Raw genomic sequence first — 144,179 nt, forward strand, 5'->3', positions numbered from 1 at the left:
TTATATTTTTATTTCAATATTTTGGTTATTTTATTATTATTTTTTCTAAATACAGTTGTTTACAATATCATTAATCCCTGCGCAATTTCATCATAATTTACACTGTTAATTAGTTTTGTTACTTAATTTTTAGCTTGTGTGGTATGTTTTTTATAAACTAAATAGTTAATACAAAAAGTTGCTATTTTCCTTTATCAGAATCTAAACGGTTTTCTTAAGATAACAGAAAAAAAAAGCATTCTTATAACTTGTCCTTTTATTTTTCAGAATATTCCAAAAAACCTAGAAGACATCAGTGTACTATTTGTTTGTATTCGACCTACTTTAAGGCTGACTTAACTAAGCACATCAGAGTTCACACTGGTGAAAAACCTTATAAGTGTGTCATTTGTAACAAGGGATTTGCCTGTCCATCCAATTTAAAAAATCATTCTTTCACTCATTATAAGAAACAGATTTTTGAATTTTCTAAATAGCAAAATGATACATGTGTATATCATTTTAAATGTTTGGTTTATTGTTGCTGTTAAAAGAAACAACTGAATACAGCTTATTGTATTTCTTACCTATTTAAGATCTTTTTGTACCTTGTGTGAAAGAGAAGGGTTTAGTAAATGTTTTCTATGGAAGATATTATTGATTTGAATTCTGTTTCATGTTTAGCTTTTGTTGTTTATGGTTAGATAACTCATTCAAGCATGAAGAACTGTTTTATTATGATTATAAGTTGGTTCTCTTTAATCTTCGTGTGTGTGTATTTTGGCAATCAGTGATTATGAGTTTTGTGCATAATTTATTGTTATGTTCAATAGTACAGTGTTGAACAAAAAGGATTTTTCCAACTTTGACTAGTCATTATGTATGCTCTAAAGAATGTACATAAATCTTGAAGCTTGTATACGTCATAGCTGCAAATAAAGTGTTTTAGTTATTTGCACATAATCTATAAAATAAAATAAAAACTGAAAGTATATTTAATAAGCTACTAAAGTATTTTCTAATCTATGAAATGCTATATAAGTTCTGATGTGCTTTCAGTCAAGACCAAACTGTAGCTAAAAAAAACACAAAATACGTGTATATTTGTATCCCAATAACAAAAAACCACAGCAGTTTTCACACTTAAATAAAAAAAAATGAATTTTGGGCTGAACTGGCTTTGAAGTAGAACTGACTTTCAAAGCTGGAAATGATTAGCTGGATTGTTTTAGCAATTTCTTTTAGAAAGTGTCCTGCACATTATTACTGCACTTGCAGACTTTTTGTCTAGGTTTTATTTTTAAAAAGCAAACAAATAAATGGGGAAATATTGTTACACTCCGTTTTAAAGCATCTCCAAACTTGTTTCGAATAAAAATTACAAAGCTGAATTCAGAGAACACAGCAAATAAGAAAATCATGTTTTTTCTGTTACATGAATACAAGCTTAAGTAATTATCATTTATTCCATTTTTGCAGTATCATAGTATAACATTCAACTTAAATTTAAGCAACGTAATGTTTTTATGTATAATTTTTAAGGACCTTATATTTGCAAGTTTGCTACACGCATGTTAAATTGAGCTGACTTTTTACAATAATAATCTCTGCCTGACTGTGTTGAAGGCGCAGATGCGTCTAAACTTTTGAAGATTCGCTCTGTAAATTCTGCAGCTGGAAAAAAGTCTATAAGATTTTTTAGGACTTGAGTCTGTCACTTTAAAATCAAAATTCTTCTTTTTAGTAAAACTTTGCATTTTTTAATTTTGTTTATTAATTTAGACTTAAAATTGCTCTTAAAACTTTTGACATTAAAAAAATCTAATCTTGGCATTTTATCTCCAAAGATGTCAGTTTCATTGTTTTGCTGTAATGAATTCATTATTGCAATGAAATTTTATTAACCAATTCAATGTTTCATTTTCCTTGCATTGGCAGTAAATCAAGCTTTCCTCATAACTGTATTCGCTATCGCAATGTTCGAATATACCATCTGGGGGAGAAGACCGGTTCCATGGTTTGACCCTTCCCTCTCCTCCTCTTTTCAGTTGCACAGGAATGTACTACAATATTTTTCCCTTTCTAAATATATTTCATATTTGATTGTAACTAAATATTTTTTCAATTTTTCACGATGCTTTCTTTTGAACCTATGTTCAATATAGTTTTCAATTCCATATAGTTTCCTAAATTAAAAGTTTTTAATCTATTTGAGAATAAAGACAGAAACTAACGTACTACCTTCTCCTATGACTCTCCATCCACTAATGGTGAAAGCAAAGTATTGGCATAGGCAGAGAGTTCTGCTCTATGCCACCTGTAGCCCCATTTTGATTGCTTAATGAATAAAATGCAAAACAAATTTGCTTAGACCCAGAACAGGTTATTGTATTGTAAGAAATCAAAAGTGTATGGCAAATTGATGTCTTGATTCAATATGCTAAACCATTTTGTATAAACAAAAATTAAATATTGCAAAGTATTCTATGTTTTTACTACAGTAAACTTAATACCAAGTGCAGAAAAAATTTGTTCACAATGTTTAAAATCATGAATTAAAATTACAATAATTTATAATGTCCATTTTCTTTTTATTAACAATTTCTTTATTTTTGTAGGATTCTTCCTGAAAGACATCCTTCAAAAGTCTCAGTGTTCGTATTGCAGCTTCTCAAGCCATGCCTCAACAGATTTAACCAGACACTTAAAAACTCATAAGGGTGAAAAAATATTTCAATGTTCAAACTGTCCCAGATCTTTTAAACGGAAGTATCTTTTAGAACAGCATAAGACAATTCATTTTCCTTTGTGATGTGTGCACGATGTTATTTTTATTTCAGAAAAACATTAATGGCCACAAATTGTTACCCTGCTTTTTAAAACATTTTTGCAAGTACAGTTTTAATCATAATGCTGTTCTGAAATATTGTTTTCTTACTCAAAGTAAATGCTTCTTTTCTCAGGCCATCCATAAATCTAAAAATTTGAACCAGACTGTCAATTTCTTTAAATTTTTTTTCATTTTTAAATAACTAATAAGAAAAAAGTTATTTTATGATCCAACATTTTTAATTTTTCTTAGTACATTAGTTAAAGTTCATGCTTTTAATTTAATCCATAAATCTAAACATTTTAACCAAACTGCCAATTTCTTTAAATATTTGTTAAAAAAATTATTTTATGATCTAAAATTTTTACTTTTTCTTAGTATGTTAGTTAAAGTTTATGTTTTTAATTTAACTTTTCTTTATAAATAGTTTTAAGAATATAGCATTATTTTACTTTATTTGATATATTAATAGTTATTGAACTTAGTTCCAGGTACATTCTGGTCATACATGCCAATTCTTTTACTTTCGTTACTTAAAATAAATCTATAAAACTCGTAATTTTACTTGCATTTTGTTACTTTTTAAAATTTAGTATTTTTACTTTTTTTTGGGTGCTATCTAATGGATGTATTCAATATACTTTGTACTTAAAAAGTTGCCCTAGTTGCACCTTAGTTCATAGATTAATCTGAAATAAATACTTCAATTTTTGTTTAGAATTGTGCATTTGCTTTTAAAAATGTTTGCAGACTTCAGAAACTTACTTACTTTGTTTTGCTATAATGTATCAATCATAATAATAAAAAACTTTTTTAGTTATTATACGCATTGAAACAAAACATTTATTCACACGTTAATTATTGTAGTTATCTAATTAAAAATAATAACTAATAATTAGTACTATTTGTTACGATACATTTATAAGCTTTTTTTATTAATTTAATTTTACAGGATTTTTAATAAAGGCAAAAGACATCGCTGTTCGTTTTGCAGTTATTCAAGTGATTGTACAACAGATATTACCAGGCACTTAAGAACTCACACTGGAGAAAAACCATTTCAGTGTATGATTTGCAATAGATGTTTTAATCAGAATTCTATTCTGAAAAGTCATATGTTAACTCATTTTAAGAATCATGCTTTGTGATGTTTCAGTTTTTGATAGTTGTGATACCTGATCTCTTCAGTTCAACTTCTTCATATTATGAAAATTTAATAAAATTTGAAAGTATTCTCTATTTTTGTTTGAAATTTTTACTATATTTTTAAATGGCATAAATTTGTAAGCATTAATACTGGCCATCTACCATACAAAGAAGATTGAAGGACAAGTCATGAAACCAAAAGAAGAAGCAATAAGCAGAGCAAAAGCTTTGTGTCTGTAAGGTTTCTTCTGCTTAATAACATTCTCTCTTTGATAGACATCACAAGTTACTGCTGCTATAAATGTTTTTACACCTTTGTTTGAAATTTTTCAATGTATTTCTTTATGTAACCTGAGGTGTTAAGCCTAAATGGTATTTAGCGATTATCATTTCAGTCATGTGTGTAACAATTGAAAAGGAACATATATTTTAATTGAAATGAAAAGTTCTGGTATGCAACTTTCCTTAAAATTATTCATAAATTACTTTTGTTCGACATATATTTATTTCACCAGATGATGTCATGATTAATTCAACCAACAGCCTCTTAATAAGAGTTGGTGCCACACCTTTTTATATTAGAGTTGAATTTAAAAGTAAAATTATTTTTTTCTCCTTCCTAAACACTTTTTGTGTACTCAATATGCTTTGTGTAAAATAAGACTAAAACTTTAGTCCTTCACTAATGTAATTTAATTTTTATGGTTTAAAGGATACAGGGTTTGCGATGCCTAAATATGTCTGCTCACCTTTCGTTTTTCAAGCTAAAAATCAGTTTTCCTCCTTGTTATTCAATGATAAAGTTATGTATAAAGAAGATATTTCCATAAATACTCAGTTAGTTAATGCAATATTACAATGTCAAAATAACAGAATGTGGGGAACTACATTTAAAGACATTAAATTATTAGGAAAAAAATATGACAATAAAAAATTCCATATTTATGATGACATCGGATCACAGTGGCAATTTTCTATCAATTTCTTTAAACGTTTTTGTTGATGATAAATGTTAATACTGTTAAAATTTAGAATTTTTTTAAAAAATAATATTATTCATATTTTAACTTGGTAAGGTGTGATGACTTATAACTGATTTATTTCTGCCTGTCTGATCTTACCAATAATACATACATCTATTTTTATTTGAAAATTTGTAATTAATGTCAAAAGGTTGTTTTATCCTATATGTCACATGCTTTGTACTTATAAGATTATCACAGAAAAATCCTCAAAGTTGAAATAATTTTTACTTGAAAGTCATGCTAAAAAATCTATTCAGAGTTGATAGTTTTTCTAACCTTGACTGTTTTTCTGTTGTAAATTTTTTAAAACAGTCTATTGTAAATCTTATGCTACATTATTAGGACGCCCCCTATCAATATTTTGAACAACTTCTGTAATTTTTTCATTTTTTTTTCAATTACTTTGATAAAAGTGTTTGCTTAACTTTGTATTTATTGCTTTAATAAAATAATTAAAAACCTAAACTAATTATGGACCTACTTTTTCACCATTATAACACTGTAAATTATTGGCGTAAGTAGATCTTAAAAAAAAAAAATTCCCTCCTCCAGTCCTAATTCTACGTTAAAAAACATGGGCTGAACAAAGGTTTTAGGAGAAGGAAGGAGAAGAACTGCTATTATATATATCCAACACAATTTCTGAGGGATTTATTAGATTTTTAGGAGAAAGAGACCTTTGAATAATATTTAGTTTATATGTTGAATTTCTGTCATATAATATATTAGTTGTGATTATAATATTGTACATTTCATTTTAAAATTTAACTAGCACTGTTTATAATCTTCAGAAGAAGCAATTCTGTTGTTTTCACTGCATTTAGTTAATAAAACTTTTTCAATGTTTTTAGGTGATATTTGAATGAAAGCTAATAAAAATTTCAAATAGAAAAAAAAAATTAAATAAATATTTATTAAATTAAAAATAATCCAATAATTTATTTAACACTCTTTTGTTACAGTATTTTGTTTTTGCAGGATCTTTCAAGAAAGGCAAAAGGCACCAGTGCCCATTTTGTTACTACTCAACCGTTTATTCGACACATTTAACCAGGCACTTGAGAACTCACACTGGCGAAAAACCCTTTCAGTGTGACATGTGCTACAAAAACTTTTCCTCAAAGCAAAATATGGAAATGCACAAGATCATTCATTTGAAAAAAAAACTGTTATAATAAATTGTATGTGTCATTCGATAACAATATGCAATCAAACACTTTTTTAATTTTCTTTGTTTAACAATAACTGCTGTTAACAAAAAAATTTAGACATAGAAATTTATAATTCTTAAATATGAAAGCAAGCTTTGCATTTGGAATATTGCATAAAATAATGTTGGGTGTTAAAAAATGCTGTGTTTTGCTGAAAAAGCTTAATAAGATTGTTATTAAACTTATTTGGTTTGTGGATTTATTTATAAAGTACTTATATAATTATACAAAATGAAATTTTCTTTTATTAGTGTAAATGTTATTTTCTGTACAAAACTGCCATTAAGAAATTGATTGTAAAAATTTCTGTTTATCCATATTATGTTTAATACTTATGTGAATCTTGTAATTTGTCACAAGTGCTTAAACTTTTTTTCTAAATAAAACGCGATGAACATATTTATATATGTGTATATATATATACTAAACTCAGTGGCGTTACAGCCTATAGAGAGCCAAGGCCTACTGCACCCATCTCAAGCTTCTTGACCTGGTGCTGATGTTCCGGTTGGGTGGTCAGCCGAACGCTGAACCCCCAGTTTTTAGTTCCCAAGCATGCTTGGTACTCATTTTATTGACCGGGATGAAAGGCTGAGTCAACCTTGCACGGCCCGAGGATCAAACCAAGGACATGTGGCTCGAGAGTGTGAAGAAGCGCTACCGCTCAACTATTTGGCATCCTATATATATATATATATATATATATATATATATTTATATATATATATACATATTAATTAAATTACATAATCTTTTTTCAGCTCTTACTCTTGATTATAAAAATCACAATTTTGCATTTTTTATTACACATAAAGTTTCTTATTAAGAAGTTTATTAGTACCTAATAAGAAACATTTTGGCTTAAAATGCTAGAAAATCTTATCCATTTATAATAATGATCTTTTAATATCCGGAAATCTTTTAGTATCCTAAAACTGTTTATCTTTTGTATCACTATGTATTTGCCAATGTTAATATTTTATTTAATAAATGTTAATGTATAACTATATTTTATGCATGTATCTGTGATATTCGTTTTTTAAAATATTTTTTATCTGCCTTGAAATATTTTTTATTCTTTTTTTATGTTGTTCTTAGTTGGTGTTTATATATGATAAGAATGTAGATGTGGTCCCAATTGTCTCAGAAGATTGAATTCAGTCATTTGATCTTTTTATAGACTAGGAAACGTTTGGGTTTGATAGTTAAGAGACCACCAACAGATCCAATTTACAAACATACCTAGTAGCTTATTTGAATTCTCGACAAGCTGAGGTCTTGTTGCAATAAAATATGTATGTAAATTTTTTATGAATGATTTGAAGAAAGAGAAAACATATCTTTTATTTGAGCTTTGAAATAGCTCAATTTCTTCAAAAAAGAATTACATATGAATACTATGTGTTTACATTATATTTCATTTTATTTTTTATAAACTTTTGCATGTTGAAATGGTTTTCATAATAAATATTTAATTCGTGTAATTTAGAGTGACAAATAAAATAATTGACATACTCTTATTTTTGTAGCAAATTTGAAGAAAGGCAGAAGATACCAGTGCCAATTTTGCCACTATTCATCGAATGACAAAACAGGTTTAACCAGGCACTTAAGAAAACACACTGGTGAAAAACCCTTTCAGTGTGACATTTGTTTAAAAAGTTTTTCCATGAAACACAGTATGCAATTGCATAAGTTAACTCATTTAAGACATAGGTTCCCATAACATAAATATGTACAGTATATAATTTCAAAATAAGTCTGATACAATTGGAAAACAATACTCATAATCATATATTTAAGAAAATATTGTTTGTTTACTTCCAACTTAGAAACATTTTTACAAATTTTAAACGTATTGAAATATGTAAGTCTATAGCTGCCAACTCTACTGATTTTTTCAATGGACTGGATTTTGCCCGTTTCTACTGGTTCAATAAAAATTCTGTTTTTAGAAAATTTTCTAAAATTGCATAAGTTTCCTAAAAAAATCCCTATTCAAGTAGAATTTTTTCAGGATTATTGTTTGCTTAAATATTGAAATAAGTATTACTAATACGAAGCGAAGAGGTTATAAAAATCAGTTTAAAACTTTTTCTTCTGAAATATTCAGTTTATTTTTATTCTGAACTCTCTTTTCAAATTAATTAAGAAATCTTAACTATCTCTGATCAATTAAGTTCTTATCACTATTCGAAATTATGAGTAAACATGATACGTAACATTTCAAGTATTTCTTATGTCAATCATAACTGGAAAATACTGCAGATTTTAATGAGATCCTGGTTACAGATCGTTGAATGAAAAATTTCAAAGTGATTACATTAATGCTGAAATTTAATTTAATTTGTCGGTTGCCAGGGATTTGCACATGCCAACAATTGTACTTAACTAGATTGCTAAAACATTTCTATAAATACTAGCTTGTATTCAATATTTTATTTTGATGATTTTTTTTTAATAAAATTCAATTTCATTTGTTCAATTAAAAAAAAAATTCTTACTAAATTTTTTTTGTTCCATGTTATCAAATTGTTTATATTATACTTAAAAATTTTCCTTTTATTACATAGCTTTTGTTTTACTAATTAAATTTTAATGTATTTTTTTCTTGTAAATATTTTTTGTTAATTTATGATTATTTTTATTAATTTATATTTTATGAAGTTTTTCTATTTGTTATTAAGAAATATTTGTACTTTGCAGCTTTACACAGTCTATAAAATTTCTTTTAATTTCAATTTTACAAATATATAGAGAAAGAGAACTACAACCATGTTTTTTTTAATGTAAGATAGAAATATTTGTGTTTACATATGGAATAAAAAAAAGGCATTTCTATGTTACATATTTAGATGTTCTAAAATGTATTTTTTAAGCTGTATATATAATTCTTTAATGTATAAAAAGATGTGTTTATTGTAAACATATTAAATTATTCTTTTTAAAGATGTAAAAATAATAAATGAAACTTTTATTCTACTTTCTATTTTGATTTATTCTTATTAGTCCTATTGATTATGCATTCTTTGTTTTTAAATATTCTTGCTTATTGAAGTAAAGATATTTAGAAATGGCTACTTATACTTTTATATAATATTTATAAAAATTATTAATTTGTATCCTTTAAAATAAATTGGGCTTGTGGTATTTGATATCATAAATGCATATTTATTTTTAACTTCAATGAAGATAACTAAAATTTATCACCAAAATAATCAAAATTATAATCAAAATCGGAAATATCTTTAAATAAAATATGAATTAGTATTTTTTATTATATATTAAATTAAATTGCGTTATAAACAAGTTTTCTTTTGTTATAAAAAACTTTATGCACTTTTTCTATTTTATCAAATGTTTCCTGTAGAAATATTATATATGATATATCATTAATATTTACTAAACTGATCTATACATTTGAACAATTTGCAAATGATCTCAGACATTAAGTTATTATGAAGACTGACTAAAATTTACACTATTTATTTAAAGCTGTTGTCAGTGTATTATTTATGTTTTTCGATTATTGCAAGTTTTCATCTTAAACATTTATAAATTTTTTAGTTATCTTGAATTGTTCTGATGAACTGATTTAAACTTATTGAATAGAAAATATAGAATTTAAATATTGTTGAAATAAAATAAATTTATATTTTAATAATATTTCAATTATTTATTTTTTTAAACAAAGGTTTTAAATATTAATGTTTTATTTTTATATTATACATTAACTGATTATTATATGCTGTTTTTCAAATTACTGTAAATGGTTTGCAAATTAAAATCTTTTTTTTAAATTTTATTTAAAAAATAATGTATGAATTTCTAATCTTTATTTTATAAAGTCAGAAAAACAATTCTAGCAGAAAACCACAAAAAATTTTAAGATATGTGTGTTAGCAGACAGCACTTCATTAGGGGACAGCACTTAATTTATTTCTAAATTTTTCTTAATAATTTGGCAATTTATATTTTATTTTGATGTGGCTATTCTAACTGTAACTTTTTCTTTATTTATTTTTCTTATTTGTGAGCATTTCTTATGTCTTAGTTTGTGTACTTTTAAGTCATTATTAAGACTTACTTCGTGATTGTTTGTTATTTATTTATCTTTACATTTACATTTCAATTTTTCTAATTGCTTTTTCTTATTTGATTTTCCATTATAGGGCCTTGGAGCACTGTCAGTTTCTAGTTTCACTAGTGACAGCAGAAAAGCTCCTGTGTGTTAGCAGGCAGTGTATCCCCTAATGAATAACTGTCCTGCTAACACACATATTTTAAATTTTGTTGTTTTCTGCTAGAATTGTTTTTCTGACTTTATAAACTAAGATAAGATTTAGCTGCTTTAAGCACTTTTCTATTTTGATTTATGATTTTAAATGTTACTTACTTATTTTGTCTTATGATTTTAAATGTTACTTACTTATTTTGTCTTTTTTTGAATTTGTAAATTAGTTTCATTCTTTGGTTAAATTTCTAATCTTTATTCAAGTAACATAATTGGGATTTTTTTTCATTAGTTATTTAATAATAATTAATTATCACTAATTTAATAATGTCCAAACATATTTACTTATTCTTCTAAAAGTAGCTGTTCTTTCATATTCTATGACAATTTTTCTTCAACTATTTATTCCTCGTATCTAACTATACCTAAAAATCTAATGATGGTGTCGCAGTTTTCCATAGTTGTTGGTGCATTTTTATTGTCCGGAAAATCACTTGGTAGGATCCAGTTTTCCCACATTAATTTTCATATCGGTTTGGCTGTCATCAGCATAAAATTGATATAAGCCATAAAGGTATTGTTTTCCTATAAATATTTTTGTATCCCTAATTTAAAGGTATTTACCTTTACTGTTATTATTACATTTTTAATATTGTTTGTTTTCAAAATACAGTGTCTTTTATTTTAATATAGAATTAGTGTGTATGTCAGTGTTTCTTATTTCCTTGAAAACTTCCTGGTGGTATTGATTACAACTAAATGTTTGTGCTTAGTTGTGAAGTTGTTTTAAAAATGTTATCCAAAATTATTTGAAAATCAAAGGGGAGAAAATGGGGAAAATTAAATGAAACTTGTCACAAAAGTGGTGTTTGGGTCGTATTTTGAAGATAACTAAGTTTTGACAAATCAATTACTTGAAAACTAGGTTCTGCATGAAAGTTATCACACAACGAAGATGAGTAATGCTATGGAAATACAGTTCCTCTCTGTGCACTTCAATTGTTTTCTCGGAATCTGATTTCATTGACAAAAACCTTTCCCTTCCCCCTTGATCTTCATGGATAAGACAGATGATATGGTATCATGATAGTAACTATAATGAGATTAGGTTACACGGTACAGTTCCAAACTGTTTTATTTTAAAATGCATTCTTATCTTCCACAGTGTAGATTCATATTTAATTCATTAGAATATTAGTGATAAGTACAATGTTTAGCACTAATTTGTTATTTTGTTCTTTTAGGATTCTCCAAAAAGCACCAGTGTATATTTTGCAACTACTCAAGCCATTATAAAAGGAATTTAACTGATCACATGAGAACTCATACTGGTGAAAAACCCTTTCAATGTAGCTTTTGCTACAAATGCTTTTCTTTAAAGAAAAACATGGAAAGGCATAAGATCTCTCATTTAAAATTGAATATCTAATAATTAGCATGAACTGCTATGAATGATTATTTTATTATGTGTTTTGCATTATTATGTTTGTCTTTTCCTAATTCTTGTCTGTCTTGTAATAATGTCTTTTCCTAATTGTTTTTTTTTCCTAATAATATTTCTTTTTCATGCATTTCTCATTTGATTAAGTGAAAGTTGAACTATGAACAATTTAATATGAAAGTGGTTTTTGTTTAGTGTTAATAAGCTGTGTTATACTTTTGGGAATTTGAAGAAAATGAAAAGCAGATTCTGAAACAAATACAATTGTAAAAGGAAATTCTTTGTCCAAAAAGTAAAAATCTGAAAAGCTATTGTGGAAAAAGTATGTTGTTAATTGATTCTGAAAAAGACATTCTAAAGCTGCCCAAATACATCTATCAGCAAATTTTATAAAATTTGAATTGTTTTTAAAAAAAATTGTGAATTGTTGTTTTAGTCTGTTATTTTTGTAATTTAATTAACAGCATTTAGTTTTTATCAACTACTGTAATTTAATCTCTTTAAAGCTGGTAATGAAGAAAATCTATATTTTTCTAATACTTTAAAAGAAACTTTTAATGCTTTGTACTCTGCTGAATAATGTTCAATAAATAAAATTATTATTAATAAAATTTTATTTTTCTATATTCCCCTTGTGATAAAGAATTTATATGTCTTCATTAATACACTCAAGGTTTTTTTGTAATGACAGTTGATAATATATATTTTTAGGATCCCTGTGAAAAATGAAATCTAAAAAGTTAACTAAAGAGGAGTCACAAATGAATACATAAATTAGGAGAAAACAATTATTTTACCGAAATCTAATGAATCACTACCAAAGGAGGGGGAACTAAAAACGTTAAAACTTGTCTTACTGACATAGGAAACAGAGTCAAAGCAATCATCCTGTGTTTCTGTTGTCAATCAAGCTTGTTTCAGTGCATCTTATTTTGTTTTCTTTTATCAGTGATTTATTAGATTTCAATTCCATATTTTCGTTTCTATCTTCCTTGCTACCCTTAATGTCTATACTTTATTGACTTCATGTCAATCAAGGGTTCTGATAATATATATTAAGGGTTGTGATTACAGAACACCTTATATATATATATATTTTTTTTTATGCTCCTGCACTAACATTATTTCTGAAATTTTCAGCATCTTTTTATTCAATTTCAATGAAACTGGTTATACTTAAACGAAAAATACTTTTGTAATTAGAAAAAAATAAATTTACTATTTAACTAGATTTAAATTACTTATTATATTTAATTTTTTAAACAGCTACTCCAATGCTGCATTCTTTGAGCTCATAAAAATTTGCGAAATACTCATCGATTTTAAGAATTTTATTTAGAGGGAAAATATTTCACAAACTTCAAGTTTTTTAATAATTGTTTTGATGTTAAAATTATTTGACTTTTATAAAATTGAAGTTTTTTTTTCAGCAAGATAGTATATGTTACACAATTAAAGCTTTTGTTTGGGTTTATGTTATTAAAACAATGATTTTTATTGGTAAAAGTGTTTCAATGAACACTCTTAATAAATGGGAATATTGTGGATTGAGTTAAAAATTCCATACAAACTTTGCTGGAGGGATTAACCTTTGGAGTAGTAAGAAAAAATATGACTGACACTTTTTAGTTACTTTACAGAATGATAAAATTAATGTCTTGCTGTAATTTTTGTTTTTAAGAATGATAAAAAATTTTGACTGACACCTTTTAGTTATTTTGTGAAAAGATAAAAAGTAATGACTAGCACCTTTTAGTCATTTTGTAATATGATAAAAATTATGGCCTGAATTAATTGCTATTTTAAAGAGTGATAAAAAATTATTAAGAAAATTTAAAAAATGATAAAATTATTACTTTCTCTATTTTTTGTTTTTAAGAATGGTAAAAATAATGATTTGCTCTATTTTTTTGTTTTTAAGGATGATAAAAATAAAGACTTGCTCATTTTTTTTAAAAGAATGATAAAAAATGACTGGCACCTTTTTGCTATTTTGCAGAATGATAAAAATAACGACTGGCACTATCTAGTTCTTTAGTTCTTTTACTTTGCAGGATCTTTCAAGAGAGGCAAAAAGCACCAATGTTTATTTTGCAGCTTTTCAAGCAATTATACAACTGATATAACGAGGCATATGAGAACTCATACTGGTGAAAAACTATTTCAGTTTGACATCTGTTACAAACACTTTTCCTTGAAGAAAAACATGGAACGACATAAGATTGTCCATTTCTCTGGGAATTTCATCTAATGTGTATAAATTCTTTGTGTTGATTCTTTAATTTTTACCCTGTGTTCCTTGAAATAAATTAGATCCAATATAAACTACATTGCTTAAAATATTATTGGAATATTAAATATTATTTAATGCACTTGTAGTATGTCACAAAAGAATCTTTTCCTTTTTCCCCTTTTTTTTTCAATTCCACTCAAGCAAAAAAAATTTTAACTCGGTCACAACTTACATAAAATGTAGCAATTAGTGCTTTTATGGTGTTGCTTCAGAACACCTTTAAACATAATTGCTGAATTAAATTTTGTGATATTGAATAAGAGTGAGAAGACGGAATTTAGTCTTTGTTTGCAATGATATTTGCATATGTTTTAAATATTATGTACACCAATTTAGAAATTTTTTTTAATTTTCTCTGAAATTCATACTTAAATTGAATTTATGAATATCTATGCATTGTTCTGATTTAATCCTTTCGTTTAAAATTCTGATCACCAAGGCAGTGTTATGGTTTTTGTAAAAACATATTTTTGGTCTGAATTTCTTTGTTTTTTTAACTTTTACATCTCTAGTAATTGTTAGAAAGAAAAATATTTTAAAATGAAAAATGTTTTACAGAGAGTTTTGATATTATTTTTCCTTTTTTATTGTTAATATTAATTTTGATAATTTAAAATAAAGACTTGAATTAAACATTGTTTATTTAGTTTCAGTAATTACTGTTCAAAACTGTATTTTAAGTCTGAAAAATTTTTCTTTTTCTTATTCAAAGAATTAAAAAAAATTATTCTTCATTAAAATTATATCTCAAAAATAGACCTTTCACATGATATTAATAATGAATATTCAAATCAATAAAAAAAAAATTATAGATTTTTTTTTCATAATTTTTCTGTTTTGTCAATCTTTTTTATTTTTAAATTAATTATTTATGTAACCTTTGTAATGTAATATAGCATTTATAATATGATCACTAATAACAAAGTTGTAAATATACCATTGCAATATTAGTTATAAAAATTATAATTTTTAGTAGTTTTATTAATAATGAGATTAAATTTTGTAATTTTAAAGGCCCAATAGCTTTTAGGTTTTGGTTTAGAGTGACAACACTTAGCTTTTGCAGTTTTATACTATTAGGGGAGGTACCTTGGTCTGCGTGTAATTTTGACCAGTTTAAATATTTGTGCTTCTTAGTCTACAATTTTGTCATTTATACTTATAACAACAGCTACTATCTGCTATGTTGAAAACTATTTTGGGGTCTCCAAACGTATAAATCAGGCATGATCTCAATGTTAGATTATGTATTAGGCAAGCTAATCATTTTTAAGTTAAAGTGTTTAGCTTTAAATGTGCTTAACGACAGTGATAGTTTCATTCAGTCAATAAAATTTCACCATTTTCCATACTTATTCCTGAAATCTACTCCACATTTCACAATTAAAGCTTAAGATATTAAAATGTACTTGCTTAAAGGTACTCGTACTTTGTGAATACTTCACATCTGAGTAAGATATACAGATTATTGCTTTATCAACAAGTTCCTCTTTTCCATCAATGCAAAACTGTTTACCTATGATGCAATCTATAAAATTAAATCTGCTTCAAATTATCTTAAATCTTGTAATTAAGTTTGTTGCCATTCTAATAATTTAAAACTTTTATTACTTTTTTTTCACATTTCGAAAATCTATCAGTTGAAAGAAAAAATTGAATATCTCTGTCCCGCTTTGGATTTAACCGAACTCAGATACTGCAGTTTGTTTTGTAAAAATATTTTTATCTTGAATTATTTAGTGCAGTAAAGAACTTTGTTATGAAAAAAATTACTTTAAATTTTTTTAAAGTAACTGTCGAATGATTATAGGTTTAGAAGTTTTTGTTTATTAATATAAATCGATTGAAAGAATTAGCCTTATCAAAATTCAGAAAAGAATTATGGAACTATTAAGCTTATGTTAAAGTTCATAAACGGCACACTAATTTGTTTTGATTTTGCAGGTTCTTTTAAAAAAGGAAGAAGACATCAATGTCCTTTCTGTCATTACTCAACTATTTATAAGTCACACTTAACGAAACATGTGAGGACTCATACTGGTGAAAAACCCTTTCAATGTAATGTCTGCTATAAATGGTTTTCCGTTAAGCAAAATATGGAAATACATAAGATTACTCATTTCAAAGAGAATTTACTGTAACTTGCATTCATTAACAATATTGGTTTTTCCTAAAACTATTAGTTCCTTTTCTTTGCAAGAAATAATTTATTGATTATAAATTTATTGAATTGTTTAAAACGCCACTGAGGGTTTGTTTGTATCTATTATTATGAATTCATGATAATTGTTAAATGTTGTGAATTGCTTAAGCTGTTAAAAAGAAACCTGATATTTTAAAATATTGCATTTGAGGATAATTTTCTGGAAATAAAATTATTTCTTAAAGATCAGTTGTCCCAAAAATGACAGAGCATTTGAAAAACCAATTGCAGAAAAACAAAATTAAATAGAAATTCTGGGTTTGTCATGTTCTGTTTAGATAAAATGAGAATTCATTTTATTTCAACTTTAACTATGAAGTTCATCAACAAATGATGCTGCTAAATGAGAAAAATATAAAGCAAACAAAATATTTTTAATTTTAAAATTGTCATGTTCTGCTTAGAGAAAAAGAAAGTTCTATTTAAAGAAAAAGAAAATTTATTCATTCGAACTTTGTTCATCCACAAATGGTGATGCCAACTAGAAAAATATAAAGCAAACAAAATATTTTTAAATTTAAAATTAGCCACCATTTGCAAAAACAATGTAAAACATAAGAGCTATGCTAGCAAATTTTTCCATTGGAAGTTATGGACATTCAGCAGAAAACTGTTTTAACAGTTATTATCAACCACGTCATCTATTTAAAAAAAATTGTGAATAATTTTTAAAAAATTGGTGTGATTAAATTTTCTTGTGAAACAAGCAGCAAATCATGAATTCTAGTCTCCTGTTTGTCTTTAACTGATTTTTCATATTGCTAGTCATGTTTTAGGCACTCTGTGTATTTTATGTGTATTTATTACATATATGTGTATACTTCAATTATAATAATTATTATACTTTTATTATTTAATAATATTCGTTGGTGAGTCTGTTATTAAGTGTTCGAATATTATTTAAATTTTTAAATGCATTTTCGAAATATTTTAATCCACTGTGTGGAACTTCTTTATTAAAAGATTTTGTACCTTTACTAGTAAGTAGTAGTAGATTGTAAATAATTATATGCATTAATAAACAAAACTGCATTTTTCAACGAGCTGTAAACAAAAAAAAAACCTTAAAAAGTAAGAACATTTTCTACTCAGAACCGAGAATTGAGTCAACAGTTAGATTAAAAAATTGTATCTGTAACACAATTTATTTTATCTAACTTACACTAGATACCACCTCTTCAGGATTTTTCTAGGTTCTCCCAGTCTTCTAATTTCAATAAAAACTCTTTTGTTCTTATTTATGTGAAGGTTTTAAAAAATTAAAAACATTATTTTTTCTGTATGTTATCGAAAAAAGTATAACAGATGTCTAAAATAAATTTTTATGTTTATTGTTACTAATACAATATACCATTTACAATATATATTATTGTTATAAATTTAATGTCTGTTGTTACTAATTTAATATATTTACAATAGATTATTGTTATAAATTTTATGTCTAATGTTGCTGTTCTCAAATAATTTAGTCAAATAACTCAATAATCAAATAATTCAATAAATTTAGTAAAATGCAATAAACAAAGAAATTGTATTTTTTTTTTTCCATTTTATTTCTCTTTTATTATAAAAATTTTCTAATTGTGTAACGCTTTAAAAACATTTCAATAGTTTGTGCAAAACTTCTGTGTATAAAATCTATTGATTTTTTTCCTTTGGTACAATTACAATTATGAAATATGTAACATTTAAAAAAATCAATTTTGCTTTTGTATCAACTCTAACAATAAAATGCTGACACCTTGTACCTTTAGTTTTTTATTATTATTATTTTTCACGAACTGAATGTGGATAGTTATAATATGATATAAGTATAACTGACAAATGTTTCTTAAATACCCTCCTATAGAATTTTGGTATCATAACTATATTAAATTTATGTTTAACAGGTTTACTTCTTTTATCAGAAGTAAGTGGTCCATAGTCCCATCTACAAAATATTTCCTAGTTTAAAAAGAAATATTTGGGTTTTAAGATTCTCTTTTTAATGTATTTGCTATTCTAATATTTTGACCGAAGGGAAGGTGATCTAATAATAAAAATGCCCTTATTGACTTAATACGTTTATCAAAATTCGATAAACGTATCAAATTTTGCAGTATTGACAGTAGACTCAGTTTATTACGATAAATGTAATTTTTTCATGGAAAATAGTTCTATATATGTTTATAATTGTGCTATCAGAAAACATCGGTAAAAAAGAATGTTCCTCTTTTGCAAACTAGTTTCTTTTTTAACATGGTAGTGTATCTAAATGATTTAAAAACAATAAAAATAATTTTAATTGTATGGTTTACTGAAATGCGATTGGTGCAAATCTCTATTAAAATTTTTGTTTTATTATTGCAGATTTAAAGAGGAAGGATGGAAACTATCAGTGTCGATTTTGTCTTTATTCAAGGTTTAGAAAATCAGATGTAGTAAGACACATGAGGACTCACACTGGCGAAAAACCGTTTCAATGCAACATTTGTCAGAAAAGCTTTTCTTTAAAGCAAAATATGGAAATGCATAAGCTTACGCATTTTAAACACAATCTCTTATGATTTACATAAATTGTATGTGCTATGTTTTTGCATTATCCATAAAGAATGTTTCCTTTCTTATTTAAACATCCTTTGTTACCTTTGGGATACTGTTGTTGTTACCCACCTGTAATGATAAATATTAAAGAAACTTCAGAATACCTTTTCTTCAGAGCCTGTTGAATACTCAGAAATCTGTGACTGTTAATTTGATAAGATATTAACATTTTTTTTAAAAAAACTATAAAAAGTATTTATTAATAAAAAATATAACTGAAGAAAAGCTGTAGCGATTTTCTTTTCTTTAAACTCTTTTTAAATATTACTTTTAAAGTAAGTTCCAAAATGCTCAGGACATGCTAGTAAATTGTATTTTTTTTAAATATTTTCTACTGGATGTTACATCTTTCGCCCTTAGATCTTGGTGATTCCAAAGCCCATACAGAAGAGAACTAGGGAAATATACTTGCGCATAAAGCAAAGAAATTGTTGCATGCCAACTGCTATCCTTGGAAGATATTACTTTGGAAAAAACTATTTTATCTGCACTTAAACTGATAAAGTATTTCTAACAGAGTACCAGTTCACTATTTTATTATGAATGTGCCATAACTTTAGGTTTTTGCAATTTGATCATCTTTGGAAGACGGTATATTTTTTAGTTTATTTTCTGAAAGAGGGTGCAATTTTCTAAACTGGACAATCTGTATTCAAAGCAAAACAACACTATAGCTTTATTTAAATTATGAAAAATTTAAGCTGATTTCATATTTGTATCTATTTCATAAATTTCTTCAGTTGTTAAATATTGAAATTTAAAAGTTTTGTACTTCACTTAAAAATGTATTATCCTCAGGGGTTTACCTTCTTTAGGTAAACACGGGTCTCACAATCCCGAGGCACCCTAGTGATCTTTCCTTCTCTCTCTTTTTTAGAGAATGAGAATATTCTCTTTTTACTCCTGTGTTCGACACAGTAACATATAATTATTGGGAAAGGTTTTAAATGGATACTAAAAAGCATAACTGAGAAGATAAAAAAAATATATGTGTTGTAGGAGTTGCGGCCAGTTGAGCTATTTTAAATATTAATTACAGAATAACTAGTAGCTGCACTGAACTAAAATATCTATCAACATGAAATAGCGTAAAGTTTAGTTTTAAAAAAAAAGCACTCAAGCTGCTCATTTAAGATATTTTACAGTCAATGAAAAGTTGCAAAATTGATCAAAAAATTTAATTTTATTACGAAACGAGTTGGAGTCCGCTGTATTCCCTTCATTTTTCTGTATTTTTTTTTTAAATTAAAAGATTAATGCACATTTTATAATTATGAACACATAGCTTCCTATGAGTTCACATGGCCATGTACTAAAATTTTTGTTTCACATTGTGCATACTTAAAAAAAAATGTATTATGTGATGTTAGAATATAACTATAAGTTTTTATTAAAATTTATATTTTAATGTTGCAGAATTATTGATTAAAGCTGGAAAATATCATTGCCAATATTGCTTCTACTCGAGCTGTCGTAGAGCCGATGTAAAAAGGCATTTGAGAATTCACACTGGAGAAAAACCTTTTCAGTGTTTACTTTGTAATAGAAGTTTTAATCAGAAGTCTGTTCTAAAAACCCATATGGCAACTCACTTGAAAAAAAATTATTTATGACGTTCCTCATATCAAATAATGAAAGCAATATAAGGTATAAATCCAATTTTTTAAATATTTTATTGCATTTTTTATTGTGGACAATGTAGCTAAAACAATCAGTGCAAGAACTGGATGCGAATTTAAATTTAGTCCTTTCCTATGTGATATTAAGAAGAACCGTATTAACCTGTTGACATTGCAAATTTTAATTTGTTCTCACCAATGTCTAAATATACCTTGTTATTGCTACAAGCATTTCAAATGTGTAAGTTTTTTCAGAGTTGCTTCATGTTCTGAAAAATGAACTAAAATCAAAAAATTTATATTACAGCTATTTTATTTATTTATTTGTTTTTGTATAAAATGTGATTTAATGTGAATGTTAATAATTTTTTTTAATTCATTACTTAACTTTTTTTGAAAATATAATGGTTTAAGGAATATGTATTTATATTTCATTCGTTGTTTGGCATATACTTAATTTTCTGAAATTAATTCATTATTTGAAATATGTTGTAATAATTTGTATTATATACTCCTTTTTATGTGGCAGATAATTTTTTTTTTGAAAAATAATTTTGTATGCACCTTCTATTAATTATTTTTGATTACAAAAACTTTTATGCTCTTTTTGTATAAAATCTGGATACTGCTTTTATATTTTTAGTTTCTAAATCTTTAAATTTTCATTCTAAGCTCAGTGTTTAAAAGTTATTTTGTGGCTTTATATTTATTTAACCCTTTGAATTAGTAATTTAGGTCAAAATAAGTGGGGAAAATTATGTTTAGCATTTTAATAATTCATGGTAATAAAATACATCATTGAACACAGGTATCTTTTTCTGTTTTAAAGGTAAAATCTTCTAAACACAGATCATTTCTAAACAGTAATTTTTTTTTAAATTTGCACTTATTTAGCTCATTGAGAAACAGTTATTCAGCATCGAAGTATTTTTAATTTGCAAAATCAATTTTCAATGAATTTCCAATACGATTGATTAAAAGACGTCTAATTATTATTTTTTTAATTATAATTTATATTTTAGTACAATAATTTATATTTAGTAATTTATATTTTTGTACAAATATAATTCCGATAATCTAACAGATTTTTTTTTGTAATTATATTAACATGTATTTCGTAATTAAAAAATACCAAAATATATTTTTGCTTGTAATTAGAACACCAGAAAAAAGATATATAAAAGGCATCTCATCTGCATCACAAGGTTAAAGCATTAATTTGGTTCCCTGAAAAGTTGTATCAGGTTATTAGTTTGAGATTAATTAGACTAAAAAATAGTAAAGACTTGCAGTGTCTAAAAAGTATAAAAATAATTGGTTTTCATCTAACATAAAATTTACTTTATTGCAATGAAACAAAATGGTGGAAAAGCATTTTATTTACTTACAAAGCCAAAATCTTCCCCTAAGTTAACCATATTTTATGGTCTCAAGACTTTTAATTGTATTAACTCTGAAGTGTACGCCTTAAAATACTTTTAAAAACTATTAGCTATGTTCTTCCATGCTGTGTATGTTTAATTATAAGTTTTTGTGTTGGAATACCACTTCAAAATGTTTCAGAACATTTTCTTAAATTAAGTTAAACTTCTCATACTTCTATTTTTCAAGAAAACAGCAAAGTTCATCCACCTGGACTGATTTTATAAAAACTCACACATCCTTAAGTGCCTTGTAAACTTGAAAACAGGGACATGTTCCAACAGTGGGTAAATACAAAAATTAGCTTCCCTGTGATTTGGTGGTTTTCTGCTCTCAAATAAACCAATTAAACAAAATGCCTAAATTGGATGCGTTAGGGGTAGCTAATTTTTTGAACAATGAGCTTATACGTGGTTCTTAGCGGTTCTTATTTGCGATTTTCGTTTTTTAAAAGCCCTTAAAGATGCTTTTTTTTTCATTGGGTGTATTTAAAAAATTGCTTAATTTTCCCTTTTCGAAAATGAGATTTTTTTGTTTACCTTGTCAATTTTCGCCACATATCATGCAAAAGTGTGGTTCTCACGTTGTTCTATTCAACACTTTCACACTTCATTCAAACACAATTTCATTTCACCGTACCGTCGATCAAATTTATCATAAAAAGGCAAGAGTCTGCTGCATTCCCTTCATTTTTCTGTATTTTTATGAGAAATTTAAAAGATTAATGCACATTTTATAATTATGTACACATAGCTTATACTTTCATGAGTTATTAATCTTTTACTATTTTCTATTTATGCATTTTTAAGGCTGGTAATAAAAAAAATTACTTTAACTTTAAATTGTGCATTGATTTCAGATAATTTGATTTGTTATTATGGAGCAATTGTTATACATAATTCAAAGTAATAAGTAATAGCCATTAATGGAAGTTCATCACTGTAAGCCTTTTATGATAAAGTGTAGTTTCAAGCTCTGTGTTCAAAATTGTTCTTGTGTTGTTGTTTTTCTTTTTAATTGATTATAATATTACTCATGCATTTAATGCTTTTTATAATGTTACAGTGCTTGAAAAAAAGTATTTTTCAATTCATTCAGAATTTTTACATTGACATTATAAATATTTAGTAGTAAAGATGCACCATTTCTGACAATTTTGATCAAAATCTTTCTAAATTGGTTAACTGTTAGATATTTTTTGCTCAACTCCCTACAGTAACGCCTTCCTATGAGTTAACATGGCAATGTACTAAAATTTTTGTTAAACATTGTGCACATTAAAAAAATTTTTATTTCTTTTGTGTGATGCAAGTATATAACTATAAATTTCTATTTTAATATTTCAGAATTATCAATTAAAGCTGGAAAATATCATTGCCAATTTTGCTCCTACTCGAGCTATCGTAGAGAAGATGTAAAAAGACATTTGAGAATTCACACTGGAGAAAAACCTTTTCAGTGTTTACTTTGTAATAAAAGTTTTAATCAGAAGTCTACTCTAAAAAGACATTTGAGAGTTCACACTGGCGAGGAACCTTTTCAGTAATAGAAGTTTTAATCAGAAGTTAATTCTATAAATCCATATGGCAACTCATTTTAAGAAAAAATTACGTTTGTGACGTTCCTCATATCATATAATGAAAGAGCTCAGCAATAATAAGGAATATAATAATTTTTTTTCCATTTTTATGCATTTTTTGTTGTGGACAAGGTAGCTAAAACAATCAGTTCAAGAACTGGATGCAGATTTAAGTTTAGTCCTTTCCCATGTGATGTTACGACGAACCGTATTAACCTGTTGACATTGCAAATTTCAATTGCTGCTTTCCAATATCTATTTATTCCTTGTTATTGCTACGAGCATTTCAATTGTGTGACTTTTTTAAGAACTACTTCATCATGTTGTGAAAAATAAGCCAAAATTAAAAATTTTATTCTATATTACAGCTATTTTATTTTTTGTATAAAATATGATTTAATATGAGTGTTAATCTTTTTTTTTCATTGAATTTATTACTTAATTTTTATTTTAAATATAATGCTTTAAAGAATATGTATTTATCTTTCATTATTTTTGTGGCGTATACCTAATTTTCTAAAATTAATTCATTTATTTTAAATGTGCTGTAATAATTTGTATTATATATTCTGTTTTATGTGACTGATACCTTTTTTAGGAATAAATGTTGTATACACCTTCTATTAATTATTGTTTATTTCAAAATTTGTTATGTTCTTTTTGTATAAAACCTGAAAACTTTTATATTTTTAATTTCTAAATCTTTAAATTTTCATTCTGAATTCATTTTTTAAAAATTATTTTGTGACTTTATATTAATTTAACCTTTTGACACAGTAATTTAGGTCAAAATAATTGAAAAATATTATGTTTAGTGTTTTAATAATTGATGATAATAAAATACAACATTGAACACTGGTGTCATTAAAGGTAAAATCTTCCAAACACAGCTCATTTCCAAACAATAGTTTTTTAAATTTGCACTTATTTAGATCAAAGAGAAACAGTTATTCAGCATTGAAATATCTTTAATTTGCAAAATCAATTTTCGATTAATTTTCAATGTGAGTGATAAATAAATGTCAAATAAATTTTTTTTGAAGTATAATTTATATTTTAGTACAATAATTTATATTTTAGTACAATAATTTATATTTTAGTACAATAATTTATATTTAGTAATTTATATTTTTGTACAAATATAATTCCGATAATCTAACGGATTTTTTAAAATTATATTGACCCGTATTTCATAATTAAAAAATACCAAAATATATTTTTGCTTATAATTAGAGCACCAGGAAAAAGGTATATAAAAGGCATCTCATCTGCATCACAGGGTTAAAGCATTGATTTGATTACCTGAAAAGTTTTGCTGGGTTATTAATTTAAGATTAATTGGACTAAAAAATAGTAAAAACTGTTCATGCTGTCTAAAAAGTATAAAATTAATTGTTTTTTGTCTAACGTTAAATTTAAATTTATTGCAATATTTTTAAATAGTATTTGAGGCTGTTTTTTGATGAAAACTCTTTTTTAATGATATAAAAATGTTGTGTTAGTTTCTTTGAAAATATTGTTTTTGATATCATGCATATTATCATACATATCCTCATATTATAGACTTCTGTTTTCTCTTCTGAAGATTTTGTATTTCAAACATATTTTTTTGGTTACAATGTTTCATGTATTATAAATTTTCTTTTTATTAATTTACATCTTTTACTATCAAAGTATTAGATAAAAAGAAAATATATGATAAAAATATAGAATATGCCCATAACCTCAATAAAGTTTTCTAAAAAAAGTAAATGATTATAATTTCCTACATACTTTCTAAATGTATATATATATAAATTACCAAAATTAAAACCTTTTCTTGTATACTCTTTGAGGCAAAGAAGTCAAGGTGAGGGTTTATTTCATGATTTTGTAGCTCTTTATTATTTTAAGTAAGAAATAAATGTATAAAAGAAATTTTTAGAATATGTAATATTTAAAAAAAATATTTTATGTTTCACTTTAATGGCTGAAAAGGGCATTTTTGTTCCCAGCAATATATAGAATAATATAGCTTTTAAAATATGTATTTTTTCAAAATAATGTATAGTTTGATGTAGTTAGAAGAATATTTATGCATACTGATATTTTTTATATTATCTGAACCATTAAATTAATCAAATATTGTACTCTATTTACTTTTTAGTCGCAAAAGAGCATGTTTAATTATAATATAGATAAAAAATTTCACTTATCCAAGTTTCAAATTTTAATTTTTTTTACCTTTAGACTATAAAGAAGTTTATTTCCAAAGCTGTCAAATGAGTAAAAAATATGTGTAGTGGTTTGTTGGACAGAAAATTTGACGTGCACTGTATTTATTTAGATTTATAATGTGTGTAGCTTAAAGTTTTTCTTTTACAATGCAGTGGCAGGCAGAAAAAACAAATAGTGTGTAGGTTTTGTGCGTTTTATTTAAAAATGAAATTATTACCATCAAATAAAACTGTAGGATTAGCATTAATGAGTTTTTTTAGAATTATTAGCAATTAAGTACTCTGAAAACTAAAATATACAATTTCAGCAAAACGTAGAACACAGAAATTGAAATGAAAATATTCTAGTTATTGTAAATTCTACAAGACTGAAATCAAATTACATGTTCTTAGATGCATATACACACATGATAAATATTTTAATATTTTGTGGATCCTCCAGGAGCACAGCTTAGCAACAGGCTTTTATTGGAATTATCAAATTCTGGATGTATTGTATCTGTAGGAATTATCAAATTCTTACCGATTTATCTGTATGGCAGGGTTTGAAAAATGCAATTTCTAGCATGTTAAAAATCATTTTTAAAAAAACTGGCTTTAAACATTCCTCCAAAATGTTTATATAAACGGATGTGTTCACAGTTTGTGTAATACAGCTCAATCGTTCAATACCTTTGCTGGATATGCTTCCCCAGACCATTTGACTCACTGAGTACATAACAGCAGGTGATAGGCTATCTGGAAGATGAGCTTCACCTGTCTTGTCTCCTAACCTAACACACTGCTTACCGTCTGATCCATGTAGATTAAATTTGAACTCTTCCAAAGAAATTACTGATTTCCAAAAAAGTTTTTTTAAAAATTCGCCTTTCCATTGTTAATTGTTAAATTCTAGACATTTTAACATCATTGCTAACATTTAAGGGAGCTGGTAGAACAGTTAAAACAATAAAACATGTTTCAATTTTAACACTGAAAATTTTTAAAATGTGCACTGAGCTTTATTTTTCAACTTCATTACACTGTATTTTCTAACATAATTTTCAGAAGATAGTAACATAAGTCAATTAACACTTCTGAAGTCTCTAATGGTCAGAACGTTACAAGTTAAGTCAAGAATTAGGATAAATTTGTACCATTACACAAGAAAATAATCTTTTACAGCTAGCATTTTCACATCTTTCGCACCACTCATATGTTTCTTTGCTAATTATGAATATTATTTATTAATATTTTTAGTCTGATTGAGCTTTTTTAATTAGTCAAAATTTAACTTTTCTTTGCTTGATTGATTCTCGAAGAATTATTTTGGAATGTCAAAATGTTATGTTAAAGCAATTATTAAATTCATTCCATAATGTATGTATAATAATATGCTTAAAATTATTGTGATTTATTGATATTTCTGTTTCTGTGTTTCAGCAGTATTCAAGCAATTTGAAAAATACTCCTGCACATTTTGCCCCTTCTCTGCCTCCAATAAAACAGATTTAACCAGGCACATCAGAATACACACTGGTGAAAAACCATTTCAGTGTTCTTCTTGCACCAGATCTTTCAAACGAAAGTCACATTTGGAACGTCACATGACTGTTCATTATAAGTATCCTCCTCTGTGATGTGTATAAAATGTGAATTTTATTCATAAACTTGCAACAAATGGTTTTGTTTTTCAATTCTTTTATCCTTTGCTGAAATTTAAGCAATTCCTCTGTATGTAAAATACACTGCAAATGAATTGCTTTGTTGCAATTCTTGTTTGCTATTTCAGAATGGAACAAAAATCAGACAATACACCAATGTGCTTTTTGCCCCTACTCTATAGCGAAGAAGCGACTTAACCACACATATCAGAACACATACTGGGGAAAAACGCTTTCACTGTGACATTTGCAACAAACGCTTCATTCAAAAATCTCATTTAGACCGCCATATTATTACTCATTTATAGAATAATTTCTTTTGACTGAAGCTGATTTTAAGATATGTATGTTATAAATGCTTGTGTATAACAGACTAACATTTTTATTTGCAGCTACAACTTAAATTTTGCTGCTTTTAATTTGTTTAATGTAAGTGCTTTCTTTTTAATACTGATTTTATGAATGATGTGCCATATGTAGCTATTACTTTAATCTAATTACTTTTAATCTGTTTACTATGTGTGTTGTGTTATTTATAAGTTTTAGTTTTTTATTTTTAACAAAGAACTATCTGCAAAGCTTGTTAGGTCTCAACTTCAAGTGTTTTGGAAATATTTTTACCATTGTCTTAATATTTATCATAAGTAAACTAATATCTCATGAAAAAAAATTATCAATTTTATTTAAATCCTTTTATGTTTAACTATCAATTTATATTGCTCTTTTAACTTTCATTAAACTTCTTTTTTTTTTATTGTGCCATGAGAATTTCATGAATTAATGAAGCAAGATATTTTTCCTTATAAAATTGTACTTAATTTTTCCTTGTGTACTTAAATTTAACCTGTATAGCTTATGAAAGATTAATTCTTTCTTTAAATATGGTTCACAAAAAGTTTTAATTTAGCAATTTATTTTTCTATAAAACTCTTTCACATAATTTTTCATGAGTTTATTTATTTATTTTTTATATATATATATATATATATATATATATATATATATATATATATATATATATATATATATATATATATATATATATATATATATCCGTATTACAATTCTGAACTTGTTTTTCTAAATTTTAATTTTTGTTGCAGAGGGAGCTGGGGAAAAAAATAAAATGCAATTTTGCACTGTTGCTCACACATGTAAAAAAAAATTAACAAAAAACTTGAATAAAACACAGAACATGAGTAATGCCTAAACCTAAGTGTGGTTTATCTACAACAGAGGGCCATTACAATTACCTCTGCATACATCCTTCTTTCTGTTTGCTCATGGGAGTTACTTCAGGGAACAAACAATTTCTAACTGTAGTCGCCTACTTACCATTAGCATTATTGAAGCATGAACTTACTTTGGAACTATTTTATCCTCCAAAAATAATACTACCTTAAAGCTGTATTATTAGGCTATTGTAATATCGTGTGAGAAAGAAAGGATATGCTCAGTGATAAGCGATATTTTCTTTTACTATGGATAAACCATATTAAAGTTTTGTCATTACACGCACAAAGATTGCCGAAAATAAATGTTAGTAAAAGGCTTATTTACTTCACTGATTATGTAAATTACTATAGAGTTTAATATTTAAAACTTTGTTAATTAGATGTACTTTGTTAATAAATTACTTAGACATTCTATTTTTATTATGGACATATTGCTTATTTGTTTTGATTATTTTCTAAAAAAATTGAATTGTATGGTTGCATTAAAATTAAATTATATATATAGGCTATTTTTACATTTTCATTCACGATGATTATCTTGATCAATATTATTGTGACAATAAGAATTATTGATCATGCAAATAATGAGTGACTAGTAGAATGATTAAAAATATTTTTTGTTTGTACTGTGAATGTTACAATGTAAATCCAAATGAGTTTTTCTGTTATTTTTATTTTAAGTTTTTATCATTCATTTTAATTATATTATTTGATTAAAAAAACTTCATTTGATTAAAAAAAACTTCATTTGCTTCAAAAATATGCAAGTGGAATTAAAAGCCAACATGTTTTAAGCACTCAGAAGTTTCAATCGCTTTTTTGAGCTATTAAAACATGTTTGCTTTTGTTTTCACCTGCATATTTTTGAAGCATATAAAGATTTTTAATTAAGTAATATCTTACCGCTTCAGTTTCTTGTGATTATTTATTTAATATTTTAATTATACTTTTCAAGTGATGTTTGCAAGGAAGTTGTTAATATAAGATTTGAAGTTGTCAAAACGTTTGGAACAATGGATGAAACAGACTCGAATCTTACTTTCACAAAAGCAAAGAATTAATTATGATTAAAAAATACTACTTTCAAATTGATTTGAATGTAATATGATTGAATTGAATACAAATATGGTCAAAACTGTTTTGTGACTCGGCCACATAAGCCAAGGATTATGATCTGAAACCAAATATTCCATACTATGTAAAAATTTTTATACACCACAGTTGTTACTAAAATCTATGATTTTTTTTTTATTATAATAGTAAGGGAATCATTTTAAAGAATAGCAAATTAATTTACTTTTTATGATTAACAGAAGAAAATTCCAACATCAATTTTTGTTTTGCTTATTGTCATGAAGGGATGCTTTTTTTAGATGGTAAATAATAAATACTTTTCAGTTCATTATTTCATTTAAAAAGGAACCATACAATTGCTTATACTTCATATTGAAATTTGCGTAAGTTTAACGTAGTTTAAATTTGTACATTTTTTTTAATGATCTTTTGTAATGTGTTAAAAAGTTTAATGCCTAATACTAAATGTGCAAAAGTTTCTTTGTTTGAACTCTAGTATTGGAAAATAATTCTTGTTTTCCCAAATTAAACCTGATATAGCAGTAACTTTATGCTTTCGTTTTTCAGCATTTTCTAAGAGAAGTGGAATATATCAATGTACTTTTTGCTCCTACAAAAATATCAACAATGCACAGCTGGCAATGCACACCAGAGTCCACACTGGGGAAAAACCCTTCAGATGTAACAAATGTGACAAACGCTTTTCACAGAAGTCTAACTTGAAAAGCCATATGCTCACTCATTATAGAAAGCAGTTTTAACTTTTATGTTTTTTCGTTTTATTGTATAATGTTTTATATATTTATAGGTGTTTTTAGTGCCTTTTTTGATATATTTTTACTTTATCAAGTGTTTGTTGTTGTTTTTTTTTACTATATACCTATAGTTTGTCTAAAATAAGAACTCCTCCAGACATTCGTCTGGACCCGTGGCGGTGACTATGGGGTGAAGGGTCTATTGTCTCTTCGGTCTATTGTGTCAGTTCTACAGTGAAGCTACCCTCCTTTAAATGCACCATTCTTGTTTCCATAGCACCAGGCGGTCTCAGACTTTGTGGCGGGAGGAGTTCTTAGATTAGATACACTATACATTGCAGTACTCCAGTGAATTAACTTTAATAAAAAAATTTATACAGATATTTAATTTATATCTAAATGCATTGCTGAGTTACAATGTATTTAAAATAATATTAACGGATAATGATTGATAATTAATGATGAATTGGCAATGGTGTTGAAGGGGTGATAAACATTGCCTATCAACATATTTTGACTCACACTATATGGATGGTTTTGCTTTATTTCTTTTCTTCTTACAATTCATGTGTTTATTAGTGGTCATTTTACAGTGCTAATGTTATCTTTACAAAATAAAAATTAGCAAAGACTGTATAAAGTTATCATTGTATGCAGGAATAGAATGTCTAGTACCAGTGCTCACAAAACTACACACATCAAACAATAAAGAATGTGAATGCCAGAATGGCAATTTCAATACAAATAAGAACACTACATTCCTTATTTCAAAAATAATATGTAAATTATTTCAGAGAATATTCACTAGGAATTTATTCATAGTAAATTAATAATTTATCAGAGCTCGTACTTTCATTTGTCTGATAATAACATCAGCTTTCCATAAATATTGCTTAACAAAAAAAAAAAAAAACTATAATTTCGCAGTGACTTACTAAGTATAAGTACACGGAATTTGGTTCTAGGATTTGTTTATGCTTTTTTTTTTATAGAAAACACCATCTGCAAAACTAGACTAGATGCTATATTCATATGCAAAATCTGGTCCTAGACTCAAAGTAAATTCCTTTTTGCACCATTGCCAATTTAAACAAAAATATTTATTTTTTAATATAAATGCTTAAAAAAATTATTTTCTAATGTTACTGTTCATAAGAGTTATTAAATAGATTTTTGTTGCTAGAAAATCATTTAGTTTGGTAAACTAGTATAAAAAAAATTAACTCATAATAGTGTGCAATTGTTTGTAAATGTGTGTACCTGAACATAAAGTATTGTATATTTTATTAATAGTGTATGATAAAGTTTGCTAAAAAATCTGACAATTTAAGCACATTATTGTCTAGGTTTGTGTAACTATGATAAGAAATTTGTGTATTGAAATACAAATTTGTGTATTGAATTATTTATAGCTTGTATATATCAAATGTTAATCAAAAGAGGATTTTTGAAATGAATATATCCTGAAGCATTCAGGATGTAATTAAAAAATTTTTATGTTTTAAAATAAAGATTTGCTTTTGATTTTTTTAATGATATTCATGTTTTATATAACACTCAGATTCAAATTAAAGAATTGCTAAAATTACTTATGTAACTTTCTACATTGTTTATACATTTTTATACTGCTACATTAGTAATCAAGTACGACAAAAGGTGTATATGTGCTAAAAATTTCTAACAATATACCACAATATTATTATGAAGTCTGGAAAAGTTTAAATTTTTTAAAGAGTTCAGAAATTCAAATTTATGTTTTTTAAGATTTTCTCTTTTTAAAATACAACATATAAAAATCAAGAGTTAGTTTATATTATATTGTTATGAGCGTTAAAATGTTTCAGCTTCTCTCTAAAAGTCTCTTTTCAATCATGCTCGATGACAAACACTAAAAGAAATTCAGATTTCAAAATTATTTTTTATAAGTAGGAATTTTCATATACTAAAACATCACTTTTTATGCTTGCTTATACCAAGTCATAAAAAAAAAATTATGCTATATTATATTTTTTAATGTTCTTGCATACCATTTATTGATAGTTAAAGTACAAATTTACTACATCTTATTCTTTATTTTTTAGTGTTCTCCAAGAAAAGTGGAGTGTACCAATGCACATTTTGCCATTATTCGAATTTTGATAAAGCTCAGTTGACCAAACACATCAGAGTTCACACCGGTGAAAAACCCTTCCAGTGTCCCAATTGTAACAAGTGCTTTACACAGAAGTCTAATTTGAAAAGTCATATGCTGACCCATTATAAAAAGTACATGTTGTAATGCGTAAATAGCACAGTGTCGGATAGCCAGGCCATCACTCAGTCAACAAAAATGCTTTTTGTTTACATTAATTCCACCAGTCATGTACTTTTCAGTTCATTACCAAAGATTTTTTAAAATATTTGTTTTAGTTTTAAAAGAATTCTCATGTAAGATGTATTATAGTTTGTCTAAAATGAGAACTCCCTCACACATTCGTCTGGACCTGTTGCCGGGTAACGAGGTATGACTATTTCAAGTTGGGGTGCAGGATCACTGTTTTGGAGTAGTTTCGGCGAGGGAAAGGGAACCTCTTTCTTCGGTCTTTTGTGTTAGTTCAAGAGTGAAGTTACCCTTCCTAAAATTCGCCATTCTTGTTTCCATAGCACCAGACGGCCCCAGACTTCGTGGCGGGAGGAGTTCTTATCTTAGACAAACTATAGATTAACTCTTGTTTAATGTTTTTGATTTAGGATCACTGAAATAAGTTCCTTATTAGTGTTGTGAAAATTAAATTTTAGTTGAATTAACCTAGGGCATGAATTTTCTTTTCAAAAGGCACCAGCCAATTTTTGTTCCTCGCAATTTTGAAAACGAAAAAGTTCTGAACAATTTTTTTTTAATATCAGATCTAGTGTAGAGATATTTTTTGTAACTGAAAAGACAGTAAAAATTTGAATATCAAAAATATTTTTGTTTAAAGATTTCAGTGGCTCCCTAAATAGTGTTATTTTGCAATTCCCTAATTGCCCTAAATAGTGCAATTTTGAAAACGAAAAAGTTTTGAACAATTTTTTTTTAATATTATCAGATCTAGTGTAGAGATATTTTTTGTAACTGAAAAGACAGTAAAAATTTGAATATCAAAAATATTTTTGTTTAAAGATTTCAGTGGCTCCCTAAGTAGTTTTTAGGTTAGAACTTAAAATTCATTGTTTATTTAGAAGACATGCACAGTTACTTGATTTCAAATTACTTCCTGGTGAGAAAAAAGATCTAAAGTCCAGATTTTTGGTCTCTTAATGGCATATAAATTTTTTTTGCAGACAAATTCATTTATTAATTAGGTAGTCAAATGCCAAGTTATTATGATACTTTAATAAACTTAATTATTTTCTTACAATTTCTTAATCTGTTTAATTCAATATATTGAAGGTATATGATCAATATTTTTATTTAAAAAAAAAACACTATTGAATGTAAATCAAGTGTTTCATTTTACAGTCTAACATCACTAAAGAAAAATTATCCAATTTAATTCCAAAAAATATTGCCACACAACTGTGTAAAACAGATGTGCATCCCTGTAATAATTTTAAAGTTGAAACTAATACATTTATATCTATATCCTTATTTTTCTAATAAAACTTAAAATTTTACTTCCAAACCCATTATAGCTTACTGTGGTTATTTATAAAGGAACTATTTTTAATCCTGCATTTGCTAATTTTGCAAGAATATTTTTATGTTTGATGTATTTTTTCCCTTTTTACTAATGCATTTTGTTCTTCATGAAACGTTTGACTTGGAAATACATTGATTACTCTAAAACTTGAAAATGTTCTTTTCATCAATTTTGCTTTCTATAATAATTCTCATGGGCTTATATTTAAATAAAATTTTATTTAATTCTAATTAAAATGTTTTTATTCATTACCTATTAGAGTTTAAATAAATGAATTCTCTTTTTTTTGTTTAAAAATGAAACTTGTTTTCATAACATTTACTGGTATAAAATTCAGTGTTAGAATATAAATATGTAACAAATTTTATAAAAATGGTTAGGATGCAGTTTTTTTTTTACCTTTGTATCCTCATAGCAAAAGATGCATATTTTATTTATATTTTTTTGTGAATTAGTGAGCAATTTATGTTATAATATATCATATTGTGATGAATAAAATATATAGTTTTCATTTAAGTAAGTACATCTCATTAATTTACTTTTATTTTGGAAAAACTTTCTTCCTTATGCAATGATTACATTACGATTCTCCATGTTATAATACTAATAGTTTGACAGTCGATTAAGGTGACCTATCGTCCAAACATCTTTTTTGATTTTGCATATTTGCATTGTACATGAAGCCCTCGTATGAAGCACATGCTTGTCATATGAAGATCGTCACACTAGAGTGCCTAAACATAATGCCTTTCTTTTTTCATCTTTTTAACCAACTTAATAATTTGCCAATTTTTGATAAAATTTTTGTTTTTTCTTTTCGGAATATGAATTTTTGATACCCAATGTGCATAAATTTTTTACTTAATATTTAACTAAGGTTCTTAGAATATATATATAAAAGGCAGTTAATTCCAAACATCTTGTGTAAGTTTTTTACTCTATTTTGGGCTTTTTAATAATTTGATGCATTTTTGTAGAAAAGGAGTAAAACAAAACTTTATCACTCCTTTCCTTCAAAATGAAGGTCTAAAGTATCTATTAAGGTTTAAAGTATATAAGGTATCTATTATTCCAGTTAATTCAGCATGTCTAGTGTCAACAATAGTTCAGCAAGTTTTTTTGGGCTTTCCCAAAACAGAGTAGTACTTGTTTTATGTTTACCTAAATATTTTGATATTTGATTCCTCGCCTAAACTTGCAGTTTGTCCATCCAATTAACCATAAAAATTAAAAAAACCCTTTTTTATCTTTACAGTTTAGAAACTGTTTACAACTAATATCGTTAAGAAGCCGTATAGTTTTATATTTATGGTTTTTTAACCACTTATTATTAGCATAGTTTTAAAAAACCGTGGGGGAAAAAGTAACTTATCTATGCATTGGAGATAGGCTATTCGTTGGGCATTGTTGTATTTTATCTAATGAACTGTGGATGTGGTTTAATTAGTTATCAAACTGTTTCACCCATTGTAAGAGATGGGAAATATGAGACTTTTTTGTATTAAGCAGCTTCATCCATGCCTAGATGAGAGTATTGTATTCTAAAAGTTCATAATTATAAAACATGTCCTGCCTGATCAAACTGCATCTTTCTCATCAATCATTAAAATAGCTGAAGAATTTTATAAGTATTTCCGTTTATTTTTCACTTCTTAGTGATTTTACACATGTATGCATTTAGTTGTGCAATTTATGCATTTTATTTCTTTTATGTTGTTATTAGCATGATTTTGCTCTTAGCTTTATATGTACATTTTCTTCTGTGATTTTTTAATTGAATTTGACGCAACGTGTCCTGCAGGGATTTTGACCTTTGTCTGAATCGCTCTAATAACAAGAGAATATTTATTTTATTACTGTTTAATTTACTTTGTTATGTTTATGCATGTAAAAAACTTTATCTCTATTTCTTTTTTTCTATTTTAGAATGGTTCATCATTTATTTTATTACTGTTTAATTTACTTTTATGTTTATGCATGTAAAAGCTTTATCTCGATTTCTTTTTTCTATTTTAGAATGGCTCATCATTTATTTTATTACTGTTTAATTTACTTTGTAATATTTATGCATGTAAAAAGCTTTATTTCGATTTCTTTTTGCTATTTTAGAATGCCTCATCATTTATTTTATTGCTGTTTAATTTACTTTATTATGTTTATGCATGCAAAAAGCTTTATTTCGATTTCTTTTTGCTATTTTAGAATGGCTCATCGCTTGTGGAATATTACACCAATGCACTGTTTGCAGCTACAAAACATATAGCAAGTCGTGTTTAAACAAGCACATCAGAAAGCACACAGGAGAAAAACCTTTTGAGTGTAACACTTGTAAAACACGTTTCACTACTAAGCAGAGTTTGCAGCGTCATATTAAAAGGAATGTATGCTGGTCGGGTGATCCTAATAAATAATAAACTCATTTAAAGAATTATAATGCTCATTTAGTTTTACTGAATGTCACAACATTTGTAAAAAATAATTTTGAAAAATTTTTTTGTCTTTGCTGCTGTTTATTTTCAATTAAAATAATGGAAAAATATTGTTTCTTTTTCTTCAGATTTGATTTTATTTTATTGCATTTATTATTGTTTTGAAACTTTTTACAAAGATATTTTCAAGTGATAGCAGAGTTTACCTTTTACTATTCAATTACTGGATTGTTAAGTAATTAAACTTTTAATCCAAGCAACAAGTAATAAATGGGAACCTATGTATGCATGTTGGGTGTTTTTATTCACTGCCTTTAATATGTGTTCTTTTACAATCCTTGTCAAAAAAGGATCTATAGTATGCAAGAAAAATAATGAACCACCCTTACTAAGTTTTGATTTAATATTTCTATCTTAATGTTCTAAGACTCAATCTTAATGGTTCAAGGTGGAGGTAGAGGATATTTTAAGTTATGATATCAGACACAAAAACGCTCTGAATAAACATGCGTTTTTTGACGGCTTCGAGTTTCTGATTCTTGAAATATAGGCTGTAGACACAATCTCAGAAATTTGTCCGAAGTTTGAACCCCTTGATGTTAATGTTAATGCTTCCCTTGGGGTTAATTTTACTTTTTGTGTATTTCATCATATCTCAAGAACTAAGCGAACGGAAAACTTTTTGCATACAATCATAAGATTCGTTTATCCAAAAACAGTTTTATGCATATAATAATTTTTAATACCTAATCATTTATTATTTTTTAGTTTTTTATTTAAAAATAGTCAAAAGCAATTTTGAATTGTAAGATTTGTTAATTTTTATAAAATTTTAAAGAATGTAATTTTATAAGGCAAAATGCAAAATTGGTTGAGTAGTTCTTGAGAAATTGAATTTTACTTATATGATTTCTTTGAAATTGTATTTCTCTGGATCTATTTGGCCAATTCTATTCAAATTTTGTATTTTGCTTTATGAAATTTCTTTTTTTAAATAATGTTGAAATTGGAATAACTATGATTCAAATTGTTTCATCTATTAAATAAAAAAAATATCTGATTATTAAAAATTATTTTTTGCATAGAATTCTTTTCTTAGATTCTTTTTTTGCATAGAAGTCTTTAGATAAACAAATTTTATAATTGTGAGCAATGATAACATGCTTTTATTTCATAGGTATTAAAACTATTGAATTATTTTGAAGCTTATTATTTATAAATAACAAAATTCCTTTTTTTTGCATTAAGTCATTTATCATTTGTGTTCAAAATCATTCATTTGTTGTTCATTATGTTCTATTTTCAAATGTTGTGACTGAAAAAAGAAACAAAGGAAGTCTTTAAGTAGTTTGCAAATCAAATCATCTCTTCATGAATAACTAAACATTTTGAGTGCCTAAATTTTATTAGCAGTTTTTCTGCATAGAAGTTGATCCCCTAGTTTTCATTTCAAAATAGGAATTGCATTTAGTGTACAAATTTACCCTTGAATTTACATTTGTTGAAAACAATTATTATGATACTGCTTGTCATAATCATTTTAAATTTCTGAAGTCATTAGTACCAATTCAAAAGATTCATTCCAAAAATACTTAATTTTTTTTGTATATTAAAGTTTCGATTGTAAAATTGTATTATTTTTCCTGTGTTTGTATTTTTCTAGATAAATGTCTATATAAATTTTAAGCTAACGATCATTCCTTTTGTTTCACAAAAAAAAAGTTGACATGAGAGTATTCATATTATTGGTATAGTAGTCAACCCTGATTCTTTAGTTGAAATTTGTGTCTCTTTAAGTCGACTTATACAGTGGAAAATGCAGTAGCCTTCTGGTATTCACATGTTTAGATGCTCATATTTTGACCAGCAGAATCCTATGCATTTCTAAATTAATTTTTCCTTGTGTATTTTTTTTTTTGAGCGGCGGAAGGTTAAACTAAATTGTAAAAGTAATCTTATCATGTATTTTTATTTTTCAGTTTTCTCCAGGAAAAATGGAATATATCAATGTACTCTTTGCCAATACTCAAATATTAATAAAGCAAAGTTGACAATGCACGCCAGAGTTCACACTGGTGAGAAACCCTTCCAGTGTACATATTGTAACAAGCGCTTTTCCATAAAGGGTAATTTGAAAAGTCACATGCTTGTTCATTATAGGACCCCTATTTTGTAATATGTAGAAATAGTAAGTATTGTAATCTGATTTTACTCTGATACTTTTTATTTGTATATGCCTCAGAAATGTGACAAACGTTAAGAAGAGGTAAGGCATATCACGAGAGTTGGAAATAGCATAGCAATTCATGACCTTTAATGCCATTAGATAGTGCTCTGCATCTCCATGTTGTAATGCACCTAGCATGCGCTGTACTATACTCTGCATGGGTGCTTCTGTTGTTGTTTCTAATGACACTTGTCGATACCATCAAGACTGCTTGGTGAAACGAGGCAAATTTAAGGGCGAGAGTGTGTTTCTTGTTTTACAGTGGCGCCATCTATGACCAAGAATGCAACTTCAGCCACAACCTATTTATAGGACGGTCCCATTCATGCATCCATTCATTCATTCATCCACAGATCGTAATTTTGACCTGTACCAGAGTACGATCCCCCAGAGATGATTTGTTATGAGAACATGGAGGATTTAGTGACCGGGCAAATTTAAGTGTGCACAAGTCACCATTTACTACGCAGGGAGTCTTCTGCCGACGGGGATTGAACTCACGATCTGTTGGACACGGGCTCAATGCCGTACCAATCAGGCTATCCCGTCCCATGAGTGCTTCTAATTGACCCTATGATTAGAAGCACGCATTGTGCCTCAATTTCTGATTCATTGTGCTTCAAATTCTTGCTGCGGTTTGCTATAATGTATCGTGAGCCTCTGGAATTGGCAATAGGTCTTGTGGTTTTAATATCTGATACAATTAAAGAATCTCCTAATATGTAATCATGTCTGGCAAGCAAGCCTCACTGCTGCCATAATGTCTGATGATGTAAATGTTGAACATTTGTTGTGGCATTATGAACTGTGTTCATGCAGTACAACATTTGTACACATGATATTCAATAAAGGTTTTTAATTAACCACTCTCTTATGTCATTTTAGATTTGCTACGACTTTTTTCTGGCATTTTTGATGATGTATCCTACCTCTCCAAAGAGTGTGTTGTGACATTTTTGAAACAAATGTATCAGTGTTCATTAATATTGTTTTTAAAACTTGCTAAGTATAAGATTCTTAACATGTATTATAAATCAGTTGTACTTTCAAAGCTTCTATGTACAGTAGGGAACCGATTATCCAGAACGGTCGGGACTATCGCTATTCCGGATAACTGATTTTTCCGGTTTTCTGAATAGCTACGAAAAGCAGTTTTTTTTTATTGTTAAACCCAACTAAAAAAATATAAAAAATTGGAAATAATCTTAAAAATAAAAATACACTAATAAAAATAAAAACACACTAATGATTATTTCAAAAATGATAGTAAGGTAAACATCTTTAAAAAAAGAAAGAAAAATCGTAAATTCTTACGAGGAAGAAAATTTTTTTTTTAAAAAAATGGCAAGAAAATTTATTGAATTTTGTTCCGGTTTTCTGATTTCCGGATAACGGGTTCTGTACTGTATTTAAAAAAGTTTAATATTACAAATATGTGTTTATTGTTACAAATTTATGTTCATTTTTATGAATTTTACAAAATGCTTGATTCATTCATACCATGTAAAATTATCTTCTGAAAGTACATAAAGTTTAAATAAGGAATAAAGTGGTTAAAAGTATTTATTATTGTATTTAATTTTTATCTGAACTATGTTTAAAAATACATAGTTTTAATTTTCAGAGAAAATGCATAAATTAATTTGTAGTTTATAGTTAATTCAAGTAATGGTTTGTTTCAAAGAGCCAGTTCTATCGATGCTAGGGAGTTTTATAAGACAGTGAAACCTCGGCAGCGACCACTCTCTGTTCCACACTAAAATGGCTGTTCTTTGGGGTTACCTCTATTGACTTCAAAAGTAATCGAAGGTACATGATTTTTCGCTAACGATCTTAGTTTTAGTTAATGCAATTTTCTTATTGTGTAAATACCACTTGTGTTGGGTTTATGATAACCGTATCGATGAATAAAATTTAGCGCCAATAAAGGTGATCCCTACTGATAAAATTATGATTAAAAACAAATTTAACATTTTTAAATAGTAATAGTAAAATTTTAAATGAATGAGCAATTATGTTTTTTGTTTAAGTTTGCATTTAATTTTATATCATAAAATTAGTTAGCTTTAAAAAATGAGAAGAGGTTTGCTTGTTTAAGATGCTTCCTTTTTTTCTAATTTAAATTTCAACTCTAGAAGTAAATCATTGATAGCATCCTCTTTAGTGTACTTTGACTGCAACATGAGATTGTATCGTCAAATAGAGCTCTCTAAATAAGAGCTACTCACAAATATTTTTTTTACTCATATATTTTAATCGATTTCTTTGTTTTGTTAATATATTTTTGTGTTTCCTAATTTGACCTTTTCTGCATTTGGCGCAGAGGTTTGCTCGGTCGCTGGAAGAGGTTTTGAAGATCTCTGCTAAAGATTTTCTCGAACACAAAGTCTGCGGAAAAAATTTAGAGCTTCCCAAAAGTGGTCATTAATAGAGGTGGTCTTTCCGGAGATTTCACTGTAATAATGAAAAATCTTTTATATGAACAAGGAAATAATAGACATAAGTTGGATTATCAATTAAACGTTATACTTGATAAACTTTACTTTGGATTTTCAATTTTTACAACATTATGAATTGTGTTCATGTAGTACAGCATTTGAACGCATGGTGTTCAATAAATGGTTATGTTCCTTTCATGTTCAAATTTCTTTAACAATGAGTTGAGGTCGCATAGAAGGTAATTCCCTAGAGCACATTTCTAAAAATTTCTGTAAATCACTCGGGTTTCAAAATTAAAGCTGTTTTGCAGTGAAGAAAAATATCATTTTCATATTTGATGAAAATGCATCTGAGCAAACATAATTATTTTCTTTTAATTTTGATTATGTCAAATTTTAAAACTCCATTTTAAAACTGTAATAAAAAAAAAGTTTTCATTATAAGCTTAATTGCTGTTTTTATTTACTTTTCCAGAATGGCACAAGGAATATGGAATATATCAGTGTACATTTTGCAACTACTCTACAGTATTGAAGACACATTTAACAAGACATATCAGAACACACACGGGTGAAAAACCCTACCAATGTGACACCTGTAAAAAACGTTTTAATCAAAAGTGTCATTTAGATCGTCATAAAATTACACATATGCAGAAAAAGTACTTTTGACCTTTATAAAAATGAATTGTTTTTTTGGTGAATCTGTTTTTTAAAAGTTGTTTTGTCAAATATTGCACTGTGGTGTATGCATATACACTGGTTATCATAAATTAAGGAAAATTCACAAAAATCGCGATAACTCAAGAAATTACACATGGAATTTTATGAAACTTACCCACAATATACAACACATAGTAAGGTATTAAACAACATAAAAAGAAATTATCAGACATTAATAGTAGTATAGAAATTAGCACATGTATAAAATAAACAAATTGGAAGTATCGGTTTGCAATAGAAAAAGTACCTTTAATATGGAATATGATTGCCTCTAGAAGCAATACAGCACAAACAGCGATGTGTGATGCTTTCAATTATGCGGTCTATCAGTTCAATAGGAAGTGAGAGCCATTGCTCTTGTAAAGCAGTTGCAAGCGTGGCAAGGGTCTGAGGGGGCGGATTGATGGCAGATACACGCCTCCCTAGAGCATCCCAAACGTGCTCGATAGGATTCAAGTCCGGGGATCGAGCTGGCCACTCCATGCGAGTAATTGTTTCCTGTTGAAGATAATCATCAACAATGCGAGCTCTGTGTGGTCTTGCATTATCGTCCTGTAACAGGAAGCAATCACCAATTGCCCCGGCATATGGGCGCACATAAGCATCAAGGATGTTGTCTCGATAAACCTGAGCATTCACGGTTCCCCTTGGAAAGACATGGAGGTATGTGCGCCCTCCTAAGGATATGCCTCCCCAAACACAGACACTGCCTCTTCCGTATGCATCTCTTTCACGGATGTTTGATGGATGATAACGGGTCCCAGGTTCTCTCCATATCAAATAACGTCTACTGTCACTTTCTAGACTAAACCTGGACTCATCCGTAAAGAGAACAGGCCTCCATTGATCTGACGTCCAGTGGACATGTTGTCGGGCCCACTGCAAACGGTCTCTCCTATGGCGTGATGTGAGCGGCACGCAAATGGCTGGTCGTCTCGCATACAGACCACCTTCGTGGAGCCTTCTGCGCACAGTTGACGTTGACACCAACCTTCCGGTGGCTGCAGCAAGAGAGGATCTAAGATGTGTCGGAGTAGCGGTTCTATTCCTGCGTGCACTTAATGTCAAATATCGGTCATCGGCACTGGTCGTAACAGTTGGCCGTCCTTGACTGAACCTCCTAGATGCCGAATCTGTGGTTTGAAATTGCCTCCAAAGTCTATGAACCACAGATGGACTCACATTTAGCCATCTGGCCACTTCTGATTGACTCTGCCCTGCCTCTAGTCTCCCGATGGCTCTCCATCGTAGTTCTTCAGGCAAATGATGCCTAGAGGTCATTATTACGAATTGGCTATCTCAGATTTTCAATGTCGCAATCACAGTAAAATTTGTGTGCTTTCTCTCAAACTTGGACTTTTATGCTCCAGGCAGATGACGTAAGCCGAGTGCAGCGCCACTAATTTGCATATTGCAATTTTACTCAGCTACTCTTAGTGGACAACATATGCAAATTTTGCACGGTTTGGCTTACTTTTGAAAGAGTTATCGCTATTTTTGTGATTTTTCCTTAATTTATGATAACCAGTGTATATACACAGAAAAATAATAAAAAAATTTGGATGAAATTATTTTTTATTATTTATATAAAAATTATTTTTTTCTTTATTTATATTCTAATTATAAAATAGGTTATTTAATCTGAGTAAGAATTTTTAAAGTGATATCTTGTTCTCTTATAAAAGATAAGGTAATATAAAATACTTTATAACGTTATTATTTTGTATATTAAAATGTAGACGTGACAAAATTTTGTTTAGATTGGAGCTGTGAAATACAATGAACGTTTAGATTCAGAAACCTATTAACATTGACTTTTATGATACATGACTTTTACCTACCTAATACATGACTTTAATTAAATAAGTCAGAAAGAATAGACTGGTTGAAAAAAATAAAATTATTAAAAAATTTTCTTCGTGACATTTTATTCCCTATAAAACACAGAAGATAGTTTTCTTAAGCCTAAATTGATTTGTATTTCTATAGCTAAAACTGTGCTTATTTTTATTCTATCAGCTATGTTGAAAAAATTTTTTATTATCTTGTTTATGCTCCCTGTCTTTTAATTATGAAAAAATTCTTGTTTTTCAAGAAACTCGAAAAATTTATTGAAAAATCTATTTAAGTAATGAATATTTTATTTTATGTTCATTATTACTTACATTATATTGTTTAACATTTATTCGGTTCAGTCCAGTTTTAGCTATATATTAGCTTCTATAGAAATGTTTACACAGTACTTACTATTAACGATATTTTACAGTAAAATGTATTCACTGTACAGAGTAGGACAGTCGTTTACTGATAGTTTTTGATGTTAGGAACACACTGGTAATGAGGATAAAGGATAATAAATAGTATAAGTCAATTTAATTTCTGTTATAATGATGAACATCAGCTTATGAGTGTGGATATGTGTAGGGGCCTGACTCAAATTATCTCTCGTTTTTTATTATATTTGCATATGGAAAAAAAAATTTTATATATATATTTTTTTTTAATCTTAAAATTGTGATTGAGGGTTTTGATAAATTTTCAGAAGTCTGAAAAATTTTTGTTAATTAAAAGTTTAATTCTGCAGGTAAAAAGATAACAAGAAGTATATAATTTTATAAACAATTATTTGGACAAATAGTTTTAATCATTTGAATTATTACTTAAATAATTATTGAAAAGTTGTAATTTTTATAAAACATTCAAATTTAATATTAATTTTTTCTAACATTTTGTGAAAATTTTAAAAAAAGTATTAATTTGAGCTTTAAAATAAGAAGCTTGAGTTGAACATTTCAGCTACTAACTCAACTAAAATATTCCTTTTTTTAATAATCCATAAAATGTAGTTAAAGCATATTTGGGTTCCTAAAGATTATTCAGAAGACAGATTGGATCTAAAATTGTATCTCTTATGGAGATGTTTTCTATAAATATTTCTATGGAAATTTATTTAAATACTTTTTTTTATAATAATATATTGAAATATTTTTTTTACAATATTATTTAAATACAATTTTTTGCAATATTATGTAGGGAAGAGTGGGGTAAACCAGGTTGGAGGGAAAGCTAGGTACCTTGATTTTAATTAAATTAATTCTGTTTTCTACCTAAACTCTGAATTATACTTTACTAATCATGAATAAAGACCTAAGACCTACTGTATGGACTTGTTGTTGATTAATTCCCGACATCCAGGTAGATAAGTTTGTTTTTATATATCCCACGTAAGCTGCAGTACAGTGGAGGATGAAGCTAGCTACATCCAACCCTGAACAAATTTTTTACGGGTCTCGGAACGAAATTTATTGAGGGCCTCATCCTCAAAGCACAAAAAGCCTTATTTTCATATTTCCTGGAATGTTTGAAGAAACTTTATACAAAATTGTAGGTTTTATATAAATATAAAGAAATTCTCTGCCATTTTCTTTTGATAAATTACTAGACACTATAGATTTTGTAAAATATTTTAGTCAGACCCTCAACTGTCCCGAGCCCCAGAACAATCGTCTCTATTTCCCTCCCTTCCCTTGAGTATGACCTTGACTGTATCGCATGTAAATTTCATGCATAATTTTATTAAATTGTCATATAAGAGAGAAATGTCTGCTACTTTTTCTCTGAAATTCTAATATGCCTACATTTTCCACAGAGAAAACATGCGTACCTTGTTTTACCCCACTTGTGGGCCTAAACTGGGTGTTTAACTTTTTCTTGAAAAATATCATTTATAAAAAAGTAGCATATCTATGGCTATTTGAGAATGAGATATTGTAAACAACTAAACAATCAATATCTTTGTTAAAGCAGACAGTTTCTAGCTCAAACTGTTTAACTGGCCTATGAACCTTACCCTATCTTCACCAAAATAATATTTTTCCAATATTTAATTAAATAAAAAATTTTGCAATCTTACGTAAGTATTATTTTTTGCAATACAGTAGGGAACCGATTATCCGGAATGATCGGGACCATCGCTATTCCGGATAACTGATTTTTCCGGTTTTCTGAATCGCTGCAAAAAGCCGTTTTTTTATTGTTAAACCCAACTAAAAATAGAAAAATATTTAGAAATAATCTTAAAAAGAAGAAAAAACGATGAAGTAATACACTAATGATTATTTCTAAAATGATGGTAAGGTAAATATCTTTCAAAAAAGAAAGAAAAATCCTAAAATCTTATAAAGAATTTTTTTTAAATAGCGGGAAAATTTATCGAATTTCGTTCCGGTTTTTTGGTTTTCCGGTTTTCTGATTTCCGGATAACGGGTTCTGTACTGTATTATATAAATAATATTTTTTTTATTGTATGAGTATCACTGATAAAGAATTACATTTCAAATATTGCTGATTATTGTAACAAATTCTTTCTTATTTTATTCCTTCTTCCTTGTCTTGTTTTATTATTTTGAATGTTAATTTGATAAAATATACCATTTTTTCTAAGAATTTTTTATGACATGTATTTATCACAAATTATTTAAAATGCATGTTTATTAGATATATCCAGAATTTTGGTTTATAATTTGTATTGTAAAAAATGTTTTAGAATAAAGATTTACTTTTATTTCTGATTTCATTTTTTATAAAATTGTATTTTGAACTCAAAGAATGCTGAAAAATATAAATAATATCATTTATATGTTTGAAATTATGTTAATTTTGATGATGAAATTCAAACCTATTGAAGCTTTATTAAATTTGTAGTAACTATTTTTTAAAACAGAAGTTGTTTTTTCAAGATTTATTCATTTATTTTGTTACATAAATTAATGTCGTTTTTTTGGGGGGGGGGGCATAAATGTTTTTTTCTTCTTTGTTGCATAATAAAAGCATTTTTTCTTTTTGTTGCGTAAATTAATTTCCTGCCTCTTTTTTTACAAAGTCTTTGTTTGAATTCTTAGCTTTGAACAACAAATGTGATATACTTGAAATTATCTGTAAAAGTATTATTTTATGATAGATATTATGCGTTTCTTTTACAGCTTTCTTCAAGCAAAATGGACTATATCAATGTATTTATTGTCATTACTCAAGTAAGGATAAAACCAAATCGACCGTACATGCCAGAGTTCACACTGGCGAAAAACCCTTCCAGTGTGCCCATTGTAACAAGCGCTTTTCACGTAAGGATAAGTTGAAAATGCATATGCTCACCCATTATAACAACACTATTATGTAATATGTAATAATTAGTAAGTATTAGTTAATAAATTATCCCATTTTTCTGTGAATCTTTTCTTTTTTGAAACTTTTAATCAAATGACTTCATAAATAAATGTTTCATTTAAATAAAAGTTTATATAGTAGTTTCTCTTTCTATCGTTTAACTGTAACTTCTATGTTGAGACATTTTATAACAATCATGAAAATTTTTCACCTGTACAAGGAAATTATGGGCATTATATGGAATTTTTTTAACAAACGTTTTTAAGTGTAGAACTATGTTGAGATTACTAGAAACATACTTTCACGAGTACATTTCTAAGTTATTTTTTAGAATTATGCTAGTTTTGAACAAGATTTTGATCTTGGGAGTAAAGAGAAATACCATTTTTAATATTTGATTAAAATGCAACTTAGCAAACAATGTATTTTATTTTCTATTTTCAATTATTAACTACCTGATATTCTAAGCATGATAGAGTGAAACCTTTCAGGAGTGGCCATTGTCCATTCTGCAGTAAAATGGTCGTTCTTAGAGGTTACCTCCATTGATTTCAAAATTGTTATCAAATGTAATTGTAATTTTAGTCAGTGTCATATTCTCAGTACAGAAATGCCACTTCTGTTGGCTTCTTGAAAAGGCAGATCTATGAATAAAATTTAACGTCCATAAAAATTATCTTTTCTGATATAATTTTGTGTTAAACAAATTTATCAATTATAAATAATGAAGCTATTTTCAATAGATAAATAATTCTGTTTTTTGTGCAAGTTTGCATTTAATTTTATATCATAAAAATTGAAGCTTTGTTTGTTTGAGATGATTGTTCTTTCTAAAATAACTTTTTTTTTCTAATTTAACTCTCAACTCTTAAAGTAAATCATTGATAGCATCGTCTTTAGTGCACTTTGACTGTAACATGGCTTTGTTTCGTCAAATTGAGCTCTCTAAATAAGAGCCACTCACAAATATTTTGAATATATTTTAATCTACTTATTTGTTTTGTTAAATTTTTTGTTTTTATATTTTTCTGTGTTTCCTTATTTGTCATTTTCCACATGTCATGCAGATGTGTGCCCGTTCACTGGGAGAGATTTTAATGGTCTCTCCTAACGGTTTTCTTTAACGCAATATGGAAAATATTTCCATCGAAAGTTATCGTAAATAGAGGTGGTCTTTCTTGGAAGTTTCACTGTACTTTATGTGTAATAATTTTTTAAACATGTATGCTTAGTTGTTTTTACTATTTCAGAATGTTGCAAGGGATGTGAAATACATCAATGTTTAGTTTTCAACTGCTATGCAATATTGAAGATATGTTTAATGAGGCACATCCCAACACACATTGGGGAAGAAAACTTTACCAGCGTGATACTTCTAAAAAATTTTTAATCAAAAATGTCATATATTCTAGTTCTTTGTATTCTAGGTTTTTTTAATAGTTTAATGTGTTTTTCAATGTTAGTTTTTGTATTCTAAATATTTCTTATCTTGTTTCATGCAAGCAAAAATTCAAATTTCTGAAATTGTATTCTAATTTTTCATAAGATGGTTTGTTAATTAATATTTATTTATTAATTAATTTGCTGATTAATATGTCCTTTGTCAATGAAAAAGTTAACTTAAGTTGAGAGATACTAGGGACATAAGTGTGCATTAAAATTGTAATATTTTTAAGTTTCGTTGTTAGAATAAAAGTAAACCTTTAAATATTGATTTTAATTTTATTCCCACTATTTTTATTTTAATAATAACATAGTGCTGTTTAACTTGTATTCATATCTGTGGTTGTTTTATTCCTTGAGAAATTATGTTGGTTTATTTAAGCCTAAATTGACATTTATATCTCTTTCTATTTAAACTGTGCTTTATTTTCAAGCAATCTGTTGTCTTAAAATATAGATAAATAAAATATAAGTGTTTTATTTATGTTGTTGTTCCACGTGTTTAATAAATATTGAAAAAATTCCCATTTAATTCAAAAAAGTCAAGTGTATTATTTACATTTTATTGTCTGGCAGTTCTGTCCAGTTTCTGTAACATGTTGACTTCAACATTAAACACCTTTAATATGCTATGATTTACTACATGAAAGTTTTCTTAGTATGTTGTAGGATATTTTTTCAATGATAATTTTTGACGTTAAGAACATATTATTCAGCTCACAAGTAAAAGCAAAAATATTGTATTTAAATTCATTTTGAAATGTACAACAAATTGTCTTTTGTTTAGAAATATTGATGTTCAAACACAATGCACATAAGATGAAGATTAGCTCTAGCTAAATCTGTTTTTCAAGAAAAAAAAACATAATAAGTATTTAAATGGCAGAGCAATACATAAAATTTCAGCATTTGAAAGTGCTTTTAATATATTTCTTTGAAATATTCTTTGTGTTTATTTTATAAAGTCTTATTTTGTATAGAGCAACATATAAAATATTCTTTAAAAAAGTTTTTCTCTTGCTTTTTCTGTATTATTTTGAAAGATGCTTTGATAATATATACCACTCTTTTAACGGAATTATTAAAGCCTTGATTACGAGTGATATTTAATTACGTGTTTTTTAGATGTATATGAAATTTTGTTAATGTGTTATAATTATAAAAAATATATTATGCAAATGATATTTTTTTATTATATGAGTATCACTGATAAAGAGTTACATTTGAAATATTACTGATTATTGTTACAAATTCTTTCTTCCATGTCTTATTTTATTAATTTGAATGTTTATTTGATAAAATATACCATTTTTTCATCGAAAGTTTTATAATTTGTATTGTAAAAAAATTTTTAAAATAAATATTCACTTTTATTTTTGATTTCATTTTTTATAAAATTGTATTTTAAACTCAAAGAATGCTAAAAAATATAAATATTATTATTTATATGTTTGAAATGACGTTAATTTTTATGATGAAATTCAAACCTACTCAAGCTTTATTATATTTATAATAACTATTTTTTAAAACAGAAATTTTTTTTCGAGATTTGTTCAATTATTTTGTTGCCTAAATTAATTTCGTTTTTTTTTTTTGTTACATAAATATTTTTATTTTGTTGCATAACAGAAATATGTTTTTATTTTGTTGCATAAATTAATTTCCTGCCTTTTTTTTTTACAAAGTCTTTGTTTAAGTTCTTAGCTTTGAACAACAAATTATATGCTTGAAATTATCTGTGAAAGTATTTTTTTATGATAGTTATTATGCTTTTCTTTTACAGCTTTCTTCAAGCAAAATGGACTATATCAATGTATTTATTGCCAATACTCAAATAAGAATAAAGCGAAATTGAGAATGCATGCCAGAGTTCACACGGGTGAAAAACCCTTCCAGTGTACCAAATGTAACAAGCGCTTTTCACGTAAGGATAGGTTGAAAATGCATATGCTCACCCATTAATACAACACTATTTTGTAATATGCATAATTAGTAAGTATTCTTTAATAAATTATCTCATTTTTCTGTAAATATTTAAACAGAATGAAAACTTTTCTTTTTTGAAACCTTTAATCAAATGACTTCATAAATAAATATTTTATGTAAATAAAAAAAAATTATTTAAATAAAAGTTTATGTAGTATACTCTCTGTATCTAAAAGTTGTAGGGATGCTAAAAAAAGTTTTTGAGTTTTGATAACAAGTTCAGATCTAAACATGTTCTTAAAGGGAGAAAAATATATTCTTAAGTATTAATCTAAAAAAAGTCATGAGATGTAAGAATAATTACTGATAAATATGGATGTAATGATAGTTGACTATAAGTCTTAAGCACAACAATGATAATTTTATTTTTAAAAGTAAGACAAAAATAATTATGCAATTACTAGAAAAGAATTGGTTTACAATAAACTTTGTGATTTTTCCGAAAAAATTTATTTTCTATTTCAAGAAATTTGGCATAACAAGGTTTTGAGAAGAAAATCTTTGACATAGTTATTTGAATTAACATTAGGTGGATATATAATGCCAAGGGAAAAAATATTTTTTGACATAACAAAATTTTCGAGATATCGAAGTTTGAGATATCTAGAGTATACTGTATAAATAAGAGTTTGTATGAATAAAAATGTAAAATCATTTATTGTAATTTTGTGTAATTAAATAGGGCTTTAGAAATTTGCTTTACATGTGACCCATAAATCAAAATAGTCATGCCTCAGAGCAACTCTTATTTTAAGAAAGACAAATATTTATTAATGTCAACATAAATGTTCTCAAATACCTTGAATTTATAGATTTCATACAATGCGTAGTTCATTTATTTCATCTTAAAGGATGTTAAGAAACAGATTAAGAGATCAAAATAAATTTAGAGGTCCTTAAACTTAACTTATTTTCTTTAAATGCTGAATACCTGTTCTTTGTACAGGATGAAAAATTATGCACCAAACTAAAAGGCGTGTACCAACACAATTAAAATAACAAAATTTTTTGTTAAAATTTATCATTTTTTTGCCCTTTCCAGTAGTTTTAATTAAACTAAGCAAGACACATTATTATTAGTCCTTCCCATCAAAATACAGATCTCCTGTATTCAGTAACAATTCTGCTGTTCAAGTGCATAAATTGCCACAATCGAGCAATTTTTTTCCCGTTATTTATCCCTTTTAAGAAGCTGTAAAATACTTTTTTCCATAGTATGTTAAGTAACTTAACAGTATTGGTTTAGTTTTCATAGGTATCAAACATACTAATATAATACTATATTAATGTATTTGGTACCTATAACTGATTACCATATTAACCGATTGTGCCTACTGACAAAATTATTTAAGCATATTTGGCATCAATAATAGTATGGTGAATTTGTATGCTTCTCTTAAACGAATCATTTCTCCATTGCACTGTTTTTTTCCATACATAATTATTCTTTTTTGTTTCAATTAGTACTTATTACCAAATTAAATTAAGCATAATTGGTGCCAGTACATAACAGTATAGCATTTTTTAAGTTTCTCTTAGCAAAACTAACGCCATTTCTACATGCACTGGCATTTCGCTTTTTCAGAATGAATCAATTCTGGAATTACATGAGAGACACGCAAACAGACTCTTCATTTTAAGATCATCAAGTCTTACATAATTTTCTTTTCACGGGGATTACAAAGTTTATTTGAGTTGTAAGCTTTCTGATGTGGTATTAATTGTAACTTCTATGTTAAAATGTTTAATGATAATCATGAAAATGTTTCACCTGTATATGGAAATTATAGGTGTTATAAGGTATTTTTTTTAAACGAGATTTGATGCTAACAAACTTTTTTAAGTCTAGCACTATGTTGAGGTTAGTAGAAACATACTTTCAAGAATACATTTCTCAGTTATTTTTTAGAATTTTGTTAGTTTTGAACAAGATTTTGATCTTGGAATGAAAAGAAATACCTTTTTTAATATTTGATTAAAATGCAACTTAGCAAACACTGTATTTTATTTTCTATTTTCAATTATTAACTACCTAATATTCTAAGTATGATACGGTGAAACCTTTCAGGAGTGACCACTGTCCGTTCTGCAGTAAAATGGTCATTGATGGAGGTTGGTAGTTCTTAGAGGTTACCTCCATTGATTTCAAAATTGTTATCAATTGTAATTGTAATTTTAGTCAGTGTCATATTCTCAGTACTGAAATGCCACTTCTGTTGGCTTCTTGAAAAGGCAGATCTATGAATAAAATTTAACGTCCATAAAAATTATCTTTTCTGATATAATTTTGTGTTAAGCAAATTTATCAATTATAAATAATGAAGCTATTTTAAATAGATAAACAATTCTGTTTCTTGTGCAAGTTTGCATTTAATTTTATATCATAAAAATTAAAGTTTTGTTTGTTTGAGATGATTGTTCTTTCTAAAATAACTTTTTTTTCTAATTTAACTCTCAACTCTAAAAGTAAATCATTGATAGCATCGTCTCTAGTGCACTTTGACTGCAACATGAGATTGTTTCTTCAAATAGAGCTCTCTAAATAAGAGCCACTCACAAATATTTTGAATATATTTTAATCTACTTATTTGACAATTTTCTACATTTGGTGCAGATGTGTGCCTGGTCGCTGGGAGAGGTTTTGATGGTCTCTTCTAAAGGTTTTCTTCAACACAAACTCTATGGAAAAATTTTCGTGTCTCCCGAAAGTGATCATGAACAGAGGTGGTCTTTACTGGAACGTTTCACTGTACTTTATGTGTAATAATTTTTTAAACATGTATGCTTAGTTGTTTTTACTATTTCAGGATGTTGAAAGGGATGTGAAGTACATCAATGTTTAGTTTTCAACTGCTCTGCAATATTGAAGAAATGTTTGATAAGGCACATCCCAACACACATTGGGGAAAAAGCCTTATCAGCGTGATGCTTGTAAAAATTGTTTTAATCAAATGTCATATAGACTGTTGAACATTTACAGAATTTTTACTTTTCACTTTGCTTTATTATTGTTTAAAATGCTCTCTTTTTTTGATTGAATGTGTTGGTTGAAAATTTCGTATTTCTGTGAGTATTCTTTGACTAATGTAAGTTCTTTGTACTATTCTGTAATTTTTTTTTTGTAGTTTAATGTGTTTGTCAATGTTAGTTTTTGTACTCTAAATATTTCTTATCTTGTTTCATGCAAGTACAGGTTCAAATTCCTGAAATTGTATGCTAATTTTTCATAAGATAGGTTATTAATTTGTTGATTAATATGTTAAAAAAAAAGTTAGCTTGTGTTGAGAGATACTAGGGACATAACTGTGCAGTAAAATTATAATATTTTTAAGTTTTGTTGTTAGAATAAAAGTAGACCTTTAAATATTGATTTTAATTTTATTCCCACTATTTTTATTATAACTTAGTGCTGTTTAACTAGTATTCATATCTGTGATTATTTTATTCCTTGGGAAAATAAGTTGGTTTTCTTAAACCTAAACTGATATTTATATCTCTTTCTATTCAAACTGTGCTTTATTTTCAATCAATCTGCTGTTTTAAAATATAGATAAATAAAATACAAATGTTTTTTATGTTTTTGCTCCATGTGTTTAATAAATATAAAAAACTTCTTGTTTAATTCAAAAAAGTGCAGTGTATTAGTTACAGTTTATTGTCTGGCATTTATACAGTTCTGTTCAGTTTTGGTAACATATTGACTTCAACATTAAACACCTTTAATATGCTGTGATTAACTAAATGAAAGTTTTCTTAGTATGTTGCCGGATATTTTTTCAGTGATAATTTTTGACATTAAGAGCATATTATAAAGCTCACCAGTTAAAGCAAAAATATTGTATTTAAATTCATTTTGAATTGTAAGACAAATTGTCCTTTGTTTTTAAATATTTATATCCAAAAACAATACACACGAGGTAAAGATTAAATCTGTTTTTCAAAAAAGAATTTCAATATATTTCTTTGAAATATTTTTAGTGATTATTTTATAAAGTCTTATTGGTATAGAGCAACGTTTAAAAAGTTTTTCTTTTGCTTTTTATGTACTATTTTGAAAGTTGCTTTGATAATATATACCACTCTTTTAAAAGAATTATTAAAGACTTGTACATAAGTAATATTTAAATAAATGTTTTATTACATATATATAGAATTTTGTCATCGTATTATATAGTTGGGATTTGTAAAAAATATTTCTGAAATAAAGAACTTTGAATTTATTTTTTAATTATGTGTAAAATCTTATATTTTACTTAAAGAATGCTGGAAAGCACAGATAGCTTCTTTATATCTTTGAAATTTCATTATTATTGCCAACTGATAAAAACTCAAATTTTTGAACTTATTAAAGAGCAAGTTTCAATTTATTTGATAAAGATTTATTTATTAGAAAGGCCAACATTTCTTAAAATTTGAATTAGTTTATTTGGAAAATTTTTAAAATTCAGTTACCAGTTTAAATCTTCTTAAATGTATAATAACTATTTTAATAAAATCATGTTTAAATTTTAGGATTAATTTTTTCTCAATGCATAAATTAATTCTAAGGTCTTTTTTTATCTTGCTTTTTTTTTAAAAAAAAAAAAAGAAACTTATGTTGTATTTTGTTTAAAAAAAATTGTGTGTTTTTATAATTTGTTGGATATTATATTTCGCATGTTTGTTTCAATTATTTTATTTGTATATGTTTTGCTTTTCTTTTATAGCATTCTCCAAGAAAAATGGAATTTATCAGTGTACATTTTGCCAGTATTCTAATAATTTCAAATCAAAGTTGACTTCACACATCAGAGTTCACACGGGTGAAAAACCCTTCCAGTGTATATATTGTCAAAAGCGCTTTTCACATAAGGGTAATTTGAAAAGCCATATGCTCATCCATTCTGACAGAACTGGTTTGCAATGTGCATAAATAGTAAGTAATGTTCAATAACTTATCTCACTTTTTCTGTTTTTGTTTATATTTTCGGTTATTAAATAAGATTTTAGAAATTGTCTTAGCTTTTTAAGACCGATAACATACATAGATTAAAACGTACTTGCCTTTATGCATAAAAAAAACTTACAAAGTAACATGAATATTTCAAACAAAATATTGCATTTATAAATTTTATACAATGCATGGTTCATTTATATCAAATTTGAAGTTGTATTGCAATAGAGGAAAACTTCAAAATTAGTGCAAAGGCTTAAAAATTAATTTCGTTTACTTTCTTTTTTTTATCGCTAATTATCTAGTATACATAATTTTATTTCCTATGGGAATACAAAGTCTATTAGTTTATATATATATCTTTTGATGGATAGAATATTTTTTAAGACTCTATGCTAAGCAATTTTTTTTTTAATTGTAACATTATGTTGAGGTCACTTTATACTTTCTAGAGTTCATTACTGAATGTCTTTTCAGAATTATGCCAATGTTAGAAACTGAATGTAATGGTAGCAGATTTAAAACTAGATTTTGAGTGAAAGAAATTACCACTTTTAATATTGTATAAAAATACATCTTTTGAAACAAAATGTTTTAGTTTTCAATTGTTTAATGTTCTAAATATACTACTATACAGGGCTCGAAAAACCGCCCGTCCTCGGCGGTCAAAAATTCCCCGCGGACGACAAATTTCTCGAATTCAGCGTCCGCGCGGACGGCCATTTTCCCATTAATGTTCGTGATACATTTTCAATTTTTGTTATCTTACAAGAGTCTAGCGCCTCACTTCTAAAATGACCCTCTAATCTCGAAATACAGCAACATACTGCGCATAGTGGAATTGATGTTTTCTCTGTCTGGGAGTACTGCAGCGGTTGAAAGGGGCTTTTCAGCAATGAATTTACAAAAAAACACGTTACTTGCAGGTCTTAAACAAGAAGCGTTAAACGCATTTATGAACATCTACCTAAATGGAAAACCTCTTTCAGATTTCTGTGTAGAAACCTCTGTAAATCATTGGCTTGATTGTGGAACTGGCAAACGTCATACTTGATTCATTTAAAAAATGCAGTACCATCGGATAAATTGACATGATAATTGACAGATAACTTAACCTTTATTATTTAAATTAATTCATCAAAGAAATAAATTATTTCATAATAGAAATAAATTATTTCATAATAGAAATACTAGGTTTTACTATTAGTAACCTAGTATTTCTTTTATTACTGTATAATGTTATCCTAGTATTTGTAATCCTAGTAACTACTAACTCATTGTGCAATTTATATAAATGTTTGTAATAAATAAGAGAAAATTGTATTTGTATTTATTTAGAAGCGACGGGTTAGTTTCAAAGGAGGACGGGTACATTGTTGGACAAGCCGTCCTCGGGGACGGGTGAAATTTCTGAGTTTTTTCGAGCCCTGCTACTATATAAGCAACAATATTTAAGCACATGAGTAAAATACTTAATTGTAGTTTCTATTTCAGAATGGTGCAGGAAATTTGGATATTCGTCATTGTTTATTTGGAAACTACACTATTGAAGACACATTTAACAAGGCACATCTGAACACATATTGGTGAAAAACTCTACTAGTGAGACTTATAAAGAATGTTTTAACCAAAAAAGTGATTTAAACTCTCATACACATTCACGGAAGTGTTTCTTTTGACCTGTTTTAAATTTGTTTAGAAAGTTTTTTTTTTATGAATGTCTCTTTTGAAAGTTTTGTATCTATTTGAACTGGTGTTTTTTAGTAATATATATACAGTTGATGACAGTGGCGTAGTTTTGGGGGACAAAACCCTCCTCAAAATTATACATTACTTAATAAATTAGCTGTTGTACGGTAAGTAGGATGTAGTTTTAAAATTTTTATTACTGATTTTTTTTAATTTAAACATTTGGAAAAAAATACATCTATGACAGAAGGAGATAAATCCCTTCCAAACGTATGTTAAAACCACACCACTGTTTGACGTTTAATACGGCAGCCTTCAGGATTCAAGGGAAAACGGATGCTGTTGTGTCTAGTTATTATATTGTGAGTGTGCAAAAAACCTGGAATATTAACTCAAAGCAAAAGCAATATTTCTCCTTATTTAGGACAATTCTTTAATTTATAAATTTTAATAAGAGTTTAGTAACTAACTGAGAAATTGGTGATAATGCTACTTTTTTTTCTATATCAATATAAATGTTTAAAATTATTCTTAATTGATGCAAAAAGCATTAAAAATAATATTTTGTTACGGGCCTCAATTTTTTATAAATAACATACAGCAAGATAAGTGTGAAGACCACATGTTTTAACTTGAAAATAAACCACACAAAGGAAATAACATTTCATAAAAAGAGTGAATACTATTTTCAAACAAGAAAAGTTGTGATTAATAAATTTACACAGATTATAAATTACCATTAATTGCGACCCTTGTGAACTTAGGATAAAAATGTAGAAGGTCGTGTAAAGAATGATAAAAACTTTGTGTCAATTTAGGTACAGTGTAAAGATGGAAGTCAACTTTATAAGCAGGCTCCTATACACAGTTGTGGTTCAAATTATTAATCAGTTCGCGTTTTTTTTAGCTTCAATGTTAAAGGTAAAAATATTATGACTTATTTTTTTCTGAAATGTATAACTACTTATCTTTTATTTTATGTATTGTTGTCCAAGAAAGATACTCAAAAGATAAAGATTAAATCTGTTTGTTTTTCAAAAAATTCTTTGGATGACAGACTAGATACAAATTTCTGCATTTCAAAGTGTTTTAAATAAATGTTCTGTGTGATTTATTTATTTTTATTAAGTATTATTAGTTTATAGCAACATTTCAAATATTGTTTTTTTTAAAATATTTCCCTGTTTTTTTTTTTTTTTTTTTTATGCAATATTTTGAAAATTATTTATTATATAAATTAATTTATATATATTTGAAATGCTTTGCCTTCATATAACATTCTTCGAAAAAAAAATTTATGACTTGTATACATCACAAGTTATATTTAAATATGTGTTTTATTAAACGGAAACATAATTTTATTATATTTGCATATAATTGGGATTTATAGAACAATGTTTCGAAATAAAGAATTACTTTGAGTTTCTCATTTAATTTTATGCAAAATTTTATATTACATAAAAAGAATGCTGGAAAATACAGATGTCTTCCTTATACATTTGACGTTTTAGTATATTAACTGACTGATATAAATTCAAAGTTTTGTACTTTTTGGTAAAGCAAGTTTCAACTTTTTTTTTTTTAAATTTTTATGAAAAAGTGCAAGATTTCATAAAATTTAAATTGATCTGTGTGGAAATTTTTAAAACTTTTGTTTGCAGTTAAAACTTAACTTAATGTATGATTACTTTTTTCATAAATCACATATTATTATATTCCAGGATTTATTTTTATGTCTAACACATTTCACTTGTTCGAAATTATCTATAAAAGACTTATTTTACTATTATATATATAGTAGCTTTTCTTTTGCAGCATTCTCTAAGAGAAATGGTGTTTATCGATGCACATTTTGCCAATATTCAAATATTGACAAATCAAAGTTGACCACACACATCAGGGTTCACACTGGTGAAAAACCATTCCAGTGTACATATTGTCAAAAGTGCTTTTCACGCAAGGATAATATGAAAATTCATATGCTCATTCATTCTGGCAAAAAAAATTTCTAATGTGTATAAATAGTAAGTATTGGTTGATCTCATTTTTCTGTAAAACTTTTTATGCATATTTTGTATTATTAAATAGGCTTTTAGAAATTTTCTTATCATAAGACCCATAAAATACATGAATCCCGTAAATTACTAAGCGGTACTGTGTTTTTGAAAGACTACAAATATTTATGTTAGTACATATAATTTGTAATAAGTACTAATATATATGTTAGTAATAAAATGAATTTTTTTAACAAAACCTCACATTAATAAATTTCATGCGATGCATATCTCATTTATATCATCTTAAATTATATATTTTGCTATAGGTTTAGACACCAAAATAAATGTAAGGGACCTTAAAGCTTAACTTTTTTACTCTAATTGATTTTGTTAATAATCATCTAGGTATACATAATTTTATTTTCACAGAATATACAAAATTTAATAGTGTCGTAGGTAGTCTTTGTGATGAATTTAGTATAAATATGTAAATAAAAAAATAAATATTTTTAACAAAAACTGGCATTAATAAATTTCATGCAATGCATATTTCATTTATATCATCTTTAATTATATATTTTGCAATAGACTAAGACACCAAATTAAATGTTAAGGACCTTAAAGTTTTACTTTTTTTACTGTAATTGCTTTTGTTAATGATCATCTAGGTATACATAATTTTCACAGAATGTACGAAATTTAATAGTGTTGTAGATAGTCTTTGTGATGTATTTTGTTTAAAATCTGTAAGCTTCATGTTAAAAAGTTTTTTGATAATTATAAAAAATTTTCAACTGTATATGGAAATTATAGGCATTATACATGGAATTATTTTTTTAACTAAACTTGATACTAGGAATCGTTTTTAAGTTTAACATTATGTTGAGACCACTTTTGCTGGTTTTTAAAACCGGAATTTTCTCTTGGATTTAAGAAAAATGCCATTTTTAATATTTAATAAAAAGCATCTTAGCAAACTGCATGTTTCATTTTAATTATTTATTATGTACCTAATATTCTAAGGGTAATACTTCATATGTAGCACTTTTTTAAGCATATGTGTAAATGCTTTATTAAATTTTCTATTTACTATTTCAGAATAACACAGAAAAAATGAAATAAATCAATTTTTTGCAACTACTCAACAATATTGAAGGCACCTTTACAAGGCACATCAGAACACATAGTTATGAAAAACCAATGAGACACTTGTAAAAAAATGTTTTAGTTAAAAGTACCATTTAGACTGGCATACCATTACAGAATTACAAAATTGTTTCTTTTTAACCTGCTTTATTATTGTTTAAACTGAACTTTTCTTTCCCTCGTTCAATGTGTATTTAAAAAATTTCATATCTCTTTGACATATATATTGATATTTATATCTCTTTGAGATATATATATATATCAGTGTTTTCATTGCAGAAAAAAAAAATGGGTGAGAATTTCTCCCCCTTTCTCAAAAACAGGGTGAGATTTCAAAAAATTAAGTGAGATTTCTAAAAATTAAAAAAAAAAAAAAAACAAAAAAAAAACTCACAACGAGATTTGAAAAAAAAATCACTTCTTTAATTATAATAAATTTTTAACATCTTCTAATTTTTAAAGCATTGAATATTTTTGTTGCATCATCATATGGAAAATGTTCTACATCTACTTTTTCATCAGCTATTCTCATTAGGTTGCTCAAATGCTTATTTGTTTCGTTTTGATCGTTTCTACTCACATTTGTTTCATTTGTCCGTTTCGGAGTAGAAGATATTTCCTTAACAAGGTGCAAAAAATGTGAACGTCTTACATGAAGAAACCTTTTCTACGGTAAACACGTGGTTGCAGAGAAATGCGTTCTGAAAGAGGTTCCATGGTTCGGAGGGATGGTGTTCTGTTGCTCTTAAAGGTTCTGAACAATACTGGTAAATAGGGAGGCTAGATAACGGGGCAGATGTTGAATATAATGAAAGATACAGGAAGAAAAGTGAAACAGATTTTATTCTGAATGGTGCAATGAGAAATTTTTTTCAAAATGCGAGAAATTCGGGAATTTTGAAGTTGGTTTATAGAATGCGAGAATTTCTCGTGGTAATAATTTTTTAATGCGAGAAAAGAAAAAAAATATGCGAGATCCTCGCACTGTAGTGAAAACACTGATATATATAATATGTCAGAGGTAAGAAAACATCTCCATTTGTTTCTTAAATTGAGTAGATACCATGTCTTTGTTATAAATTTTTCACAAATATGTCGGACACGTATATTGACCTCAACCCATATCCTATTACTTTTCTATTCCTTCAATATTTTATTTAATGCCAGCTCCTGTTGATAGTGAGGAAAAGTAAAAAATATCAGAGGATATATCCACAACTGATCAATAGTTTCAGAGCATAAAACTCTTAAATAATATTGGCAAATATAAACCAAAAAGTAAAATTATAAATTTGCAAACAATAGTAACTATTAAGAGGGATACTGTTGAAATTGTATCTACAACAAAAAAACAAGTAAAAATTACAAAATGTATCTCAATAGTGTTAATCTTTGAAAATATGCTCATTTTCTACCACAATTTTATGCTTCTTGCGTTTTTCAACGCTAGTCTGACTGAAATCGTAAAATCTGTTCTCCACTGTGTATATATATATATATATATATATATATATATATATATATATATATATATATATATATATATAACATAATATATTCTAAATGTATTTGGTATTGTTGTATTCATAAAGTTGCATATGTATATTTTATGAATTAGTTTATTGATTTGTAGATTAATATGTGGATTGTTAAGAAAAGTTGAGTCAGAGATAATTGTAATATTAATGTGCAGTAACTAATAATTTTTTAGATTCAAACTTTTTTTTAAATATGTAAAAGAATTATAATCTGAGTTGCTGGAAAATGTCATTCCACTAATTTTGTTCTAATTATTACTTGGTGCTATTTAACTTGTAGGTATGTAATATTTTATTTTATTTTTTTCGGTCTGCTATGTTGAAAAATTAGATAAATGAAATATAATTGCATACTTATGTTGTTTCTGCTCTTACATGTTTAATAAATCTATAAGAAATAATTTTTTTTTTCAAAACAGTGCAATGTTGAATATAACTAACATTTTATTATCAGGCATTTATTTTCTACCCAGTTTTGGTAACCTCAGCTACTTTTGATACCTGTCTTTTACTACACAAAAGTATTCTTAGTATAGGTATTAGTATTTTTCAATGATAATTTTTTACATAACGAATTGGCAATTGGGGGAAATTATAAAAAACGCAAGTCACTTTAATTACAATGTAAAGATGGAAGTCAGTTTATAAGTTTGGTCCTGTACAAAGGCCAGCTTTAAATTATCTATCTATTTGTGGTTTTTGAGTTTGGATGTTAAATATAAAAATATGATTTATTTCTTTTTTGAAATGTGAAACTACTTATTCTTTGTTTTTGTGTATTGATGACCAAAAAAGATACATATTAGATTAAATCTGATTGTTTTTCAAGAAATTCTTTGATGACAGACTATTTATACAAATTTCTGCATCTGAAAGTACTTTCAATAAATGTTTCTTTGAAATATCTTTTGTGATTTATTTATTTTATGAAGTCTTATTGATATAGAGCAACATTTCAAACATTGTTTAAAATTTTTTCCCATGCTTTTCTTTCAACATTTTGACAAAATTCTTTGATAATATATACCATTCTTTTGCAGACACTTTTATTCATAACAGGTTATATTTAAATAGTTTTATTATATGTATATATATAGAGAGAGAGAATTATAATTGGAATTTTTAGGAAAATGCTTTGAAATAAACATTTTAATTTCTCATTTCATTTTATATAAAGTTTTATATTAAAATCAAAGAATATTGTAAAATATGAACAATTTCTTTATAAATTTGAAATTATGTTATTTTTATTAACTGATAAAAGATTCAAATTTTTGTACTTGCCGGTAGGGAAGTTTCCATTAACTTATTTGATTAAAATGATGAAATTTTCTGAAAGTTTATTTATTCATTTTTACCAAAAGCTTCTATTAAATTATTGGCTTTTTTGTGTTGCTCAATATATTTTATTGATTGGAAATAATCTGCAAAAAATTATTTTTCATACTATGCTTTTCTCTTATAGCTTTCTTCAAGAAAAATGGACTATATCATTGTAATCATTGCCAATACTCTAATATTAATAAAGCGAAATTGAGAATGCATGCCAGAGTTCACACTGGTGAAAAACCCTTCCAGTGTACCAATTGTAACAAGCGCTTTTCACGTAAGGATAATTTGAAAATGCATATGCTCATCCACTATAACAACACTATTTTGTAATATGCGTAAGTACCTAGTAAGTATTAGTTAATAATTTATCCCATTTTCCCATAAAACTGCCTTATTTAAGAGCCATTCTGTATAAAAAAAGATTTATAATATGTTTTTAAACTATTGCATTTTCAACAAAATTTGCACTTACAATGCCTAGTTCAGGATGTCATGTTAAAAGATGTTTCAAATGGACTCCAAAATAAATTGGGAAAAACTTAAATTTCTATTTTTTGTTTTAATTGTCTTTAAAATTAATTATCTATTAATATATTATTTGATTTTCTCTGATCATACAAAGCTTAATAGTCTGGTATTCTTTGTGATGTATTTATTTTAAAACATGTTCATTCCACATGAAAAGGTTTTTATTAAAATCATGAAAATGTTTCACCTGAACACGGAATAAAAGGCATTACATAGATTTTTTTTAAAAATAATATTTGATGTTTTGCAAATTTTTTCAAGTGTTGCTCTACATTGATGTCACTAGATACATAAGTGCATTTCTGAGTTCTTTTTTTTTTCTTTCTTTTTTTGAATCATGCTCTTCAAAACTAAATTTGTTCTCGGGAAAAAAATTATCATTTTTAATATTTAAAGAAAATATATCTGAACAAACGTGTTTTATTTATTAATTTTTAATATTCTAAGTATAGTTTACTTATGCATAATTTTTTTCTATGTTAACCTATAAGTAAAAAACTTAATTGCCGTTTCTGTTTATTGTTTCAGAATGGCTAAAGGAATATGAAATACATCATTTTTTAATATACACAGCTCCTCTACATAATGAAAATATGTTTAACAAGATACATCAAAACACTTATTGGTGAAAAACATTACCAATGTGACACTTGTAAAAGATGTTTTATTGCTTATTTACAGAAAGGTTACTTTTCACCTGTGTATGAATATTATTTAATTATTTTTTTTATAAATGTGTATTTTTTGTGATAGCTTTATCACTTTATATATATGAATGGAATTATGCATTAAAAAATGCAAACCAACTTTACTTTATTTATAAAAGTATTATTTTGTGGATAAAAATTCCTAATGTTTTATTCTGATCTTCATAAAATAGTTAATTAATTTATTGACTCATAGGATAAAAATTCCTAGTGTTTTATTCGGATTTTCATAAAATAGTTAATTAATTTATTGACTTGTGGGATAAAAATTCCTAGTGTTTTATTCTGATTTTCATAAAATGGTTAATTAATTTAGTGACTCATGGGATAAAAATTCCTAATGTTTTATTCTGATTTTCATAAAATAATTAATTAATTTATTGACTCATGGGATCTATTCCTAGTGTTTTATTCTGATTTTCATAAAACAGTTAATTAATTTATTGACTAATTTGAGAACAGTTTATTGTATCAAATTCAGTTGAGAAATACAGTGGACATTTATATCCAGTAACCTAATTAAATTTTTATATTCCAATCTTTTTTTTCCTATAAAGAATTTTTTTTTCTAAGAAAAAAAATAATAGTCTAAGGTTATTAGAAAAAAGCCAAACCTTAAGATACTGTTTTAATTTAGTTCCAAGTATTTTTTCTTCTGATTTATAATGTAGCATGGTTTAATTTATAATTATATATATAATATTTATTCCTTACAAAAATAATTAGGTTTTCTTAAATCTGAATTGATATTTATATCTATTTCATTCAAAACTGTTTTTGTTTTTTTTTATTCTATCTTCCACATTGAAAATGTTAAATAAATTATTCCATATAATAAATGTGAAATATATATTACAGTCGACTCGTGTTATAACGACCCTGTGATAGAACGACCAACATGATGTAACGACCCTGTGAAGGAGTACCAATTCACATCCATAAAAGATAACGTTATTTTACTCTTGCTATAACGACCGTAAAAAAGGTCAACTCTTAATATAACGACCCTCTCTGAATTTGAACACCGCTCTTTTCTAACTTCCTATTGGAAAGTGGGGTCGAATGGATGACCTTGAACAAGCACACCTCTGTTCCAGCACACCACAAATTCTTAATTGTTAACAGTTGTAATTCAATTGTTAAAATGTCATTATGTTTTATTAATGTATGTGTCCCATCCTTTTTTGGCTTATAACATGTATACCACAAATAGTCTAAGCATGCATTATGATGTTTAAAACCATTATGTGACCGATTTTCAAAGGAAATTTGCTCATTTTGATATAGCGACCATTTGATATAACAACCAGATTGGGACAGTCCCGATGGGGTCGTTATAACGCGAGTCAACTGTATTATCATATTGAAAATGTTCATTAATACATAAATATAGATAATTATTGTTTAACACAACATAGTACAATGTTGATTATTACTTACAAACATTATATTATCTAATATTTATTCAGTTTTGTTAATATTGGATAGTTTTTTTTATTCCAACATTAACCATTTTTACATAGCCATATGTTATAGTAAAATTGCATTCATATTTTTTGATAATAATTTTTGATATTAGAAGTATACTGCTGTTGGAGTTTAAGACAATAAACACAGTATGACAATTTATTTACAGTGTAAAAATTATATTAACTTATATTCATGATTCTGTTCATAGACTGTATATATAGATTACATGGTATAAAATATCAATGTGTTTCTGATTATTAAGCTTGCATATTAAAACGAAAATTTTATACTCTATTGCTGTATTTTTAACATAAAACAAACTGTTCATTGCTTTTATATATTTTCAATTGCTTTTGTATCCTTTTTAAAATCAAAAAAAAAAATTTATCTGTTTGCTTTTCTAAAATAATTTTGGTTAACAAACTAGCTGTACAACTTTTGTACATTTGAAAAGGCATTTCGTTTAATATTTTCTGAAATTTTATTCTTTGTGATGTTATTTAATATTACAACTAATCTTTAAATATTGTGTAACAGTGTTAATTCTTTTTCCTTTATCTTTTATTATTTTAAAAAGTGCTATGATAAAATGTAACATTATTTTATCATATAATTTTTTCTGACTTGTATATATTACAAATTACATTTAGATATATTTTTTATTGTATCTATCCAAAATTTTGTTACAATTGTTTGAAATTAAAATTTGCTGAAAAATGTTTTGAAATAAAAGTATTGCTTTGTATTTCTCTTTTCTTTTTATGTGAAATTTTATATTACAGCTAATGATTGCTGGAAAATATAAATAGCTTCCGTATATACTTGAATGTTTGTTATTTTTACCAAATTATAAATTCTAATTTTGGTATTCATTGCTGAAACAAGTTTTAACTTTATTTGATAAACAATTTATTTATAGGAAGAGCTGAAATTTTATGAAATTTAAATTAGTTTTTTTTTAAAATGAGTAAAATCAGTCACTGAAAATGAGTCACTAGCTCATATTTAATGAAATGTATAATAACTATTTTTCTTTCATCATAATTTTTATTTTAGGATTTATTTATTTATGAATAAATCAGTATTAAGGTCTTTAAGTCTTGCTTTATTTTCAAACACTTACACCAGATTATTTTTTTAGACATTTATATTTTTGTATCATATATATTCCACTTTTATCTAAATTATCTTAAATTTTATCTATTAAATGACTGTTTACTAGTATATGGTCTACTTTTCTTTTACAGCATTCTCAAAGAAAAATGGAATTTATCAGTGTACATTTTGTCACTATTCAAATATTGACAAATCAAAATTGACTTCGCACATCAGAGTTCACACTGGTGAAAAACCATTTGAATGTATATATTGTCAAAAGCGCTTTTCGCATAAGGGTAATTTGAAAAGTCATATGCTTGTTCATTTTAAGATGTTGTAAACATGCATCAATAGTAAGTATTAGAGTGCTTTATTTTATATGCATTATTGGTGTTATTTAGGTGTCCAAAATTTGCTTGTATTAGAGCCATAATCAGGATCTGACACGTAATAAATAATCTGTTTGTTTTCTGTCAGAGTACCGTTTTATGTAAAAACCTTTGATTTTTTAGTTTGAATTGTCTTCATCTATTACATATTACAATTATGTGAAACTGGTGAGCAGAGTATGCTAATGACTGTGTGAAATATAGTGTATTTTATGCACTGTATTCTATTTTGTTATAAGCCAAATGCTATTTAAAACCATTCCATCTAATTGACATTGAGTGTATTAATGAGTTTTTATCACCAAAATATAATTTGTTATATAGTTTAGTGTCTATAATGACTGATTTTTTTTCCTATAAAATTAAAAATTCTATAGCTAGTGGTTAAAGTAAATATAAAATTTCTGAAAAAAAAATTTTTATAAATATTCCTTTTTTTTTTAAAAAAAAAAAAAAAGGAAATATACTACATTTATTTATGCATAATGTTGCGAATAAAATTATAAATTAATTTTCCAAAAGAAGAAGTAAAATGGGCTAATGAGCCATTGTATATTCAATATTTTTTATTATATGATTTACTTATTCTCATTTAAATATCTCTTTTTAAATTGTATCCTTACTAACATTTAATTGGAATAATTGTGTTTATATTTGCTTGCAGCAATGTTTTTTGTTTGAGTGTTTTACTTATTTGCATCTGCATAAACACTTATTAAGAATAAAAGATTAATTTTTATTCTTATAGATTATGAAATTTAGGAAATATTTTTTTTAAAAGTAAATCTTGTTCTAAAAAGTAAATTGTTTTAAGTATATTTTCTTTCATTATTATAGTTTTATATTTTTCTATTGTTCAAGTAAAAATACTGTTCAATCCAGTATTACTGTTACAAAAACTGTTTTTTTTTTTTTTTTTTTTTTTTAGTTATTTTAAAAGAAAGAATGATGAAATGTATTTGATTTGAACAAAAAACATTCAATTTGCCTTCTTCAAATTGAAAAAAAAAAATTTGAATTCTGGTTTTCTTTTATGTTTATATCAGTATTGTTAAATGTGTTTATCCTAATTTTAGGTTTGAAACTTGAATAAAAATATATACAGTTTTATCATAGTAAAAAGTGTATGCTTTAGGCTGATGCAATGTAATTCTGCACAAAATTTTCACATTTAAAGAGGAGCTGGAACACATCATAATAATTGATAATTGCTAAGTAACCCATGAACCATCCACCATAACCTTGGTGGGAAATGTCATCATACACTGTTAGAGATGTTTGCCTATTATGGCCTGGCTATTCATGTGCCTTTGAACCTGTACTTTTATTTGCCTTAATTTTATGTTTTCCAAATATCTTTGAAAATTGCATTCAAATGGGCCAGAAATAGCTGTTTTATTGCAATTTATTGATTTGGCAACTAAATCTGCCAGCTCTGAAAATTAGCTACCAAACCAATAAACTACCAAAAACAGGTGCAAAATACGATAAACTACAATAAAACAGCCAAATCTAGGCCTATTTGATTGTAATTTCTGACAATAATTATCGCCCTATAGAAAGAAATAGTGAAACATTTATTTTAAATTACATTGGAAATCAGCATTCAAACTGCTCTTTCATTACTTTTTACAAAATTATTAATTTTGGTTTTCTACTTTTTTATTCACTAAAATTTTTTCTTTTATATCGATAATATTTTGTTTCGTGATTGTAATGTAATATTTGTTCTAATATTTTAATCAAAATTCCTTAAGAAAAAGATTACGCTTTTGTGTTATTGAAATGAGTTAGGGAAATATATTTATTTTGAATAGCATTGAAAATCAACATTCAACTGGATTTCGTCGAATTTTAGGAATCAGTTTTAATTATGTTTTTCCACTTTTATATTTGTAAATATTTGATCTTTTATGTCTCTAATATTTGGTTTGATTTTTGTAATTTTATGTTTGTCATATATATATATTAATAAATATACATACTTTATTACCACTTAAAAGTATGCTTTTGTTTGTAGTTTAAACATTTATTATGGATTACATGTGAAATTAGCATTCCACTTTCCTTTTTCATATTTTACAAGATAATCGTAATTTTGGGTCTTCATTTTTATATTATTATAAAAAAGCACTTACTGCAATATCCATGTATTATTTATAATATAGTAGTTTATACTTTTCCTAATCTTGTTAAAAGCAGTATTATTTTTTAAGAAATTACAGCTGATTAAAAAAAAAATCTTTCAATGATTATCTATTTAAATAATAACTGAATTGTTTCAAGAATATATAATATTTTAAAATTACTTTTTTTTACAATGTCTACCTATCGTTTCAGACTGGTACACCTCCAAATCTGGCGTAAGAGTATATCAGTGTTCTTTTTGCAACTACTCTACATTATTGAAGACACATTTAACGAGGCACATCAGAACGCACACTGGCGAGAAACCCTATCAGTGTGCCGCCTGTAAAAAGCGCTTTAATCAAAAATGGCATTTAGAACGTCATATGGCTACTCATTTAAGGGACACTTCATATACTGCTGACTCTTACTGTTCGTGATTGTTATTCAAAGACATTTTAGTGATGTTGTTTTTTATGACACTTATTTCTGTCTTTGTTACTGTTTATCATTATAGAATGAACAATTTTTTTTAAACTCGTAAGTGTTTAAAAGTGTTTTTTTTTAATACTTAATTCCTTTCATTATATGCACAGTGATGTAGCGAAGTTGGGGAGATCCACCTCAGAAGGAAAAACTAACAATAGAAAGAACTGCTAAATTTTTCTCCCATAAAAAAGTAACTTTGTATTTTTTTTTATATTTTTGTGTGTTTTTTCTTTCTTTGGTGCTCATCTTACATTAAGAGTTTTATGTACTTGAGAATAAAAGTATGCAGTTATAACTTGCCGCTCAGGTAAAATTATCAATTCCAGTTTCTATTTATTGCTCTTCAATAGCTGAAGAGATATGGAACTGTACACCAATGCAGGTTATATGAAAATCGTACCCTGTATAATTTTTTTAAAAACTTGCATTGCTTGCTTGTATTAATTTTGATTACTATCTCTTAACATTTTTGTAGTAAACACATTTATTAAATATTAGTAAATTTTTTGTGCTTTTATTTTATTTTTAAATTTTTGTATATGTTTTTTTCAGTTTTTGCATTTATTTAATTTACAGATTAAATATATATTAAATAAATGGTTTTTGTAATTGATATTCTAAAATTAATTATGCATGTATGTTTTCTCTACTTATCACAATTCTGGATGAAGCATCTACTTTCTACTTATGCAAAGAAACTCAATAAAAGTTGTAAATTTCATTAAATAAAAATAATTAATTTAAAGTTGTGTATTCATTTACGAAAAACTTTCCTTGAACTTAAAAACTGAAATTCATTTTTTATTAAGAAAGGAGCATCAACTCAAAAATGTACAAATAAGTTTCAGTAAAAATATACTTCACTGATAACAAGATAATTTATTAGTAATTAAATTATTTTAAAAGTTTTTTCATTATTAAACAAGTTTTCAAATCTCTGAATTGAGATTTGATATCATTAATTCATTGGGTGGATGTATTCATTACTTTTAAAACATAATTTGAAATTTTAGCTTCTTGTTTGGATTACTGGTATTTTTGTTTTTTCTCCAATGAGCTATTTTAAAGTCTGATTCTTGTTTTTTAATGTGTGTATAATTCAAATATTCTAATATACCGTAAAAATATACTGATACAGTGAACCGAAAACATTCATGTGCTTCATTTAAAGTTATATGTTTATTGTGGAAATTTTTTAGCAGTCTATGAAATAAATTAACATTGTAATGAGCAAAATGTGTTAAAATAGTATTTAAAATATTTCATAATTTTTTTTTCATTTAAATATTTCGTTTTTTTCTAAAAATATTTGGTTTTTAGATTCTAGGTTCTCAGTTTGTATGTACTTTATTTATGTATGTCCTTTATTCAATGATGATATAAATAAAGCATAATTGCTTTTCAGTTTATAAATAAATTATTATTTGTTGTGAATAAACACATTCAATGTTAATTAGAAATGTTTAATGTTAATATTCCGAATAAATGCATTCAATTTAAGATGATTTGCGAATAATAATGCTTAGAGCAGACTGGCAGAGATGAAAATGATGATGAACACTGTTGGCCAAGTTATATCTGGCTTACAGTGTGAAGATGAAAGTCGGCTGGTGAGTGTGTTCATGTACACAAACCAGTTTGTAACTTTCAATCTATCACTGATATATTCTTTGCCACACAATTATGAAAATATTCAGTTTTTAATTGCAGAAGAAATCTTTCTGATTTTTATTTTTTAATAATGATCTAGCAAAATGCAAGTTGGGTCAATGTTTAAAATTAATAATACATTGTTCAAGTACGTTATTTTTCTTATTTTAGTTCAATGCCTTAATTTATATTATACTTCAGCTGGAAGTTACCATACAGCATAATATTTCTTACAATGCATGTTTCCTATGTGAACAGTATGAAACAGAAATTATAGAAATACATAAGTGGAGGAAATTATAAGCATAGTTAACACAACTCATAATTAAAATCCACTTGAGTTCTTTAATTGTATTTATTAATAAGGCATTAATATGTGAGTATTAGTTTGTAAATATCAATAATATAAGAGAAAAGATGACTATATAAAAACTGTGATTTATGCTCTTATTTCTTTTTCAGTCTTTTTTTTCCAATGTTTATTCTTTAGAGCAGCAATTACAAAAAAGCCTGCTTCGCACAAGAATAGTATGAAGTTGCAAAGGGATTGAGTACCCTCTGAAATACGATACTTATATTGTACATGTAGGCATCTTACAAATAGTAGAATTTGCAGAGTCAATCTTAGAAATTTCAAATTTGCCTAAGACTTTAATACAATCAGGCAGTGAATATTATTGTAAAAATTAAGCTTAATCAAATCTATATTTAGCACAATTTGAAAACATTAAATATAATAAAGTTATACAGAAAAACTTAGTGTTGTTTTATTTAAATTTTATGAAATCCTACTTTAGCTTTGCCAAAAAGTAGAAAAAACATAAGCTTATAGTAAGCCATATAAAGAAATCAGATAGAAGGGAAGAACTTTCTGTTAATAATATTGAAATAAAAGTGTTTCATATTAAAGAAAGAAATGACAGAATTGTAACTTATAGTATTCTGATTTATGCTTTCAAAGTTTCCATAAATGAAATTTATTTTCTTTCTAAATAAAACAATAACCTGGAAAATGAACATTAAGAAAAGTCTTTATTTTTGTAAAAAAAAAAAAAAAAAAAAAAGCGGGGCGAGAACTATAGTAAGATGTAAAAAGAACTGTTAGAGATTTTCATAAATGAAGATAGAAGAATCTTTTCGTTTTATCTTCAGTTTTTATTTGTTCTTGTTTGTTTGTTTTTCTTGTTGCAATTTTTTCACTATTTGCTGTTTTTGATAATCTGCAGCACCTGCTGCTGTGCTGCAGGATTTCTGCTACTGGGCATATATGTAGGAAACTTTTTTTTCTTTTAAAAAGCAACCGTTCATTATTAAGTTATGGGTATGGTGCTGGGGCTCTTAGTTCGAGAACTTCTGGCTTGAGTGTAATGTTTATTATTGACCTTAAGTAATGTATTTATTTTCAGACAAATCATATAAATGCCAATCTAAAACTTTCACTCCTTGAAAAGAATTTTTAATTAATATTTTTTATAGAGCATAGAATAGCGAATGATTGTCTATTGACAATGTACAAAATTTGAAATATTGATGAATATTGCGAGGATATTTATACAATGTTGAATTCAATTGCATTGTTAGTTAAACATATTTATCTGTAAGAGAATTGTCTATTGTTAAAAGCACTTTTTATAATTGATTTATCGAAATTTAAATATTTTTTTTGTTAGTGCAAAGCAATTTTGTATGAAAAAAAGCACAAATATTAAGCAATATATTTATTTTGTAGCAAATTGCTTATGTTATTGGCCATTTATTTTCATTTATCACTCTAAAAATCAATTATTATCGATAAAAATTTATGTCAAGTATGTAAAAGTTAATGTCATTAATAAAGCAGTCATATTGCTTTATTAATGTCATACTTTAAATTAGAGCAGTGGTGGTTCAGGGATAAGATTGCTCCCCTCGCAAAGAGGTTGCCCAGGTTCGAATAGGAGTGGTGGCTGGTTGATAAGAATTTCATTTCTGGCTATCACTGAACCACAGTTCTGACGTAAAATATCCTCAGTCATAGTCAGATCATGGGTTAGAATCGCCTTGTCATTGAGCTAACCCTGGGAGGTTTCATGGTTTTCCTCTATGTGTCATGCAAATGTGAGTTAATTTCCACGAAGTATCCACCAAGGCAAGTTGTTGCAACATCTAACTAAAATATCAATTGAAGCCCGAAAACAGAACACTTTCCCTCTTGCTATAAACAAATTCCGCAATCTAATTTTTAAAAGCATTATTGAGGCATGCAATTCAGAAATATTCCTTCCCCTCAAGTTTATATAATCAAAAGCCATGTGCTTGTGTATCATACGGTCATGCATATATATTTTTTATGAGAAAGTTAACTATACGTGTATCTCAAATCTAATGTATATATATACAATGAAATCATCAACCAAAAATTCAAGTTCTTCAAACATTTCAGAACACTACAACAAATATGTGACTGTCTGGGTTGAAAGAGAAAATGTTCTGGCATGTTGGCTAAGAGATGATAGCATAACAACACTTTCAAGATAAAGCTGGTTTTGGTGTTCTTAATCTTTAGCAATAAGTTGACAGATTTTGACTGCATTGTTTTTCCTTTGCATCCTTTCCTCTGCACCTTTCAGGTGCATACTATTTTGTTTCATTTTTGACGAGGTTTCTAAAAATATAAATTAAGAGTGGTGTTATTGCATATAATCAATTCCTTAGGACAATAAATGTATTCCGGGCTAAAACAAGTATAATTGTTTTGTAAGAATGTAATCTTCCTTTAGATTTGTTTGTTTTTTTATTGCATTTGAAATTTAAAGAAATATTTGTATTTTTACAATTACCTACTTCAATATCAAAGATGGAAAGAATTTTTTAGTGTAAATAAAGCTAAACTTCCTTTGGGCTGGCATATACAGCATAACATAAAGAGAAAAAAATTTTTAACATACAGCAGTTTTGATGCTTTAAATAATTATCTTCAGTAATATGCAAAGCAATATTAAAATCATACTAAGTTATAAGATTGAAACATTGGTATGCTTCAATTTTTTCACTTGTGATTATTATACTTCTTTCTGTATTTATAAAATATATTATTCCTCAAAAACTTAATTTTTTTCATCTACAATAAGTTTACAAAATGCCAATAATAACTGTAATTTTGTTTTTCAGTATTCTTCAAGAAAAACGGAGTATATCAATGTTCTATCTGCCACTACTCAAATAAAAATAAAGCAAAGTTGACCTCACATGTCAGAGTTCACACTGGTGAAAAACCCTTCAGGTGTACAAATTGCAACAGGAGCTTTTCACATAAGTGTAGTTTGAAAGGACATATGCTCACACATTATAAAACACATATATTGTAATGTATTTGCGTCATCATAATGTTAAGTATTATGGGGTTACATGGCTTTTAAAGGATAAAACATATTTTCTTCAATTTTTTCGATATAATCGAAAAAAATTTATGCAGGGTTCCCACGGTCCTTGAGAGTCCTTGAAAGTCCTTGAATTATTTTTTGTTAAATTTAGGTCCTTGAAAGTGCTTGAAAAACGTCTTAGGTCCTTGAAAAACTTGATAGGTCCTTGAATTTGTCCAATACTGCCGGCGGCCCTTTTTATAAAGCACCCGCGGATCTTTCTCGTTCTTTTTGTTTTGTTCCCGAGCTCTCTCACGTGGTTTTTAACGCCACCGTTTCCAACCGGGCCTAGCGTCTTGGTGTCTGCCAAGCGCGGAGCACAGCAGACAATCAATGCGTTCGGGGCGAGACTCCACTTCATCTTCTGTCGCATATGCTTAGATCTTCTTTTTCTTATCGAAAATGGAATACTCTCGAATTTCGTAACAATATGTACCTTGTAGTTTTCAATAAATTTGCTGTTTTACCATCCGCACTTGTCCTTACGTTTGCGTCATTTCAAAACTTTATTGTAAAGCGTATTCACAAAGGCACGGCTTCGTATTTGTGTTATGTAGTTTAGACTAGTTATGCCTGGGAAGTGCTATTTTAATCCCCAATGGATGTATAATCAAGCTTATAAAGAATGGATTTTATCGATGCCCGAAAAGAAGTTCAGAGCCAAGTGCCGATTATGCATGAAGGAGATCGATATCGCAAAAATGGAAGAATCTGCTCTGAAATCACACATGAAAGAAAGGTAAATCAAAAAAGCAATCTCATGCCCTGAGTTCTCTTTTTCCAAAGACATCTAATTCATCTGGTGTAAATACTCCTTCAACATCGTGTGCCCCATGTGAAACAGAAACTTTAGTGGCCGAGGTAACATTGTCTTCTTATCTGGTCAAAAGGAATGTGCTTGATGCTGAAATTCTCTGGAGTCTGAAGTACATCACTAGTAATTATTCATGTAACTTCTGTGAAGGGATTAGTAAATTGTTCTCCAAAATGTTTGCTAATAGCTGTATAGCGAGACAATTTTTTTGTAGTGCCACAAAGTGAGCCTATTTGGGCTCCTTTGGATTGGCACTATACTTCAAAGGGATTCTTATAAATGAGCTGAAGAATGTTGATTGCTACACTGTACTCTTTGATGAGACGTTAAATCAGTCTCTACAATCTAAGCAGATGGACATTATGGTAAGGAATTGATAATAAAGTTTGCACTAAGTATCTTACCTCCCAATTTATGGGTCATGGAACTGCCGAAAATATTTTGTCCTCTTTTTACAAATGCATGGATGATGGTTAAAAGCTCTCTAAAATACTTCAATTATCCATGGATGGACCCTATGTCAATTGGAAATTCTATTAGAAGCTTCAGTGTGAATTAAAAGAGAAATATTCCCACCAGGTCATATTCATTGGCAGTTGTGGATTACACATAACGAATAATGCTTTTAAACATGGTGAAAATGGTATATGTACCTTCTAATTTTTATTTTCAGAAAGAATTGTTGCTGCATAACATTTAGAGAAGATTGTGTAAATTATGGATGAATAATTTCAGAAACGATGTTTAATAGAGGAGAGGAGGGGGTTATGGAATAGTCATGGAGTATGAAATACCTAAGATTTAGCTCTGTCTTTCATGCAGCCTTCACATGGAAATACACAGGATTAAAGGATTTCACCATTAACACCTCATTACCATTTGTTATAGATTGTGCTGAAAATGATTTTGTGAATTAATATGTAAAACCAGTTGGGTTGTTTTTAAAAAAATATAAATTTTAGTCCATAATACATATACTCTCTTCTCTCTATATAGGCAAAGCATTTAAGTATTATATTTGAAATTAATTATTGCCACAACAAGCATTGTTGCTTCTAGTAAAATAGAAGAGAATAATTTTTAAAATTGGTCTTAGATTAAGGTCCTTGAAAATTTTGTTGAGGTCCTTGAAAAGTCCTGGAAAGTCCTTGAATTTCAATCTCATCATAGAGTGGGAACCCTGTTATGGTTAAAGTAATAAATGCAGCTATTAGTAATAACCAGTGATTATTAATGATCACAGTTTTTATTATATGTGATAAATTATGCACAACTGGTTATTATCAAGAATTGTCAATAAAGTTTGGTCATTAGGATTAATTAGGCATTATTTATTGAAACTTCAAATCTAACATAATTCTTATATGATGTGCTGTGATAATAAATCTGTTGCTATAGAAATAAGTGGAATTTAAAAAATAATAAAGGACTATGTGAAATATAGGTCATTATATTTTTATTTAAAATAATAGCCCTAAAATTTCAATTAGTTTTTTTTTTTATTGATGAATAATTATAATTGAAATTTCAAGTTCATAAATTAACATCAGCAAAATGTATCGCAGCAAAGCTCCACATGATATAAACTTTAACATTTATAATATTAAGATTAACACAAAACTATAACGTTTCTTAACATTTTTTTGTAATGAGGAATTTTGTATATTTAATCAAATTTGAAAGAAATTTATGCATAAATTATTACTTTGATCAAACTCCAGTGGTAACACTAACTAGTAATATCTGGTGAATGTGAAAAACTCTGATTGATTATTCACTTTATTTGATTTATCTGGTAATTATTAAATAAATGTCAATTATTAATATGTATTAACTGATTCATTACATTGACCATAATATATTCAAACTTATAGTTTATATTATGAAAGTTTCATCTAAACATTTTGAAAATTAAAGGAAAAAGGTATTCCTCTTGTTGAACTGGCCTATTAAAAGCAAATACACTGAACTCATTGAAAATTTAATCATTTATTCTTGATAGAAATGTACCAATGTTTTTTAAAAATCTAAATTTGAATTTGTTTAAATTGAAAAATCTAAATTTGAGTTATATGCAAAAAGGTGATTTTTAGTAAATTTTGTTTAGATAATATACAAATTTTGTGTTTCCAAAAATCAACTTTATTAATTATATAATGTGTTCTACATAGAGTAGGTTTAAAAAAATTTATTATGGTTAATGCAATTTTTTTGATAAACTCTATCAACTTCAAAAATAGAGTTTTGTAAATAAAAAAAAACTCTGTTTTTCTATTTTTGTTTCTGGCCAGACCAACACAAAAGAAAGGGTTTCTAATACTCTGTCCCTAACAGATATATTCTCACTGACTTAAAACTTTTTGAAAATACTCTTGACATGATGTAGTATTGGATAAAACATTTAAATAATATATTTTTTAAAATCCATGTAACCCTTTAAGGTAAACTTATAAAATAATTGCACCTCTGTTTTTTAATAATAAAGTAATGAACGTGAATAAAAATATTGCAACTGTTTCAGTGCTCTAAATAAGGATAATCATCAGTGTAAACACTCTAAAAGACAATCCTTTAAACATCCTGATTTTGTACATATAATTACATGTACTCTAAATGGGAGTGCAAAGATCTATGGTGAAATAAAATAAAAAATGGAAATTTTGCAAATCATGATTGGACCTTTGATTTCATTTAAAATATTTGACCTGTTATTTAATTTTTTTTACGAAAAAAGGAAGTTATCTATTTTGACTTTTTGTAATTTTATATTTAACATAATGTTTGATTAAAAACATTTATTGTAATAAAATATGTTGTATAATAAATATACAGGGTTTAGTTGTAGAAAAATAGTTGCCAAATTAATCTGTATGTTACGATTTCGTTAATCATTGTAATGCTTTGTGCAACTTGAAATATATTATGAAAATACTTTATTCTACTCACCCAACATAATAAGTGAACACTGCATTGATTGTTATTCCACGGTATGTTTAGTAGACTCGAGTGGTGAATCTTATTATTCTTTGTAGAAAAATAGTTCATAAAATTTATATCATGTAAAAAAAATTATAATTTTGGTAAAATTACATCTAAATAAACAGCATAATTCTTTTTAGTTATTACTTTATAATTTGTCTGCTATTAATTATTAGTGTTATTACCTGTCATTTGCGTTTTACACAAGTTAATCATTACTAATTACTTGTGTTAAAGAGATATCTTTTCTATGTAACATTTTACTTATTATTTCAGAGTGGCTCAGAAATTATGCAGTAGTACATCGATGTATTTTTTGCAAATACTCTACATTGTTGAAGGGTGATTTAACCAGGCACGCCAGAATACACACTGGTGAAAGACCCTACCAGTGTGACATTTGTAAAAAACGTTTTAATCAAAAGAGTCATTTGAATCGTCATATGAATACTCATTTTAAGAACAATTCCCCATGATTTGTAATCATGATCGACTTTTGTGTGAATATAATTTCTAAAATACGTATTTATTTGTTGTTGTTTATTTTTAAAGGAAAATGGGCATTTATTTATTTTTTTTTTGACAATATCTTTATTTCACTACCTTGGATTTTCTTTTAATAAGTGTATAGTAATTATTACAAGTAAAATTTATTGTTTTATAAATACTGGAAAACACACATGACAGTTAGATTCCATAGAATTCAAACTTATAAGTGAATGGATCTGTTATGATTTTCTGAAATAAGTTAATTATTTTCTCTATTTACTGAAAAACTATCGCTATAAATTTGTCAAGTCTTATTTGGTTGCAAGAAGAACAGCTTAATTTCAACTGTTGCTTTTTTTACTTTAAATTAATAGTTTTAATATTTTGTTGTCATAAAAACAACTTATAAGTTTTAGTTTAGTTAACTCAGATTATCATTCGCTTTAATTAGGCATTAGATCGATAGCTTATGGTTTTTATACATTGTAAGTGAACACTAAAAACATTCATATATTGCAACCAAAAAAAGCTTTTTTTCTTTGTTAGATTTTTTGTGTTAAAAATTCAATAAAATCCTTATCAAATTTCATAAATATGCTCTTCTTGATGAATTCTGTAATTTTCCATCATTTAGTTATTGATGTATACTAATGAATCTTTAACTGTGAGTAAAGAAAAATGAACATATCAAGATTTGTGAATTTTACAGATGAATGATGATGGATAGTTTTTAATAAAGTTGTTGAATTTCTCATTTCATGAATTCCTTTTATTTACAATTTTATATTAAACAATTTTTTTTTAATATTCAGCAGAATAAAACAATTTTATTTAGTTTTTAGTTCTTAAAAAAAGTTTAGTAAATTTATGTCTTACATAGAGAAGAGATGAAACCTTTCTCTCATGACCTCGCAATAAATTCAGAGGACCCTATCTATTCAGATTTTCCATTAGAGAATAAAGTTGAACTCCCGAAAAATTTCAAAATATCATACTACGATCTATCAACATAATGCAATTTTATAAATTATTCTAGTACAATTTTTGACATGGTGTAGCATATAATAATATGTATTATTTTATGCAGCTATGTTTTTTTTTACATATATACTTTTTTTTTTTTACAAAAAGTTTTCTTTGATTTGTAAACATCATAGATGATATTTGAATAAAAAAGCTTTTCACAATGATTATATCTGGACCACTTATTTACTATTTGTTTTTTATTTAAAATAAATATTTGCCTTTATATAAAATATACTGAATTTATTGAATGATAAAAAATGTGAATTACATAATTAAAAATTTGTTGTATTCTGAAGTTTATTGTATTGTAAGTTTATTCAATTATAAAAAATATAAATTGATTGAACTCGTTTTTTTTTTTAAATTTAGTTTGAAATTAATTTCCTGATATATTTCAAGGACTTTAATACTTTGCCAATTCTAGTGATGACTTGGCTAAAATTAAAGTGCATATAGTGGTTTTCTGATGCTCTCATGGTCTTTGAAAAGGCTATCTTTTGACCTATAAAAATTAGATAGTAACTTTATGACACAGACACGAATAATCCCTTTAATGCAGTTCTGTTAGTTACCATATATTTATGTCTAAAATATTAATTTATTAAGTTATAAGAAAGTGTGATAGAGGGCTCTGAAGTCAGTAGTTGTAGAAAGATATTTCTTTTTATAAAAAATATTTTGTGCTAAGAGGACGCTGTATTGCGGAGGGAAATTTTCGTGACAAATTCTCTTTCACTGTAAAATTAAACTTCAGAGAAAAATTTATTTACGCTAAACCTAAAATAAATGTTTCAAAATGTTAGAAAAAGGTTTTCAAATTAACGAAGGGCAAATTATTTATTGCGGGATTACTTCACCACTGCGTAATTCTTCATTGTTACATATACATAAACAACTGAGATAGCTGACTTCCCTGTTGTTTATGTACACTCACTTTATCTATCTTGAATTATAAATTAATTATATAGGTAAAAAAGAATTTGACATGAATGGTTTCCTTTGCGGTATTGCATCCTCTTAAATATCAAGTATAAAAAGAGAGCTATCTAGTTGAGATGAAAAATTCCCATGATGTTCCCAATAGACATTTTTTTTCTTTTGAAACTTGTGATAGATTTTTTATGGTTTAATTTAATTAGTAACCAAAAGTTGTGTAACAACTATATTACCTGTCACACCTCTTAAATAAGCTATAACAAGTTTTTGGACTCAGTTTACAAGTCTCCAATCTTAAATTCTGTTTAAAAGTCTTTGGGCTTGATTTCAGTTTATAAGTTTTTAAGCTTGAACTCAGTTGAAATTCTCTTTGTTGGTGATCAAGCTAGAACTGAGTTCTAACTTAATGACTTGGCATGAGTTCAAATACATCTCGACCATCTAGTGATTAAGATTATGTGTATGTTCAGATTGCATTTATTGTCACCAATATAATGGTTGAAGGTATGAATGACAAGCTTTGAACAGAATCATGAGAAGAAATTCATAATCCGAAGATACCTGTTTCACAGAAGATGCCATCTAACTTACAAATGTATACTCGCTACATATAACCATTCCTTACTGCTTTATCTTGCAGTATACTATCCTATATTATTCTTTAAAATAGGGTCCAAAAAAACTACTTTATTATTTTTATTTGTTTTTTACCACTTATTTTATTTATTGAATGTCTCTTTTTTTCCATGTTTATAACGTTAAGCATATAACTGTTTTACATAAAACTGTTTTAGACGTCAAGGCGTAGCTAGGGTTTACAGTGCCCGGAGATAAATTCATTTTTTACGCCACAACAAACTATTAATATAAATTATTAAGTAAGACTTATAAGTATTTAAAGAAATAATGGAACCTTCAATTAAGACATGAAACTAAGATATTCAAAAGAGAAAAGCATTTTACAATAGAATTCCTTTTTAGCTATTTTTTCATGATAGCCATATTCTAAAGCTATACACGAGGGGGAAAACGCTTCTAAAAGAAGTATGTTTTTTTCTAACCCAAGCTGAAGAAATGGAAGAAATTTTTCAAAAAGAAATGTCTAATTTCAATAATATATTTGCTCTTTAATATATCATTTTTAAATATAAATTAAAACTGAAATTGGAAAGAAAAATCAATTTATTGAGTTTCTTAAGAAATCAAAGTAATTATTTCTTAATGTTTATAAAATAATTTTTTGAGTACTATATTAAATTTGATTTGATTAAACTTGAACTATTCTTATAATGCTTATTGTAAAACAATTCTATTGTTTTGTTTTAGTTTCTTCCATTTCATCCAGTCACTTCCAATGTCAATATGTTTCTTTCAGATATAATGTGAACTCTAACATTAATATAAATAGATCAATTGATTTTTTCCATTATTTTAACAGAATTTAAATTTTTAGAACAGAAATGATTTTTTTAAAATTTGTCAAATAAAAAATTTAATCTGTTTACTTAAATGAGAATTCTGTATTAATTAAATTGTTGATTGTGTGTACAATTTTGGAACTTTTCAGTTTCTCTAGAGACATTCATACCATGGATGCTTGTGCCACAAAAATTTTGGGCTTCTAGTTCTAAAATTTTGGAACTACTGTTTACAAAAGATATTTTGGAGATTATTTTTAAAAGAATATGTTCTTTTGAAAAAATTGCCATAAATTAGTTTATATCTTGCATTATTTCACACGTTTCTGTCTAAGCTATCCGGACTAACAAGGTACATGTACTCTTTTTTTTTATAATGATTAGTAAATTTTTATTTTCTATTCTATACCAGAGTTTCTTAATTGAAAGCCTTTGACTATTTGAAAAAGTTAAAATTTGCTTGTTATCATTATAAGAGTATTGTTTTCCGAAGGGAAAGGGGTGTATAGGTTAAGCTTCCACGTAATTTCTGAAAATTTCTCAATTTCTTCAGAAAATTTTACTTGAAGTTACTTTTACCCCTGATTCAGTCATTATTTCTAATGTCTATTTTTGTTCATAGTTTCTTTGATTTTAAAATTATATACTATTCTCTATAATATTTTTTAATTATATTTTCTTATTATGATTTAAAGGAATCTTTTTGATATATATATTTTCAATTTTTTATCTGTTAATCTTGCTTTTCATCTTCTGGTGTATTTATTCACAATCCTGAGGTGTCCAAGTTACATCTTCTTTTGTTTTTGCGTCAAACAAAGTTTAAAGCATTGTTTACTTTCATTACCTAAGTGCATACTATTACTATATGTTTGTTTTTTTTTTTTTTATCTTGGTGCAATTAAACAGAACCTGTACATATAAACAAAAACCAATTGTATATTCATTATATATCTATATGCATCACATTAAATTATTTCTTTAACTGACTGAGTGTTTATGAAGCTTAAAAACATTTTAACCTTTTAGTTTTTCCTAATAAAAAATCAAAATAACCTCTTGTATTTAATTAGAAAGTTGAGTATGGAGGAAAAATTTCTATGTAATCCTCAGTCAGTTAAATTTTGTTTGTAAAAGAATAAATTCGATTCAGCTTGTGATTTTACATTGCAGCCTTTTCAAAGAAAGATGGATTTTATCAATGCACTTTTTGCCAGTACTCAAACAAGGACAGAGCAAAGTTGACCTCCCACATCAGAGTTCACACTGGTGAAAAACCCTTTAGGTGTCCGATTTGTAACAAGCGCTTTTCACATAAATGTAGTTTGAAAAATCATATGCTTACGCATTACAGGACCCATGTGCTGTAAGAAATGTAGTAAGTATCAAACAAAAAGCCATTTAACCTCTCTTTAATAAACTTTTTAGCAGCGCAGAAACAATTTTTTTTTAATTTACTAAATTATTATTGTTATTTATTAAGAATCGTTTTTCTTTTGGTTATATAGCAATTTTCCAAAAGTCCATTCAGTTCAGTTTTCAGGCTTGCATTTTTTGGAAGATTAAACTATACAGTTAAAATAGTCTGAAAACAAGATACATCAGAAAGAAAAAGGCAAAAGAAATTTCTTACCGTTTCTCACCTTCAAAATTATTAATTGTTTTTTATTTCTTGCTTTTCTCTTGACTTAGTTGAATTTAAAATGATAGTAATTCATAATTTTTTATCAATCTGAATATTTTGAGGGGTTCATTAAAAAATTTTATTTATTGAGGGAAACACTTACCCACTGTCCCCTGCCCAAACGACATCCACAATTACATGTTAGTAAAAATTAAATATTCTTAAAATACATATTGAATGTATGCAGCTATGAGAAAACAATTATAGATGGTCTTTAATGTCCCTCTTTTTCAAAAATATTTCAAAAAACGCTTAATAATTTTTATACCAAAAAATAACTGTAATAAAAGGAATTTTGCATTAAAGCTGAAAAAGGGAATATATTTAAAGCTTAATAGAATATTAATTTAGTGTTGCAGAGGTGACAGTCAGTAACGGTTATTATCGGTTAGTTCTTATCTAAAAGACATAAATTAATAATTTTTCATTTTTTAGCAAGTGACGGTAAGGCTCACAACTATACCTTTCAATTATATTCAATCTCTTTCAAGTTTGTTTCGTCATTCCCATCAAACTCAAACTGTAATTAGACCTTTTCATCAAATTATTGAAATTATTTTTTTTTTTCGAAAAAACCTCATTGTAAATTTATATATTGCCATATTACGTTTACACCAGTTATGTTTTCTTAAAGTATACAATCGATTTGATCTTGGTAAAATATCTAGTTAAAACTTATGCGTTCTCTTTTTGATTTAATTTGAATATTGAGTATGTTCAGTTTGAAATTCATATACTTTCTATTTTCTTTGATTTTTGTGGAAATTAATTTGCTTAACGCTCATTTATTATTTAAAAAAGCATGTTTTAAGCTTTAAATATTTTGAGTTTTTTAATGAGTAAAAATGCAGCTTACTTCTAAAAAAATGCATATCAAATACGAACTATAATTACTATTATATTTGCTGGTAATCATATTAAAAAGCAAAAATCAATGTTAAAAATCTCAAAATGCAGTATGTTGAAATAGTGAAGAAAGCATACAAGTATCAAAGTTAAATATTTTATGATATAATCTTTTTTATAATTTTGTAAAAATATTTGCGATCTGAACACTTGATTATGCTGTCTGGAAGAAAGACCAGTTTCATTTCTAGAATTTTCTCGAATTAATGAGAATGTCTTACATTGTTTTTCTCTTCTATAATACTTTTCATATTTGAATTGTGTTTAGCGGTTAGCGTGCCTGACTGCGAGGCCAACGGGTTCAAATCCCGCTCAGGTCATGGACGTTTCTCTCCGTTTTGTTTTCATCCTCTGTCATGTGTGTATGTGGCCTAACCTATAAACGGGTATCTGTTGCTCGCCTCCGTGTCTCTGATCACAAGGTGCTCACCAGGCAAAATCAGCAACACTTATAGCATGGCGAAGAACATTAAGTTCAATGCCTGCCGTTAAGAAAATATTTGGATTGTAATAAATATATACTAAATTTTACTTTAAACACAATGTTTATTAGAGTTTTGAGTTCTATTTAGTTTCTGTGCTTAAACATTTTTAATAGGTTTAAAAATCCAGAGAGAAACTTTTTTCTTATGACTATCCACATGATAATGTTGAAAGCATTTAAAGTGTTGCTATGACTGATGCGCACCACCTATAGCCCATTTCGATCACCAATATTGAATTACAGCAATAAATTTGCCTGTGCAGATTTTTGTGCTAAGAATTCTTTTTTTATTAATTTTTTTAACCTAATTGACTCTTCCGGATTGCTTCCAGTTTGTGAAATTTTAAAAAACTGTGCCTGATTCTCTAAAATTTTAGAAAAAAAAAGAATTTAATCTGCTTTTACATGAGATGATCTGATCATTCGTTGACCTAAATAAAGCATTGAGTTAGAGCTTTATTTATTTTTGTCATATTTTCTTGTTGCACCTTTTATGTGTTGCAGCATACCTAATTTTCTATGATAAATAAAAGGATGTTTCACTTTTTATGATAAAAATACTTGATTAAACATATTATATTTCTCTTAGTTGTTGATAAATAAACCATTATGAATAGTAGAATAAATGTGTGCAAAGGCACAATGACTGGTTATTGCTATGATCTTAATTTTGACCGAAAGTGTAGAAGGTGAAATTTTGAACCGATTAAAGAAGTATGTAATGTGAATGTTTACTATATTCTGTCACAAGTGTTATAAAGTTATTTTATGTTTCAGGCTGGCTCGAAAAAGTTGGAAAATATAAATGTACTTTTTGTAACTACTCTACAATGTTGAAGGCACATCAGGATTCATACTGGTGAAAAACCTTTTAAATGTGACATTTGTGAAAAATCTTTTAATTTTAATTTAGAGCGTCATAAGTTAATTCATTTACTGAAATATTTCTTATAACCTATATGAATCATGAAAATGTCATTCAGTCATGTTTTTTGTTATAAAATATATTTTGTAAAATTTGTTTATTTGTCTATTGTTAGAATTATTTACCTGTAATAAATAGTTTTTTTTTTATATCTGATAACTTTTTGTATGATTACTTATCTTTGAAGTAATATAATATTTATAAGGGTGTTGCATACTAAATTAGATAGACTGTTCTTGGAAATTTGTAACAGGAAACCAGGATGGTTAAAAAAAAAACAATAGCATTAATTTTATGTTACCAGGCATAAATTTTCTGTGGTTTTGGTTCAAGAAGTTTTTGACAGAGGGCACTGCAAGACTGTTCTAATGTTGTTGTTTTTTCATTGTGTAGGTTAATTTTTTCTTCTAATTACTACAGGTGATTGCTGCTGATAGTGGACATTTGAATTTGTAAATTTATTTTACTTTATTAAAAGGTTTAAAAAAAATTACTATTTTCATTTGTTTACAGGTTTATGACCTGCAGAGCCATCTGTTGATTAAATGTTGAACGTAAACAATATCTTTATTCCGGAACTGTTACGTGAATTTTCTGCTAGCATTACATGTTTTTTTTTTAACTTAACTGTATTTATTTTGTTAAAAACTGTCCATTAATTTTTGGACACTATGAAATGTTTTTTTTTCTTCGTGTTTTGAAAAAAATACCTGACAAATAGTGAATATGTTTAGAACAATCAATGTGTAAATCTGATCATTTAATCAAAAGTTACATTTGTTTTATTAAACGTAGCATTTCCATGAGGTTAAAAGAGGAAGACTTGAGGATCTTTTTATAAACTTCTTTAATAACTAATTAATTTTAAGAAGAATTTTTTCCCATTGTACGATGTTAAAAAAGATGAACTATTAGGACATAGAGGCAGAGGAAATGAGAAATCTCAACATAAGTTTCACCAGTGACAAAACTTTTTTAACTCACTTCAATAATCTCAAGTAAATTTGGCACTTGAATCGGCCACATTTTTAGCCATAAAATAATCTATGTTTTGAACAATGAAGTGACCTTTACACAGATATCTAATAATTTATAGTCAGCTATCTAAATTTTTAGAGGAAATTTTTTGCATGCCTTTTTTTTTCATTTTTTCCCTAGATAATAAAGTAAACAAGTTTGCAAAAATAAATTTTGATCATTGTGGAAAGCAAACAAACTTTCATTTATTTTATTGCAACAGAAACCTTTCAACCAAAGACTTATGTTAGTGAGTTTTATAAAATGCGTATTAAGACTATTAAATTTTTTATGTACTTATTAGGTTAAGATATAGAAATCAATGTTTTAAAAGATCCAAATATTTCAAAATTGTTTTTGTATATTGTTTAAGACATCATTCAAGAATATTAAATTTAATTTTCAGTGATTTATTCTTTTTTTTTAAGTAAAAATATACTTTCAATTAAAAATAGGAGTTACACCTATTTGACTTGGGAAAATAAATAAATGTGTATTTTTTCTGTTCTGTTATCATATGAATACTTCTAGTATTGTTGTAATTGTATATTGTATCAATCAATTATAATTTTGAGTGTATATCTATGTTCTGTGTTTATTAAAAATAATTAGATTCAATTTTTCATCTTAATATTCTTGTTGGAAAAGTCTTAGCAGCACTTACTTTTTGAACTTAATCAGTTCAAAAAGTAAATTTTTTTCTTTTTTATTGCAAATGTTTCTAAGTAAAAAAAAATTCAGCTGTTAACATTCAAAAACATAAAGAATACGTTTATTTTGTATATAAAAAGAACTACCCTTGCCACAAAGTTCGAGGTCGTCTTCTTCTATGGAAACAAGAAACACCGCATTTCAAAGAGGGGACCTTCTCTTTCCTCTGATTCCCTTTCTCTCTCTGACTTGAGCCAAAACCTGTCTTAAATATTGACCTAACACCCCTTCTTGAAGTAGTTGAACCTCATAACCATAGTCACCGCCACTGTACCAGACGAATGATATGGGGAGTTCTTTCCATAGGCAGACTATATATTTGGTTTTTTTTATTGGATGCAATTTACTATTTATTCTTTTGCTAATTACCTGCGAATCATGGGTTAGAGTCCCCTTGCAGTCAGACTGCCTGTGCACTGTTTTTATAGTTTTCCTTTCCATGTAAAGCAACAAATATGTGTCAGTTCCATCAGAAAGCCCTGCACAAAAATTTGCTTGATCCAGGAGTTCCTTTGTTTTCTGGTTTATGTTCAAAATTACAAGGTTACGAAGTTGAACATTGATAATTGCAAATTCAGAATGAAATTGGCTTGGCTCTTCATCTCTGGTTATAAAATGAAATGAAATTACTTGTAGAATTATGCTTCTATGCAAATTTTGCTAATCTTCTTATGTAAACTAGTTTTAAAAAAAACAGTATAAAAAAATTTCTTTTTTATATTTCAGATAGTTTCACCAAACAATTTGGAACTGTTCATCATTGTGCATATTGCACTTATTCTACAATGTTGAAGGGAGATTTAACGAGGCACCTCAGAACACATACTGGAGAAAGACCTTACCAGTGTAACACTTGTAAAAAATGTTTTAATCGAAAAAGTACTTTAATTCGTCATATGAATACTCATTTCAAGGACAATTTCTTGTGATTTGTATTAAATAATTATGAAATTATAATTAATAGTGCATTATTTGATTAGTAGTTATTGTGTATTTAAACTATTCCTTCTCTTTAGTTGTTATAAACAGATTGGGAGTTTCCATGTTTGAAAAAGCTAGATGGAAACTCCTTCCCTTACTCACAATTTTCTAATTGAATAACAAATGAAAAAGTGGTTTTTAGTTTTAAGAAGAAAAAAAACAGGTGGCTGCATGTCTTTTGGTGTCACAAATGTCTTGTTGTTAGTTTACAAAAAATGGGTAGATTAAAGTTTATTTCTGATTTTAAAAAAAAATTATTTTTATAAAATCTGATTTATTTACAAAAAGTAATTATTAGATTAGATTATATACATTATTTTATATTACAAGCTCCTGAAAAATTCCGCAATGTCTTCAGCTGAATTTATTAAATAATTTATTTCCTAACTGAAAATTGTCTGGAAATGAAATATGATGCTTTGCTTTGCTACATTTTTTCAAAAAACAAACTTTGCGAACAAAAAAATAGTTAAAGATTACATTAAATGATAAAAATAATTTATTATAGCCATTATTTTTGTTTCTAATTTTGCAACAGAGAAAAAGTTTTTCTTTGAGTAACTTTTTGAGTACTAAGTTTTATTAATTATTATGCTATGCTTTAAAATAGCACAAATTAAAAAAAAAAGCATTTTCTACTTAATTATTACTAAACTATGTTGGTAGACATTACGGAAAATGATTGATTCAAAAAATTGTTAATTATATTTAATAACTCTAGTTTAATATCTGAAATTTAGATTGTATTCAGATATTAAACTAAAGTACTAAGTATAATGTTTCTAAACTATTGACCAGATAAATGCAAAAGTGTGATTATATAGCCCTGAAAAGAGAAATGTAATTTTTGAGAGGGAAAAAAGTCAGTTTAATTTTAAACAAAACAATTGAAAATAATATAAAGCTATTTTTATGTAAGCATAAGCACAAATTACTCTATGGTGAAATATTTATCACAACAAAATCTATAGAATTTTTTTTCTTCTGAAAAGCAAAGAAGATAATAGTTTACAATCAGGTGCCCTCTCTGGTAATTTGAAGGTAAACCAATATATATATAAATATGTTTGAGCAATGTGAATAGTTGGTTTTTATTAGTACTAACCGGTTAATACTAATAATAACCAAATAAGCTGATTAAGGGGAATAATTAACGTGAATTGATCACATCAGTTGGTTATTATTAATAATAATACCAATGAAGTTTGGTCAATGTCATTCTTTCACGTTTTGATTGGGAATATTTTCGTATCGTGATCTGCCGCACCAAATACAATCGTCAAGGCGCTAGATTGATTTTAAACTGGAAGAAAAATTTGAAAGAAAACATGTAGATGTTTTCCTGGGGGGGGGGTGAGATTACAAGTTATACCCTACGAGTTGGTCCCTTTCTGTGATGTTTTTCTTTATTTTGTCATAGGCTGCTGCTTGGAAGTTGCCCACACTTGGCGATTATTCTGTCACTAATCATAATACAGAAATCTCCCCTTTTTATTTCTCATTTTGACCAAAAGAAGCAGTTACTATTGTTATGCCCTGTTAGTAATAATAATAACCGAATTTATTACTTTAATCCTAACATATATAATTGAAAATGAAACAAGAACAAATCACAATTAGAAACAAAAGTTGCAATAACCTGAAGATATTGAAAGCAAAGACTAACAAGGTTACTAGAAACCGGGTTTAAGCAAAACTGAACGAAAATTATTGCCAAACCGAGGGGCCACCAATGCTATATCTCAACCGTAAATAAAATTAAAATTTTATGAAGCAGGAACTTGATTAAATTTGTGTAAAACATCTTAATATAATTTGCTTGATCCAAATATTTATCTTTTAAATATTCAATTTCTTCATAAAAGTTACTACTAGTAATAGTTGTTTATCAAATGTTTTCAGTTTTGAATTGTTGCTAAGAGAATTGGTAAATATAATATCTCGTCCTCAGTTTTACATAACCACTGATAAATGCTTAAAAAATTTGACAAAACTATTTCATTTGTAATGTGCATGTTATAATAAATTTGTCTGCTCTGTAATCTAGTGAAGTAAATTTGTGATTCCCATTAATGTTAAAATAATTTGAAATAAAAACCATTTTTTGAAGGAAAGAAGTTAAAATTTTTTATACTTAATATAATGAACATGTTCAGCCTTTATTTTTGTTTACTTTTTGTCTTTTATAAAATATTTTACAATTACTTTTTATCCTTATTTGAGTGTATTTCTTATAACATTCATTTTAAATTTAAATGAATGCTAGGCTTAGTATTTATGTTTGCTTAGTATGACAAAATGACAACAAATAACAAAATTACTGGTTAAAAAAATTATTTGTAGTCTTTATATTTGTAAAAAAAATTCTCATTATATAAACTTTTAAATCTATATTGTTCTCTATATACTATCTATATTGTTTCATACAATATATGTTTGATATTGCACTTATATGATATACTTTTTAAATAATTGAAAAAAGTACCTGAAATTTGAGGGAGGGAAGTGTCTATATAAAGCATTTGTGCGCAGAATGTTATCAACTTTGCAACAACGATGGGAAATTGTTTGGTTTTAAATTGTGGGAATGTGCATATTTTTTTTATTTAAATTATTTGAATATTTACATGATTTTTAAATCATGCAACTACGAATCTCGACATTTAATTTTAAAATCGCCTAAATCCGAATCTCTATGTTTGATTTTAAAATCTTGTGAATTGTGTAAATACGAATCTCGATATTTGATCTTAAGTATACCTACTATACCCTATGCTTTTATTTTTCAGTATTTTACAAGAAAAGTGGAATATACCAATGTACTTTTTGCCAGTATTCTAATATTGATAAAGCAAAGTTGAAAATGCACATCAGAGTTCACACTGGGGAAAAACCCTTCCAATGTACCTATTGTAAAAAACGTTTTTCACAAAAATCTAATTTGAAAGGTCATATGATTATTCATTACAGGGAGCAAATGCTGTGAAATGTGTAAATGGTAAGTATAAATTAGAAAATCAATTTAACCTTTCTTGAAAAATATCTTAGATAAGCTGTGAGCTTTTTTTTTAAACGTCAAGACTTATTTAACACAAAATTTACAAAGGCATTCATTAAACCATTAAGGTGAAAAAAAATTACTATTATTACATGTATTTTTCAAAAATAGTTTTACAAAGCTTTGCATTTGTAAATTTCAAAAACTGTATTTATGAACCTAGTTTACCTTGACAAAATTGTTGGAATTTTTTAATGCTATACCAATAACCTTTTAAATTCAATAATTCTTAATCAATCACTAAAAAGGTTGAAACAGTAATTAATGCTAGCATGTTAACTATCTTAGCAATTCTATGCAGAAAATTAATAACTAAACCTTCGTATATTTAAATAGACAACAAATTTAATATGTTTTGTGTTATTTTTATTATTTATGCATTTTTTTAAATGTATGTTGATATCAGTGCAATTGGTGGAAAAAACAATATTTTGACCTAATAAATGCTACATTTAGAAGGCTGCATGTGTATTTCTCATGTTGTAATTACTATCATAAAAGTATGAAGTGCAACAGTTTAGTTTCTATATTAAACAACTTTTACTCTAGACTGTCTTTTTGTTGCATAACTGAATGAATGTTTGTGAAAATAATCTCTGATGCTTTTGAATTTTAACCACAGGTTTCAAGTTAAACATTATGAAATGGCTTAAATTTAACTCAGAAATGATATTTTTATCAAATAAATACTCAATTAAGAATTTTCCATCTGAATTAAAAATATGCTAAAAAATGTATCAAAATGTGTAAATAATGTTGAATTATTAACCTGACTTTTATTTTTAAAAACATTTGGTTGATGTTTCACTTTAAAACAAAAACCTGATTTGATTCCGATAGTCAAATGCACATTTTGTTTGGTAAAGCACAAAAATTTACACCATTATAGACAATCATAATTATCACTATTATTTACAATCATTTTGATGTAACAATATATTAATATAAAACTTCCATTAACACAAATTGTAATCAAATAAGCTTTCAAACTAAACTTTTGAATTTCTTTTTAATGGATTTTTTTATTATAAGTGTTTGATAAAACTGAATAATGTTTCAAGCTTATGTAGCTTGTAGATTAAGGCTAATTAGAAGAATCTAACTAAATTCATTAACATATTAAAAGGAACAAGTTAACTGATTAACAAAATAACTGAAGAAACCTTTTCAAAATTTTTAATTCAATGAATAGAAAACTGTTATAAAGTAATTTATTGTAAATAAATTATTAATAAAATATAATATTTAAGCATCTAAAAAAATAATATATGCAACTGATTAGAATAAATGAAGCTCTTTTTTATATTTTCATTGATCCATCTATGTATTTCTTAAGTTGACATCAAAGTTTTTAAGCTCTCCAATTACAAGTGTATTTTATTTTAAATATTATATTACAGTATTATATATGAAGTAATGTTGACTTTTATTAATAAGATACACATAGTTGAAAGCACCCAGAATACTGTTTAACGTTAACACAAAAAGATTTTAAATATCAAATGGTAATTAAATATTTTTTACCATAAAAATATATTAGGGCACAATTTTTTTATAGTTTTATTTTTTATTTTAGTGGTTTTCAAGCATTTTAAAGTACATTAAATGTTGTTTCTGCTTTTACTGAGCTTTGAAGAGGATCAATTAAATAAGACTTACTAATTAATTAATTGTTCACAATAATAAAAAATATGCCTTTCAGCAATATCAAAATTTTTGTATTTATAAGTTCTGTAAAAGATTATCTTTTACTATTTTTTTTTCCTCTAGGAGATATAAAATGTTTGTGAAATATTTAAGGGCTTTTATTAAAAGGGTTAAATGTCAATCACTATGCCCTTTTAATATTAAATTCCACATTTTATGCATGCTTTGTATCATGTTTGTAATTGTATTTCCAATTGTCATAAATTAAATACAAGATATTGTTCAACTCTCTTTTATAAAGTTAAAACTTTAATTTTATTCTGATTGCATTCTTTTTTTTTCATTTCACAACATTGTATGTAATATTGGATTGTATTTTATTTAAAATATTATTTAATTTTAATGTTAAGGAATTACTTTTCTGAAATCGCATCATGATAATTTGAAATGTTAAAATCACATATAAATATCCTTTTTTATTTTATTTTTTAATGGTTTTAAAAATTACTTATGCTTGATTCGGTAAAGTATGAACTGTAATTTTATGCAATAAATATTGTAAATATATAGTTTTTAAGCAGCAAAAATAACTATGTTATTTTAATGATTATTACTGACTGTTTTATGAGTCTGTGTGTTTTATGTCACAAAAAATGTCAATTTAAGCTTGTTTTCTTCACCTAACATTAATATAAGTAATAAAAATATCTTATGATTTGTTTGACAATTAAGAGCTGAATTTTTGTAACAGCAGTTTATTTTTTATTTTAAAAATATACGAAGAATAACATTTCATGGTGTCTAAATAATGTTTTGGAGTTAATATAATATGTTTGATGTTTAAAATGTTTGATGCTAAATAATGTTTGATGCCAATTGTTCCTGGTGTAATTTAGCCTTTTAAGTTAGTCAGCTATCATTTGTTGTAAAATTATGCTGTGTATAAACTATCTTTAGCTTTAGACTTCTATGTTATTTCATAAAGTTTTTGTCTTTCACTCAATTTGTTTAATCAGGGAAAAGGAGTTGATTCATCTGGGAGATAAAAGTTAGTTTGAAAAGGATTATTTTATAAATCTATGTTTTTAAATGTATCATTTATGTTAGGCAAAAATATATTGCTTGGCAATGGTGAAAAAACTAATCAAAATTAATAAACTTTTATAACTAAGTGGTTTCATGTGTTATTAAAATATTTTAAAATCTTTAGTTTTATATTTAAAATTTTAGACTGATATTTGACTTATATAAAATTGTTTGTTAATTAAATTGAAACCTATATTTATATTATAATTATTATCATTTTAATGTTTAATACTTAATTTAGCTATTCTTATTTTATGTTATAATTAATATTTTTATAATATATCATGTTATAAATAATATATGTGTTATAAGCACTAATTTATTTGAGGCTCTCAGAGTAAAAACAGCAGATTTGAACCAACCTCAAATTTTGAAATAATAAGTACCGGGTCAATATTTCACATGCTGAAGCATCAAATGAATTTTCGACTGCCAAATATTGCACAATCTACTTTCAAAATTTGTCTGAAGTCAAAACGAATTTATCCTAGTCTTTTCTCGTATCTCAGTACGTAAGGTTTAGTTAAAATCTGTTGTTTATTTTATTCTGAGTGATCCATTTATATTTTAGAGTTATGTTTATGTCTCTCATTAGTTAAAAAATGTTTCTATTTATCAAAAAGAATGCACCATAACATGTGAATCATGTTAAATATAAAATATATTTCTTAATGTAAAAGATAATGACCCATTCTCTGAAAAACATATCAGATTTGCAAAGCTGCCAACTCTAACACTTTTTATAGAAGAATTTTTTAAGAAGTAAAATTTTTAAAAAGAAGTTTAAAAGGTAAATAAAATTATTTAAAATATTGCTGCCAGTCTAGACATACCACAATAAGTCTATTGTATAAATCTTTGAATTGTGAGATATAATATAATTAATGCAAAAACCACTATATAATATAAATAATTCAAACATTTATACAATGTATCAAGTCTGTTTTATAAATGATTCAAGTCTATTGTTTGGGTTATTTATATTATCAAAATCTCTATAAATTGATTTATTAAAAAAAGAACCAGGTATTGGGCATAGATTTGTTTACTCCTGAAAAAAAAATACAAAAGGTGTTACTTAAAGTGTAACTACAAAAGTGTGGCAGTTAACCCAAAAATTTGTATATTTTTATCTAAAATAAGTCAATTGTACAGCTAAAATTATATTTTATTTATACATTTGCTGTATTTAAATTTGTATTTTAAATGCATAAATCTTAAAATTCGAAATTTAAAAAATATTTTATTAATTTTAATTATTATTTTAGTTTGGGAACCAAATCTTCTTATGGCTAAAATTAATCATTTATGAAGTTTAAAAACTTTTTCTTGTAGGAAAAATTTATACCAAAACATGTTTTTTATAAATTTTCAATATGTAATAAATATAAATATTCTTTAAGGGAAAAACGTATACCAAAACATGTTTTTTACAACAATAGAGATGACATTCAATCATTTTATAAATTAAATCATTTTTGGATGTGTTAATTACTCAATAATATTAAATTCACTAAATAATATTAAATCAATTTTTAATTTTATTAATATTTAATTTACTTTTATTCACCAACGTTAAAAATAACACTAAACTGAACTCATATAATTTTGATTATTCAAATCCAAATCATGTTAATTCTCAGTGTAGACTTCTTTCGAATTACATTTTCCTAAAAAATTTTAGAGCTGTAAGAAAACTTTAATTAAAGTTTTAGGAAAAAAAGAATTTTTTTTTAAATTGCTTTTCTTTTTTTTTACAAGGTAATTTTGAAAGTAAATAAATGCATATTATTATAAAATATTATTCTTTAACTAGTACTATATGTATTGTTCGTAGGGAAGAACTGTAAATTCTACAATTAAAAGAGAATGATTAAAAAAAAATTTGGATTTATGGTAATTTTCCCCGTTTTCAGGTTACACATTATTTGATTTTGTAGGGTATTTTCAATTAATATATATGAAAAATTGCATATTAGTTTTAAAATGTAATTTTTTTTTATTCTAAAATAACAGGATTTCTTTGTCTATCAAAAAACACTTTTTATATGGACAGTACTTTACAACTCATGTGTTGCTTTCTCAGCCGAGTAAATTTGGAAAATATTTCTCTTTTATACACAGATAACCTATATAATAACTTATTTAATATAATATAAATAACTAGTTTGCTTAGTAAGATAACATACAGAGCAAAGTACAGTATTTGACAAGCAACACAGTCAAAAGGTTAAAAATCATTAATGTTATCTAAATTAAAACAGTGAAGTTTACGCTTTTGTTGCATTTTTAGCCCGTTCAAAGAAAGGTACTAGGAAAAGACATCAGTGTTCCGTATGCAGTTACTCTACCACTCATGTAACAGATTTAATCAGACATTTTAGAACTCACACTGGTGAAAAACCTTTTCTTTGTGTGACCTGTGGTATGCGTTTCTCCGTGAAATCTGCTTGGACGAGACATAAGAATAGGACATCCTGTTTCAAGAAAGGAAAGGTTCGAAAAGTTCTAAAACTATTTGTAAATTTTTTATTACCTTGTTATATGCAGGATTTTTTTAATACAAAAATTTCTCTTACCTAATTATTACTTTTTTGAATAGTAACTGTATTAAAAGAAATTTGAATGAAAAATTTAAATACAGTAAAAAAGTTAATAAATGGGAGTAATAGTATAGTTAGTAAAGGATTTCTTATCTTTAATTGTAAAATTTTTATTTTTGTATTTGTTTTAAATTTTTAAATTAAATTTTTAAAAAAAGTTTCAAGGCATTTTAAAACTATTCTATTATTTTTATTACCTTATTGCATGAATGATTTATTTTTCATACCCAAGTTTCATCACAACTAATGAGGAGACTTTCAGTTCGAACAGATTTAACGTTCATCTTGCTGCTTATATACAACACTTGTTTTGTTGACTTCTGGTATTGAACTCAGGACACCCCCCCCCCCAAAAAAAAAAAAGCTTGATGTAGATAACTTTACATTTTTTTTTCGATATTTATTTTTGAACATTATTTAATCTTTTAAACAGTAAATGTTAAAAAAAAACAGCTTCATGCTGGTATGAAATAGCAAAACGAATTAAAATCCTTGTCAATAAAAATAGATCATGTATTTAACTTTTAATTTTTTTCAAATAGTTAGAAATCACTACTAAAGGTTTTATATTAGATTTTAAGTCATGGACACTTTATGGCTCCTTTTGTTTCATTCAGCGGCTTGCAGTTTCAATTGGCTTAAAAAAAAACATTTTAAATATTAACTTCCTGGCTTAAAAAATTTTTTTTTCAATGAATAAAATATGATTTTCAAATAAATTTAATTATGAAATTTGGTTCATTAAAATTTTATTTATCTTTTTTTCCTCATTCAAAAATTTTGTTGGAAATTATACATACCTTTGCATAGAAAAATGAATTTAAAATATGGATTTAAGAATTCATGAATGTATGTCATTCCAATCTTTTTTTCCCCTTTTAATTCAATAAAAAAAATTTCATCCCGACAAAATCAATATTATAACAGTCCTCTTTTCAGAAAAATCTAATCAAGGAGTATACTTCAGGAATCTAAAAGCCTTTGAAAATATTTATGATTTGTAATTATAATTTATTTAAATAATGATTGAAATTATTGAGTTATACCCTCATCTGGCCAAATGTTACCCAATTGGTCAAGTTATATGGAAATTTCTCCTCGTTATTCAACTTTCTTATTGGTTAACATAGGAGACAAACTACTTTTTCAGCTGAACAGTTAAGGAAATATTTATGCTCTTCTTTGAATACTTTAAAATTTACCTTTACTTTTATTTCTTTTTAATAAATATTTCATGCCTTTGTTTAAACATCAGATTAGTAATACAATTTTAACTTAATTTTTCAGTGCATCCCAAAAAGTTGAAGAGACCTCTTCTCCTCTGGTACTGTTTTAATGTTTTGAACGGAAATATAACTATTGATTACATTAACAAAAACACTTTAAATTTGTCTTTCAGGGGAAAAAAAACATTTTAATCACAAAATGAACTTGAAACAACGTAAGACTATAATACGTGTGGTTAATGGTCTTAATTGTTATTCAACTTACTGTTCTTCAGTATTTCTTTTTTTTTAATATACTTTATTGACTATTTTGACCAAACTGTCATGTTGTTTTTCTATATTTTTGTTAAAGTCTAATTTATGTGGTATATTTGAGGTATCTAATTCAATATGAATTTACCAGTTTCAATTCCAGCAATTTTTTTAACTACCTATAGTTTGCTATTTTATATACTAAATGAGAATCAGTGTCTGAAATTTATTTTAATGCATGCTAAATATTTTAAATCGTAAAAGTGTTCGAAGCTCTAAGGACATATTTTTCTTTTCCTCACATATATGTTTTGAAGTAAAATGTGTAACACATTTTAATGTGTTATTCTTTAAAATATAATTATAATTAAATTATAATTGGTTAATTTATTTTATTTAGTATATTAAAAAATCTGTTACCGTTTTATTTGTACTTCTGTTAAGCTACCTTGCTTATTTTGATTTGTGAAAATTATATAAAAATATATGATTTGTTTGTAACATTCCTCTGAAACATTCTAATTTATTATTCCTTCATTTATATTTATAAGTTTTTTGTTGATCATGCTATTCAAATAGTGCCTTTTTAATGCTAATGATTTTTAACATGATATTAGTAACGCATTTTAATGTGTTATTCTTTAAAATATAATTGTAATTAAATTGTAATTGGTTAACTTAATTCATTTAGTATATTAAAAAATCTGTTTCCGTTTTATTTGTACTTCTGTTAAGCTACCTTGCTTATTTTGATTTGTGAAAATTATATAAAAATATATGATTTGTTTGTAACATTCCTCTGAAACATTCTAATTTATTATTCCTTCATTTATATTTATAAGTTTTTTGTTGATCATGCTATTCAAATAGTGCCTTTTTAATGCTAATGATTTTTAACATGATATTATTATGTTCTATAGTTGCAAGCAATATGTTTATTCTCTTTTTTATGAATTAATTTTTTCTACCATAAATATCTTCAACTGTTGTTAAAGCTTCTGAATATTGAAATTTACAAGTTAATTACTTTTTTTACACTATAGTATTTTTTAAACCAAAAAAAATCTCTCCTTCTAATTTTTAGTGTGTTAATACTTGCTATATTCTTCCAATTAATTAGCCATTGTACTGCTACTTTTAAACAAGTTATATTTATTATTTGTCTGAATTATATTAGTAGTTTGCTAATAGCTAATTAATAATTTGCGGATATTAATAATAGTTTCTCATCCATTAAGTCAAAGAAAATTTATTGGTTTTGAAAAAAATTCATAATAAAATTAAATCCTAGTTTCATTCTAGTTGCATTGTATGTAAATTTGAGTACAAAATGTTCATGTTATTACAATTCGATTGTTTATATTTATTGTTATTAAAATTTGCCATGTTATGATAATTTTCTGCCACTATTCTGGCCTTGGTTCATATCGAGGTACAGTAGAGAACCGATTATCCGGAACGATCGGGACCATCGCTATTCCGGATAACTGATTTTTCCCGTTTTCTGAATCAAAACCGTTTTTTTATGGTCAAACTCAACTAAAAAAAAAAATATATATAATTAAAATAATTTTAAAAAACTCTTACTTCTTTTGACAGTGTAGGGAACTAATGATTATTTCTAAAATGATGGTAAACATCTTTCAAAAAAGAAAGAAGAATTCTGAAATCGTTTGAGGAAGAAGAAAAAAATGGCGGGAAAATGTATCAAATTTCGTTCCGGTTTTCTGATTTCGGGCTAAGAGGTTCTATACTGTATTTAACATTGTTTGCTACTTTATTTGATACAAATGTGTTTCTAATATTTATTTAAAACTTTTTCTTGTAACGGGAAAATGGCATTAACATGCATAAATCAAAATGCTTTAAAAGAATATTAATTGTTTATTTTGTGTTTTTCATTTTAGGTTTTAAAAAAAGTTTAGCTTTAAGTTTATTGAAGTGCAAATTGTGTAATGTGTCATTTACATGTTAAAATAAAGTTGCTATTTTTTATAAACAACTGATAATATTTCATTATACTGTTTCTTTTTTTATACATCAGTCATTTACAATTATGTATCTGTGAATTCTGTATCTGTTGATATGTATCTGTGAATTATTTTTAGAACAGTCTTTGCTGGAAGTCGTTTGATCACTTTGATTAGATTATATACAGTTACATATGATACAGAATAGTCAATTTCAGCTCCAACCTTAAACACATTTAAGAAATTTTAAAACATATTTAGCATCTTCCAGAGAAAGTAATGTTATGCCCATATGTCTATCATTGCAATATCTCTATGCGCAATATTTCAAAATTTTCAATTTATAAAAATCTTGCCTATTTAGAATCTTGTGCAGAATTTTTTGAGCGCATCACATTTAAATTTTAACCATATCAGTTTTCATTTCTTACTGAACTAATCAGTTAGCATTTATTCATAACTAATCATTTAATTTTATATTTCTTAAAAAACTAACTTTAAAGATTATACCCAATCAGATTTCTGTTAATAAAAAAACTGGAAGAATACTTTAGGAAGAGAGAAAGTGGTTAAATCATTGATGCCATGACGTAAATGTTTAAAATTACTATGTTACCTTCAGTGTTTATTGTATTGCTTTTCTAGGGGAATTTACTGAATTTTAATTCAATTTGTGTAGGAATAACTTTATACAACTGAACATTTTTAACAATAACTTTGTGATGACTAAAGTTCTATTTTGTTGCTTTTTGTCTGAAAGTAAACTCATTTATAATTTTTAGTGATTATTCAACATCTTCTATACAACAGGGCTGGCCAAACCTTCTCAGACACCCTAGGTAAAAAAAGTTTGTCTGCCCTATATATATATATATATATATATATATATATATATATATATATATATATATATATATATATATATATATATATATATATATATCTATATATATGCAAATAATGAGTGATATGTAAAAGGCTAATAGTTTGTAATTTGTTAGAAGAAAAAATTAGAATAATTTATTTTCTGGAAAACAATAATCTAAACAAGGTTTTTAAACCGAAATTAAAAAAAACCTGACAAATGAAACGAATTGCACAAAATTTTAAAAAATAAATTGAGAAATTTTTATTTGTCATTGTCATTGTATATTCTAAGAAATATTTATTGAATTTTCCAATTGTATGCAAATTTTATTTTTCACTAGAAACAGTACAAATTAAAAATATTTTTTTTAACATTTTTTAAATAAATCAAGTTGAATTTTGTGCCCTTTTTTTCTGGTGCTCTACGATTAGAACCAAAGGTGACCACCTAGTGGTTGGCGGTCGTTTACGTTTTCCTAATGGTAGGTCTGCCCTTGTCTTACGATGTTAATAATATTAAAGTTTTTTTATGCTATCTTATTGTTTATATGTTCAAAAATTAATTCAAATTTTAATAATATTCAGTAAAGTAAATTTACTTAGCTTGATGAATTCCATGTTTTATAATGATGATATTAAACCGTTGCCATTTTAATCCATTGTTGCTGCTGTAGAAGTTAATTTTTGTCTGTAGACAATATGGTATTCATCCATTCATGATGAGCATTTTTTAACTATCATTGATTCTTTTATGTACAGATAGATAAACTACTTCCTACCCTTTTATCAGTATATGCATTAATCAGCAATTTCTTTGACATTGTCCAGCAACCAGGCTTAAGATTAGATCAAAGGATAAAAAAAATTGTTCTAGTATGCATTTTCATGAAAAAACAGTATAAAATATCAAAACATAGACCTAAGAGAATAGAACCTTATTTTTGAAATACCTAAGACCTTATTTTAATAGTCATTAACATCCTCTTAGTTTGAATGCCTTATTTTAGTCTTTGACGTAATTTATTTTTCCATGTTGATTTACTTGTGTATTTTATATTTCAGAATCCAACCAAGAAACAAGCATTCATCACTGCTCTTTATGCAAATACAGCAGCAAGAAAAAAACTAATGTTAATAGACATTTTCGTTCTGTGCACTTTTATGAAAAGCCGTTCACTTGTAACGCTTGTATGAAAGTTTTTTCACGCAAGCACGATCTAAAGCGGCATAAGTTGAGACATGCCGGGAAAACGACACATTTATTTTTGTAACCCATATTTTCCCCCACCTCTCTTTCTACACTGCCAGGAAATCTGCCGTTTTGTTTGCTATACCGATAATTTCATTGACTATCTTACTGCAACTATAGCATATTTTTACAAAATAATTATTTTTACCATTATTTAAGGTTAGTGGCAGTTAATAACAATAGATGCTAACTTTCCAACCTTCATCAATGCAAGTGTTCACCTTAGTTGTTTGATATTTGTTTTTGTGATTTCTAGAAGTGATGTTGGAATTCTTTATAGCTTAATTTAAAAATTTTCTGTTATTTTTTTTTCTTTTAAATTTTCTAAATTTTCCCAACATATTTTTGTCCATCTTCAATTGTTTGATATTTTTACTTTTTAGAAAATTCCTTTGAAATGTATGTTTTTTTAATTGAAACAGTTATATGTTATTGCTATCAGTATCTCGTTCTTTTAAGTGATTTAGGAAACTTATACAAAATAAAATAGATAAAGATGTGATTTGTAGAATTCTTCTGCCTGCTGGTTATCATCCACTTGCCCAGTCTTAGCTAAAGTACTTCTCAATCAGGGTTTTACTGTATCCCAAGGACTACCTTATTGCACAATTTTACATAATTCTAATTCACATAATAATGAACAGGGTAAGAACATTTAATCCACACTAAAATGTTGAAATACATATTGAATGAATTAATGAATGAAAATAATTTTAATTCACATAATAATGAATGTGATATGAACATTTAACCCACGTTAAAGTGTACAGTGTACAAAAAACACTCTCAATAACTTCGGGATTTCGGATCTTTACGTTCTAGGACTCCATGGTTCAAAGCGGTAACCTCAAATATGCTAATTAATTAGGGCAGACAATATTACATTATTTTAAATTATTTGCAAAAATTCTTTAATTCGCTTAAAAAGTTTTCAAGATATAAATAAGCAAAAAATAGAATTAAGGGGTCCAAACTTTGAACCGCTCTCCTGCCCAAGCCATTGCGACCATATTCTCAAGATTAGAACTACCTTCTTTACTTTGGTGGTCAGTAATCCGAATTCGTCCAAAAAAGGGTATGTTTGTTGAGAAAAAGTATGTTTTTGTGTCTGATTTTGTAACTTAAAATATCTGCGCTAATTAATTAGCATGCTTGACGTCCCCCCTTCAAATCATTATGAGTCCTAGAACGTAAAGACACATTATTCAGCGTCGTCCGTATTTTCTACTTACTGTATTTACATATAATTTCATATTATATGATCAAAATACTAAATAATTTTAGACCTCATCAGAGAACTGTTTCCATTCAAGTGTGAAAGACAAAATGGCTACTTTTCTGAAGTAAAGAAAATTGCCAAAAACAGTACGATGCAGTTATTTCTGACAGCTTCAGTAAAAGGATTTTCAAAGAGTTTAGATAAAGGTTATCGTCAATAACAAGTTATACTCATAAAAGAATGGTTTTATATAGGGTTTTCAACAGTAAAACCATTTATTTTTAAAAATGTCCTCATTACATCCTGATCTCGTTAAAGTAAGGATCACAGTAATTAAATATGACTGTATTTCATTATTAAGATTAATTTGGTGTTTCATGCTTTTATTTTTCAGACTTCCAGAAGCAAAGAAGGATACACGAGTGTCCCTTATGCCTCTATTCATCTGTGCTGGAAATGGATTTAGCGAGGCATATCAGAGTTCATATTGGTGAAAAGATTTTTCAGTGTACCACTTGTAAGAAGTGCTTTAGTCAAAAGTCTGATTTGGAAACACACATGAAAACAATGCACTTCAATAAATAGGAAAAAACTTTATGCTTTTAGTGCATTGGATGATTTATTTTTATTTGCTATGATGGTAAAAAAAAAAATACACTCGGCTTATTGACTCTTTTATTTATATTACAATAGAAGATCTTTAAAATGCTAACTCTTTACCTTTTATATTAGGGGTACCGGAAAGTAATGTCATTTCAGCTCATTAATTATTCATTAGTCTTAAAAACCAATTTTTTTTTTATCTGGCATTGAAAGGTTGTTGCTAACAAGGGTGAATACATTATTGATCAAAAATAAAATCTTGATAACAAATATCAAATGTACCGAAACGACATTACTTTCCGGTCGCCCTAATAGAATTTTGTGTTATATGGATCATTTTAAGTATACCCACTAAACATTGGAATATTAGTTTGGAACATATTTAAACCATTATAAGAGATCCATGTTCTAAAGTAATGTTTATATTTTAAAAAATTTGATTTCATGTTTAGAAATTAAAAATTATCTTCATAGTATTATTATAAAATTAATTTATTTAAATATTAATTAATTTCTAAAAAAAGAAATTTTTTAGAGCATAAACTTATTGCAAAACATTATGCTCCTAACATTAAATATACATAGCATTATACTTAACGTTATACTTATTGCAAAAACGTAAAATTTTGGTTCGCTTAAATTTTGTTATTCTAACCTATTAATAATGAAACAGATAATGTATAAAGTTCTTGTCAAGTTGTTAAAATTTAATTGAAATTTTTATTGCGGCTTATAGAATCGTGTCCTACAAATCTTTTACTGTATTACTCTTTTATAGTGTGCTAAAATACTACTGTCTCCTCAACCTGAAATTGTACTATAATTTTGATAAATATTGTTATTAATTTTTTACATGTATAATTATAGTAATTTTTATAATAAATGCATGGCAATATGTGTTATTTTAATCTTTTAAGTGTCATTTTGGCCAGGATCGCCTGGTTAATAGGGCATTGGATCCATGTCCAAGATGTCGTGAGTTCTATCCCCTCCAGCTGAAACTCCCCGTGTAATAAATGCTGACTGGTGCACGATAAATCTGTCAGGTCATAAAGTCCTCCTCATTCCCAAAGCAAATCGTACCTCCTAGGGGTATTGAATTGGAGATAGATTGTTCTCTGATTCAGGTCAAAATTACGATCTGTGGATGTATTAATGAATGGGTCCGTCTTGTTAACAAGTTGAGACGTATGTGTGTGGTAGAAATCAAAGTGTTGGCCATAGATGGCGCCACTGGAAAACAAGAAGCACATCCCCTTTTTGTCTTAATGGCATATAACAACAACATATGTCATTTTAGCTTTTGTAAGAAGTATAAAAAAGAAATTATTGTGGAAGAATTCTTCATAAAGGTAGCATAGTGTTAAAGTTGGTGTCATTTACTATTAAAGTATATAAAAACTTTGAACTCATCATTTCTATAAAAGTTCTATATTTTGCAAAATTTCTGAATTTTGAAACATTGATAAACATAATTTGTTATCCAAAGTATATACTGGTGTGCATAAATTTATTTTTGAAGAATGTGAAATTAAGAAGTATAAAAATTTTGTAAAATCTGCTATTTGTAGAATAATTTGTTTCAATACTTCTTCTCACTTCAAAGTATTCTTCTCAGTACAAAAATTTCTTCTCAGTACAAAGTTCTTCTTCTCACTTCAAAGTACTATTACAAATGAAGCATTTATAACGAGCTTGTTTGTAAATTGTAAATTTAAAAGCTAATTTAAGTAATATCTATAACTTCCATTCATATAGTTAATTTTAAGGAAGGTTTTGTTGGCAGAACACTGATTTGCTTGCAGCAGTTCTTTAGGAATTACAATTGTAAGGAGTATTATTCAAACAAATAACATGAATAAAAAAATATATTAATAAAATCAGGACATTTTTCTTTAAGTTTTAAAGCTTGAAACAAATGGAATATTATTGCCATTTTAACTAGAGAAAAATAAATTGTTCAAGTGTAGTATTCAAGATTGCATTGTGATAAAAAAAATCATGAAAACACTAAATCTTAGGAATCTCTATGAATGTAATGTTTTTGAAAATTTGTACGAATATTTCCCCGTTTACTATATGTGATAAATTAAACTAGGTTGTTTAACAAGAAGCATGCAAATCAAAATACGATTTTCTATTTGCAGGACCACACTGTATTAGAAAACAATTATGCAATCAAATTGTCTTAAATTGTTTGAGGTAATTAACAATTATGTAATTAAATACATCTGACTACTTAAATACCTATCAAAAGGTTTTCTCCCTGAAGAAAAACTGTGACAGGCAACTAAGGTTAACCCCTACTGTGCACCACTGGTTTGGCAGAAAAAGCCCTGGTGGTGCTCAAAGGAGATAGATCAGATCAAACGACAGCTTCACGATTCATAGGTGGTCATTTAAAAAGCTTAGCTTTTGAATTTGGGCTCTAAGTCTCATGTTTTTAAACGAAGACTCTTGTATTTTACGACTATATCCTGTTTACCTGTATATTTTCAAATTTCTCGTATTTTTTTTAAGAAATTTGAAAAAAAAATTGGTGATAAAATATCCACTGAGGGCAAAAATGCTTCTCTTATTCCTCAACAGATGTTGCTATTGCCAGTTCTGATATTGAGTGTTAATAGTTTTAAGTCGAGCCATGATGGCTCAGGGGATAGAGTGTTTGCCTTCCACTGAGGTGAACCCAGGTTCGAATCCCAGCGATAACTGGCTGATACCAATTCTGCATACGGCTTGCATCGACCACAGTGCTGACAGGAAATATCCTCAATGGTAGATGGATCACGGGTTAGAGTCCCCTTGTCATCAGGCTAACCATACGTGGTTTTCCTCTCCGTGTAACTCAAATGCGGGTTAGTTCCGACTTAAAGTCCTCCAGGAAGGCTAATTTCTCCCAATACTTGATCCAGGAGTTCCTTTGTCTTCTGGATTGCGTTTAAAATTACAGGGCTACAGAGTTGAGCATTGGTAGTCATAAACCCAAAATTGGGTTGGCTAGTAAAATCTCCGTTATTGTATTTCTCCAATGTTGGCCGTGTAGCAAGTGCAAATTAAAACCTGCTTCCCCCAAACACATCCTTGATTGTCTGTAATTTTCCTTGGAGGACATTCTCTTGCTACCCATTTTGGAATGTGACTTTGCCAGAGCGTTTGGGCTACATTGTGAAGGATTAGAAACAACAATTAAATTGTTAATGGCCTTAAAACTATTTCTATGCAATACATTGAACAGATACCTTTTACAGTGAAACGTTGCATAATTAATTGAAATACTTGAATTGGATATTTTGTTTAATCATAAGAAGTAATAATAACCATAAGAAATAATAATGTATAGATAATTTTAAGTAATGCTGCTTAATTTTTCAGTATGGATTCTTGATCGAAAGCGACATTGTTGTTCTTTTTGTTCTTATTCTACTCTTCTGAAGACAGATCTGACACGCCATATCAGAACTCACACTGGTGAAAAACCATTTCAGTGTTCCCACTGTGGAAGATGCTTTAATCGTAAGGACCATTTGGAAAGGCATGTGCTCAGAAGACATATGAACAAAATACAGAACAATTTCATGTGATATGTTTAAGTGCAATTAGCATGTATGAGCAGTGCTTTCTTCTAAGCTGTATTTTAACATTATGGACCATTTATATGTTCAATATAAATTGATAAGTTATTTTTCTAATAGCTTTTTATTGTTTTTGAATTTTCATTCTTTTCAGACATGTTAGATATTTGGTATCCTTTAAAATTTTCTAAAAGACTTTTCTTATAACAAAATATATTTGAATGCAGTCATTGGCAAATTACTCAAAGAAAAGTTCGTTAAATAGAAAATTCACTTAGCTATTTGAATTTTTTTTGAAGAAGAAATTCCCAAAATGTTCTTGGTTTCTCGAAAAAAAATCGCAAAATAGAAGTCCAATTGTATACTTAAATTAAGAAAATTAATTTAATAATGAAGTTATAGGTTTTTAAAATTTTAATCTTTTTTGCTTTAAAGACAAAAGTGGGAATACTTTATTTTAAGTAATTTTTTACTAAACCATGCTATAATATCCTCTTGTATTTATATAAAAATAAGTTTCAAATACTATTTTTGATAAATATATCTTTCTAACATTTTTTTGACCACCTCCCCGAGATTGCACTGTTTTGAGAGCTATTTAATCACCAAATTAACTCAAGGCATCCCCAAAATCTAACTAAAAGTATAGAGTGCAGAGATATATTTGAATAATGGGCTCATAAAAAATAACTAATTTTTGATTTTACTGAAATGTTCAACAGTTACTGATTTTGTTGTTCGGCAAATTTGTGTGTAAAATTTATTAGAAATATTGATCTTACTTTAACAAGCTTATTATTTTATGTTTCATTTCAAAAAGAAAGATAATTTTTAATAGACTTAGTTAATGTCCTAGTCTAGAAATTGAAATTTTTCGGAACAAATTATAAAATTACTTTTTGTAGTTCACTATAGCATTATCTATAAAATGAATGGCGGGAAAGGTTTGTCTTTTTTATTCTATAATTCGTAAATACAAAGTTTGAGTATCATTTCGCATTGAAATAATTTCTCTTTTCCCCTACTATTTTTTGATAGACCCTTTCCCTGGACTTTTTTGGGGACCTTTTTCCCTGGAAAATTTTTATTTAAGTGACACCCCAAGATGTAATGCCAGTTACATTTGCGCTAGACAGAGATATTGTTCTTTAAAATGATTTTATAATTTGCATGTTCCCATGCCTTCAGTCGCATTCATCATGCAATTCATAATTATAATAATGAAGCTAATTAGATTACAATAAAATGTATTCATTCTAAAATTATGTTTAATTTCTTTTCCGTTGTGCTTTTCAATTTCAATAGATATGGGACCCATTAGGTTCCACCTTCAAAGAAGGCTCACCATAGAAGATAGGGCCCAAGGGGCGATTGCAATTTCAAGTCTATGTCAGTCAGACCCTACATATGCTGATAATATGTGAATCATTTACAGGAAATTTGGCACTTTCCTGTGGTCGATAAAGTTTAGAGTCAAATGAGTTAAATTTGATTAAATCTAAAAAGTTGAAATAATTTATAGTATTTTCTCTTTAAATTTTTATACTATTACATTATAAATTAATTATTGTTGCAGTTATATTGTTTTCCATAACTCCTGTTAAGTTTATATTTTATATTGGTAATTGAAATTTGTATCAGTTTCTCCCTAAAAATTTCAGTATGTTTCACAAGGGAAAAAATGAAAATGTAGCTAATATTTTTAGCTTTGCCCAAGGCTGCTAAAACCTTGAAAATGTCCTTGACTTTCGCATATTTATGTTAAATTTTGTGCTTGTTAATTTGTTCTGCGTTAAACTTGAACAATAAAAATTTCTTTTGCTTGCACCCTTTAAATTTTATTAAAAATAGTACGTCATCTTGATTTATTTTATAATAATTTTATATTTTAATACTACTTTTCATTATGTTGAGTTATTTCTTTCCTTTGTACTGAAAGGGCTATTTTGTTCAACCTCATTTTTTTAGAGGCTGGTTTATATTAAGTTTTAAAGAATTTGCGTTTGAGAGTAATATTTATATTCAATTAGAAATGATAAATATCCTATTAAACTTTTTTGCTCACGTTTTAAACGCTCAAGTTTTTTTCCTCTATATAGAATTAAAATTGAGCATCCATAAATCTTCTAAAGTTTTCTACTACATGGCGATACTGAGCTTACAAAATTGCACACGTTTATTTCAGGAATATTACTCAAATTAAAATTTTTGAATCTTTGTTATTTTTTCACAACGTTGCAGAAATGCAACAATCAATGTTTTGTCATTTGCATAATTTTGTAGAAATGCATCAAACCATTTTTTCAATAAATTTTTATTATTATTTATGTGTTTAAAATGGTGTATTTTAATGTATTAGCAATTATTTTTTTAAATTAGAGATGTTGAGACACAAAGGCTGAATTAAATGAAAGGAAATATGAAATTCAAAATTTTTCTTTCTTGTTTTCAAAAGGAAATATTTCTCTATTTTTCCATTAAAAAAAGAGTTCAATTGTGTCAATAATATTTGTGATAACTAATGTAAAATCAAACTCGTAGATAATGTCATAAAATTCAAAAACTCATAGACAAAGGTTGTCAAAGTGTGTACTCTGACACCATGGCTTACCGCCAAATAAAATAGAAGTGCTACAATATCTTATAATAGTAATCCTTTGCTAATTTTAATTTTGCTTTTCAAAATGAAAAAGTTTCGAGGCAAAGTTGACAAACTTTTGAATGCATATCTTCAAAAACTTTTGGTTATTGTTATGCTAGTATCTTTTCCTAAGTGAATGAGCTTCATTTTAGACAATTCTCTTTACTGGTCTTGATTTAAAAATAAATATTTTTGCTCTGCAAAGGATGAGCATAGCTGCCAACTCTACTGAATTTTGCCAGATTCTCCTGGTTTTTGTACTTTCTTAGAAAATTTCCTAAAATTGAAGAAGTTTCCTAAAAAAATTCTTATTGAAGTAGAATTTAGTGCAAATTATTGCTTGCTTGACAAATGCATAATAAAGCGAGCTTCCTTTATAAAATTCAGTTAACTATCCTTTGATGAATGAAATGCCTATTATTATTCAAAACTGCGAGTAAACATAATACATAACATTTCAAGATCATTTAATGTGAAATCATATAACTGGAAAATATTGCAGTTTTTTTATTTTGATGACTATAAAAATCCCTAAAATTCTCTATGTGTTAAATATTTAGTATATTTTGCTATAATTATCATGAAATTTATGTTATTTTGTGAAATCTACTGGATTTTTTCCTATCGCTGTTGGCAGCTGTGGATGAATCTGAAAAATAAATTTAGAAGTTCCCATCAATATCATACAGTGATTCTAACAGGTTATGGACTTGAAGTACCTATTGCAAAATCCTTTATGATAATTTCTGTAAGTCCTTCATTTTGGTGTTTGCTATTTATATGTATTCATTTCATTGTTTCAGAGTCCCATCAGAAAGGAAGAAATTACCAATGCAGTTTATGCAGTTATGTTAGCAATCAGAAAGGTAACGTGGAAAGACATATCCGTGCGAGACACTCTCGTGTAAAGCCATTTGCGTGTGGAATTTGCGGAAGAGCGTTTGCTCGCAGAGATGATTTGAAACGGCATTTGGTGATACATAGATTTTGAACACTTGATAAGAACATTTAATAAATATTTTTATAAAAAAGCATGTTTTTATGGTCTTTATTTAGTGAAGGTTAATACAGTAGCACCGCCTAGTATAGAATATTCTAGAGACAAAACGTTTTGTTCCTTAAATGGAAGTGTTCCTTATGCAGAGAGTAAATATGTTAGAGAGTATATATGAAAAACTGTAAAGTACAATTCAATTTTTGATATATGGTTTTACTAACTTTTTCTATGTAACAGTCTCTTTCATTTTGCATGTCTATTGATTTTTCTTTACCAGGAAGTCATAAAAATAATGTAATGCCTTTTCTTAAATTTGTCTTTTGCTTTATTACGTTACTTTGATTTTAAATCTACCTACTTTTATATATTATAAAATATAATATGATACCTCATGCTATACTGGATATAATATATAATAATAATATTTATCTTAAATCAGTTCACTAGTTCGGGAGTTATGAATGAAATGAAAATTCTTCTATTATTGGAATATGAAAATTCTTCTAATTTTGAATATCAGTGTTTATATACTATTGACTAACTTTACAATTGACTTAAATTTCCTTTATTTTTACTATATCTTTGACCTTTAATTTCCCACTTGAGACATTTAATTTTTTGACGGATGAACTGCTTTTACCTTTGTATTGATAACCCACTTACAGTAATGTGTCTTGTTCTTACGGGACAAAACCAACTGAATATTAATACTTCACACTTCGGTTCTTCTTAATTTCAAAGATGTCCATTTAAATAAGTAATCCTTTTTGCTTTTTTTCATTTCTTTCCTCTTCATTCGCGCATTACTTGGTTTCTTTATTAATTCCAAACATCTATCCTCAAATTAAGCTTTACAATTACATTAACTATTTCTTTCTATCTTAATATTCTCCTCTTTGAAATAATGTTTAAAAATGACGCAAGGGATAACAGCGTTTCTTTTACACATTTTTTTTCTTACTCTCTATACGAGCAAAAATATATTGTGGTATTTCTTCAATTATTTAAAAAAGAATCCAATAGTTTCTAAGAGAACCTTGATGGCTCAGGGGATAGAGCGTTCGCCCTTTAATGAGTTGAACCGGTTTCGAATCCCAGCTGTGGCTGGTCGATGCGAATTCCGCATCCGGCTTGCACCGGTTACAGGCATGGGTTAGAGCTCCCTTGCTGTCAGGCTAACCATGGGATGTTTTCTTGGCTTTCCTCTCCATGTAACGCAAATGAGGGTTAGTTTCATCAAAAAATCCTGCACAAGGGCAAAATTTCTCCTAATACTTGATCAAGAATTCCCTTGTCTTGATTGAGTTCAAAATTACAAGGCCACGAAGTTGAATATTAATAGACGTTAACCTTAAATTGGGTTGACTGTTCAACGACGGTTATAAAATACTACAGTTTCTAAGAGAGCTGTGATGGCTCAGAGGATAGAGCATTCGCCTTCCAATGAGGTGACCCTGGTTCGAATCCCAGCGATGGTTGTTCGATACGAATTCCGCGTCCGACTTGCACCGATCACAGTGCTGACTTAAAATATCCTCAGTGGTTGACGGAGCATGGGTTAGAGTCCCTTTATTGACAGGCTAACCGTTGAAAGTTTTCGTGGTTCCATGTAACGCAAATGCCGATTAGTTCTATCCAAAAGTCCTCCATGAAGACAAAATTTATCCCAATACTTGATCCAGGAGTTCCCTTGTCTTCTGGCTTGAGTTCAAAATTACTAGGCGTAAACCCAAACTCGGGTCGGCTGTTCAATGACGGTTATAAAATAAAATATTCATTAGAGCCGTGGTGGCTTAAGGGATAGAGCGTTCGTCTTCCAATGAGGTGAACAGGGTTTGAAACCCAGCGATGGTTGGTCGATACGACTCCCGCACCGGTCACAGTGCTGACTTAAAGATATTCTCAGTGGTAGACGGATCATGGATTAGAGTCCTCTTGCAGTCAGGCTAGCCGTTGAAAGTTTTCGTGGTTTTCCTCCCCATGTAACGCAAATGCCGATTAGTTCTATCCAAAAGTCCTCCATGAAGACAAAATTTATCCCAATACTTGATCCAGGAGTTCCCTTGTCTTCTGGCTTGAGTTCAAAATTACTAGGCGTAAACCCAAACTCGGGTCGGCTGTTCAATGACGGTTATAAAATAAAATATTCATTAGAGCCGTGGTGGCTTAAGGGATAGAGCGTTCGTCTTCCAATGAGGTGAACAGGGTTTGAAACCCAGCGATGGTTGGTCGATACGACTCCCGCACCGGTCACAGTGCTGACTTAAAGATATTCTCAGTGGTAGACGGATCATGGATTAGAGTCCTCTTGCAGTCAGGCTAGCCGTTGAAAGTTTTCGTGGTTTTCCTCCCCATGTAACGCAAATGCCGATTAGTTCTATCCAAAAGTCCTCCATGAAGACAAAATTTATCCCAATACTTGATCCAGGAGTTCCCTTGTCTTCTGGCTTGAGTTCAAAATTACTAGGCGTAAACCCAAACTCGGGTCGGCTGTTCAATGACGGTTATAAAATAAAATATTCATTAGAGCCGTGGTGGCTTAAGGGATAGAGCGTTCGTCTTCCAATGAGGTGAACAGGGTTTGAAACCCAGCGATGGTTGGTCGATACGACTCCCGCACCGGTCACAGTGCTGACTTAAAGATATTCTCAGTGGTAGACGGATCATGGATTAGAGTCCTCTTGCAGTCAGGCTAGCCGTTGAAAGTTTTCGTGGTTTTCCTCCCCATGTAACGCAAATGCCGATTAGTTCTATCCAAAAGTCCTCCATGAAGACAAAATTTATCCCAATACTTGATCCAGGAGTTCCCTTGTCTTCTGGCTTGAGTTCAAAATTACTAGGCGTAAACCCAAACTCGGGTCGGCTGTTCAATGACGGTTATAAAATAAAATATTCATTAGAGCCGTGGTGGCTTAAGGGATAGAGCGTTCGTCTTCCAATGAGGTGAACAGGGTTTGAAACCCAGCGATGGTTGGTCGATACGACTCCCGCACCGGTCACAGTGCTGACTTAAAGATATTCTCAGTGGTAGACGGATCATGGATTAGAGTCCTCTTGCAGTCAGGCTAGCCGTTGAAAGTTTTCGTGGTTTTCCTCCCCATGTAACGCAAATGCCGATTAGTTCTATCCAAAAGTCCTCCATGAAGACAAAATTTATCCCAATACTTGATCCAGGAGTTCCCTTGTCTTCTGGCTTGAGTTCAAAATTACTAGGCGTAAACCCAAACTCGGGTCGGCTGTTCAATGACGGTTATAAAATAAAATATTCATTAGAGCCGTGGTGGCTTAAGGGATAGAGCGTTCGTCTTCCAATGAGGTGAACAGGGTTTGAAACCCAGCGATGGTTGGTCGATACGACTCCCGCACCGGTCACAGTGCTGACTTAAAGATATTCTCAGTGGTAGACGGATCATGGATTAGAGTCCTCTTGCAGTCAGGCTAGCCGTTGAAAGTTTTCGTGGTTTTCCTCCCCATGTAACGCAAATGCCGATTAGTTCTATCCAAAAGTCCTCCATGAAGACAAAATTTATCCCAATACTTGATCCAGGAGTTCCCTTGTCTTCTGGCTTGAGTTCAAAATTACTAGGCGTAAACCCAAACTCGGGTCGGCTGTTCAATGACGGTTATAAAATAAAATATTCATTAGAGCCGTGGTGGCTTAAGGGATAGAGCGTTCGTCTTCCAATGAGGTGAACAGGGTTTGAAACCCAGCGATGGTTGTTCGATACGAATTCCGCGTCCGACTTGCACCGATCACAGTGCTGACTTAAAATATCCTCAGTGGTTGACGGAGCATGGGTTAGAGTCCCTTTATTGACAGGCTAACCGTTGAAAGTTTTCGTGGTTCCATGTAACGCAAATGCCGATTAGTTCTATCCAAAAGTCCTCCATGAAGACAAAATTTATCCCAATACTTGATCCAGGAGTTCCCTTGTCTTCTGGCTTGAGTTCAAAATTACTAGGCGTAAACCCAAACTCGGGTCGGCTGTTCAATGACGGTTATAAAATAAAATATTCATTAGAGCCGTGGTGGCTTAAGGGATAGAGCGTTCGTCTTCCAATGAGGTGAACAGGGTTTGAAACCCAGCGATGGTTGTTCGATACGAATTCCGCGTCCGACTTGCACCGATCACAGTGCTGACTTAAAATATCCTCAGTGGTTGACGGAGCATGGGTTAGAGTCCCTTTATTGACAGGCTAACCGTTGAAAGTTTTCGTGGTTCCATGTAACGCAAATGCCGATTAGTTCTATCCAAAAGTCCTCCATGAAGACAAAATTTATCCCAATACTTGATCCAGGAGTTCCCTTGTCTTCTGGCTTGAGTTCAAAATTACTAGGCGTAAACCCAAACTCGGGTCGGCTGTTCAATGACGGTTATAAAATAAAATATTCATTAGAGCCGTGGTGGCTTAAGGGATAGAGCGTTCGTCTTCCAATGAGGTGAACAGGGTTTGAAACCCAGCGATGGTTGTTCGATACGAATTCCGCGTCCGACTTGCACCGATCACAGTGCTGACTTAAAATATCCTCAGTGGTTGACGGAGCATGGGTTAGAGTCCCTTTATTGACAGGCTAACCGTTGAAAGTTTTCGTGGTTCCATGTAACGCAAATGCCGATTAGTTCTATCCAAAAGTCCTCCATGAAGACAAAATTTATCCCAATACTTGATCCAGGAGTTCCCTTGTCTTCTGGCTTGAGTTCAAAATTACTAGGCGTAAACCCAAACTCGGGTCGGCTGTTCAATGACGGTTATAAAATAAAATATTCATTAGAGCCGTGGTGGCTTAAGGGATAGAGCGTTCGTCTTCCAATGAGGTGAACAGGGTTTGAAACCCAGCGATGGTTGGTCGATACGACTCCCGCACCGGTCACAGTGCTGACTTAAAGATATTCTCAGTGGTAGACGGATCATGGATTAGAGTCCTCTTGCAGTCAGGCTAGCCGTTGAAAGTTTTCGTGGTTTTCCTCCCCATGTAACGCAAATGCCGATTAGTTCTATCCAAAAGTCCTCCATGAAGACAAAATTTATCCCAATACTTGATCCAGGAGTTCCCTTGTCTTCTGGCTTGAGTTCAAAATTACTAGGCGTAAACCCAAACTCGGGTCGGCTGTTCAATGACGGTTATAAAATAAAATATTCATTAGAGCCGTGGTGGCTTAAGGGATAGAGCGTTCGTCTTCCAATGAGGTGAACAGGGTTTGAAACCCAGCGATGGTTGTTCGATACGAATTCCGCGTCCGACTTGCACCGATCACAGTGCTGACTTAAAATATCCTCAGTGGTTGACGGAGCATGGGTTAGAGTCCCTTTATTGACAGGCTAACCGTTGAAAGTTTTCGTGGTTCCATGTAACGCAAATGCCGATTAGTTCTATCCAAAAGTCCTCCATGAAGACAAAATTTATCCCAATACTTGATCCAGGAGTTCCCTTGTCTTCTGGCTTGAGTTCAAAATTACTAGGCGTAAACCCAAACTCGGGTCGGCTGTTCAATGACGGTTATAAAATAAAATATTCATTAGAGCCGTGGTGGCTTAAGGGATAGAGCGTTCGTCTTCCAATGAGGTGAACAGGGTTTGAAACCCAGCGATGGTTGTTCGATACGAATTCCGCGTCCGACTTGCACCGATCACAGTGCTGACTTAAAATATCCTCAGTGGTTGACGGAGCATGGGTTAGAGTCCCTTTATTGACAGGCTAACCGTTGAAAGTTTTCGTGGTTCCATGTAACGCAAATGCCGATTAGTTCTATCCAAAAGTCCTCCATGAAGACAAAATTTATCCCAATACTTGATCCAGGAGTTCCCTTGTCTTCTGGCTTGAGTTCAAAATTACTAGGCGTAAACCCAAACTCGGGTCGGCTGTTCAATGACGGTTATAAAATAAAATATTCATTAGAGCCGTGGTGGCTTAAGGGATAGAGCGTTCGTCTTCCAATGAGGTGAACAGGGTTTGAAACCCAGCGATGGTTGGTCGATACGACTCCCGCACCGGTCACAGTGCTGACTTAAAGATATTCTCAGTGGTAGACGGATCATGGATTAGAGTCCTCTTGCAGTCAGGCTAGCCGTTGAAAGTTTTCGTGGTTTTCCTCCCCATGTAACGCAAATGCCGATTAGTTCTATCCAAAAGTCCTCCATGAAGACAAAATTTATCCCAATACTTGATCCAGGAGTTCCCTTGTCTTCTGGCTTGAGTTCAAAATTACTAGGCGTAAACCCAAACTCGGGTCGGCTGTTCAATGACGGTTATAAAATAAAATATTCATTAGAGCCGTGGTGGCTTAAGGGATAGAGCGTTCGTCTTCCAATGAGGTGAACAGGGTTTGAAACCCAGCGATGGTTGTTCGATACGAATTCCGCGTCCGACTTGCACCGATCACAGTGCTGACTTAAAATATCCTCAGTGGTTGACGGAGCATGGGTTAGAGTCCCTTTATTGACAGGCTAACCGTTGAAAGTTTTCGTGGTTCCATGTAACGCAAATGCCGATTAGTTCTATCCAAAAGTCCTCCATGAAGACAAAATTTATCCCAATACTTGATCCAGGAGTTCCCTTGTCTTCTGGCTTGAGTTCAAAATTACTAGGCGTAAACCCAAACTCGGGTCGGCTGTTCAATGACGGTTATAAAATAAAATATTCATTAGAGCCGTGGTGGCTTAAGGGATAGAGCGTTCGTCTTCCAATGAGGTGAACAGGGTTTGAAACCCAGCGATGGTTGTTCGATACGAATTCCGCGTCCGACTTGCACCGATCACAGTGCTGACTTAAAATATCCTCAGTGGTTGACGGAGCATGGGTTAGAGTCCCTTTATTGACAGGCTAACCGTTGAAAGTTTTCGTGGTTCCATGTAACGCAAATGCCGATTAGTTCTATCCAAAAGTCCTCCATGAAGACAAAATTTATCCCAATACTTGATCCAGGAGTTCCCTTGTCTTCTGGCTTGAGTTCAAAATTACTAGGCGTAAACCCAAACTCGGGTCGGCTGTTCAATGACGGTTATAAAATAAAATATTCATTAGAGCCGTGGTGGCTTAAGGGATAGAGCGTTCGTCTTCCAATGAGGTGAACAGGGTTTGAAACCCAGCGATGGTTGTTCGATACGAATTCCGCGTCCGACTTGCACCGATCACAGTGCTGACTTAAAATATCCTCAGTGGTTGACGGAGCATGGGTTAGAGTCCCTTTATTGACAGGCTAACCGTTGAAAGTTTTCGTGGTTCCATGTAACGCAAATGCCGATTAGTTCTATCCAAAAGTCCTCCATGAAGACAAAATTTATCCCAATACTTGATCCAGGAGTTCCCTTGTCTTCTGGCTTGAGTTCAAAATTACTAGGCGTAAACCCAAACTCGGGTCGGCTGTTCAATGACGGTTATAAAATAAAATATTCATTAGAGCCGTGGTGGCTTAAGGGATAGAGCGTTCGTCTTCCAATGAGGTGAACAGGGTTTGAAACCCAGCGATGGTTGTTCGATACGAATTCCGCGTCCGACTTGCACCGATCACAGTGCTGACTTAAAATATCCTCAGTGGTTGACGGAGCATGGGTTAGAGTCCCTTTATTGACAGGCTAACCGTTGAAAGTTTTCGTGGTTCCATGTAACGCAAATGCCGATTAGTTCTATCCAAAAGTCCTCCATGAAGACAAAATTTATCCCAATACTTGATCCAGGAGTTCCCTTGTCTTCTGGCTTGAGTTCAAAATTACTAGGCGTAAACCCAAACTCGGGTCGGCTGTTCAATGACGGTTATAAAATAAAATATTCATTAGAGCCGTGGTGGCTTAAGGGATAGAGCGTTCGTCTTCCAATGAGGTGAACAGGGTTTGAAACCCAGCGATGGTTGTTCGATACGAATTCCGCGTCCGACTTGCACCGATCACAGTGCTGACTTAAAATATCCTCAGTGGTTGACGGAGCATGGGTTAGAGTCCCTTTATTGACAGGCTAACCGTTGAAAGTTTTCGTGGTTCCATGTAACGCAAATGCCGATTAGTTCTATCCAAAAGTCCTCCATGAAGACAAAATTTATCCCAATACTTGATCCAGGAGTTCCCTTGTCTTCTGGCTTGAGTTCAAAATTACTAGGCGTAAACCCAAACTCGGGTCGGCTGTTCAATGACGGTTATAAAATAAAATATTCATTAGAGCCGTGGTGGCTTAAGGGATAGAGCGTTCGTCTTCCAATGAGGTGAACAGGGTTTGAAACCCAGCGATGGTTGGTCGATACGACTCCCGCACCGGTCACAGTGCTGACTTAAAGATATTCTCAGTGGTAGACGGATCATGGATTAGAGTCCTCTTGCAGTCAGGCTAGCCGTTGAAAGTTTTCGTGGTTTTCCTCCCCATGTAACGCAAATGCCGATTAGTTCTATCCAAAAGTCCTCCATGAAGACAAAATTTATCCCAATACTTGATCCAGGAGTTCCCTTGTCTTCTGGCTTGAGTTCAAAATTACTAGGCGTAAACCCAAACTCGGGTCGGCTGTTCAATGACGGTTATAAAATAAAATATTCATTAGAGCCGTGGTGGCTTAAGGGATAGAGCGTTCGTCTTCCAATGAGGTGAACAGGGTTTGAAACCCAGCGATGGTTGGTCGATACGACTCCCGCACCGGTCACAGTGCTGACTTAAAGATATTCTCAGTGGTAGACGGATCATGGATTAGAGTCCTCTTGCAGTCAGGCTAGTCGTTGAAAGTTTTCGTGGTTTTCCTCCCCATGTAACGCAAATGCCGATTAGTTCTATCCAAAAGTCCTCCATGAAGACAAAATTTATCCCAATACTTGATCCAGGAGTTCCCTTGTCTTCTGGCTTGAGTTCAAAATTACTAGGCGTAAACCCAAACTCGGGTCGGCTGTTCAATGACGGTTATAAAATAAAATATTCATTAGAGCCGTGGTGGCTTAAGGGATAGAGCGTTCGTCTTCCAATGAGGTGAACAGGGTTTGAAACCCAGCGATGGTTGTTCGATACGAATTCCGCGTCCGACTTGCACCGATCACAGTGCTGACTTAAAATATCCTCAGTGGTTGACGGAGCATGGGTTAGAGTCCCTTTATTGACAGGCTAACCGTTGAAAGTTTTCGTGGTTCCATGTAACGCAAATGCCGATTAGTTCTATCCAAAAGTCCTCCATGAAGACAAAATTTATCCCAATACTTGATCCAGGAGTTCCCTTGTCTTCTGGCTTGAGTTCAAAATTACTAGGCGTAAACCCAAACTCGGGTCGGCTGTTCAATGACGGTTATAAAATAAAATATTCATTAGAGCCGTGGTGGCTTAAGGGATAGAGCGTTCGTCTTCCAATGAGGTGAACAGGGTTTGAAACCCAGCGATGGTTGTTCGATACGAATTCCGCGTCCGACTTGCACCGATCACAGTGCTGACTTAAAATATCCTCAGTGGTTGACGGAGCATGGGTTAGAGTCCCTTTATTGACAGGCTAACCGTTGAAAGTTTTCGTGGTTCCATGTAACGCAAATGCCGATTAGTTCTATCCAAAAGTCCTCCATGAAGACAAAATTTATCCCAATACTTGATCCAGGAGTTCCCTTGTCTTCTGGCTTGAGTTCAAAATTACTAGGCGTAAACCCAAACTCGGGTCGGCTGTTCAATGACGGTTATAAAATAAAATATTCATTAGAGCCGTGGTGGCTTAAGGGATAGAGCGTTCGTCTTCCAATGAGGTGAACAGGGTTTGAAACCCAGCGATGGTTGTTCGATACGAATTCCGCGTCCGACTTGCACCGATCACAGTGCTGACTTAAAATATCCTCAGTGGTTGACGGAGCATGGGTTAGAGTCCCTTTATTGACAGGCTAACCGTTGAAAGTTTTCGTGGTTCCATGTAACGCAAATGCCGATTAGTTCTATCCAAAAGTCCTCCATGAAGACAAAATTTATCCCAATACTTGATCCAGGAGTTCCCTTGTCTTCTGGCTTGAGTTCAAAATTACTAGGCGTAAACCCAAACTCGGGTCGGCTGTTCAATGACGGTTATAAAATAAAATATTCATTAGAGCCGTGGTGGCTTAAGGGATAGAGCGTTCGTCTTCCAATGAGGTGAACAGGGTTTGAAACCCAGCGATGGTTGTTCGATACGAATTCCGCGTCCGACTTGCACCGATCACAGTGCTGACTTAAAATATCCTCAGTGGTTGACGGAGCATGGGTTAGAGTCCCTTTATTGACAGGCTAACCGTTGAAAGTTTTCGTGGTTCCATGTAACGCAAATGCCGATTAGTTCTATCCAAAAGTCCTCCATGAAGACAAAATTTATCCCAATACTTGATCCAGGAGTTCCCTTGTCTTCTGGCTTGAGTTCAAAATTACTAGGCGTAAACCCAAACTCGGGTCGGCTGTTCAATGACGGTTATAAAATAAAATATTCATTAGAGCCGTGGTGGCTTAAGGGATAGAGCGTTCGTCTTCCAATGAGGTGAACAGGGTTTGAAACCCAGCGATGGTTGTTCGATACGAATTCCGCGTCCGACTTGCACCGATCACAGTGCTGACTTAAAATATCCTCAGTGGTTGACGGAGCATGGGTTAGAGTCCCTTTATTGACAGGCTAACCGTTGAAAGTTTTCGTGGTTCCATGTAACGCAAATGCCGATTAGTTCTATCCAAAAGTCCTCCATGAAGACAAAATTTATCCCAATACTTGATCCAGGAGTTCCCTTGTCTTCTGGCTTGAGTTCAAAATTACTAGGCGTAAACCCAAACTCGGGTCGGCTGTTCAATGACGGTTATAAAATAAAATATTCATTAGAGCCGTGGTGGCTTAAGGGATAGAGCGTTCGTCTTCCAATGAGGTGAACAGGGTTTGAAACCCAGCGATGGTTGTTCGATACGAATTCCGCGTCCGACTTGCACCGATCACAGTGCTGACTTAAAATATCCTCAGTGGTTGACGGAGCATGGGTTAGAGTCCCTTTATTGACAGGCTAACCGTTGAAAGTTTTCGTGGTTCCATGTAACGCAAATGCCGATTAGTTCTATCCAAAAGTCCTCCATGAAGACAAAATTTATCCCAATACTTGATCCAGGAGTTCCCTTGTCTTCTGGCTTGAGTTCAAAATTACTAGGCGTAAACCCAAACTCGGGTCGGCTGTTCAATGACGGTTATAAAATAAAATATTCATTAGAGCCGTGGTGGCTTAAGGGATAGAGCGTTCGTCTTCCAATGAGGTGAACAGGGTTTGAAACCCAGCGATGGTTGTTCGATACGAATTCCGCGTCCGACTTGCACCGATCACAGTGCTGACTTAAAATATCCTCAGTGGTTGACGGAGCATGGGTTAGAGTCCCTTTATTGACAGGCTAACCGTTGAAAGTTTTCGTGGTTCCATGTAACGCAAATGCCGATTAGTTCTATCCAAAAGTCCTCCATGAAGACAAAATTTATCCCAATACTTGATCCAGGAGTTCCCTTGTCTTCTGGCTTGAGTTCAAAATTACTAGGCGTAAACCCAAACTCGGGTCGGCTGTTCAATGACGGTTATAAAATAAAATATTCATTAGAGCCGTGGTGGCTTAAGGGATAGAGCGTTCGTCTTCCAATGAGGTGAACAGGGTTTGAAACCCAGCGATGGTTGTTCGATACGAATTCCGCGTCCGACTTGCACCGATCACAGTGCTGACTTAAAATATCCTCAGTGGTTGACGGAGCATGGGTTAGAGTCCCTTTATTGACAGGCTAACCGTTGAAAGTTTTCGTGGTTCCATGTAACGCAAATGCCGATTAGTTCTATCCAAAAGTCCTCCATGAAGACAAAATTTATCCCAATACTTGATCCAGGAGTTCCCTTGTCTTCTGGCTTGAGTTCAAAATTACTAGGCGTAAACCCAAACTCGGGTCGGCTGTTCAATGACGGTTATAAAATAAAATATTCATTAGAGCCGTGGTGGCTTAAGGGATAGAGCGTTCGTCTTCCAATGAGGTGAACAGGGTTTGAAACCCAGCGATGGTTGTTCGATACGAATTCCGCGTCCGACTTGCACCGATCACAGTGCTGACTTAAAATATCCTCAGTGGTTGACGGAGCATGGGTTAGAGTCCCTTTATTGACAGGCTAACCGTTGAAAGTTTTCGTGGTTCCATGTAACGCAAATGCCGATTAGTTCTATCCAAAAGTCCTCCATGAAGACAAAATTTATCCCAATACTTGATCCAGGAGTTCCCTTGTCTTCTGGCTTGAGTTCAAAATTACTAGGCGTAAACCCAAACTCGGGTCGGCTGTTCAATGACGGTTATAAAATAAAATATTCATTAGAGCCGTGGTGGCTTAAGGGATAGAGCGTTCGTCTTCCAATGAGGTGAACAGGGTTTGAAACCCAGCGATGGTTGTTCGATACGAATTCCGCGTCCGACTTGCACCGATCACAGTGCTGACTTAAAATATCCTCAGTGGTTGACGGAGCATGGGTTAGAGTCCCTTTATTGACAGGCTAACCGTTGAAAGTTTTCGTGGTTCCATGTAACGCAAATGCCGATTAGTTCTATCCAAAAGTCCTCCATGAAGACAAAATTTATCCCAATACTTGATCCAGGAGTTCCCTTGTCTTCTGGCTTGAGTTCAAAATTACTAGGCGTAAACCCAAACTCGGGTCGGCTGTTCAATGACGGTTATAAAATAAAATATTCATTAGAGCCGTGGTGGCTTAAGGGATAGAGCGTTCGTCTTCCAATGAGGTGAACAGGGTTTGAAACCCAGCGATGGTTGGTCGATACGACTCCCGCACCGGTCACAGTGCTGACTTAAAGATATTCTCAGTGGTAGACGGATCATGGATTAGAGTCCTCTTGCAGTCAGGCTAGCCGTTGAAAGTTTTCGTGGTTTTCCTCCCCATGTAACGCAAATGCCGATTAGTTCTATCCAAAAGTCCTCCATGAAGACAAAATTTATCCCAATACTTGATCCAGGAGTTCCCTTGTCTTCTGGCTTGAGTTCAAAATTACTAGGCGTAAACCCAAACTCGGGTCGGCTGTTCAATGACGGTTATAAAATAAAATATTCATTAGAGCCGTGGTGGCTTAAGGGATAGAGCGTTCGTCTTCCAATGAGGTGAACAGGGTTTGAAACCCAGCGATGGTTGGTCGATACGACTCCCGCACCGGTCACAGTGCTGACTTAAAGATATTCTCAGTGGTAGACGGATCATGGATTAGAGTCCTCTTGCAGTCAGGCTAGCCGTTGAAAGTTTTCGTGGTTTTCCTCCCCATGTAACGCAAATGCCGATTAGTTCTATCCAAAAGTCCTCCATGAAGACAAAATTTATCCCAATACTTGATCCAGGAGTTCCCTTGTCTTCTGGCTTGAGTTCAAAATTACTAGGCGTAAACCCAAACTCGGGTCGGCTGTTCAATGACGGTTATAAAATAAAATATTCATTAGAGCCGTGGTGGCTTAAGGGATAGAGCGTTCGTCTTCCAATGAGGTGAACAGGGTTTGAAACCCAGCGATGGTTGTTCGATACGAATTCCGCGTCCGACTTGCACCGATCACAGTGCTGACTTAAAATATCCTCAGTGGTTGACGGAGCATGGGTTAGAGTCCCTTTATTGACAGGCTAACCGTTGAAAGTTTTCGTGGTTCCATGTAACGCAAATGCCGATTAGTTCTATCCAAAAGTCCTCCATGAAGACAAAATTTATCCCAATACTTGATCCAGGAGTTCCCTTGTCTTCTGGCTTGAGTTCAAAATTACTAGGCGTAAACCCAAACTCGGGTCGGCTGTTCAATGACGGTTATAAAATAAAATATTCATTAGAGCCGTGGTGGCTTAAGGGATAGAGCGTTCGTCTTCCAATGAGGTGAACAGGGTTTGAAACCCAGCGATGGTTGTTCGATACGAATTCCGCGTCCGACTTGCACCGATCACAGTGCTGACTTAAAATATCCTCAGTGGTTGACGGAGCATGGGTTAGAGTCCCTTTATTGACAGGCTAACCGTTGAAAGTTTTCGTGGTTCCATGTAACGCAAATGCCGATTAGTTCTATCCAAAAGTCCTCCATGAAGACAAAATTTATCCCAATACTTGATCCAGGAGTTCCCTTGTCTTCTGGCTTGAGTTCAAAATTACTAGGCGTAAACCCAAACTCGGGTCGGCTGTTCAATGACGGTTATAAAATAAAATATTCATTAGAGCCGTGGTGGCTTAAGGGATAGAGCGTTCGTCTTCCAATGAGGTGAACAGGGTTTGAAACCCAGCGATGGTTGTTCGATACGAATTCCGCGTCCGACTTGCACCGATCACAGTGCTGACTTAAAATATCCTCAGTGGTTGACGGAGCATGGGTTAGAGTCCCTTTATTGACAGGCTAACCGTTGAAAGTTTTCGTGGTTCCATGTAACGCAAATGCCGATTAGTTCTATCCAAAAGTCCTCCATGAAGACAAAATTTATCCCAATACTTGATCCAGGAGTTCCCTTGTCTTCTGGCTTGAGTTCAAAATTACTAGGCGTAAACCCAAACTCGGGTCGGCTGTTCAATGACGGTTATAAAATAAAATATTCATTAGAGCCGTGGTGGCTTAAGGGATAGAGCGTTCGTCTTCCAATGAGGTGAACAGGGTTTGAAACCCAGCGATGGTTGTTCGATACGAATTCCGCGTCCGACTTGCACCGATCACAGTGCTGACTTAAAATATCCTCAGTGGTTGACGGAGCATGGGTTAGAGTCCCTTTATTGACAGGCTAACCGTTGAAAGTTTTCGTGGTTCCATGTAACGCAAATGCCGATTAGTTCTATCCAAAAGTCCTCCATGAAGACAAAATTTATCCCAATACTTGATCCAGGAGTTCCCTTGTCTTCTGGCTTGAGTTCAAAATTACTAGGCGTAAACCCAAACTCGGGTCGGCTGTTCAATGACGGTTATAAAATAAAATATTCATTAGAGCCGTGGTGGCTTAAGGGATAGAGCGTTCGTCTTCCAATGAGGTGAACAGGGTTTGAAACCCAGCGATGGTTGTTCGATACGAATTCCGCGTCCGACTTGCACCGATCACAGTGCTGACTTAAAATATCCTCAGTGGTTGACGGAGCATGGGTTAGAGTCCCTTTATTGACAGGCTAACCGTTGAAAGTTTTCGTGGTTCCATGTAACGCAAATGCCGATTAGTTCTATCCAAAAGTCCTCCATGAAGACAAAATTTATCCCAATACTTGATCCAGGAGTTCCCTTGTCTTCTGGCTTGAGTTCAAAATTACTAGGCGTAAACCCAAACTCGGGTCGGCTGTTCAATGACGGTTATAAAATAAAATATTCATTAGAGCCGTGGTGGCTTAAGGGATAGAGCGTTCGTCTTCCAATGAGGTGAACAGGGTTTGAAACCCAGCGATGGTTGTTCGATACGAATTCCGCGTCCGACTTGCACCGATCACAGTGCTGACTTAAAATATCCTCAGTGGTTGACGGAGCATGGGTTAGAGTCCCTTTATTGACAGGCTAACCGTTGAAAGTTTTCGTGGTTTTCCTCTCCATGTAACGCAAATGCCGATTAGTTCTATCCAAAAGTCCTCCATGAAGACAAAATTTATCCCAATACTTGATCCAGGAGTTCCCTTGTCTTCTGGCTTGAGTTCAAAATTACTAGGCGTAAACCCAAACTCGGGTCGGCTGTTCAATGACGGTTATAAAATAAAATATTCATTAGAGCCGTGGTGGCTTAAGGGATAGAGCGTTCGTCTTCCAATGAGGTGAACAGGGTTTGAAACCCAGCGATGGCTGGTCGATACGACTCCCCGCACCGGTCACAGTGCTGACTTAAAGAAATTCTCAGTGGTAGACGGATCATGGATTAGAGTCCCCTAGCAGTCAGGCTAACCGTTGAAAGTTTTCGTGGTTTTCCTCTCCATGTAACGCAAATGCCGATTAGTTCTATCCAAAAGTCCTGCATGAAGACAAAATTTATCCCAATACTTGATCCAGGAGTTCCCTTGTCTTCTGGCTTGAGTTCAAAATTACTAGGCGTAAACCCAAACTCGGGTCGGCTGTTCAATGACGGTTATAAAATAAAATATTCATTAGAGCCGTGGTGGCTTAAGGGATAGAGCGTTCGTCTTCCAATGAGGTGAACAGGGTTTGAAACCCAGCGATGGTTGGTCGATACGACTCCCGCACCGGTCACAGTGCTGACTTAAAGAAATTCTCAGTGGTAGACGGATCATGGATTAGAGTCCCCTTGCAGTCAGGCTAGCCGTTGAAAGTTTTCGTGGTTTTCCTCTCCATGTAACGCAAATGCCGATTAGTTCTATCCAAAAGTCCTCCATGAAGACAAAATTTATCCCAATACTTGATCCAGGAGTTCCCTTGTCTTCTGGCTTGAGTTCAAAATTACTAGGCGTAAACCCAAACTCGGGTCGGCTGTTCAATGACGGTTATAAAATAAAATATTCATTAGAGCCGTGGTGGCTTAAGGGATAGAGCGTTCGTCTTCCAATGAGGTGAACAGGGTTTGAAACCCAGCGATGGCTGGTCGATACGACTCCCCGCACCGGTCACAGTGCTGACTTAAAGAAATTCTCAGTGGTAGACGGATCATGGATTAGAGTCCCCTTGCAGTCAGGCTAACCGTTGAAAGTTTTCGTGGTTTTCCTCTCCATGTAACGCAAATGCCGATTAGTTCTATCCAAAAGTCCTGCATGAAGACAAAATTTATCCCAATACTTGATCCAGGAGTTCCCTTGTCTTCTGGCTTGAGTTCAAAATTACTAGGCGTAAACCCAAACTCGGGTCGGCTGTTCAATGACGGTTATAAAATAAAATATTCATTAGAGCCGTGGTGGCTTAAGGGATAGAGCGTTCGTCTTCCAATGAGGTGAACAGGGTTTGAAACCCAGCGATGGTTGGTCGATACGACTCCCCGCACCGGTCACAGTGCTGACTTAAAGATATTCTCAGTGGTAGACGGATCATGGATTAGAGTCCTCTTGCAGTCAGGCTAGCCGTTGAAAGTTTTCGTGGTTTTCCTCTCCATGTAACGCAAATGCCGATTAGTTCTATCCAAAAGTCCTCCATGAAGACAAAATTTATCCCAATACTTGATCCAGGAGTTCCCTTGTCTTCTGGCTTGAGTTCAAAATTACTAGGCGTAAACCCAAACTCGGGTCGGCTGTTCAATGACGGTTATAAAATAAAATATTCATTAGAGCCGTGGTGGCTTAAGGGATAGAGCGTTCGTCTTCCAATGAGGTGAACAGGGTTTGAAACCCAGCGATGGTTGTTCGATACGAATTCCGCGTCCGACTTGCACCGATCACAGTGCTGACTTAAAATATCCTCAGTGGTTGACGGAGCATGGGTTAGAGTCCCTTTATTGACAGGCTAACCGTTGAAAGTTTTCGTGGTTCCATGTAACGCAAATGCCGATTAGTTCTATCCAAAAGTCCTCCATGAAGACAAAATTTATCCCAATACTTGATCCAGGAGTTCCCTTGTCTTCTGGCTTGAGTTCAAAATTACTAGGCGTAAACCCAAACTCGGGTCGGCTGTTCAATGACGGTTATAAAATAAAATATTCATTAGAGCCGTGGTGGCTTAAGGGATAGAGCGTTCGTCTTCCAATGAGGTGAACAGGGTTTGAAACCCAGCGATGGTTGTTCGATACGAATTCCGCGTCCGACTTGCACCGATCACAGTGCTGACTTAAAATATCCTCAGTGGTTGACGGAGCATGGGTTAGAGTCCCTTTATTGACAGGCTAACCGTTGAAAGTTTTCGTGGTTCCATGTAACGCAAATGCCGATTAGTTCTATCCAAAAGTCCTCCATGAAGACAAAATTTATCCCAATACTTGATCCAGGAGTTCCCTTGTCTTCTGGCTTGAGTTCAAAATTACTAGGCGTAAACCCAAACTCGGGTCGGCTGTTCAATGACGGTTATAAAATAAAATATTCATTAGAGCCGTGGTGGCTTAAGGGATAGAGCGTTCGTCTTCCAATGAGGTGAACAGGGTTTGAAACCCAGCGATGGTTGTTCGATACGAATTCCGCGTCCGACTTGCACCGATCACAGTGCTGACTTAAAATATCCTTAGTGGTTGACGGAGCATGGGTTAGAGTCCCTTTATTGACAGGCTAACCGTTGAAAGTTTTCGTGGTTCCATGTAACGCAAATGCCGATTAGTTCTATCCAAAAGTCCTCCATGAAGACAAAATTTATCCCAATACTTGATCCAGGAGTTCCCTTGTCTTCTGGCTTGAGTTCAAAATTACTAGGCGTAAACCCAAACTCGGGTCGGCTGTTCAATGACGGTTATAAAATAAAATATTCATTAGAGCCGTGGTGGCTTAAGGGATAGAGCGTTCGTCTTCCAATGAGGTGAACAGGGTTTGAAACCCAGCGATGGTTGTTCGATACGAATTCCGCGTCCGACTTGCACCGATCACAGTGCTGACTTAAAATATCCTCAGTGGTTGACGGAGCATGGGTTAGAGTCCCTTTATTGACAGGCTAACCGTTGAAAGTTTTCGTGGTTCCATGTAACGCAAATGCCGATTAGTTCTATCCAAAAGTCCTCCATGAAGACAAAATTTATCCCAATACTTGATCCAGGAGTTCCCTTGTCTTCTGGCTTGAGTTCAAAATTACTAGGCGTAAACCCAAACTCGGGTCGGCTGTTCAATGACGGTTATAAAATAAAATATTCATTAGAGCCGTGGTGGCTTAAGGGATAGAGCGTTCGTCTTCCAATGAGGTGAACAGGGTTTGAAACCCAGCGATGGTTGGTCGATACGACTCCCGCACCGGTCACAGTGCTGACTTAAAGATATTCTCAGTGGTAGACGGATCATGGATTAGAGTCCTCTTGCAGTCAGGCTAGCCGTTGAAAGTTTTCGTGGTTTTCCTCCCCATGTAACGCAAATGCCGATTAGTTCTATCCAAAAGTCCTCCATGAAGACAAAATTTATCCCAATACTTGATCCAGGAGTTCCCTTGTCTTCTGGCTTGAGTTCAAAATTACTAGGCGTAAACCCAAACTCGGGTCGGCTGTTCAATGACGGTTATAAAATAAAATATTCATTAGAGCCGTGGTGGCTTAAGGGATAGAGCGTTCGTCTTCCAATGAGGTGAACAGGGTTTGAAACCCAGCGATGGTTGGTCGATACGACTCCCGCACCGGTCACAGTGCTGACTTAAAGATATTCTCAGTGGTAGACGGATCATGGATTAGAGTCCTCTTGCAGTCAGGCTAGCCGTTGAAAGTTTTCGTGGTTTTCCTCCCCATGTAACGCAAATGCCGATTAGTTCTATCCAAAAGTCCTCCATGAAGACAAAATTTATCCCAATACTTGATCCAGGAGTTCCCTTGTCTTCTGGCTTGAGTTCAAAATTACTAGGCGTAAACCCAAACTCGGGTCGGCTGTTCAATGACGGTTATAAAATAAAATATTCATTAGAGCCGTGGTGGCTTAAGGGATAGAGCGTTCGTCTTCCAATGAGGTGAACAGGGTTTGAAACCCAGCGATGGTTGGTCGATACGACTCCCGCACCGGTCACAGTGCTGACTTAAAGATATTCTCAGTGGTAGACGGATCATGGATTAGAGTCCTCTTGCAGTCAGGCTAGCCGTTGAAAGTTTTCGTGGTTTTCCTCCCCATGTAACGCAAATGCCGATTAGTTCTATCCAAAAGTCCTCCATGAAGACAAAATTTATCCCAATACTTGATCCAGGAGTTCCCTTGTCTTCTGGCTTGAGTTCAAAATTACTAGGCGTAAACCCAAACTCGGGTCGGCTGTTCAATGACGGTTATAAAATAAAATATTCATTAGAGCCGTGGTGGCTTAAGGGATAAAGCGTTCGTCTTCCAATGAGGTGAACAGGGTTTGAAACCCAGCGATGGTTGGTCGATACGACTCCCGCACCGGTCACAGTGCTGACTTAAAGATATTCTCAGTGGTAGACGGATCATGGATTAGAGTCCTCTTGCAGTCAGGCTAGCCGTTGAAAGTTTTCGTGGTTTTCCTCCCCATGTAACGCAAATGCCGATTAGTTCTATCCAAAAGTCCTCCATGAAGACAAAATTTATCCCAATACTTGATCCAGGAGTTCCCTTGTCTTCTGGCTTGAGTTCAAAATTACTAGGCGTAAACCCAAACTCGGGTCGGCTGTTCAATGACGGTTATAAAATAAAATATTCATTAGAGCCGTGGTGGCTTAAGGGATAGAGCGTTCGTCTTCCAATGAGGTGAACAGGGTTTGAAACCCAGCGATGGTTGGTCGATACGACTCCCGCACCGGTCACAGTGCTGACTTAAAGATATTCTCAGTGGTAGACGGATCATGGATTAGAGTCCTCTTGCAGTCAGGCTAGCCGTTGAAAGTTTTCGTGGTTTTCCTCCCCATGTAACGCAAATGCCGATTAGTTCTATCCAAAAGTCCTCCATGAAGACAAAATTTATCCCAATACTTGATCCAGGAGTTCCCTTGTCTTCTGGCTTGAGTTCAAAATTACTAGGCGTAAACCCAAACTCGGGTCGGCTGTTCAATGACGGTTATAAAATAAAATATTCATTAGAGCCGTGGTGGCTTAAGGGATAGAGCGTTCGTCTTCCAATGAGGTGAACAGGGTTTGAAACCCAGCGATGGTTGGTCGATACGACTCCCGCACCGGTCACAGTGCTGACTTAAAGATATTCTCAGTGGTAGACGGATCATGGATTAGAGTCCTCTTGCAGTCAGGCTAGCCGTTGAAAGTTTTCGTGGTTTTCCTCTCCATGTAACGCAAATGCCGATTAGTTCTATCCAAAAGTCCTCCATGAAGACAAAATTTATCCCAATACTTGATCCAGGAGTTCCCTTGTCTTCTGGCTTGAGTTCAAAATTACTAGGCGTAAACCCAAACTCGGGTCGGCTGTTCAATGACGGTTATAAAATAAAATATTCATTAGAGCCGTGGTGGCTTAAGGGATAGAGCGTTCGTCTTCCAATGAGGTGAACAGGGTTTGAAACCCAGCGATGGTTGGTCGATACGACTCCCGCACCGGTCACAGTGCTGACTTAAAGAAATTCTCAGTGGTAGACGGATCATGGATTAGAGTCCCCTTGCAGTCAGGCTAGCCGTTGAAAGTTTTCGTGGTTTTCCTCTCCATGTAACGCAAATGCCGATTAGTTCTATCCAAAAGTCCTCCATGAAGACAAAATTTATCCCAATACTTGATCCAGGAGTTCCCTTGTCTTCTGGCTTGAGTTCAAAATTACTAGGCGTAAACCCAAACTCGGGTCGGCTGTTCAATGACGGTTATAAAATAAAATATTCATTAGAGCCGTGGTGGCTTAAGGGATAGAGCGTTCGTCTTCCAATGAGGTGAACAGGGTTTGAAACCCAGCGATGGCTGGTCGATACGACTCCCCGCACCGGTCACAGTGCTGACTTAAAGAAATTCTCAGTGGTAGACGGATCATGGATTAGAGTCCCCTTGCAGTCAGGCTAACCGTTGAAAGTTTTCGTGGTTTTCCTCTCCATGTAACGCAAATGCCGATTAGTTCTATCCAAAAGTCCTGCATGAAGACAAAATTTATCCCAATACTTGATCCAGGAGTTCCCTTGTCTTCTGGCTTGAGTTCAAAATTACTAGGCGTAAACCCAAACTCGGGTCGGCTGTTCAATGACGGTTATAAAATAAAATATTCATTAGAGCCGTGGTGGCTTAAGGGATAGAGCGTTCGTCTTCCAATGAGGTGAACAGGGTTTGAAACCCAGCGATGGTTGGTCGATACGACTCCCCGCACCGGTCACAGTGCTGACTTAAAGATATTCTCAGTGGTAGACGGATCATGGATTAGAGTCCTCTTGCAGTCAGGCTAGCCGTTGAAAGTTTTCGTGGTTTTCCTCTCCATGTAACGCAAATGCCGATTAGTTCTATCCAAAAGTCCTCCATGAAGACAAAATTTATCCCAATACTTGATCCAGGAGTTCCCTTGTCTTCTGGCTTGAGTTCAAAATTACTAGGCGTAAACCCAAACTCGGGTCGGCTGTTCAATGACGGTTATAAAATAAAATATTCATTAGAGCCGTGGTGGCTTAAGGGATAGAGCGTTCGTCTTCCAATGAGGTGAACAGGGTTTGAAACCCAGCGATGGTTGGTCGATACGACTCCCCGCACCGGTCACAGTGCTGACTTAAAGATATTCTCAGTGGTAGACGGATCATGGATTAGAGTCCTCTTGCAGTCAGGCTAGCCGTTGAAAGTTTTCGTGGTTTTCCTCTCCATGTAACGCAAATGCCGATTAGTTCTATCCAAAAGTCCTGCATGAAGACAAAATTTATCCCAATACTTGATCCAGGAGTTCCCTTGTCTTCTGGCTTGAGTTCAAAATTACTAGGCGTAAACCCAAACTCGGGTCGGCTGTTCAATGACGGTTATAAAATAAAATATTCATTAGAGCCGTGGTGGCTTAAGGGATAGAGCGTTCGTCTTCCAATGAGGTGAACAGGGTTTGAAACAGAGCGATGGTTGGTCGATACGACTCCCCGCACCGGTCACAGTGCTGACTTAAAGATATTCTCAGTGGTAGACGGATCATGGATTAGAGTCCCCTTGCAGTCAGGCTAGCCGTTGAAAGTTTTCGTGGTTTTCCTCTCCATGTAACGCAAATGCCGATTAGTTCTATCCAAAAGTCCTCCATGAAGACAAAATTTATCCCAATACTTGATCCAGGAGTTCCCTTGTCTTCTGGCTTGAGTTCAAAATTACTAGGCGTAAACCCAAACTCGGGTCGGCTGTTCAATGACGGTTATAAAATAAAATATTCATTAGAGCCGTGGTGGCTTAAGGGATAGAGCGTTCGTCTTCCAATGAGGTGAACAGGGTTTGAAACCCAGCGATGGTTGGTCGATACGACTCCCCGCACCGGTCACAGTGCTGACTTAAAGAAATTCTCAGTGGTAGACGGATCATGGATTAGAGTCCCCTTGCAGTCAGGCTAACCGTTGAAAGTTTTCGTGGTTTTCCTCTCCATGTAACGCAAATGCCGATTAGTTCTATCCAAAAGTCCTGCATGAAGACAAAATTTATCCCAATACTTGATCCAGGAGTTCCCTTGTCTTCTGGCTTGAGTTCAAAATTACTAGGCGTAAACCCAAACTCGGGTCGGCTGTTCAATGACGGTTATAAAATAAAATATTCATTAGAGCCGTGGTGGCTTAAGGGATAGAGCGTTCGTCTTCCAATGAGGTGAACAGGGTTTGAAACCCAGCGATGGTTGGTCGATACGACTCCCCGCACCGGTCACAGTGCTGACTTAAAGATATTCTCAGTGGTAGACGGATCATGGATTAGAGTCCTCTTGCAGTCAGGCTAGCCGTTGAAAGTTTTCGTGGTTTTCCTCTCCATGTAACGCAAATGCCGATTAGTTCTATCCAAAAGTCCTCCATGAAGACAAAATTTATCCCAATACTTGATCCAGGAGTTCCCTTGTCTTCTGGCTTGAGTTCAAAATTACTAGGCGTAAACCCAAACTCGGGTCGGCTGTTCAATGACGGTTATAAAATAAAATATTCATTAGAGCCGTGGTGGCTTAAGGGATAGAGCGTTCGTCTTCCAATGAGGTGAACAGGGTTTGAAACCCAGCGATGGTTGTTCGATACGAATTCCGCGTCCGACTTGCACCGATCACAGTGCTGACTTAAAATATCCTCAGTGGTTGACGGAGCATGGGTTAGAGTCCCTTTATTGACAGGCTAACCGTTGAAAGTTTTCGTGGTTCCATGTAACGCAAATGCCGATTAGTTCTATCCAAAAGTCCTCCATGAAGACAAAATTTATCCCAATACTTGATCCAGGAGTTCCCTTGTCTTCTGGCTTGAGTTCAAAATTACTAGGCGTAAACCCAAACTCGGGTCGGCTGTTCAATGACGGTTATAAAATAAAATATTCATTAGAGCCGTGGTGGCTTAAGGGATAGAGCGTTCGTCTTCCAATGAGGTGAACAGGGTTTGAAACCCAGCGATGGTTGTTCGATACGAATTCCGCGTCCGACTTGCACCGATCACAGTGCTGACTTAAAATATCCTCAGTGGTTGACGGAGCATGGGTTAGAGTCCCTTTATTGACAGGCTAACCGTTGAAAGTTTTCGTGGTTCCATGTAACGCAAATGCCGATTAGTTCTATCCAAAAGTCCTCCATGAAGACAAAATTTATCCCAATACTTGATCCAGGAGTTCCCTTGTCTTCTGGCTTGAGTTCAAAATTACTAGGCGTAAACCCAAACTCGGGTCGGCTGTTCAATGACGGTTATAAAATAAAATATTCATTAGAGCCGTGGTGGCTTAAGGGATAGAGCGTTCGTCTTCCAATGAGGTGAACAGGGTTTGAAACCCAGCGATGGTTGTTCGATACGAATTCCGCGTCCGACTTGCACCGATCACAGTGCTGACTTAAAATATCCTCAGTGGTTGACGGAGCATGGGTTAGAGTCCCTTTATTGACAGGCTAACCGTTGAAAGTTTTCGTGGTTCCATGTAACGCAAATGCCGATTAGTTCTATCCAAAAGTCCTCCATGAAGACAAAATTTATCCCAATACTTGATCCAGGAGTTCCCTTGTCTTCTGGCTTGAGTTCAAAATTACTAGGCGTAAACCCAAACTCGGGTCGGCTGTTCAATGACGGTTATAAAATAAAATATTCATTAGAGCCGTGGTGGCTTAAGGGATAGAGCGTTCGTCTTCCAATGAGGTGAACAGGGTTTGAAACCCAGCGATGGTTGTTCGATACGAATTCCGCGTCCGACTTGCACCGATCACAGTGCTGACTTAAAATATCCTCAGTGGTTGACGGAGCATGGGTTAGAGTCCCTTTATTGACAGGCTAACCGTTGAAAGTTTTCGTGGTTCCATGTAACGCAAATGCCGATTAGTTCTATCCAAAAGTCCTCCATGAAGACAAAATTTATCCCAATACTTGATCCAGGAGTTCCCTTGTCTTCTGGCTTGAGTTCAAAATTACTAGGCGTAAACCCAAACTCGGGTCGGCTGTTCAATGACGGTTATAAAATAAAATATTCATTAGAGCCGTGGTGGCTTAAGGGATAGAGCGTTCGTCTTCCAATGAGGTGAACAGGGTTTGAAACCCAGCGATGGTTGTTCGATACGAATTCCGCGTCCGACTTGCACCGATCACAGTGCTGACTTAAAATATCCTCAGTGGTTGACGGAGCATGGGTTAGAGTCCCTTTATTGACAGGCTAACCGTTGAAAGTTTTCGTGGTTTTCCTCTCCATGTAACGCAAATGCCGATTAGTTCTATCCAAAAGTCCTCCATGAAGACAAAATTTATCCCAATACTTGATCCAGGAGTTCCCTTGTCTTCTGGCTTGAGTTCAAAATTACTAGGCGTAAACCCAAACTCGGGTCGGCTGTTCAATGACGGTTATAAAATAAAATATTCATTAGAGCCGTGGTGGCTTAAGGGATAGAGCGTTCGTCTTCCAATGAGGTGAACAGGGTTTGAAACCCAGCGATGGCTGGTCGATACGACTCCCCGCACCGGTCACAGTGCTGACTTAAAGAAATTCTCAGTGGTAGACGGATCATGGATTAGAGTCCCCTTGCAGTCAGGCTAACCGTTGAAAGTTTTCGTGGTTTTCCTCTCCATGTAACGCAAATGCCGATTAGTTCTATCCAAAAGTCCTGCATGAAGACAAAATTTATCCCAATACTTGATCCAGGAGTTCCCTTGTCTTCTGGCTTGAGTTCAAAATTACTAGGCGTAAACCCAAACTCGGGTCGGCTGTTCAATGACGGTTATAAAATAAAATATTCATTAGAGCCGTGGTGGCTTAAGGGATAGAGCGTTCGTCTTCCAATGAGGTGAACAGGGTTTGAAACCCAGCGATGGTTGGTCGATACGACTCCCGCACCGGTCACAGTGCTGACTTAAAGAAATTCTCAGTGGTAGACGGATCATGGATTAGAGTCCCCTTGCAGTCAGGCTAGCCGTTGAAAGTTTTCGTGGTTTTCCTCTCCATGTAACGCAAATGCCGATTAGTTCTATCCAAAAGTCCTCCATGAAGACAAAATTTATCCCAATACTTGATCCAGGAGTTCCCTTGTCTTCTGGCTTGAGTTCAAAATTACTAGGCGTAAACCCAAACTCGGGTCGGCTGTTCAATGACGGTTATAAAATAAAATATTCATTAGAGCCGTGGTGGCTTAAGGGATAGAGCGTTCGTCTTCCAATGAGGTGAACAGGGTTTGAAACCCAGCGATGGTTGGTCGATACGACTCCCGCACCGGTCACAGTGCTGACTTAAAGAAATTCTCAGTGGTAGACGGATCATGGATTAGAGTCCCCTTGCAGTCAGGCTAACCGTTGAAAGTTTTCGTGGTTTTCCTCTCCATGTAACGCAAATGCCGATTAGTTCTATCCAAAAGTCCTGCATGAAGACAAAATTTATCCCAATACTTGATCCAGGAGTTCCCTTGTCTTCTGGCTTGAGTTCAAAATTACTAGGCGTAAACCCAAACTCGGGTCGGCTGTTCAATGACGGTTATAAAATAAAATATTCATTAGAGCCGTGGTGGCTTAAGGGATAGAGCGTTCGTCTTCCAATGAGGTGAACAGGGTTTGAAACCCAGCGATGGCTGGTCGATACGACTCCCCGCACCGGTCACAGTGCTGACTTAAAGAAATTCTCAGTGGTAGACGGATCATGGATTAGAGTCCCCTTGCAGTCAGGCTAACCGTTGAAAGTTTTCGTGGTTTTCCTCTCCATGTAACGCAAATGCCGATTAGTTCTATCCAAAAGTCCTGCATGAAGACAAAATTTATCCCAATACTTGATCCAGGAGTTCCCTTGTCTTCTGGCTTGAGTTCAAAATTACTAGGCGTAAACCCAAACTCGGGTCGGCTGTTCAATGACGGTTATAAAATAAAATATTCATTAGAGCCGTGGTGGCTTAAGGGATAGAGCGTTCGTCTTCCAATGAGGTGAACAGGGTTTGAAACCCAGCGATGGTTGGTCGATACGACTCCCCGCACCGGTCACAGTGCTGACTTAAAGATATTCTCAGTGGTAGACGGATCATGGATTAGAGTCCTCTTGCAGTCAGGCTAGCCGTTGAAAGTTTTCGTGGTTTTCCTCTCCATGTAACGCAAATGCCGATTAGTTCTATCCAAAAGTCCTCCATGAAGACAAAATTTATCCCAATACTTGATCCAGGAGTTCCCTTGTCTTCTGGCTTGAGTTCAAAATTACTAGGCGTAAACCCAAACTCGGGTCGGCTGTTCAATGACGGTTATAAAATAAAATATTCATTAGAGCCGTGGTGGCTTAAGGGATAGAGCGTTCGTCTTCCAATGAGGTGAACAGGGTTTGAAACCCAGCGATGGTTGTTCGATACGAATTCCGCGTCCGACTTGCACCGATCACAGTGCTGACTTAAAATATCCTCAGTGGTTGACGGAGCATGGGTTAGAGTCCCTTTATTGACAGGCTAACCGTTGAAAGTTTTCGTGGTTCCATGTAACGCAAATGCCGATTAGTTCTATCCAAAAGTCCTCCATGAAGACAAAATTTATCCCAATACTTGATCCAGGAGTTCCCTTGTCTTCTGGCTTGAGTTCAAAATTACTAGGCGTAAACCCAAACTCGGGTCGGCTGTTCAATGACGGTTATAAAATAAAATATTCATTAGAGCCGTGGTGGCTTAAGGGATAGAGCGTTCGTCTTCCAATGAGGTGAACAGGGTTTGAAACCCAGCGATGGTTGTTCGATACGAATTCCGCGTCCGACTTGCACCGATCACAGTGCTGACTTAAAATATCCTCAGTGGTTGACGGAGCATGGGTTAGAGTCCCTTTATTGACAGGCTAACCGTTGAAAGTTTTCGTGGTTCCATGTAACGCAAATGCCGATTAGTTCTATCCAAAAGTCCTCCATGAAGACAAAATTTATCCCAATACTTGATCCAGGAGTTCCCTTGTCTTCTGGCTTGAGTTCAAAATTACTAGGCGTAAACCCAAACTCGGGTCGGCTGTTCAATGACGGTTATAAAATAAAATATTCATTAGAGCCGTGGTGGCTTAAGGGATAGAGCGTTCGTCTTCCAATGAGGTGAACAGGGTTTGAAACCCAGCGATGGTTGTTCGATACGAATTCCGCGTCCGACTTGCACCGATCACAGTGCTGACTTAAAATATCCTCAGTGGTTGACGGAGCATGGGTTAGAGTCCCTTTATTGACAGGCTAACCGTTGAAAGTTTTCGTGGTTCCATGTAACGCAAATGCCGATTAGTTCTATCCAAAAGTCCTCCATGAAGACAAAATTTATCCCAATACTTGATCCAGGAGTTCCCTTGTCTTCTGGCTTGAGTTCAAAATTACTAGGCGTAAACCCAAACTCGGGTCGGCTGTTCAATGACGGTTATAAAATAAAATATTCATTAGAGCCGTGGTGGCTTAAGGGATAGAGCGTTCGTCTTCCAATGAGGTGAACAGGGTTTGAAACCCAGCGATGGTTGTTCGATACGAATTCCGCGTCCGACTTGCACCGATCACAGTGCTGACTTAAAATATCCTCAGTGGTTGACGGAGCATGGGTTAGAGTCCCTTTATTGACAGGCTAACCGTTGAAAGTTTTCGTGGTTCCATGTAACGCAAATGCCGATTAGTTCTATCCAAAAGTCCTCCATGAAGACAAAATTTATCCCAATACTTGATCCAGGAGTTCCCTTGTCTTCTGGCTTGAGTTCAAAATTACTAGGCGTAAACCCAAACTCGGGTCGGCTGTTCAATGACGGTTATAAAATAAAATATTCATTAGAGCCGTGGTGGCTTAAGGGATAGAGCGTTCGTCTTCCAATGAGGTGAACAGGGTTTGAAACCCAGCGATGGTTGGTCGATACGACTCCCGCACCGGTCACAGTGCTGACTTAAAGATATTCTCAGTGGTAGACGGATCATGGATTAGAGTCCTCTTGCAGTCAGGCTAGCCGTTGAAAGTTTTCGTGGTTTTCCTCCCCATGTAACGCAAATGCCGATTAGTTCTATCCAAAAGTCCTCCATGAAGACAAAATTTATCCCAATACTTGATCCAGGAGTTCCCTTGTCTTCTGGCTTGAGTTCAAAATTACTAGGCGTAAACCCAAACTCGGGTCGGCTGTTCAATGACGGTTATAAAATAAAATATTCATTAGAGCCGTGGTGGCTTAAGGGATAGAGCGTTCGTCTTCCAATGAGGTGAACAGGGTTTGAAACCCAGCGATGGTTGGTCGATACGACTCCCGCACCGGTCACAGTGCTGACTTAAAGATATTCTCAGTGGTAGACGGATCATGGATTAGAGTCCTCTTGCAGTCAGGCTAGCCGTTGAAAGTTTTCGTGGTTTTCCTCCCCATGTAACGCAAATGCCGATTAGTTCTATCCAAAAGTCCTCCATGAAGACAAAATTTATCCCAATACTTGATCCAGGAGTTCCCTTGTCTTCTGGCTTGAGTTCAAAATTACTAGGCGTAAACCCAAACTCGGGTCGGCTGTTCAATGACGGTTATAAAATAAAATATTCATTAGAGCCGTGGTGGCTTAAGGGATAGAGCGTTCGTCTTCCAATGAGGTGAACAGGGTTTGAAACCCAGCGATGGTTGGTCGATACGACTCCCGCACCGGTCACAGTGCTGACTTAAAGATATTCTCAGTGGTAGACGGATCATGGATTAGAGTCCTCTTGCAGTCAGGCTAGCCGTTGAAAGTTTTCGTGGTTTTCCTCCCCATGTAACGCAAATGCCGATTAGTTCTATCCAAAAGTCCTCCATGAAGACAAAATTTATCCCAATACTTGATCCAGGAGTTCCCTTGTCTTCTGGCTTGAGTTCAAAATTACTAGGCGTAAACCCAAACTCGGGTCGGCTGTTCAATGACGGTTATAAAATAAAATATTCATTAGAGCCGTGGTGGCTTAAGGGATAGAGCGTTCGTCTTCCAATGAGGTGAACAGGGTTTGAAACCCAGCGATGGTTGGTCGATACGACTCCCGCACCGGTCACAGTGCTGACTTAAAGATATTCTCAGTGGTAGACGGATCATGGATTAGAGTCCTCTTGCAGTCAGGCTAGCCGTTGAAAGTTTTCGTGGTTTTCCTCCCCATGTAACGCAAATGCCGATTAGTTCTATCCAAAAGTCCTCCATGAAGACAAAATTTATCCCAATACTTGATCCAGGAGTTCCCTTGTCTTCTGGCTTGAGTTCAAAATTACTAGGCGTAAACCCAAACTCGGGTCGGCTGTTCAATGACGGTTATAAAATAAAATATTCATTAGAGCCGTGGTGGCTTAAGGGATAGAGCGTTCGTCTTCCAATGAGGTGAACAGGGTTTGAAACCCAGCGATGGTTGGTCGATACGACTCCCGCACCGGTCACAGTGCTGACTTAAAGATATTCTCAGTGGTAGACGGATCATGGATTAGAGTCCTCTTGCAGTCAGGCTAGCCGTTGAAAGTTTTCGTGGTTTTCCTCCCCATGTAACGCAAATGCCGATTAGTTCTATCCAAAAGTCCTCCATGAAGACAAAATTTATCCCAATACTTGATCCAGGAGTTCCCTTGTCTTCTGGCTTGAGTTCAAAATTACTAGGCGTAAACCCAAACTCGGGTCGGCTGTTCAATGACGGTTATAAAATAAAATATTCATTAGAGCCGTGGTGGCTTAAGGGATAGAGCGTTCGTCTTCCAATGAGGTGAACAGGGTTTGAAACCCAGCGATGGTTGGTCGATACGACTCCCGCACCGGTCACAGTGCTGACTTAAAGATATTCTCAGTGGTAGACGGATCATGGATTAGAGTCCTCTTGCAGTCAGGCTAGCCGTTGAAAGTTTTCGTGGTTTTCCTCTCCATGTAACGCAAATGCCGATTAGTTCTATCCAAAAGTCCTCCATGAAGACAAAATTTATCCCAATACTTGATCCAGGAGTTCCCTTGTCTTCTGGCTTGAGTTCAAAATTACTAGGCGTAAACCCAAACTCGGGTCGGCTGTTCAATGACGGTTATAAAATAAAATATTCATTAGAGCCGTGGTGGCTTAAGGGATAGAGCGTTCGTCTTCCAATGAGGTGAACAGGGTTTGAAACCCAGCGATGGTTGGTCGATACGACTCCCGCACCGGTCACAGTGCTGACTTAAAGAAATTCTCAGTGGTAGACGGATCATGGATTAGAGTCCCCTTGCAGTCAGGCTAGCCGTTGAAAGTTTTCGTGGTTTTCCTCTCCATGTAACGCAAATGCCGATTAGTTCTATCCAAAAGTCCTCCATGAAGACAAAATTTATCCCAATACTTGATCCAGGAGTTCCCTTGTCTTCTGGCTTGAGTTCAAAATTACTAGGCGTAAACCCAAACTCGGGTCGGCTGTTCAATGACGGTTATAAAATAAAATATTCATTAGAGCCGTGGTGGCTTAAGGGATAGAGCGTTCGTCTTCCAATGAGGTGAACAGGGTTTGAAACCCAGCGATGGCTGGTCGATACGACTCCCCGCACCGGTCACAGTGCTGACTTAAAGAAATACTCAGTGGTAGACGGATCATGGATTAGAGTCCCCTTGCAGTCAGGCTAACCGTTGAAAGTTTTCGTGGTTTTCCTCTCCATGTAACGCAAATGCCGATTAGTTCTATCCAAAAGTCCTGCATGAAGACAAAATTTATCCCAATACTTGATCCAGGAGTTCCCTTGTCTTCTGGCTTGAGTTCAAAATTACTAGGCGTAAACCCAAACTCGGGTCGGCTGTTCAATGACGGTTATAAAATAAAATATTCATT

General features: G+C 30.6%; 3 protein-coding genes and 5 long non-coding RNA genes across 11 annotated transcripts; all 8 read left to right on the forward strand.

The window, feature by feature from the left end:
- Positions 1-1,209: 1,209 nt before the first annotated feature.
- LOC139424939 (uncharacterized) lies at positions 1,210-4,048 on the forward strand. Its single transcript, XR_015431268.1, has 2 exons — positions 1,210-2,699; positions 3,762-4,048. It is a non-coding gene; the product is annotated as an uncharacterized LOC139424939 (long non-coding RNA).
- A 3,653-nt stretch (positions 4,049-7,701) lies between these two features.
- Positions 7,702-24,418, forward strand: LOC147814425 (zinc finger protein ZIPIC-like; the record flags this gene model as incomplete). Its single annotated transcript, XM_087156428.1, has 4 exons — positions 7,702-7,914; positions 10,364-10,417; positions 18,696-20,592; positions 23,333-24,418. Coding segments are annotated over 3 exons (480 nt in total), but the record flags the coding sequence as incomplete, so codon positions are not given.
- Positions 20,346-24,418, forward strand: LOC122268938 (zinc finger protein ZIPIC; the record flags this gene model as incomplete). The annotated part of the gene is made up of 3 exons (XM_087156440.1): positions 20,346-20,549; positions 22,796-22,799; positions 23,333-24,418. Coding segments are annotated over 3 exons (408 nt in total), but the record flags the coding sequence as incomplete, so codon positions are not given.
- Positions 24,419-50,277: 25,859 nt separating this feature from the next.
- Positions 50,278-54,790, forward strand: LOC139424938 (uncharacterized). The gene is made up of 2 exons (XR_011636075.2): positions 50,278-50,568; positions 53,370-54,790. It is a non-coding gene; the product is annotated as an uncharacterized LOC139424938 (long non-coding RNA).
- Positions 54,791-55,173: 383 nt separating this feature from the next.
- On the forward strand, positions 55,174-57,751 carry LOC147814426 (uncharacterized). Its single transcript, XR_015431273.1, has 2 exons — positions 55,174-55,477; positions 56,990-57,751. It is a non-coding gene; the product is annotated as an uncharacterized LOC147814426 (long non-coding RNA).
- Positions 57,752-58,383: 632 nt separating this feature from the next.
- On the forward strand, positions 58,384-60,716 carry LOC107456392 (uncharacterized). Its single transcript, XR_011636077.2, has 2 exons — positions 58,384-59,208; positions 60,280-60,716. It is a non-coding gene; the product is annotated as an uncharacterized LOC107456392 (long non-coding RNA).
- Positions 60,717-64,257: 3,541 nt separating this feature from the next.
- Positions 64,258-80,531, forward strand: LOC147814427 (uncharacterized). The gene is made up of 2 exons (XR_015431274.1): positions 64,258-67,353; positions 69,730-80,531. It is a non-coding gene; the product is annotated as an uncharacterized LOC147814427 (long non-coding RNA).
- A 2,750-nt stretch (positions 80,532-83,281) lies between these two features.
- On the forward strand, positions 83,282-110,605 carry LOC107456363 (uncharacterized). 4 transcript variants are annotated; one of them, XM_087156859.1, is made up of 5 exons: positions 83,290-84,096; positions 89,172-89,291; positions 92,216-92,424; positions 103,198-104,029; positions 104,998-110,605. In XM_087156859.1, the coding sequence occupies exons 1-3, from the start codon at positions 84,078-84,080 to the stop codon at positions 92,410-92,412; spliced, it is 336 nt and encodes a 111-aa protein (XP_087012985.1). In that variant the 5' UTR covers positions 83,290-84,077; the 3' UTR covers positions 92,413-92,424; positions 103,198-104,029; positions 104,998-110,605. The 4 variants fall into 4 exon arrangements, with proteins under 4 accessions (XP_087012981.1, XP_087012984.1, XP_087012985.1 ...); XM_087156857.1 differs by lacking the exons at positions 103,198-104,029; positions 104,998-110,605 and adding exons at positions 97,511-97,713; positions 99,108-101,297 and having other exon boundaries at positions 83,291-84,096; positions 89,172-89,324; XM_087156855.1 differs by lacking the exon at positions 103,198-104,029 and having other exon boundaries at positions 83,282-84,096; positions 89,172-89,324.
- Positions 110,606-144,179: the final 33,574 nt, after the last annotated feature.

This window comes from Parasteatoda tepidariorum, chromosome 2 (genome assembly GCF_982258835.1).
Source record: "Parasteatoda tepidariorum strain Cologne lab strain chromosome 2, Ptep-v5.0, whole genome shotgun sequence".
In the NCBI taxonomy this organism is placed as follows: Eukaryota; Metazoa; Arthropoda; class Arachnida; order Araneae; family Theridiidae; genus Parasteatoda; species Parasteatoda tepidariorum.

Excerpts from the sequence above, each read along its gene's own strand:
- LOC107456363 (XM_087156855.1), top strand. Across the intron at positions 89,325-92,215 it reads AAAATGTTTTAATCGAAAAA|TATTTTACAAGAAAAGTGGA; the intron begins GTACTTTAATTC and ends TTTATTTTTCAG.